Source organism: Quercus lobata, chromosome 2 (genome assembly GCF_001633185.2).
Source record: "Quercus lobata isolate SW786 chromosome 2, ValleyOak3.0 Primary Assembly, whole genome shotgun sequence".
NCBI classification, from domain to species: domain Eukaryota; kingdom Viridiplantae; phylum Streptophyta; class Magnoliopsida; order Fagales; family Fagaceae; genus Quercus; species Quercus lobata.
Window position 1 is genome coordinate 12792235 of NC_044905.1, and position 144179 is coordinate 12936413.

Sequence of the window (144179 nt, forward strand, 5' to 3'; positions counted from 1 at the left end):
AAGTATAATTTTTTTTTTTGGTATTTATCTTCTTCTCCTATAATTTCTAAATTGATAAAAATCTTAATTTGATTACAATCCAAACTCTCCATCTAATCCTTTTTACAATTTTTTTTTTAGAATTTTAAAAAAATAAATATAATTATTTTTTTTGGTACTTATCTTCGTCTTCTACAATTTCTAAATTAATAAAAATCTTAATTTGATTACAATCCAAACTCTTCATCTAATCTTTTTATTATTATAATTTATAAGTTGATAAAAGTTTTTAATTTGATTACAATTCAAACTCTTCATCTAATCCTTTTTTTATTTAAATTATATTATTACTTGTAAAAAAAAAAAAAAAAAAAAAAAAAAAAAAAAAAAAAAAAAAAACAACAACAACAACAACAACAACAAAAGGACATGTAAAAACAAAAAACAGCAGCAATTATCATCTATTCCTGTTTTTTAAATTTAAATTATGTTACTTCGTGTAAAAAAAACAAAAAAACAAAATACCCGTACAAAAAAAAAAAAAAAAAAAACCAATGTAATTACAGCAAAATCTTCCTCTTTACACGATTTATTTTTTTAATAATTATTTTTCATACCGATTTACCAAAACAAATTTTGGATAGTTAAAAAAAATTGTAAATAAGTTAATAAGTATTTAAGTTTAAAGTAAACACCTTCTCTTTCTTCTCCAAAAAAAAAGTGTCTATATATAATAAACGTTTGTTCTTCTAAAAAAACAATGTTTTTTTTCTTTTTCTTTTTTTTCTTTTTTTTTTTGGTTATAAAAGGTGTTAGGGTACTTTTTTTTACACCTAATTTTATTTGGGTACCACCTATTTATTTTCAAACACCACTAATAAGTTATTGGGTTTTCCCAAATATTTTTTGCTCTATTATTATGGTAATCACAAATGTTTCATATCTCATTATCTAAATTGGGTTATGATATAAAATATCACAAAAAAGTCCGAAACTCATATTTTATCCAATTTTATTATCATATTCTATTTAAAACCCAAGAATACTTATGCTTGACAATATTTGAGAAGCTCATGATTCAAGTCCATGGCAAAACAATTTTATCAATGGATTCAAATCCATGATCAAAGCCTATGATTTAAACCCATGGCAATTTATTTATCCAAAACTCAATTTTCATTGGCAACATCAAATCCCAATTCTTATTGGCAATATCAAAAGCCCAGCTTACGTTAGCACTATTTAAAACCCAATTTTCATTGGCAACATTAAAACCTAATTCTCATTGGTAATATCAAAAGCCCAACTTACGTTGGCACTATTTAAAGCCCAATTCTCATTGTCAATATCAGAAGCCCAACTTATGTTGGCACTATTTAAAGCCTAATTCTCATTGGCGATATCAAAAGCCCAACTTGCGTTGGCATTATTAAAAACCCAAGCTAACTACTTGGCACTATTCTATCAAAAGCCCAAGGTTATTAATACTTGGAAAAATACTATATTATAATTATTTCACTTAAAAGTTTGATAATGAACAATACTTTAAATTCTTAAACATATTATTATAATATTACAAGTTCATGGAATTTATAAATTATCTATTTTCAAAACCCATGGCAATCATCTTGTAAAAGCCCATGGAAAGTTATGATTGTTAGACCTATGACATATATTTATTTCATGTTATAAACCCAAGAAATACATGGACATCATTTGCATCGCGACATCCATAATATACGCCTTCGACACTCATGATAAACATTCAAACCCACAAGATCATCATTTAAGTTATGATGCAATTATTAGAAATCATGAACATTATTGCAACATGGAATTCATCAAAGTAAATATTATTTACAAAAGTATTTTGAAACTTGTCCTATTGTTTTAAACATTACAACTAATTGCCCAATGGCCCATTGCAAGTATTTATGAAAAATCCAAAAATATTTACTCATAAAATCCATAAGGAATGAAAGCCCATGGCAACATGTGCACATAACCCAGCCCATGTGAGCAAGCCCAAGCAAAAAACACAAGCAACTAACCAAAAGGCAACTAGCGACTCATACAAGGGAACCAAGCCTTTGAGAATGGACTAAGGGCTATCCCATCAATTTTCTGCCACCCTCTGCCTGACGTGAATAGTGCCCAAGAGCTATCATATCAATTGAAGTCAAAAGGATGAAGAGACTCCATGATCTTCCTCGAGATTGCACCTCCAGCGGAAGGGAAGCCTCTCTAAGAACTTCTGTCATTGACTACATTCTGCAGAAATTCAACCCCTATTAAGCTTTCTTTAAGCTCCCTAAGTTCTCTTGAGCTCATTCACAACCTTTCTCAGCCTATAGTCACTATAACACCAACATTCACCATCTTGCTTACACCTTCCTAATCCATAAACGTCTCATAATTGACCAGGACAGCTATTCCCTCTGAAACCCTTGATTTATTTACTACTTTGCACGTGGTTTAGCTTTTCTTCAGCTCATCACTCATCATCTTCAGCCTACACTCATCTAATCCCAGATATTCTTCCCACCCCTCTGCACAACCACAGCTCAAAATGTCCTCCAACTAGACACAAACAGCCCATTACTCACAAAAAGCTTGAATCCCAGTTTTAATCCCATCTCACTCACTCAAAATAGCCCATATTCACCTCATTCATGCCTTATAATTATACACTCACCAAAATCTTAATTTAATACTTGCTGCACTGAGCTAGAGATCTTTCTCTCCCTTCATTCCATCCTATTTTTTCTCTTTTATTTGTAACTATGGAGCCTTTAATCATTGTTTTTTATTATTATTATGATGAAGGATATAATATATTTGTAACAATTAAATTTTTCTCTCATATTGATGTAATGATGGTTAAAAGTACTATAATTTCCCCTGACCAAGACACACAAGGACCCCTAGGAGTGAACACTTTCCTAAATTTATTTGATCATTGACTGCTGGACTCTAATTATAATTTCACCCCTACCGCTGGAGATAATACCGTACCGCTAAAGGACTGATTTGAACTATGACGTAGTAAAAAGACTAATAATATAACAAACTAACAACACTAACGTGTTTATTATGTTTTATTGTTGTCTTCTTGTTAGGTTGCAGCCTCTATTTCTTACTTGGGCAGACTTACACCACACTGATAGCCTTTGGGCTTTATTTCAAGGGTCCATCATTGAGTTTCGGCTTGGCTACTCCATATTCTATTTGGGAACATCAGAAATTTTCCCCTCAACAAAAGGAAAGTTTCCTTTTTTTCCATTAAAAAAAAAAAAAAAAAAAAGGAAGAAGAAGAAGAAGAAGGAAGAGACACTGATAAGGATCAATAAATGACATGCACAAATATTAGGTTTAAGAACAACTATGGACATTACATTCTAGTAAAATTTTGAAGAATACAACACTTAACTTAGTTGCAAAATCAGCCTTCATATTTAATCATAGTTGAACCCATGGAAAACGATGCCTGCAAAATCAGCCTTCATATATATTTAATTAAAGCTGTAACACATAACATATATCATATATGACATTTGTAATGAAATTCTCATATAATGCCAGATAAATATTGTGTAATCCAGTCAGTACACAATCAAAGACTTCATAGTTACATAAATTCCAGAATTTTCACACATTACGCAATCATGACCAAATTTTCCTACTAAACCCACACCATCCTTTTCTATTCAAATATTCAACTTGGGTCTTTTGCAAATCTTTCACAATATTCCTTAAACTAATCCAACAATGACAAAAACCCATATCTCAAATTTGCAACTTTTTACATAAACATGTCACATTTCACATCATAATCAAAATATTAACCACTAATTGTACATTTCCCATACATCAAAACACCTTCAACAAAATGAGAGCTCAAAGGTGGCTTACCGTTGGCGAGGTGAGGCGAGAGCGAGAGGCAAGGCGTCACAGTCAGGTGAGAGCGAGAGAGAGAGTTAAAGGGTTATAAGAGACAAAAGAGTGAATTTATACTAGGTAGAATCTAAAAACCTAGCCTAAACGGCACCGTTTTGTTTTGTTTTGTTTTTTTTTTCAATAACACCCATACGAGTACAAAGACCTTTTAAAAAAAAAAAAAAAAAACTTCAAATGAGATTCTGAGAAGAGAACGTGTTACCTGTACGCTTTCAAAAAAGAAAAAAAGAGAGCCTATACAACGAGTCAACAACACCATATCTAAACAAAACTGAGAAGTGGAGATGCAGGTATTGGTTCGGTTCAGTTCGATGACTTCTCAGTTTTGAATTTCCAGCTCCGGTGACTGCACTGCACTAGCATCAGAACTCCCTTCACGCTCCGATTGCTGGCATCAGCTTCGTCGGTCGATTGCAGTGGCGGTGTGGGACGATCGGCACTGATCGGTTGGATTGGTGCCGATGACTTTCTGCTCACCCCTAGCTTCCTTCTTGTCTCTGTCCATGAGAGAAGGAGAAACCCTAAAAACATATTCGGACAAATATTAGGAGATGTTCAACAAGATATATGGTGATTTTGACGATGTAACCATCAGCACCTTCAAGTTCGGCCTACTTGCCGAGCAAGGCTTAAGGAAGTGTTTGACTGGGAAACCTATTACCAGTGTACGCCAGCTCATAGATTGGATTAACAAGTATAAGAGGGTTGAAGAAGACCAGCAGCAAGCAAGGGAAAGGGCAAGGTTATCCCTCAAGAGATGAGGGATTTTAGGTCGAACCATTACAACAATAACCGACCCCGAAGGGATTTTGCTGGGCAGTTTGAGCCTGCAGCTCCTCAAATGGTTAACGCTGTGTTCAAAGAACCGATGCATCAGGTTTTGGAGAAGATAAAAAACAAGCCATACTTCAAATGGCCGAACATAATGAGTGAAGACCCTTTGAGGCGTAACCAAAGCCTTCATTGCTAGTATCACCTAGAGTGAGAACATACCACCGAGGACTATAGAACACTATGGAACCATCTAGAGCAATTGGTTAAAGAGGGGAAGTTGCAACAATTTCTGTATTAGCCCAATGGACAAGAGGACCAATCAAGGTCAAGGGCTCAAGGGAATACTCCTTCAAGGCCCCAGTTAGGTACAATCAATGTCATTTTTGCTGCATTTGGGAGAACTGGTTCTCACCCTTCCAGAGTGATGTTTGTAGCTAGGCTACCGACTGATGACTCTAGCTTCGAGCCAAAGAGAGCTAGGATAGAGGTTCGACCATTGTTGAGTTTCTCGAACAAAGACAAGATTGGAACCATCCAACCGCATGGTGACACTTTGGTGGTCACCCTCAGAATAGGTGCGTATGATATGAAGAGAGAAATGGTAGACCAAGGCAGTTATGCAAAGATCATGTACCCTGACTTATATAAAAGGGTTGAACTTAAAGTATGAAGATCTAACAGCCTATGATTCACCTTTGGTAAGTTTTGATGAGAAAGTTGTTACCCCAAAGGGCCAGATTAGGTTACCCATTCAGGCAGGCTCAGAGTTGGTGGAAGTGAATTTCTAGACGCATACTCCCCTTACATGACCATTGTGGCCAGACCATGGCTCCATAACCTAGGGGCTGTTTCTTTAACTCTGCATCAGAAGGTGAAGTATCCGTCAGGATACCAGATTGAGGAGTTGATGAGGGATCAATCCATGGCTAGACACAGCAATTTTGCATTAGCCAACAACTGAGTCATTGGCCTCTGTTGAAGGAGGCTTATAGTAGTCAAAGTCTCTGGTATTTCCTGTAAAGGGGCCAGCAGAGGAGGCCAAATGTGAAGATTTAGATAAATTTGCTGTAAGTGATGATCCGAAGAATTTTTTTCAGGTTGAAGCTCAACTACCACCTCAGGAGAAAGAGGAGTTGGTGGAATTTCTCAAGAGGAATGTTGACATATTCCCTTGGAATGCTTACGAAGCTCCAGGGGTGGATCCGAGTTTTATTTGTCATCATTTGAATGTAAACCCATCCATCATCCCCAGAAAGCAACCACCTCGGTGCTCATCTAAAGATCATTCTAATGCTGTCAAAGACGAGGTGGTGAAGCTTAAGCAGGATGGAGCTATCAAAGAAGTGTTTTACCCTGAATGGTTGGCCAACACTGTGGTGGAAAAGTGGCGAATATATGTGAATTTCATAGATTTGAACAAAGCATGTCCGAAAGAACCTTTCCCCATACGTCGGATCGACCAGCTAATGGATGCCACTGTAGGTCATCCTCGAATGAGCTTTTTGGATGTCTTTCAAGGATACCATCAAATACTTTTAGCTGTGGACAATGCAGGTGCTACTTACCAGAGGATAATGACCAGGATGCTTGAGCCACAGTTAGGGAAAAATATTGAGATTTATATCGATGATATGGTGGTAAAGACTAAGGCAGAGTTCGAGCATGTTAATGACCTCGGGAATATTTTTGATATCTTGAGAAGACATAAGCTACGACTTAATGCTTCCAAGTGTTCTTTTGGTGTCAAATCAGGGAAGTTCCTAGACTACATGGTCACACACCACGGAAGTGAAGTCAATCTCGACTAGATTAAGGCAATCAACGATTTGTGACCACCTCAGAATCCTAAAGAGGTACAGAAGTTTACAAGGATGACCGCTACTCTAAACCGATTCATTTCTTGATCAATAGATAGGTGTAGGCCTTTCTTTCAATTGTTGAACAAGAGAAAGGGGTTTGAATGGACCGAGAAGTGTGTCCTGGCTTTTCAGCAATTGAAAGAATATCTGTCTCGGCCACCTATCATGTCCAAACCCGAGGTGGATGAGGTTTTGTTTGCCTACATCGTGGTAGCCTCCCACACGATGAGTTTGGTGCTAATATAGGTTGATGGCGGTGTATAGAGGTTGGTTTACTATGTGAGCAAGTCACTACATAAGGCCGAAGTCTGTTACTTACCACTGGAGCAAGCTATTTTGGTAGTAGTGCATGCCATACGTAAGCTGCTCCATTATTTCCAGTCACAGACAATTGTTGTCCTTAGCCAACTCCCACTCAAATCTCTACTTCGGAGTGCTAATTACACAGGGAGAATTGCAAAGTGGGGCACGATTTTAGGGGCTTTTGATATCAAATACATTCCTCGTATCTCTGTCAAAGGTCAAGTCCTTACCGACCTAGTAGCTGAGTTTACTGAAGCCCCATTAAAAGATAGGGTAGAGGAGCAGAATATGGATGGAAAATCGGTTGGAGCAATCTCTATACAAGGGCCTTTGTCCTGGAAGGTTTACGTTGATGGCACAGCAAACCACAGAGAATCTAGAGTAGGGCTAATCCTGATATCTCCATAGAGGATTATGATTGAGAAATCCCTAAGATTGGATTTCTCGGCTACAAACAATGAAGCTGAATATGAAGGTCTGCTAGTAGGGATGATCATGGTTCAGAAAATGGATAGAAAAGATGTGGAAGTATTCTCTGATTCCAGGATGGTGGTGGGCCAAGTCCAAGGAGAGTTGGAAGTCAAAGATCCCAGAATGCAGGAATACTTGAGCCAGGTTAGACATTTACAGTCTGGGTTTGAGTCTTTTGATCTATCAGAAGTTCTTAGAAGTAGAAATACCCATGCGAACTCTCTTACCACACTAACAACCTCCTCGGCACAAAGTTTACCTCGAGTGATCCTTGTAGAGGACTTATGCAAACCCACTGAGTTAAGAGGAAATGAGATTCATGTTCATCAAATAAGAGTGGGCCCAAGCTGGATGGACTATATTGTACTATTCCTTAAGGAAGATGTCTTACCCGAGAATAAGTCCAAGGCTGACAAGGTACGGATAAACGCTCCTTATTTTTGGTTGTCCGAGGACTAAAAGTTGTATAAGAGGTCTTTTTCTGGTCCCTATCTACTATGCATACACCCTGAAGCAGTTGAGCTATTCCTAGAAGAATTACATGAATGAATCTATGGAAGCCACACAAGAGGCAGATCTTTATCTCATAAGACCCTCACACAAGGCTATTGGTGGCCGAGTATACCGAAAGAAGTGCAAGACTATGTAAAGAAGTGTGACCAATGCCAAAAATTTGCCCCAAACATTCACCAACCTGGAGGGGTCTTTAATCCTTTGTCTAGTCCTTGGCCTTTCGCTTAATGGAGTTTGGATATTGTAGGGTTGTTCCCTAAGGCAACAGGGAATAAAAGGTATTTGTTGGTCGGCACAGATTACTTCACCAAGTGGGTAGAAGCTAAGCCACTGGCGAATATCAAGGATGTGGATGCCAAAAGATTTTTCTGAAAAAATATTGTCACTCGGTTTGGAATCCCCTATACCCTCATCTTGGACAATGGACTTCAGTTTGACAAAAAAGCCTTTAGGAGGTACTGCTGCGATCTGGGAATAACAAATAGATATTCTATTCCAGCCTATCCACAAGGGAACGGATAGGCCGAGGCCATCAATAAGGTCATAGTAAGTGGACTCAAGAAGAGACTGGATGACGTGAAGGAGAAATGGGTAGAAGACCTGTCACATATTCTTTGGACTTATCGAACTACACCTTATAGGTCTACTGGGGAAACGCCTTTCTTGATGACTTATGGGGCCGAGGTAGATTCCCCAGGCTGAGAACAAGTTCTTTCACTCCGAGCAGCAACGATGGGCTATTAGAGAAGATCTTAGACTTAATTGAAGAGCATAGAGAAAATGCCATGGTCCAATTGGCCTACTATCAACACAAGCTCAAGCTAGGATATGATACCAACGTAAAGCTAAGACCATTAACAATTGGAGACTTGGTTTTAAGAAAAGTTATAGGAACTGCAAAAAACCCAGCATGGGGAAAATTGGGACCCAACTGGGAATGGTCATATCGTATCACATTGGTGGCTGAAATAAGTGCATATTATCTTGAAGATCTAGAAAAAAAGGTTGTACTACACCCCTGGAATTTACATAACCTTAGAAGATATTATTATTAATAAAAGTTTTCTTCACTCTATTTGGGTTTATTATACTGCATGTCATGCATTTTTGCTATCTATCTAAGTATCAAACAAAACTTTAGTCATGTCTGGATCCCCGGATCATATACCTTAAGTAAATTGATATCTTTTAATCACTATTCTAAGTATTAAATAGAACCTTAGCTATACTTGGCTTCTCGGACCACATGCTTTGGGAAAATTAATACTCCTTTACTTCTATCTAAGTATCAAACATAACCTTGGTCATACCTGGCTCCTTGGACCATATACCTTGGGTAAATTGATATCTCTTAATTACTGTTCTAAATACTAAACAGAACCTTAGCTATGCTTGGCTCCAACCACATGCTTTAGGAAAATTAATACTCCCTGACATTTATCTAAGTATCAAACAAAACTTTATTCATACTTGAATCCTCGGACCACATACCTTAGGTAAATTGATATCTTTTAATCACTATTCTAATTATTAAACAGAACTTTAACTATGCCTGGCTCCTCGAACCACATGTTTTGGGAAAATTAATACTTCTTGATATCTATCTAAGTATCAAACAGAACCTTGGTCATGCTTGGCTCCATGGATCACATACCTTGGGTAAATTGATATTTTTTAATCACTGTTCTAAGTATTAAACAGAACCTTAACTATGCCTGGCTCCCAGACCATATGCTTTTGGGAAAATTAATACTCCTTGACATAAATCTAAGTATAAAACAGAACCTTACTCATGCCTAGCTCCTTGGACCACATACCTTGGGTAAATTAATATCTTTTAATCACTGTTCTAAGTATTAAACAGAATCTTAGCCATGCCTGGCTCCTCTGATCACATTCTTTGGGGAAATTAATACTCCTTGACATCTATCTAAGTATCTAATGGAACCTTGGTCATGTTTGGCTCCTCGGACCACATACCTTGGATAAATTGATATCTTTTAAATCATTAATACTTCCTATCATTTTTGACAAATGTCCAGGCAGCGCCTTAGTTTATCTTAAATTTTTTGGACCACATACTTAAGGTAAAATAATTATCTCTTATTAATTACTTGAATGTCAAATGTGATCATCTACTCTGAATGGAAAAGATCTTCATGATGATAGAAAAATCCAGTGGATGTTCATGAGCATCACATAAAGCATTCACAAGCTTACCTATATTTATTTGAGAATTGACTATCCCTTTACTCCTTTAAACTAACCAATAAGTAAGAAGCAGAGTAAGTTTAAACCTGTACGTAGGTTATATTACTGTGTATGTTCTTAAAAGTTGAAATTATGCCCTGCCGATGTAATGGACTTAGTGGGTTTTAACTTATTTTGCAGCTGACCATATGAGATGGAATAAGTTGTCAGTTACTTACATAAATTAGTAAGAAGGGTTTTACCCCGTTGTTACCTTTATTAAGTGTTAAATAAAATAGAAGTTATATCAATACCAATATAAGAATCATAGAAATAAGGAAAATGTTCATAACTTTCATTAACTAAAGCCTCTGAAAAGGGAAGATTAGATGCAAAAAAGTTGCATAAATTATAAACTTTGAAAGTACAAATAGTACCGAATAAAAAAAGAAAGGGGGAAATACTGCACTAAAATTTATTTCTTCTTTATTATAATTTTGTCTTTGGAAGGCCATAGACAGGTTGAGTGGAGGATGCTTCTGAAGCCTCAGGACCCTTACTTGCTAGATCAGCCTTGGCAGGCAAGGAAAGAGGTGCTAGGACGATCTTCATGTTTTTAGAAGCTTCTTTCTCGGCTAGAGGGTCTTGGGTGACAATTGGAGGCTTCATAGCATCGGGGACCGCTTCCTAGTTAGTGTTCTTGTCTTTCTCTGTGACCTCAAATTGCTCGGCCTCCTCGGCAGATCTGTCTGAAGAAGTTGAAACATTGGCCGTGCTGTCCTTACCCGCCACTGCCACCTCGGATGTGGTATCAGTCCTTGAGCTAGGAGGAACAGACTCTCAGATGGTAGGGGGGTAGTACACCCTGTCTGCCTTCCTAAGCACAGATAAAGCCTCAACCCCAACTTGGTTGAGGGCTTCAATCCACACTTGAGAGCAATAGGTCCTGCACACCCCCGGGACCTTGGCCCTAAGGGCTTCTTCGGTCTTTATCATTCCTATGTTGTATCCATTTTGCTCGGCCTGATCTCGAGCCTTCTCAGCCAGTTTCCTTGCCTTCTCAGCCTTCTCCAATTTCTTTTTCAGCGCAACAATTTAAGTTTTGGAGGCGGCCAGCTGATCTTCAGCATTGCAAAGCAGCATCCTTTGGCTCTCAGCTTGCTTCTCAGCACTATTAAGAGTAGCTACTGCAAATTTTCTCTCTTTTTCCTCTTCCTATAACTTCTTCTTGAGCTCTTGAAGGCTTCTTTCAGCCACCTGGAAGGCCTCCATAATGGCATTACACCTTCCCTCCTCCTCCTTCATCTACTGATGGTAGTAGTTGGTCATCTCCTCTGCCCGAAAGGAGGCTTGAACAGCCTGCCGAGGAAAGAAATAAGAATTAGAAAAAGAAAGTTAGAAAAGTAACTAAGAGAAAAAAGGAAGAGAGAGAAGAAAAAAGGGGCTAACTAGAGGTCATACCATAGCAAGATATCTCTTGAGGCTGAGGCAGACCTCATGCCTCCTCATTGACCGCAGCTCAGCCATATTCTCGGGAAGCAGTAGAGCTTACTCCATTGCGTCGGCCACATAGTTCAGCCATATTCAGAATTAGGTACTTTGACCATTTCTTCTTCTTCTATGTTGGTGGGGTGAAAAGAAGTGGCTACTTTGGCCATCTGTTGTGGTGGCGAGGCTAACTTTGGTATTCCTTCAAATATGGGCTCTGTGGTGAGCATGCCTTCTGGGGTAGGGCCTGGGAGAAGAAAGCCTAGAGTCGCTACGCTAAACCGATACAACCAAGGATCCCTAGCTTTGATGACACACTTTGGTGCCAAGAAGCTCTTAAAGATAGGGGTGTAGTCTAGGATCAAATGGGCTGCACTGAGTTGGTCGTCCGTATGTACGAATACCTCAGCCTTTAAAATCTTATCCAGACCTTGCTAGTTAACAAGACTAAAATTAGGCATAGCCACGTTTTTATTTGGGAAATCATTGAGAGAAACAGAAAAACATTGTTAGCAAAGAAAATATATAGAGCTGATCAAAAGAAAACTCGCACAATTGTTCAAACTTAGACCTAAGGCCCCACCTGGTTGCCCTTCTCTCGTTGGGCAAGAGAGGCCATCTTGCCATTCCCCCAACACAATCAGGAAATCTTTGTTTAAACCCTTACTGGAATCGGGGAGGCATTAAATGAGCCTAACTTCAGGGTACTTAGATTTGAGGTAATATCCCTGCCTCGTTAAGTGATGGAGATTATAAATCCAATTGACATTGTGGTGTGTGAGGTTTAAGCTCATCCTCTCGTTGAGGGCATCTACACAACCTAAGATTCCGAACATGTTGGGGGCACATTAGGTGGAAGCTAACCTATGGGCCCTAAGGTAGTCTCTGGTGATTGTACCCATAAGGATTCTCATCATTCCTTCTATGAAGACAATCATTGGGATTAATACTTCTCCCTCTTGCCTATTCGCGTGCCATTGCCCCTGCGTGCCATTGCCCCTCTTTACAGTACCTAGTGCCCACCCCTGGAGGGATTCTATACTTAGTCCTAAAGTTTTCCATTCCCTCCTCGGAGTCTACCAAGCTCTTGAATCTACCCATTTCTAGGAAGGGTTGTGAGAACTAAAGAAATTGAGAAGAAAGAGTGGAGTCGAGGATGAGAAAAGTACAGAGAAAAGAAAAATATATGGAAAAACAAAATGTAAAGGTTTGTGAAGACTTACAGAAAGAAGAGAAGTATCCTTGGACTGGCCTTTTGTATTTGAAAGGCACGAGTAAGTTAGGAGAATTGACAGGTTCAGTGTATGAACGCTAGAACGAAATGAATGTTGAGATAAGGTGAATGATTGATTTGAGGGGTATTTATACCAAAGAGAGAGCTGGGAGCGGAAAAATTCCCACTTAGTTATCAATGAAATCCCCAGCCATTGGATTCGCATCATGCCATAGAACGTGGGGGACAAGGAGCCGTTAGAATTTAATAAAGACACGTCTCAAATGCCGCAATACCAGGAGCATGCCTTGGGCAGCTAAAAAGGCATCTTTATAGGCAGAAGTAGGATGAAGTAAGCATAGAGAAAGTATAGTGATGTCAAAATCCTCCTTTCTTCCCAAGGATCCAGAAAGAAGAATCTCGTGGGACTATTGTAGGGATGTTGAGTCCAGGAATTCATTATCTATTTATATTTTGGGCCTATGGCCCAAATCGAGGACTCAAGTTGTCCGAGGAGGGGAAATCTTGGTTAGAAGAGACTGCGTTATTAAACAAAAAAGTTAGTTTTAGTCATAATGGCTCAAGAGGGTGAGCCAAAGCCGAGGTCTAAAGAGGTGGTCTATCGCCCAGAGTAGCGTTCTAGGAAGTTTCGTTGGTACGGATAAGCATTATAGAGACATTAGACAGGGAAGAGTCCCAAAATATTTTAGGAAAAAGTTGCTGCCACCATATTAAATGAACTGCAGCTGACTGTTTGGCCGCATTAATGTGGAGGTGATACTTGAACAGTGGTTATCAACCTTACAGCTATTACACAAGAGTTATGGAAGGTGGTGATGGAACAAGTATCAACACATACCATCTGGCATGCATGTGGAGGACAAGAATGAGAGGAGAAGGAAGTATAAAAGAAGGAAGAGGTAATAGGAGAAAGGGATCAAGAAACAAAGAGAAAATTACTGTAGCATCAAGAACTGACTTTGTAATCAAATCTGAAAGAAATATATTGGAACAGATCTCCTCGGAATTTGCCGAAGACGATTTTCTTCATTATAAACTTGTCCATTTACATCTTCTTGTCATCTAAATCTACTTTTGTGTTTGTCTGATTCATTAGAGCCTAGTTTTCCAACCCATTCTCTACAAATTCATTGTTTTGGGCTTTTTTGGCCTCAGTCCATCTATCTGTTGAGCTAGAGATTCAAATCTAATCCTTACAAAACTCTCTCTCTCTCTCTCTCTCTCTCTCTCTCTCTCTCTCTATATATATATATATATCCTTTTTCAAGTGAAGTTTATTCCAATATGTGAATACCTAAATCCTATGATAGGTATGTATTCTTTCTTCATTATTATTTTTTCACTTTGTTTAAGCTATTTTTCTTTAACTTCAAAAAAATTAATAAAAACTTCTCACATACGTTTTAACCTAATTCATAATATTAAACTTTTATACGTATTTATTCTCTTCTACAATAATTGGTTCAGGCTTTAGTTATATACTCACACTTTCATCTCTCAAAGTGATAGAAAAAACAAACAGGTTTATTCTTTGTTCTTTTTCTAAATTTATGTCTTAATTTATAATTTGTGTTAATTTCTTAATTTTAAATTATGAATAAGTTTGATTATATTCTTTATATTGAATGTAAATTGTTGTTTATAGGTTTTTGGTTGAGTTATATTCTTCAAAATAAATAAATAAATAAAAGAGTTTATATAAATTTGACAACAAAGCTAAATAGATAAGCCTAAGAAATGTGTACTAATAATAGTTTTATCAATAACTTTTTATTAATGTGATTAATTTTTTTTTTTGGGAATAGAGGGTTAAGTTATTAACGTGAGTTAAACTCTACTAAAACTTTTTTAAGGGATTGGTTTTAAAAAACTTTCAAAGTAATTTTCTAATTATTAACTACTATATGCTAACTTCAAACTATCAAAACCCACAATTGAAATACTAATTCATATGAGATACCAGCTATTATATATTATACACTAACTTTTTTTTTTTTTTCAAAAGAAGCGTTTCTCTCTCTCCCCGCAAAAGAAAGGGATTATAAGAATAATTAGCTAGACAGGGGTAAGACTACACCACATCTTTTCTACAATAAATGTTAAATTCAGATAATTTTTCATGTATATATACACACGCTACACAAAGGGATTATAAGAAGAATTAGCTAGACAGGGGCAAGACTACACCACATCTTTTCTACAATAAATGTTAAATTCAAATAATTTTTCATACATATACACACACTTGTAGCGTGCAATGCACAGGACTTAAACTTTAAGTTCAAACTTAAACTTGGTAGGGCAAAACTCACTTAAGTTTCAGTGTCTTCTTCCATACTTTCAAGGATAAAAATTAAATTCTCATGTGAGTCTCTCTTTACTTCAAAATTTAAAATGTTTAATAATTTAGATTGTTCTTAATTAGTGAATTGAGGTTTCTACTTAAACATGATTTCAATTATTGTTTTGGATAGTTTTTAGCTATTAAATTCAAGGGTTTTCCATTTAAATATATGTGATTAATTGAGTCTTAAAGTTCAATGTATTATTGAAAATCATTATATATATATATATAAATATATATTTTTAGGTACCTCTACCATCTTCCATTCAATTTTATATATATGCATTTTATGATACCTTAATCTCACACAACATATATTCATTGTGTAACTTAAAAATAAAATATTTATTTATTTTAAGAAAATTAATAAAATAATGATTTACATAAGAATTTTGATTAAGTTGTGCATCGCTCGGACATAATGCTAATACTATATATCTTTGCAAAAAGTTCACGGTACTTATCTTCTTTTACAAATACTAGTAGCATAATTTTGTGTTGGTGATATATAGATAATAAAAAGCTATTCTTCTACATATCAAATAAAGATTCCTGTACAAGAAAAGGCTTGCAATGAACAAAATAGGAATAAAACAAGGGAGATTATGCCTCTTTTTTTCCATGGATGATGTCAAAAATCAATTGCTAGAATAGAGATTGCTAAACCTCAAAGCACCAGGTGAAGTAGAGACAATGAGGTAGCAATCCACATCGACAAAATGAACAATCTTGTATACATTTATAAGCTATCAAACAATCTATTGTTAACGCCAAGGTTTGTTGTGTGAGCTTGTAGCCCAAGTGGGGGCTTCGAAGAATTAGAATATTGGCCCAACCCGACTCTAATGTAGCTCACGCGCTGAACATGGGAAAAAAAATAGTTATTAGGACCAATTTTAGATTTTATTTGTATCACAAAATATAAATATAGATCATTTGATTTTTAAAATACAAAGAGATATACATTAATCAAAAGAGATATTAATTTTAAGAATTTTGATAATTATGTCATAAAAAATTGATCTCAATCGTATAAGATCGTGACAAATCCTAGTCCAATATTTTATTATTTTATTTTGACTTATAACTTACACCTTAATAGTTGTAAATATATTGTAATAATAACAAAATGTTACAACATTTTTAGTTGTGCTAGATCTTGATATAATATTTTATTATTTTATTTTATTTTGATTCATAAGGAATTGACACATGTGTTACAACATTTTCATAATATCTCTATGTATACATTGTACTTAATTACAATGTAAATTTATATTATGGACACAAAAAAATTGGCAAATTTTGTACACATTTACAAACTTTGTACAATATTTACCATTTTTTGTGCAAATGTGTATAATATTAACAACTTTTGTGTATTTACAATGTAAACTTGCATTGCAAGTACAAAGTAAACATATAAAGATCTTAAAAAAAAAACAAAACAAAAACAAAGCTCTAACCAACTGGCATACTTGAAGGGGAAAGAAAAAGAAAGAAGAAAAGAAAAAGTGCACCTCACTAATTGAATATACCAAAAAAACACCATTCATAAGCCTTTGGCTCTTTTTATATAGTTAATAGATATGCTAGCTTACATAAGTATTTAAAAGAAAAAAAAAAAACACAAACCGATAACTAAAACAAACAAACAAACAAGCAAACTTTAGGCACTATATAAATTAATGTTAAAATGTTGTAGACTTAGCATTTTTTTATTTGATGTATAAGAATCTGAGATCTCAACAATTGTAAAAATATTGTGATAATAATAAGACTTGTAACATTTTCTCAAAACATTTATTTTTAGTTGTGGTTGGTTACAGTCTCATATTTTATTATTTTATTTCGACTTGTAAGAAATTGACACGTCAATAATTGTGAAATTTGTTGTGTCAGTATAACAATATATATACCAGCTTACATAAATATTTTTTTTAAAAAAAACACAAACCGATTATTGAAAAAAAAAAAAAAAAAACTTTAGGCACTGTAGCTACCGTGCCAATTGAATAAACCAAAAACACTACACAATAAGTGTTGTAATATTTTCTCAAAACATTTATTTTTAGTTGGGGTTAGTCATAGTATCATATTTTATTATTTTATTTCGGCTTGTAAGAAATTGACACGTCAATAATTATGAAAATACCGTGAAATTTGTTGTGTCAGTATAACAATATATATATATATATATATACTAGCTTACATAAATATTTAAAAAAAAAAAAAAAAAACACAAACCGATTACTAAAAAAAAAAAAAAAAAAAAACTTTAGGCCTACCATGCCAGTTGAATAAACCAAAAGCACTGCACGATAAGTGTTGTAACATTTTCTCAAAACATTTATTTTTAGTTGTGCTGGTCACAGTCTCATATTTTATTATTTTATTTCGACTTGTAAGAAATTGACACATCAATAATTGTGAAAATATTGTAAAATTGTTATGTCAATATAACAATATATAGACCAGCTTACATAAATATTAAAAAAAAAAAAACATAAGCCGATTACTGAAAAAAATAAATAAATAAAATTAGGCACTGTAGTTATCGTGCCAGTTGAATAAACCAAAAGCACTGCACAATAAGTGTTGTAACATTTTCTCAAAACATTTATTTTTAGTTGTGATTGGTCAGTCTCATATTTTATTATTTTATTTCGACTTGTAAGAAATTGACACGTCAATAATTGTGAAAATATTGTGAAATTTGTTGTATCAGTATAACAATATATATACCAGCTTACATAAATATTATAAAAAAAAAAACATAAACCGATTACTAAAAAAAAAAAACTTTAGGCACGGTAGCTACCGTGCCAGTTGAATAAACCAAAAGCACTGCACAATAAGTGTTGTAACATTTTCTCAAAACATTTATTTTTAGTTGTGATTGGTCAGTCTCATATTTTATTATTTTATTTCGACTTGTAAGAAATTGCACGTCAATAATTGTGAAAATATTGTGAAATTTGTTGTATCAGTATAACAATATATATACCAGCTTACATAAATATTTAAAAGGAGAAAAAAAAAAAAAAAAACAAACAAACAAACCGATTACTAGAAAAAAAAAAAAAATGTAGCTAGCTACAGTGCCACTTGGCACTGTAGTTACTGTTCAAAACTTGGGAAAAAAAAAGTGGCTCATGAAACCAAAGCACTGTAGCTACAAGTGCTTTAGCGTATTTGTGCACGTCAATAATTGTGAAAATATTGTGAAATTTGTTGTGTCAATATAACAATATTATATACCAGCTTACATAAATATTTAAAAGGAAAAAAAAAAAAAAAAAAAAAAATATATATATATATATATATATATAGCTATTGTAGCTACAGTGCCACTTGGCATTGCAGTTACTATTCAAAACTTGGGAAAAAAAAAGTGGCTCACGAAACCAAAGCACTGTAGCTACAATGATTTAGCGCATTCGTACTTTTATATATATAGATTTATTTTCAATTGTGGTTGGTCAAAATTTCATATTTTATTATTTTATTTTGACTTATAAGAAATTGACACCTGTGAAAATATTATGAAATTTGTTGTGTCAGTATAACAATATATATAAAAGAGGAAAAAAAAGGTACAAATGGAAGACTGGAAAAAAAAAAATTTGTTACTACTGTAGCTACAGTGCTGCTTGGTATTGTAGCTACTGTTCAAAACTTTAAAAAAAAAAAGACAAAGTGGCTCACCAAAATGGCACTGTAGATGAACAGTGCTAAAACTCTAAAGCAGCAAAATAAAATTGACATCTCAATAATTGTGAAAATATTGTGAAATTTATTGTATCAGTATAAGACTATATATAAAAGGAAAAAAAAAAGTACAAACGGAAGACTAAAAAAATAATAAATAAATAAAAAACTGTAGCTACTGTAACTATAGTGCCATTTGGAATTGTAGTTACTATTCAAAACTTAAAAAACAAAGACAAAGTGGCTCACCAAAATAATACTGTAGATGAACAGTGAATACTGTAGCGGCATTGTCGCTTTTCACAAAACATTTATTTTCAGTTGTGGTTAGTCACAGTTTCATATTTTATTATTTTATTTTAACTTATAAGAAATTGACACCTCAATAATTGTGAAAATATTATGAAATTTGTTGTGTCAATACAACAATATATATAAAAGGAAAAAAAAAATACAAACAGAAGACTGAAAAAAGAAAAGAAAAAAAGAAAAAAAAAGAAAAGAGAAGTGCCTCACCAAAGTATTGTTGCCGCTACAGTATTTGTACAGTACAAATACTCATAGTGCACGATACCAAAGTACTGTAGCGGCATTCACGATTTTATAATATAAAGATGTATAACATTCATTCCATCACTTTTTATGTGTTTTTAATGTAAATCCTACCATTAAAATCAAACTAAACCATCACGTAATCTATATATATATATATATATATATATAAAACCGAAACCTTTGAAACTCCCACAATTTTCCACCTCAGCATAATATTTAAAAAAACAAAAAAAAACTTTTCTGAAACCAAAAAAAAAAAAAAAACCGTAAAAAATCTTTTCTAAAACCCAATAAATACAAAACCAGCCTTCTTTTTCCTCCAAAAGGCAGAACCCTCAGACCCCTGCCACTCCTCTCTCTTCTCTATTTCTCTACCCTCTCCTTCCCAAAAACCCAACACTGAAAATCAATCTCACCAAGAAGCCGTCCTCATGCTGTTTGGTCCGAAATCGAAAGAAGGCATCATTGATCTTTCCATGGTGCTACTCACAAGGACCAATCTCCACCTTTGAGCGCTGATGATAGCCATCAAAATTGGGCAGATTACATCAGATGGTTGAATTAGAACTTTGTTTCAGAAAATTAGGGTTCGTTTTCTTCATCTTCTTCTTCTATTTCTTATTTTTTGAGATTTTCGATCAAAATTGCATAAAGTTGATTTTTTTTTTCATTATCAAACCTAGGGTTTGATTCGATTTATTAGCAAAAATCATTGGTTGACTTAAGAGTACATATCATTGCATGTTTACAGAAGTAGACAATTATCTGTACAGCTTAAATATAATTCACACAGCATGTAGATTTAACAACAATGAAGCCTTGCTTCCAATTTCGTAGTTGCCAGATCCTCATACTAATTCCAAATGATAGTTTAATTTATTATATACATATAGAATTTGTTCACAGCACCAGCAACGGAGGACACATTACTAGTGCTCTGCAATATTATACACAGAATGACGATACAATAATATACCATAGTTGTTTGTCTCTGTAACGGAGTCCGAAGGTTGTTAAAATCTTTATCAGGATCTTGAATCTCATAATTCCACAATTCTAGAACGTCAATGATTTAAATGGCATTTAGAGTCTTCTGAGATTAGGATTTTTAAAAATCCCAACCCAGATTGTGGTTTCTTTTAGAGAAACCTTTAAATTTAACATGGAGCTAAAATAAGGACCCCAATTTGGTAGCATTTTTTTGGACTTCTTTTTTGGGTAGAGGTTGGAGTGGGGGAGAGCAACAACCCAAGTTCCAATGACTGTAAGTCCGTTTGAGTTGTAAAGGAGGCCATAGGCCTTAATGTAACAGACCATGGGTCTGTGGTTTGAAATAGAGTAGAAGACTGTTAAGTCTATTTGACTTGGAAAAGGCTATAAGCCTCTTTTGAGTTCAAAATAGACTACAAGTCTGTTTGAGTTGAAAAAGAGTGAATCTCTTTGAATAGACTTTGGAGAATGTTTGCACATGTAAGTGGGAAAAGGAACAGCTTCCATTCTTGTGGGGAATTTGATACACATCATCGTCTAACTTCCTACATGGTAACTTTCGTGCGGGTCTTATAAGTGCATATATCATGAAGACACTTTACTTTGGAAGGTACAATCAAATTCACTTTGTTTTTAGCCTAAAGTTGTTTGTGCTATGTATCTGTTGCATTCACTTTTATTATGGTTCAAATTTCTGCATTCTTAAAATTTGTCGATTTGATGTCTTTCAGATGGTTCATTGTTAATAATGTTAGTGGATCTATGCCCTTCTATAATCGTACATGCTTATCCCCACCCCCCCCTCCCCCCTCACATATAGTTGTTGAATTTATAGCCATATATGTTCAGAGTCTGATGCAATTGCATCACTTTGAAGTATGCATGTCATTCCTGATTGGTGCAATTAACATTATATATACATTTACTTGAAGCCAAGTTATTACATTCATCTACTGAAGAGTACATCATTGCGCACATTTGAATGGTATTAAGAATTTGTACCTAAACAAAGGAAGAGAGCTAAATGGGAAAAGAACAGATGTAATTCAAGTAATGAGAAAATTAGTGAAGGTGATAAAGGAAAAAGGTATTTAGCAGGATTCATGTCTCAAAATTGGGATAAATGTGAAAGAATCCCATAAGAAACACAATCTTCAAATCACCTAGACTTCAGAGATTATTAATAGATCTTTTTGACTTCTAGCTTTGTCTTCAAAAAATATTTAAACTTTGTTTTGAACTTTTTAAGAAACAGCATTCTTTTGGCTTCAAAAAACAGAGAGAGAGAGTATTCTTTTGAGTTTTATAGATTTGTCTTCAAAGAGTATTCTTATATTCTTTCTGAGGATTTTTTTTTTTTTTTTTTTCTGAATCACTAACATTTTTTTAGTTGTAAAATTTTATGATCTTCAATCAGATCCGAAGACCCTCACACAGATGATGAAACCTTTGGATTGGTGATCTCTTCAAGCCTCACAAAACCTTGATACAATGCAAGGTTAGTTTTTCAAAGACCAATTTATCCGAAGATTAAATACACATAAAAACCACATTGAACAGGTTAAAATGTACCCACAAAGTAGTATAACAAGTGTTGAGGTGCAAATTAACACAAAATATCCTGGAAAAACTTGCAAGATCAAATAATAAGGTGCTATTTGGTTAAAAAAATGTTGTATTCAATTTTCATTTTCATTTTTGTGTTTTCATTTTTTGAATATGAATGCACAATAAAGGACCCATTTTCACATTCATTTTCTATACATACCAGCTAACCTTTGAGCTCTCTCTCTGCTTTGTTTTGGGTCCTTCTGCTTCCCCTTTCTCTCTTTATTCCTCAAACCTCTCCCTTACAAGCCATCCCCATTCGCTCATAGGTTACACTTACATCATTAGTTGAAGGAGTGGTGTTCCTTTGCAAAGCAGCCAACAAATATAAAGTTATCAACTTCATTTTCTTTTGTTCTTCCATGAAGATGAGGGTGATGCATGTTCACAAAGCTTGATGTGCAGGTTTAAAGAAAAGAGATGACTATATGAGATTGTAGAAGGAGAATGTTTGGATCTAGATTGTCATAGCATTGAGCAACCTTGATAGCTATTGCGTTTGCTATTGACTTCTATGTAAATTAAATGCCTACAACAAATAGAGATGTGGTAATAGTGTTTATTGGAATTCTTTTGATAGTATTTGATCTACAAAATACATTAGAGCGAAAAGTGAATTTATGTAGTGAGACTGATTTACAATTAATATGAAGTGTGTTTTCATTGTTTCAAAATTGAATTTGGATTTTGACTTTGAGCCAAGTAAACATACAAAGGTTGCAATCCTTTGCAAATAGATTTTCCATTATCTTATTGTTGCTTTAGTTTTCAACATTATTTTCTAAAAAGAAATAGTTATTTCTTTCTTTCTTTTTCAATGTCTTTTTTCTTTTTTTTCTTTCCTTTTTAGCTTTTTCTAGGTGGGCAAATCAACCTTTCCTTGATTCTTTTAGCTTTTTCTTTAAATGTGAGATTGATTAACTAAATATTTATTTAACTATCCCATACATCGCACGGGTTAGCGACTAGTACACACGTAAAACAAAAGTTTTTGAAGAAAAAAAAAAAAACTTTTGTTTTACGTGTGTATTACGTGATGGTTTAGTTTGATTTTTAAAAATGCTTCTCTTTGAGATTGAGACAAAACATAACCAAACACTGCACAGCTCAGACTCTCTCTCTCTCTCTCTCTCCTTAGCAAAAGCGTATCTGAGCAAAAAGAGAAGGAAGAATGGTGCCTAGGACCATTCAAGAGGCAAAAAAAAAAAAAAAAAAAAAAAAAAAAACCAAAAGTAGCGTAGAGCAATTGAAATCAACTTTTATGCTCTCTTGCAATTGAAGTCTAAAACTCTCTCTCTCTCTCTCTCTGAGACCTTCCTCTGTTTTTCTCAATGGGAAACTGCTTTAAGAAATCCCGTGACATCCCAATCTCCTCAGGCACCTCCGATGACACACCACCTCTACAACAATTTCCAAAGAGTACCCAAGAACGGTTTAGCCCAACTACACCAAAAAAATCCACTCTTTCTTCCTCTTCCTCTTCATCATTCCCAACAAAGCCTGCTCCTCTTGCAGATGAGGTTGGAAAAGTTCTTAAAGGACCTTACGTTGATATTAACTCACTCTACGTTCTTGAAAAAGAACTGGGTAGAGGTCAGATTGGGGTTACTTATCTTTGTACAGAGAGAGCCACGGGACGAAAATACGCGTGCAAGTCCATTTCAAGGCGAAAGCTTGTGAATTCCAAAGATATTGAGGATGTGAAGAGGGAGATTCTGATACTGCAGCACCTGACAGGGCAACCCAATATTGTGGAATTCAAGGGTGCTTATGAGGACAGGCAAAATCTGCATTTGGTCATGGAATTGTGCACTGGTGAAAAGCTTTTCGACCGGATCATCAATAAAGGGAGCTATTCAGAGCGTGAAGCTGCTTCGATTGGTAGGCAGATTGTGAATGTGGTTCATGTGTGTCACTTTATGGGGGTGATGCATAGGGACTTGAGGCCTGAGAATTTCTTGATGGTTAGCAAGGATGATCATTCTCCCATTAAAGCTATAGATTTTGGTCTCTCTGTCTTCATTGAAGAAGGTTAGTTATATAGTTTGTTCACTTTGTTGCACTATTTCTAGGGAGATTCTAGCTATTGGGGTTGCTTTCTATTGCTTCATTTGGTTCGATTTTTAATAATCAATTCTGCAAAATGAGTGTTTTGTTTTGTTTGCATATTTCCTTATCCATGGTTTATCTATTCATTTGTTGGGGGTGCTTTCATTAGTTTTTAATAACTCAACCAAGAAAAAAATCGTGATTTGATGCATCAATAGCAAGCTGGAAAGGGACTTTGCACAGAAGTACTTATAGAAATCCAAAACTTGCCTTAAAGATTTTTGTGGATGCCATAATGGGTCAGCTTGACGAAGTCAATGTTGAAAGAGACTGGTCAACCACGTAAACGGGTTTTAAACTTCTAATAGTTAAAATGAAAACGAACACAAAAAACACGTCGTTGTGGTTCCATCACACGGTGACAACTAGCCAACTAGATTTGTAGTGTAGACATTACCTTCAAATTCAACTGAAGAAATTCTAGCAGATATATGAAAGTCTTGCTGCTATGTTCTATTTATCAGTAAAAGCTTTTCTGGAAATTTTTTTTAAAATGTTTGTTATCAGACAGAAAAATACATTAATCGATTTGAAATATGTCAGAATAAGGATTAAACGATTGAATTCATAATTTTTTTTAACAGATTAAGCTTTAGAGACAAATTGGTAATTTATCTTCGTATCAAAGCATTGATCTTGATTTCGAACCTAGGAGGATTTGGGCCTACACATGAGAAGTGTTAGAATAATGGTTAAATAATTAAAATTTTCATTTTATAACCGCCTAAGCTTTTAGAAAATTAGTAATTTATCAAGACATTCCACTATGCTTGCTTCTCATGAGTCGAACACTAAATATCCCCTAGCACCATTTCACTATAAAGACTGGTGTATACTTTCTTGAAGTTGATATCATAAAAATAATTTGAGTTATGAAATGGTTTGAGCTTAATATTAGTTATGAACTTATGATAAAGCAGATGATGGCCTCCATTTTAACACATAATAGCCTGAAGGTAGCTGCTATTGGTAGCTGTAATATTGCCATTATAGTGTAAAAAGATAAAAGAAGTTAAAAATGTTCATGATTGCAATCCTCGTCTGGATGCTTCAAATTTTTTGTCACACATGCATGCTCGTTCAAAAAACATGTTTGCCTTCTCTGTATAGTAATAACTATGCCAATGATTTTTGTGGCAAGAAACATTGCCATCAATTTAGATAAATGCAAGGCACTAATGCAGTATATTTTGATTGGTCTCATGAATGAATGGCAGATTTCTTGGCTTAACCTTACCTTTTAATGTTTCTTACAAGAAAATAAGGAAGAGGGGAAAATGCAATCTCTACTTTACGAATTTGTCTTCTTGGAAATTATTATGTTTACATGCGGGGATATTTGGGTTTAACCAATTTCTCCATTCACTAATACTGAAGAAATGAATTTATATTCTTCAGGTAAAATGTACAAGGAAATTGTTGGAAAGGCATACTATGTGGCCCCAGAGGTATTGCAGAGAAAGTACGGGAAGGAGATAGATGTGTGGAGCGCTGGAGTCATTTTATACATCCTTCTAAGTGGGGTTCCTCCTTTTTGGGGAGGTAGGTAAAGTGTTTGCTTACATTTCAGTTGGTATTGTTTATTTTTGGGTAATTAATGTAAGTTTATTTCCAAAGAAGTTTTAATTCAATAATGCTCAAAATATGCAGGGGTCCTAAACTCCAAAGTACACAAAGAAAATAGATTTTTCTAGCCAACAAAAGCACACATGGATCCCAAGAGACCCAATACTAGCATTAAATCCTAGGTCTAAGAATGACTTTCACAACCACCAAGAGCTAATTAGTATCTCTTTGGATTTCCAACGAAGACATCCAAGGTTCAAATCCCTCCTCCCCCATTATAATTATTGAATTTAATTATCTCAAAAAAAGAAGAGCCTAGGTTATCAAACAATAGCTATGTGAGATCCTGAAATTTATCCCTTTTTTGTGTGACTAGATCTCCTTGTTGAAAATAAGGAATGACTTTGTGGGGCCTGAAATTTGGAATCCCGGCCCGTTTCACATTAAGGGCCCAAAGCCCAGGCCGAGGAGCCCTATTGTCAGGGACACAGTAAAAGCTCCTTGAAGGCCCAAGGATGTGGCCGAGGACGACTTTACGCCCTACATCTCATAAAACGCCCCAGGAAAAGGACATATTTGGTACAGGAACAACGCAGGGGAGAAGGCTGCCAGCACCTTAATGTGGAGCTCATTGCCTGACAAACCCATACTCATATCATGCTATCCAGCTCTTCCCCACCACTCTGATGTGAGGATTGACAAGACAAGTAACCACCCCGACCAAGGAGAGACGGACACGTAGGTGAAGAATGGGAAGAAAATACTAGTATAAAAGGGAAGCTCGTGGCATTGACAAAAGGAGGCATCCCACCTCCAAAAGAAAGAGAAACTACATGGGTGAGAACACCTCAACAACACCGGAGATCCCAGAAAAAACCCATCGTCGGGTAACCGGGGTAAGACCTTAATGGTCCTCGGATCAAGTCCGAGGAGACCCATCCCATGGGATGCGACGCCGTAGGGCTTAAATGTTCAAGCCCAAATCCTTTTTTTACACGAATCCCTCCAAAACCAGGACCGGGCACCGCCCCGTGACCAACGGCTAGTTTTTCAAGCCCACTCTCTACAAATCATATTGTGAGGGATCTTCCATGCGTGAGCCCAACATCCTTATTGGGCCGCCAGAGAATTGTGTCCTTACAGACTTATTTTCATCATTGTCTTCTATTGATGAATCTTCACATCTAAATTCCTTTTGTTCTCTCCCAAGGATTTTTCTTTAACATCTTGGTTGCTTATAGAAGTAAGATCCACAATATTATCCAATTTCCTTGTTTCTTCATGATTAACTGGAATTCATGTCATAAGGATCTCATACATATACCACGTTAAAATATTTCCTCTGGTTTACTGAAAATACCTTTTTGACATTTCAATTAGTATTGCAATTGGTTGTTGTTGTTGTTGCAACTAATATTGCACCAAAAAAAAAAAAAAAAAGAAGTAATAAAAATATAAAAATTACCACTTAGGATCTTGGAGACATTTGACCAACAACTAGGGGTGGAGCCACTTACACTTAAATGGGGACGATTGTCCCCATGCATTGAAACTTTTTAAAAATTTAGGGTTGGTTCAAGATTTTAGAAGAGTTTTGGGTATTTGCATGTCTATTATCCCCATTAAAATAAGGTTATAATTTTTTAAAAAAAAGTAAATGATGTTGCAATAATCAAAGACTCCTCTAGTTTCCTGTACACTTTTTTCTCGTTCAATCAGACCATATGAACAAGTTCATTTTATTTTAATTGAGTCAATTGCTTGGTTTTTATATGCAATGGGGGTGGCTTATGGTTTAGAATTTACATTTCATAGTTTGTAATATATTAAAATTATTATGTTTAGTTTGATAAAGCGAAATTGATTCATGAGAATTTTTACTATGCTGTAATTTTATAATTATATTAATTTGTTGGCTGAAAATGCATTAGATTAGATTGTAAATTTCATATTTTAGTTAACTTTACAACATTACACTCACCAAAAAAAAAATTGCAACATTACTCTATTAGGCTTCAAAATATTTAAAAAAAAAAAAACTTGTTAGGACAATTATAAAGTATTATTTGTTTGTTTAAAAATGATATTTGAAAAACAATTACTTTGTTACTTGCCAGTAATCCATCTTGTAATTTCAGATTCTTGAGTTGTGTTTTGGTTTACAAAGAGATACATGTTATTAGTCCAAAAACTGATATATATCTTGCTGTCAGAACATGTATTTTGTTCTGATTTTATTTCTACAATTGATGTGTGAATTAAAATTTTTTTCAGAAACCGAGAAAGCCATATTTGAAGCAATCTTAGAAGGCAAACTTGACTTGCAAAGCCCACCATGGCCTTCTATATCTGCTAGTGCAAAGGATCTCATCAAACAAATGCTAACTATGAACCCTACGAAACGAATTACTGCAGCTGACGCTCTTGGTTAGTATATAATTCTTTGAGAATAGTTCAATAGGTTTACTGCTTTTGAATGAGTTCCATTCAGTTAAGCCTAAAATAGCCGAGGCTCTTGGATAAGTCCCACGCAAATCTATGGCTTATATAAGATGTTTGGTTCAACGAAAAAATTTAAGATGCTCACTGTATTGCACCTTTTTTTTTTTTTTTTTTTTCATTTCCCTATTTGGAGCTGTAGAACATTATTTCACAGAGAACTAAACTAGCTAACCATTAATATCATTTGCATTATGCATATAAACCAGAACATCCATGGTTGAAGGAAGATGATGACGCATCTGACAGACCTACTAATAGTGCCGTTCTAATTAGGATGAAGCAATTTAGAACAATGAATAAGATGAAAAAACTCGCTCTGAAGGTATGATTTGAAACGATCATATAGGTTTTTAAGTTATTCAGAACTTGATATTCACATTGTTACATGATTGAGTTGTTTTGTGTTGAATTGATGTCTAGAATGATTGCAAGTAGTTAGTGTTATGCATTATTATATGTCCCAAGGAAACAATCTAACTCGATTTCACCAACGTAGCATTAGGAGATAGAAATGTGGCCTTTAAAATGGAATCATCAAAGGATTACTCATGAAAACTGATACTAGAGAGGAAAATTGATTACGTAATTTCTTTCAGTTCTGAAAATGATCTAATACATAATCTATTGTAGACTAGTATCGAATGTTTTGAAAATAGAATGAGGTAGGGGGAAATTTGGCATTGAGCAATATTTTAGCAACTATTTAGTTAGAGGTTTAGCTTACCTCCAACATTTTTTTTAACTGGACATCTCATGTTGTTTTAAATATACAATAGCAAGTGGTAGTAAGTTTTAATCTCTACATTTTATTTAGTTGGTTGATGTAGCAATTTCTCAATAAAACAAAAGGAGATTCTAGTCAAAAAAATGCTGGAGGTAAGCCATACCCTTTAGTTAGTTGTCAAGTTTACAAAATTATTTTGCAAACTAGTATCTCGAGGGTTTAAAATTCGAGTTCAGTGAAGGAACTCAAATCTCTAAGACTCGAGTTCCTGTATTGGGGCAGTGGGTCTCTTCTTCTTTTTTTTCTTCTCCATGGGTCTCTTTTCTTCTTCTTCTTTGTGGGTCTTCTTCTTTCTTCTTTGTGGAGGGACGAACCTCTCCCTTAGAAGGTATTGTCCACTTTGGGTGAAGACCCTCATGGATTTACTACAAAATTTTAAGAAAGAGAAAGAGAGAGAAATAACCTTTTGTGAGTGGGGAAAACTATGTATAGAATTAGAAAGAGAATTGTAAATTTATAGTAAGAAAAAAGGAATAAGAAAAGCCAAAAAAAAAAAAAATAAAGATAAATGATTAGAGGAAAAGTGATATTAAATTAGATAGTAGTGGGGGAGATGAAAAAGTAAAAGAGATTAGAAAAGTTGGAGAAAGTATAACAATAAGTTAGAAAATTAATAAGGAAAAAAAAAAGATTTAAAAAAGAGAGAATATGTTGGAAATGAGTGGTTGATGTGGCCGTTAATGTGACTCAACAGAAGCATAGTAACAATAAATGCTACGCTTCAACATATATATATATATATATATAAATAGATTAGAGTTTATAATTAGTAAAGGCAATCAAAATTCAGAATTCATCTAAAAATAAAAAATATTTGAATGTTTCTTTCCTTACACAAGATACATAGTCATAGGAGTGTTCGCGATGCGGTGTAGTTTTGAACAATTTTAGCACCGCACTTTACGGTGCAATTTAGCCAAAACCATAAGTGCACTGCACCTTATTTTGCGGTCACATGTGCGGTGCGGTTTAGAGTTTAACCAAAACCATAATCGCACCGCACCTCATTTTTGCGATCACATGTGTGATGCGGTGTATAAAATGAGGTTTGAAGCCAGTATATTTTTCAAATTTTGGGTTTTTCCTAGCAAGCCCAAAACTGATTTTTCCTTTTGTTTGGGCCAAATTTTAAACTATTGAGCTAATTTTACTTTATTTTGGGTTGACTTTCCTAATTAACACTTGCTAGAGTTATTAATTTTTTTTTTTCCTGAAAACTAGGGTTATTAAACTATTAATAATATATTTAATATTAAAAAATATATATTAATATATAAAAAGGGTGTGGTTCAGTGCAGTGTGATGCACTGTTACATGCGGTGCACAGCAGTTATGCCATTTTGTGGTTGGTTTTAGTGCGGTTTTTGCGGTTTGGTGAACACCTTTGTAATACAAATATAGAGTAAACAACAATTGTCTAGTCCTATCACAGCACACCTTTAGTGCGATGATCACTCCACAAGTATAAGTGCTTGTGGGGTGTGGGAGGACAAGGGCTATGGTTCATGATAAGGGTTATTTTGAGAAAGATATTAGTCATGTCCACATAAGATAAAATCGACGGATTCAGAGAACCCGTCAGCTTTACTATGCAGAAGATGATGACTTTGCCCTCAAGCTGACGACTTTCTGTTGGACGACTAGATCGCCTTGACATGATGGAGAACTGACGAAAAGAAGCTAACAGGAGTAAAAGGGGGCTCTTAACAGTTCCAACATGTTTTTTTGCTTAGGCTCCACGAATAAATACATAAAGAAATATCTTATACCTCACGATTAACCCTAATTGAGAGAGCCTTATAAAGAAAGGATCCCGCAAAATACACGAATTAAGAAGGATCTTCCCCACAAGGAAAGACCTTCTCCTCCAAGAAACAAATGTCAACTCTACATTACTATAAAAACCACAAAACCCTCACAAATCAAGGTACACATAATTTCTACTAGCTTTGGCACTCTAGAGTTGTGAAAATTCTAAGTTGACCTTCGGAGGGTATTTGGCCAGTACCACATCGGTACTCTTTTAAAGTTTTCTTTTTTCTATATTGCGCAGGTGTTGTCTCGAGCACGTAAGGACTGTGTGACTTACTGACAATTTTCGACATCATCAGTTGACGCCATCTATAGGGAACTAACGACTTGTAAGTCATACTATCGTTTCTTGGACAAAGAGTTGCATGGTGCTTACTCGTTCAATGAAGATCACCAACAATGTTCAAGGAGACGAACCACACACCACCGCCCTCGAGAGACAGGTTCAGACTCTCGCCATTGCCGTGAAATACCTCACTAAGCAAAACCATGATCTAGAAGGGGCTTAACATTCAAGAGGAGGATTAAGAAGGCACCAGCGCTGAGAGAAGAGACCAAGAGGGGCTGGAAGGTAGCAACGCTCCAAGCAGACCAGAGTAACAGGACACAAGCCGTCCATTTGTCACAAATTCAGCTCCACCTCACATAGTCGCGGAGATGCTGATGATGAAGGAACGGATGAATTTCATGATGAACGGGTGCCTAGCGACCTCAATGACCTAGTCCATCGAACTAATTCACCATTCACGGCATCCGTCACTTTGTTCCCCCTTCCGCCGAAATTTTGTATGCCATAGTTGGAGACATACGACGAATCTAAGGATCCCCTGGACCACTTGGAGTCCTTCAAGACCTTGATGCACCTGCAAGGAGTGGTGGACGAGATCATGTGCAAGGCCTTCCCTACTACGCTGAAGGGACCTGTAAGGATTTGGTTCAGCAAGTTGACGCCTAACTCTATTAGTACCTTTAAGGAGTTAAGCGCCTAATTCGCCTCACACTTTATCGAGGGACATAGGAACAAGAAGTCCACTGCATGCCTGATGAACATTAAACAACGGAAGGATGAGACGTTGAGGTCTTACATAACCTATTTCAACAAAAAGCCTTTTCAATCGATGAAGCTAACGATAAGATACTCATGGCTGCATTCATGAATGAGCTACAGAAGGGTAAATTCCTATTTTCTTTATATAAGAACGACCCAAAGATCATGTCGGATGTGCTTTACAGGGCTACCAAGTACATGAATGCGGAAGATGCACTGCTGGCTAGAAAAGAGAAGCCTAAGAAAAGGGAAAGACAGGAGGACGTACGGCAGGATAGGGAGCGGAAGATGGCTAAGACCAAAGAATGGCAAGAGGATAGACGCTTCAAAAACCCCACGGGGAGGTTTACAAGCTTCACCCCACTGACTGACCCGATCGACCAAGCCTTGATGCAAATCAAAGACGAAGGAGCCCTGACATTTTCCGACAAGTTAAAAGGAGATCCCAATAAGAGGTCCAGAGACAAGTATTATCGCTTTCACTGTGACCACGATCATGACACAACCGACTACTACGTCTTGAAGCAACAAATAGAAACTTTCATTAGACAAGGAAAGTTGCAAAGGTTCGTCAGCAAAGAAAAAGCGAACCTACCATAAGAGCAGGTTCCCTGACAGGAGAATGAGCATCCTAGGCTGCCCATAGGAGATATAAGAATGATTGTGGGAGGCACTGCGACCTCTAGTTCATCCAAAAAGGCTCGTAAGGCTTACCTCAGAATGGTTCAGAACATCTAGTTGATGAGTGTTATCCCAAAGATGGCGCAAATCGACGACCCTTTCATCGAATTCTCAGAAGAAGACACTCAACGTCTCCACCACCTGCATGACGATGCGTTTGTCATTAGCATACGGGTATGGGACTACAACACACACCGGGTCCTAGTCAACAACAAAAGCTCTGTTGACATCCTCTTTTACCTGGCGTTCCAGCAAATGAGGATTGGCAAGGAATGGCTGGTCCCGGCCAACGCCCCACTTGTTGGGTTTGGAGGAACTAAAGTATACCCTCTCAATGCAGTCACGCTGCCCATTACAATTGGTGATTATCCTCAGCAAATCACTAAAGATGTTACATTCCTTGTTGTCGACTACTCGTCCGCCTATAATGCCATTCTCAGACGACCTACCACCTGATGATCAAATTCCCCACCGAATACGGAGTAGGAGAAGTACGTGGAGATCAAGTGGCTACACGCGAATGTTATATAGCAATGTTGGAGATGGACGATCATATGCAGACAATGAACATAGAAAAGCAGCGGATGGTGCTAGAGCCCGTTGAAAGACTTGAAGAGATACTTCTCGACAACTCCAAGTCTGATCGAACAACAAGGATCAGCACTCTTGCTAGCCCGATGGTCCGCCAAGCACTCACGACTTTTCTCAAAGAGAACTAAGATGTATTTGCTTGGAGCCATGAAGACATGCTAGGAATAGACCCTTCGTTCATGGGGCACAAGTTGAATGTATCACCCTCCTTTCCACCCATCTGTCAGAAGAAATGGGTGTTTGCCCAAGAACGAGACCAAGCTAGAGCAGAAGAAGTTCACAAGTTATAATAGGTAGGCTTCATCAGGGAAGTTTACTACCCCGATTGGCTAACAAACGTGGTGATGGTCAAGGAAGCCAACGGGAAATAGAGAATATGAGTGGACTTTACAGACCTAAACAAAGCATGCCCGAAGGATAGCTACCCCCTCCCGCGGGTTGACGTCCTAGTAAACTCTACAGCTGAAGACCAGTTACTGAGTTTCATGGACGCTTTTTCAAGTTATAACCAGATCAAAATGGACAAAGTGGATCAGGAGAAAACTTCATTCGTTACCAGCCAGGGCCTTTTTTGCTACAAAATGATGTTGTTCAGCCTTAAGAACGTGAGCACAACATATCAAAGGCTCATGAACAAGATGTTCGTACATTAGATTGAAAGAAATGTGCAATTCTACGTTGACGACATGCTAGTAAAAAGCCGAAGGGAGGACGATCATTTGGACGATCTCAAGGAAACCTTCGACACCATTCGTTCTTACAACATGAAGCTCAACTAGGGCAAGTGTGCATTCGGGATGACGGCAGGAAAGTTCCTAGGGTTCATAGTGTCTTAAAGAGATATCGAGGCCAACCCAGATAAGATCCAGGCCATAATAGAGTTGTCACCCCCAAAGAACATGAAAGAAGTACAAAGCCTCAACGGCAAGGTAGCCACGCTGAATACGTTAGTGTCAAGGGCGACGAATCAATGTCTACCTTTCTTCCAAGAAATCTTTTAAGTGGATGGCCGAGTGTCAACAGGCATTCGAGGATCTAAAGGCCTACCTCTCTTCTCCGTCGTTACTAAGTCTCTCAAAACTAAGGGAAGAATTGTTCCTCTACTTGGTTGTATCCTCAGCTGCTGTCAATGTAGCCTTGATCAGAGAAGAAGACAAGGTGCAAAAACCTGTATACTACGCCAGCCGGGCACTTCATGGTGCAGAAGAAAGGTACCCACCGATGGAAAAGCTCGCCTTTGCTTTAGTTACAGTAGCTCGTAAGCTCAAGCCATACTTCCAAGCCCATACGGTGATCGTCCTGACTGACAAGCCCTTACAGTAAGCTATGAGCAATCTTGAAGCCGCTAGATGAATGACCCTATAGGCAATAAAGTTGAGTGAGTTGGACATATAGTACTGCCCGCATACTGCCATCAAGGGACAGGTGGTCACTGACTTCATTGCGGAGTTCACTAACGTGGAAGGCCCGGGGGTAGAAGAACGTCCTCAGTGGAGTATACACACAGACGGATCGTCCAACAGACAGGCTGGGGAAGTAGGTATTATGCTTCGTTCTTCAGAAGGGGACGAGGTTGAATGCATGGTCAGTCTTGACTTCCCTACGACTAATAACGAAGCAGAGTACGAAGCTCTAGTAGTAAGACTAGATCTCGCTAAAGTAGCAGGGGCCAAGAGTGTGGTTGTTCATTGCGACTCACAAGTCATCACCAACCAAGTGAATGGCAACTACAAATGTAAGGGAAAGAGGATGAAAAAGTACTGGGAGCAAGTAAAAAAGAGGGCAGACAACCGACAGGCCAAGATTATTCAAATCTCGAGAGGAGAGAACGAGTGAAATGACTGCCTTGCCAATGTCGCATTAGCAGAACACGATCATCCCCGGCGAGGTACTTTCCCTTATTTAGTTCTCGTCATTGATAGATGTTATCGATGTGTAGGAAATAGGCTCCGAGAATAACTGGACCACACCTTTAGTCTCCTACTTGAAAGACGGCACACTACCCGACAGTAAAGAGGCCGCAAGAAAACTGAAGGTCCAAGTAGCACAATTCGTCCTAATAAAGGACAAAAGAGGCTTCTCTCGCCCGTTCCTAATAAGCCCCAAAGAAGCAGATTATGTCATGAAAGAAGTTCATGAAGGGATTTACGGAAACCACTCGGGGTCGCGATCATTGGTACACAAACTGATTCGAGTAGGATACTACTCACCTACTATGCAGAAGGATGCCCAGACATATGTCAAAACCTGCAACAGATGTCAAAGGTTCAGTAACGTCATCAAATAGTCGATAGAAGAACTCACCCCAATGACGACCCCATGGCCTTTCGCTTAATGAGGACTGGACATCATAGGCCTATTCTCTATAGCGATACGATAGCTGAAGTTCCTTATAGTTGGCATAGACTATTTCACCAAATGGGTCGAGCCGAAGCTTTAGCTACCATCATAAAGAAGAATGTAAGAAGCTTTGTCTGGAAGAACATCGTCTGTAGGTACGGGATCCCTAGGGTCTTGGTCTTAGATAACGACAAACAGTTCGACAACGACTCCTTCAAGGATTTTTGTTTACAATTGGGAATCAAGAACCATTACTCCTCTCCCACCCACCCACAAGACGTGGACAGGTTAAGGTCACGAACCAATCTTTATTAAAAATTATCGAGACTCGGCTCGAGGAGGAAAATGGTATATGGCCAAAGGAGCTGCCAAGTGTACTATGGGTGTATAGAACACTATTTTGATTAGCATACGGAAGCGAAGCAGTTATCCCAGCTAAGATTGGACTCACAAGCCACAGGGTGGACAATCATGATGAAAGGAGAAACGACGAGGCCATGTGTCTACAGCTTGACCTAATAGACGAAGTCAGGGCAACAACTGAACAAAGGCTCGCACGATATCAAGACTGTATGGCCAAGCACTACAACTCCAAAGTTAGACATAGAGACTTCAAGGTTGGAGACCTCATCTTGAGAAAGGTGACGGGCGCGACTAAAGATCCCGCCCAAGGAAAGCTCGATCCTAATTGGGAAGGACTTTATAGAATCACTACATACCAGATGAAAGGCACCTACCACTTGGAGACACTAGACGGACAAAAGTTGCACCATCCATGCAACACCAAGCATCTTAGGAAATATTACCAGTAAATGACAGCATGAAGAACTACACTCCTCATTTCCAGTTTATTTCTTTTAGTTAAATTTTGCTTACAGTACTTTCTAAGGCCCAAAAGGCAGGTTTTTTTTATCCTTTGTAAGAACAATTTTTACTTATGCATGCATTTATCACAATAAGAGGAGTTATTCAGATACGGCCTACCCATATTTTCGTCCCTACAAAACTATTTTTTAAACAAGTTCATCCCATGAGGATGCCTCGAAATTATAAAGTTCACAAGTGGACGAATTTATTATTAAGTCCACAAGTGGACAAATTGCAAAATCCACAATGTGGACAAATTAAAATTATGGTCCACACAAATGGACGAGTTTATTATTAAGTCCATAAGTGGGCAAATTGCAAAATCTACAATGTGGACAAATTAAAATTATGAAGTCCACAAAAGTGGACTAGTTTATTATTAAATCCATAAGTGGGCGAATTGCAAAATCCGCAATATGGCCAAATTAAAATTATGCAATCCACATAAGTGGATGAGTTTATTATTAAGTCCACAAGTGGACAAATTGCAAAATCCACAATGTGAACAAATTAAAATAATTAAGTCCATACAAGTGGACAAGTTTATTGTTAAGTCCGCAAACGAACAAGTTTAATACAAAGTCCAAAAAGTTGACAAATTGAGATTATAAGTCCATAAGTGGATGAATTCATTGTTAAGTCCAAGACAAGTTCATTTCATTAGGATATCGTAACATTACCAAGTCCACATTAGGACAGGTTTATTACAGAGTCCACAAGTGGACGAGCTCAACCCTGAAAGTACTAAGTACACAAATAGACGAATCCATTATTAGGTCCAAAAGAGGACGAATTCACCAAATTAGGATGCCCTAAAATTGTTAAGTCCACAAGTAGATGGGTTTGTTACAATCCACTAGTAGACGAGTTCATCCTTGTAAGAAGACAAGGAGACAAGTTTACTATTTAATCCTCAGATCGGACGGATTCACTATTATGTCTAAAAAAGGACGAGTCCACCAAAGTAGACGGAATCACACATGATACCACCAGACATACGCATATCAGCTAATGAAGCACATATGCTAAAAGCGACGGGTATAAAATAAGAAATACATAAATAAAGTGGAGTTTTTCCAAACAAGGCCCAAAAAACAAAAGGGCACTTAACACTGTCTGGGAAATGGACGAAATACATTACAAAATTGCCAATAAAATAAAAAAACAACTACACTAAGGGGTCCCAGGCGTCCGAAGCTAGAGGGTTCCCGTCGTTTTTATGAGGATCCTGGGCGTTTTGAGTTGGGGGGTTGTCAGCAACTTAAGCTTCAGTAGACGAGATCACTAGAGTGATGGGCTTCTCCACGATAGGCTGAGCAAGAACGGCACCATCATTTTTTGGATCTCGCTCTGATTGGGTGGAGTCGTTGGTGTCCTCAAAAATGGTATCGCCAGCTGGAGTTGACGGCATAGGGTCGTCCATGGAGACCTTGGATAAATCCAAGGGGGGGTAGATGGACTAAACCTGTTTCAGGCAGTCCTCAAACCCGTCCCCATAGTAGACAGCGCAAGAGTCTATGAAAGGCTATGAAGTCTTAAACTCTACCACAGCGTCTGCCCTGGCTATCTCCACCTGCCCGAGGAGAGCCGTTAACTCCTTTTCCAAGGACGCCTTCACCTTTTGCTCCTTCTCCCGTTGACGGGTCTCTTCCTTCAGATTCCCATTTAACTCCATCACCTCCTTGTTAAGAGTACGAATGGCGTCCTTGTATTGATCTTGTTCATTGGTCAACGTCTCGTTATGCTTCCTAAGACGACTGACCACCCCCTCCTTAGCAACACACCTATCTTGGAGTGCCATCATGTGCACCCATGCCTAAAAATGGAACCAACCGCCAGCTAACAAATAAACAATAAAGCAAAATTGATTAGATCAAAAAGACCCAATGCCCCTAGGTCCTCCGTCCCTTGCTCGTCAGAAGGATCCACATTTGTCTCCTTAATGATTGATTCAACCATCTCGATGGCGTATCCTTTGTGCGTAAAAAGGCGACAGGTTCCTTGGTTTACGGGGCCTGTCGACGTCATCAAGCCTTTGCCTGTTCCATGGCTCAGCTTGGGAGGCGACGGCTTCCTCAGTTGCTTCTCCCTGGGTGTGATTGATGGCTTCTTAGAAGGATGGTCGTCCTTCCCGTCAGCCTTTCTGTTAGGCGCCCCCTTCCCGACAACCTTGGGGGCTGACGAGGACGCCCCTTCCTTCCTATTCTCCCTCTTCTCCTCCTTCTTCCGTGCCACAATTGCCCTCACCAATGCCCTCTGTTTGGCTCCCTCTATTTCTGCAAAGGACAAGTGACGAAAGTTAGACATAAACACGACAAAAAAAAAAAAAAAAAAAAAAAAAAAAAAAAAACGACGGAAAGAAATAGGTAATAACTTACATCAATGAGAGTAAGTGTTTAATCTACGTGTTGCAGGCGTTGGCTTTAGACCACCACAATAGGCGTGTAGCATATCAAGGGTGATCAGATCCCTACACTTCCATTCCTCAAATGGGATTTCAAGAATCTGACGTATGAAAGCCTCTTACTCATCAGTTATGCACAGACGAACACTGGCTGAAAAAAGGGAAACAACGACATTAAACACTTAACAAATAAATAGAAAAAGAAAAAAAAAATATGACGAGTGCTAAACTTGAATCTTTGACAATATCCCAAGTATTGTCGAAGCCATGGGGCATTGTAGCCCATTCCTCTGGACAGCATACCTAATCCGTCCCTTGAACAAAAAAATATTTGCCTTTCCAGTTCCTATTGGAATCAAGCATATCCAACACAAGCCTAAGTCCTTTCTTCTGTGCAGCAAAGTGATATATCCCTTGGGACGAGACGATGTGCTGGGGGTCTATAGCACCAAAAGAACTCGTCCAATGAAAGTTAACGATTCCCACCACTAAGACGACCCCACAAAATCTCAGCTCCAATGAATATCCTCCAAGCATTTGGAGCAATCTGTCTGATGGACAGTCCAAGAAAATTGGCCAACTGACAGTGCAACGCCGTTAGTGGCAATCTCAGTCCTACAGCAAACATGGCATCGTATATGCCGACATCCGCAATCTTCCCCAAGTAACACTTCTCAAATTTTCCAAGGAGACGGATTGGGATATGTTCAGGAATTTGGTAACAATCCCTTAGATTCTTAAAGATGTTGGCTGTCATCGTTGGGTTAAAGTCATTGATAGTCCACATTTTGGGAAGAATAAATGGATGGGTATGCCCATCCCCAAGGCTTCCTGAACTTCCACCTTCGGGTATTCTCCCGTCAACTTCACCATTGTCCCCGTCATCCTCTCCCTCCTCTCCTCCCTCATCACCTTCGTCCTCACTCTCATCTACCTTTTCTTCCTCACCTTCCTCTCCATCACAACTTTCCACTTCCTTGTTAGGAGAATGGGCTGACGTTTCCCTCTTTGACGACCAGGAAAGGCCCTCCTCAGGTTCATGATCTGACTGGAAGATTTCGTCGTAGCTTGCTCCCTCACAAACTGACAACTACTCACTCGTTGCTTCTCTAGACATCTATTCACCTACAAGTGACGGAGGTATTCTATGAACCTTAGTTGACGGCCTCTCTAAAAGAGTTAACAATCAACTAGAAAAACAAAAGTAAAAGATAGAATGAAATAAAAGAAAAGGTGACTTACGAAGTTAGTAGACATTTCCTTGAGAAGTGACGACCTCAACAAAAGGACGACAACAAAGGCGACGAGGTCAGCAAGATGACGAAAGCAAAGTTCTCAAAGTGGCAAGCTCTCTCTCTCTCTGAAGACCAGCAATGATGAAATAGGAGAAAAGAGGGAGGAGGTGATATATATAAATATATATATATATATATATATAAAGAAGAATGCACGTGAGACGAAGCAACGCCCTTATTCAGAAACAAGGCTAACTGGCTTATGCCACTTGTTCTGGCATTTAATATTGGCTGCTCGAGGAATTGCCAATAAATACCCCCTTCCTTTTTCCTTAAAAAAAATTGGGGGGAGGGGGGGAAGGGGGGCTATAAATCAAACTCCATAACCTGTCAGCTAAAGTTGATGGGACCATGGAGTAAGGAGCAGTTGATAAGGGTAATTTTGAGAAAGATATTAATCCTGTCCATATAAGATAAAACCGACAGATTCAGAGAACCCGTCAGCTTTACTATGCAGAAGACGACGACTCTGCCCTCAAGCCGACGACTTTCTGTTGGATGACCAGATTGCCTTGAAGTGACGGAAAGAAAGTGACTGGAGTAAAAGGGGGCTCTTGACGGTTCCAACATGTTTTTTTTCTTGGGTTCCACGAATAAATACATAAGAAAATATCTTATGCCTCATGGTTAACCCTTATTGAGAGAGTCCTTATGAGAAATGGATCCCGCAAAATACGCACATTAACAAAGATCTTCTTCACAAGGAAAGACCATTTCCTCCAAGAAACGAATGTCAACTCTATGACTAGTACTACACCGGTACTCTCTTAAGGTCTTCTTTTTTCTATATTGAGCAGATGTTGTCTCGAGTACGAGAAGACTGTGTGATTTATTGACGATTTTTGGTATCATCAGTTCAAGTCTTTAGGAGAGAATTTCACATGCATATACACTTAGATTAGACTACAGTAAAATTTCTATCTCGTAAAAATATTTATAAAAAAAAAAAAAAAATGGCCTAGTCCAGTTTCTTAAAAATTTAGTATCCTGGTTAGACCCATGGTCTTTGTGCAAGTTCTTTACCGATAGGTTCTTTGATTTACTTCGCAAGAACCTATGGTTAGACCAAGTAACACCGATGATTAATTGATTGCCCTTAATTTTCTTTTAGGCTTTTTCTCTTACTCGTTTTCCTAGTAACTGAAATTTGATTTTTGGAAGGTAATAGCAGAGAACCTTTTAGAAGAAGAAGAAATAAAAGGTCTGAAACAGATGTTCAACAACATGGACACTGACAAAAGCGGTACAATCACACTTGAAGAACTCAAAATTGGATTGACCAGGCTAGGATCTAAGCTTACTGAAACAGAAATTAAGCAGTTGATGGATGCTGTAAGTACTGTAGTATTTACATCATTTCCCTTTGGCTTGCAAAGTTGTTTAACTCATAGACTTCTTCAAGAAATAAGCTCAAGTATTTACATCATTTCCCCTTGGCTTGCCTAATGAGAGAGTTCAACCTTTATATTTTCTTCTGCCAGGCTGATGTTGACAAGAATGGGACTGTTGATTATTCAGAATTCATTACTGTTACTATGAATCGCAATAAACTCGATAATGAAGAGCACTTGTTTATGGCATTTAAGTACTTTGACCAGCATGACAGCGGGTTAGTGTACTGAAATTTTTTTTTTTTTTTTTTTTTGGGGGCCATATGACTATTGGCTAGTATGCTGATTCTTTGAATAATGCATTTACCTTATAAATAATGCTTAAACCTTTTGCCCAAATCTGATTTTAGCGTTCCCCAGAATCAGAATTACCTTTCAGGTGAAAAAATTTCCAAAAATCTATGGGGACTGAACAAAATTTTCAAAATCAGATCTTCATTTTCACATATTCAAGTGTTTAATATATATATATATATATAGGGATAGAAGTTATTGAACACTCACTTATGACATTTTCCCATGCACTGGTGTAAATTTCACCAGATTTATCACTAGAGAAGAACTACGAAAAGCTATGACTCAATACGGAATGGGGGATGAAGCTACTATCGATGAAGTAATTGAAGATGTTGATACTGATAAAGTAATTATCTTGACTTGAATCCTAATCCTCTATGTTTTTTTTCCTCTTCCCCTTAATTTCTTTTTGTGGTGTTCTTTACATGAGTCAATTCTAATTATTATTCGATATATGTAGGACGGGAGAATCAATTATGATGAGTTTGTAGCGATGATGAGAAAGCCAGAAGGGGAACAACAGATTATGGTGGGAAACAGAGATTAAGTTAATTACTCCCATGTACAAAGTTAAAACCTCCAATGTTCTATGTTGCTTGCCTCAGCAAGATCAATCTCTATCTCTAGTGTCCACTCTTGTGTATCAATATCTATGCCATTCCCAACGTTAATAAGCTCATCAGACCAATGTTGTAATAATTCTAAAAAAAAAAAAAAAAAACCTACTAATAATAACCTGTTCAAAATGGAATATCTATTATGTTCCAAAATTTGCTATCCCATGTATCAAATTATCAACGGAACATCATTCATTTTTTTTTTTTTTTTTTTTTGTCCTTTCTATGTAGCGTTTAAAAAACTTGTGTTGTTTGGATCTTGTAGGGCCGAAATTTCTAATAACGTTGTTTAAATGTTATGAAAACATGTGTGAGTAAAAAAGTGATGTAAAAATACGTGTTGTGTTGTTTAAACAACAAAAACTGTTGATCAAACAACGCAACACATAATTTGACGAAGAAGTAATAAGGAAACTCGAATGTGAAAGCAAACGTGGCATAATTTGACGAAGCAGCCTAAAGTAATTGACTTCACATGGAATAAAAGGCAATAATTGATGAAAGAAATAGAATCCTACATGCTTCACTGAGACAACAACTACCGTCTTATAAGGATTACGGTCATTCTGGATTTTTTTATTTGCTTTGAAATTTGAAAGACAAGGATGACAAAATGTCTGGATTTTAGATCCAGTGCAATTTACCACTTGATTGAGAGATGTAAAAGTTAGAATAGTAAAAAAGGTATAAATAAAAAAAAAAAACATTTTTATCATCTTAATTTTTACATCTCACAATCAAGTAATAAAGAAGTAAAATTTAATCTTTTTCTTTTTTTTAACAAATTGTATTGTATGATCTTCTCAAAAAAATAAAAGTAATAATTGTACAGGCTGAATTTAAACCCAAAATGTCTTGCCCTGTCCTGGATTATACTATACGAGTTTGTTCACCCTAAACCATAGTTATAAGAACCATGTCAAAGTTGTGGTTGAGTAGTCAAACCATCTGTATGAAAAAACAAAGAAAAAAAAAAGAGAGAGATTAAATTTTAAAATACAATTATTGAATTGTATAATTTTATTTAAACTGTCTGATTTTTGTAACTATACTTTTATTTATGGGGTTTTTTTTTTTTTTTTTGCTAGGTTTATTTATGGGTTTTTAAGTCTTTTTCTTTTTATATTGAAATATATAGTCAAAAGATTAAGTGTCCTACTATTAAGTCATTTACATATATAAACACACATTAAATTCTATATTTAAAATTCATTTTCTGAACAATAATATTCTATTAATTTCTATTGGTTATATTTACATGCTTATGTTTAAATTAAATACCAAGTGCATCTTAGATGTATTGGCACTTAAAAAAAAAAAAAAAAAAAATTTGATTGGCCACGTATCTTAGAGGTATCCAGCATGATATCGGTATGATACGTATCGGATATGGGTACGTGAGTAAAAATGGAGTATCCATGCATCCTACCTTCCTTTTAGAGCTAAACCTCTTGCACCTCTAGTAATGGAATATAGGAATTAGGACCAATTGGGAAGGCTAAATAAAAAGATTCAACCAAAAAAAAAAAAAGCTTTGGAATGCCACTCATCCAGAAATAGTGAATGTCACTCAATGACCATTTTACCCTTAAAAATGTACTAATCTCTGGTTACAAAAATTGTGGGGGTGTTTGGTACATGTACTTAAAAACTGAAAACATATGTTTGAAAATATGTGTGGAAATACGTATGGATGAAAAAGTGTGTGGGAATACATGTAATATTGTTTAAAAACTGAAAACATATGTTTGAGTGGGTGTACCAAACGGAACCTGGTGTGTCTACAACATTAACTCCCATCTTTTTAGCTAGCTCTTGAACACTACTTTCTAGTCTTCTCAACGTTGTCCTATCATCTTTGTTACCTTTGGTGATGTTGGGGTCCGCTAAAGGTGTTTATGCTTCTAGCGTTTATACTGTGTTTGAACCAGTAACCTTTTATCTATAAGAAGTGATGATGTGAGCCAATTAATGATGATCCAATGGTTAAATAGTTTGACCTGCTAATGATCTAAAGGTTAAGCGGCCAACCTAGCAATGGAATACCTACAAAACATAAAGATCAACTTTGGTTGCATTAGCCTAAGCTCCCCTAATGCTTAAGTTATGTTAGTGGTGACCTTACTAGAGAGAGCACTATTTCTTAATACAAAAATTTCTTATACCTATCTCTGATCGAGAGACTCTAAATTCAGGGGCTTGCTTGTGACGTATTTTGCTATTTAATTGTAGTCATTTCCTAGTAGGTTGTGGCCTTAAATAATAGCCACTAATGTGGCCATCATGGATGAGATTGGGGGAGCTGCCCTTGTTGTGGGCCAGATTCTAGGCTTACAATCTTCATGTTTTCTTTTCTAGGCACAAATTCATCAATGGTGGTGAGGTGGTCATACTCATCCCTTGGGTTGTGCTTGGAGCCCAAGTCTACCTAGATGTTGAATTATTACTTCATTCAAAGGTCATTAAATTGCCTAAATGGTGAGAATGACTGAGCTATATAGTCCTATATCCCGAAGTTGTAAGATATTCCATATTATAAATGGTCGTCCAGACTACCCTATCATGTTGAACGATCTAAAATGGCTTGATTAAACAATCTCTTCCACATTAGGTTTAATGTAACGTGCTATTGCTATATAATTAACTTGAACTCGTTTTAATTTATTATTTCATTTTTAAAGAAAATGCAAATTTAACCATTTATGTAAGGACTCAATTTGTAACGATCCCCAAACTTATATTAGGTTCGAACGCTGAAGACCCAAACAATAAATTTGTACAGCGTGAATATAAAAAAACTAGATTAACTTCAAAAGAAAAACGATTAAACTCAACGTTTCTTAGATGGATTAACACAAATATTATAATCAATTTCTTCGTCAATCAAGCTAAGTTTTTATTTCATAAGGTTTTCCTCTAAGCGTCCCTTGTTTTTAAGTTCCGATCCCTCTTCTCAATGCATTCTTCTACGTTATATACTACCCCGTTGGTGTTATCTTTACCACACACGTGTAGGTTAGATTTGAGGAATCCCTTCCTGTCCCATCCAACACTTCCTGGATCCTTTAACCAGCAGCTGTAAGGCTGCTTCATCACTGTTCAGGCATCACCTCCACATTAATACGGCCAGAGAGTTGGTTGAGAGACAATTAATGCAGAGGTAGCTGTTGTTTAAGATATTTGTTTACCTTTTCTTTCTTACCCTTGGTCCCATGTCTCACCTTTAGTGGTAATGTAATTCTGAAGTGCGTTTGTGACAATATGGCGTTCAGGTCTTCCTCGGACACATATTGCCGAGAAGGATTTTGTCCTCGGACGAATACTGAACTCACCTCATGTGATATCCACTCTTCTTTTCATTTGGTTACCCTTATAACCTGATATGGGCCTCCTCGGACAATTTTACGTCCTCGGATGGGCCACAGGCCCAATTAACACGGTTTTAATAATTATTGATTAACCGGCCACCACAATAACCCCTCAAAATCTTGCTTTTCGACTCCTCGGGAGAAAAGATTGATTTTGATGTCATAAGTCCATATCCTTTTATGTTTTGAGCACACTCCTAACGCCTCAGCGTCCCGAGCGTGGCAGCATTAAATTTTGGCGACGCCTCTGTCTTCCACGTTCAACGGTAAGATGTAAATCGTATGGTGGGGGGTCTGTCTCGTTTTGCGAGCGGGAAACTTCCTGCTCATAACTTCTGCACGACTATAAATGAATTTTCAAATCAATTCTCTCTCTTACCTTCAACAATCACACAATTCTAGAGATTATACACTGAACCTGTCTTTCTCCTTTTTCGTCGTTTTCCTGGACATCTACAAATACTAAAATCTTGTCCGAGGACTCTCTTTCAAACCTGTAAGTCTTCTCAAAACCTTTACAGCTTTCATCTTAAACTTGTTAATTTCTCTACTAAACCCTTTAGGAAAATGGGGAAAAAGGAGGGTACATTTTGAGGTTTGGTTGAGTCCGAGGAGGGTATGAGGAGTTTTCACGCTAAGTATAGAATCCCCTCAACAGTGGGTATGAGGTACGCAGCCCAAGGGAAATGGGCCGGCGCTAGAAGAACATGGGAAGTGGTTATTCCCATGATCGCCTTTATAGAAGGTGGAATGACCATCCCCATGGGAACTATTACTAGGAACTACCTTAGGTTCTTTAGGTTATCCCCTACTCAGTGTGCCCCAAATATGTTTAGAGTCCTAGGAAGTATAGAGGCTTTGAATGAGAGAATGGACCTAAACCTGACCCATCATGACGTGAACTGGGTGTACAACCTCCACCATTTGTCGGGGTAGGGATATTATCTCAAGTTGAGGTATCCTGCGGTGAGACTAATTCAGTACCTTCCCACTTCAAACAAGAACCTAAAGGAGGATTTCCTTATCTTCTCTGGGGAATGGCATGATGATCTGCCATGCCCCGTGGAGGAAGGAGTACCAGGTGGGAATGTAGTCATAGATTCATAACATTTAGTTTACACATACATGTTTTTCCCCCTTTTCTCTTTTTTGTTTTGAGTCTTAGTATTCTTATCCTTAATGACGCTTCGTTTCGATTCAATGACTTTGCAGATAGACGCTCTACCAAACCCAAACTTGGTTTAGTCAACAAAGCAAGTTTAGACAGAGTATTGAAAGCAGAGATATACGTGAATGAAGCCGACAGTCAACTCCGGGCAGCCCATTTAATCCTCGGCTACACCCCCATTTCATTTGATTTCCAAGCGTCGAAGTGTGTGATCAGAGCCCGTGATCCTCGACTTTAACGTATTAGTGTGGCCTACAAGGGATTCGTCGTTCCAGAAGGTTTTCCTCTTCCTGAGGACGAAACCCGCACTAAGCCCTTTTTTGTGGCTGCTATCTCAACAGGAGCCTCTTCATCCCAGCCTGCCTTCGGGGAAGAAGAAGTAAAAGAGGAAGAGGAAGAAAGAGAAGAAGAGGAAGAAGAAGGAGAAGTTGTAGAACTCTCAGACTCCTCGGAAGATTTTGGGGTTTTTGATCAACTTATACACTCCGAGGAAGATCCTGACGAGATAGGGATACAAAGAAAACCCCAAAGAAGTTTGATAAAGTTGATTGAGAATTAGCTCGGGAAGAATGCGCCGGCAAAATCAACGCAATCGCAGATTCCTTCTCTTCCCACCAAGTCTCCTCCTCCTGCTCCTCACCATCCTTCTCATCAACTTCCCCAGCCAGTCAGACCTGATGCTGCCGAGTTAAAAAGGCACAGGGAACAGAATGGGAAAGATGTGGTGGATGCTGGCAAGTCTCGTCAGACCCGCAAGGAGGATGCCCAGTGAGCTGCAAAGCAGCAAAAAACCAGCCATCTTACTTAGCGAGGCCAGGAAAGGTCTGACACTCAACCTCCTGAGCCTCAAGCCTGGCTACCAGCACCCATGCATGTCGAAGAGCCCCTACGAGATAATGCATCTATTAGGAACTTTAACGGCGGCATTGGGTGTCACATAGCCTCGGCTATAGAGGAGGCCTTGTTGCTCCTAAGAGATATGGCCGAAATAAAGAACGCGAGGAAGAATGAACTCATCCTCAATAATAAAAGATACTTAGGCATGGTAAAGTGCTAACTCTTTTCTTTTTCTTTTTCTTTTTGTGATTATTACTCACTGATGTGTACTTTTTACTGACTATAATGCTAATTTATTCCTTTTAGGTCATCCAAAACACTTTTAAGCTGGATGAGATGCTTAATCGTTGCTACAGTCAGCTAGACGATGAAAGGAAGCAATGGGCATCGGCTGTACAGACTTTGACACAATCCGAGCAGGACTTGACTGCTGCAAGGAAGAAATTACTTGCCGAGGAGCAAGCTCGCAAGAGCGCTGACTTGACCTTGGAAGGCTTCCAAAAGCAAGCCGAGGATCAGAGAAAGCGCTTGCGTGAAACAAATGCAGAACTAAAAGCTGCCCAGGAATAAATTGCGGTCCTTAAGAAGCATTTGGAGGAAACTCAAAAGCAGAGGGAGCAAGCTGAAAAGTCCATGGAGGAAGCTGAAAGAGCAAAAGCCGAGGCCGAACAGGCAACGAATGAGGCCAAACAGAAGGGCTATGAGATCAGTGTAGCTGAGACGGAGAAGACTTTGAGGGCCAAGGTGCCAATGGTGTGCCGCATCTACTGCGCCCAAACTTGGGATGAAGCCCTTAACCGAGCTGGGGTTGAGGCTTCATCCGAGTTAAGGAGGCCAGAGAACGTGTTCTACCCTAAAGCAATCCGCCCCTCAACTCCTCCATCCAATCAAGTTGAAGCCACTCCCTCAACCGTTAATCCCAATGAGGAGGTTTTGCCTCCAAGTCTTCCTCCTCCTAGCAACCAGAACTAGCTAAAGAGAATACTGCCCCTCCAGAAGCCTCCTTGGACAAGACTGCAGTAGCTTCTGAGGCAGAAGTGGCCTCCCAAGGCTTTCAACAAGATTTGGCCTCCACAGTCTTGCCAGCTGGGGGAGCTATTAAGGATAAAAAGGGAGTCACCACCTCGGAGGCAAATAAATCAGTCAGTCAAGCTCCAAATTAAGTTGAAAAAATAGAACTAATTTTGTAATTTGATTAGGACTTTTGTAAGAATATTTATGTTTATTTGCTTATTGTTGTTGTTATTTTATCTTATTTTTGTACTTGTTCACTATGTTATCTTAATTTGAATGGATTCATTTTGACTATCTTTCGTTTGTAAGAGAAAAAATAACTTATAAACATTAACAATTGGCGATTAAAAATGGGTGATAAACAATAATACTATAAGGACTCAGGGAGACATTTTGGATACATACGTATTCTTTCTAATCAATTGAAACTTTAGAGAATGTTCAAAAGTTGAATAAAGTTGGGTCTTCAGTACTTCAATTGTACATTAAATAATGTTCATAGGCTTCTATTTAATACTTCAGTAGATGTTATAGGGCATTAATTTCCACTAATTTTGTGGTTTGAGGACCTAACGTAACTTAGTTTCTGTTTAACACTTCAGTAAATATCATAGGGCATTAATTTCCACTAAATTTTTGGTCCGATGACCTGACATAACTTAGTTTCTGTTTAATACTTCAATAAATATCATAAGGCATTAATTTCCACTAAATTTGTGATCTGAGGACCTGACATAATTTAGTTTCTGTTTAATACTTCAATAGATGTCATAGGGTATTAATTTCCACTAAGTTTGTGGTCCGAGGACCTGACATAATTTAGTTTCTATTTAATACTTTAATAGATGTCATAGGGTATTAATTTCCACTAAGTTTGTGGTCCGAGGACCTGACATAATTTAGCTTCTGTTTAATACTTCAGTAAATATCATGGGGCATTAATTTCCACTAAGTTTGTGGTCCGAGGACCTGACATAACTTAGTTTTTGTTTAATACTTCAATAGATGTCATAGGGTATTCATTTCCACTAAGTTTGTGGTCCGAGGACTTGACATAACTTAGTTTCTGTTTTATACTTCAATAGATGTCATGGGGTATTAATTTCCACTAAATTTGTGGTCCGAGGACCTGACATAACTTAGTTTCTGTTTAATACTTCACAAGATGCCATTAGATGTGGAAACGCAAGATGCGTGATCGGTATAAATTAAAAGAAGACCCAAACTCAATTACTTTCATTAATAATAATACCTCTTGAGATTATTTATATTCCAATGATGGAGTACAGTTTTTTCATTCAGGTCTTCCAAATAATAGGCTCCTATTCCGACTACTGAAGTAATCCGATAAGGCCCTTCCCAATTAGGCCCCAATTTTCCCCAAGCTGGATTCTTTGTCGTTCCAAGAACTTTCCTTAGCACCAGATCTCCTATTGCTAATGGTCTCAGCTTTACATTAGTATCATAGCCTTACTTGAGTTTATGTTGGTAGTAGGTCAATTGGATCATTGCACTCTCCCTTCGCTCTTCAATCAAGTCTAAACTTTTCCCCAACAACCCATCGTTACTGTCCGAGGAAAATGTGCTAGTCCTTAACGTTGGGAATCCAGTTTCCAGAGGGATGACGGCCTCGGCTCCATAGGTCATGGAAAAATGAGTCTCACCTGTTGACCGTCAAGGCGTTGTTCGATAGGTCCAGAGAACATGTGGCAATTCCTCTACCCATTTTCCTTTTGCATCGTCCAGTCTCTTCTTAAGTCCATTGACTATTACTTTGTTAACAGCTTCAGCTTGCCTATTCCCTTAAGGATAGGCCGGAGTGGAATATCTATTTTTTATACCTAAGTCTGAACAGTACTGCCTGAAAGCCTTACTATCAAATTTAAGGTCATTATCCGAGACAAGAGTGTGTGGTGTTCCAAATCGCGGAACAATATTCTTCCAAATAAACCTCTTAATATCTACGTCTCTGATGTTAGCCAAAGGTTCAGCTTCTACCCATTTAGTAAAATAATCCGTGCCGACCAGTAGATGCTTTTTGTTTCCTAAGGCTTTACGAAAAGGACCGATAATATCTAGCCCCCATTGAGTAAAAGGCCAAGGGCTGGACAGAGGGTTAAGAATTCCTCCAGGCTGGTGGATGTTCGGAGTGAACCTTTGACACTGGTCGCATTTTTTAACATAATCCTACGCTTCCTTCTGCATATTTGGCCACCAATATTCTTGAGTAATGGCCCGGTGTGATAGGGACCTTCCCCCTGTATAACTTCCACAAATGCCTTCATGCAGCTCCTCTAGGAGTGTCTCTGACATCTCGAGATGTACACAAAGTAGGTACGGCCCAGAATATGACCGTTTGTATAGCTTTTGGTCCTCGGATAACCAAAACCGAGGAGCTTTCCTCCGTATTTTATCAGCTTCTATTTTCTCTTCGGGCAAGATGTCATTTCGAGGAATTTCAATATGGGATCCATCCAACTCGGTGCTAGATTGACTTGATGAACCCGAGGTGCGTCGTTTTCTGGTGAGGTGGGTGTATACAAATCTTCGACGATTATCACCCGAGGAAAATTCTGTATTGAAGATGTGGCAAAGGTTGCCAGGGAATCGACATGGGTATTTTCACCTCAGGGAATATGCGACAAGACAAAAGATTCAAATTTCGTTTGCACACGCCTAACTTGATTCAAATACCCCTGCATTCTTGGATCTCGGGCTTCCAGTTCTCCTTTCACTTGGCCGACTACCAATCTTGAATCCGAGAATAATTCTGCTATCTTTCCACCCATTTTCTGGATCATACTCATTCCCATCAATAAAGCTTCGTATTCTGCCTCGTTGTTGGTAGCTGAGAATCCCAACCTCAAGGATTTTTCAATGATGATCTCTTCAGGGGATATCAAAACTAGCCCCAGTCCTGCCCCCCGTTGGTTTGCTGCTCCGTCCACATATACCCTTCAGGAGGAACCGCCTTGTGTGGATATCAGAACAATTGATTTTTCATCCATGTCACTCTGCTTCATGTTAGCTTCTTCTGGACACTCGGCGAACTCAGCTACCAGATCGGCAAGGACTTGGCCTTTCACAGAGGTGCGAGGCATATACTTGATGTCAAAAGCACCTAGGATTGTGCCCCACTTAGCAATTCTCCCAGTGTAATCTACACTTCTGAGTATGGACTTGAGAGGTAACTGAGTCAAGACAACCACAGTATGGGCTTGAAAGTAATGTGGAAGTTTGCGTGTTGCATGGACCACCGCCAAGATGGCCTTTTCCAATGATAAGTATCTCACCTCGGCTTCATGAAGGGACTTACTTACGTAATAAACTGGTCTTTGGACACTGCTATCCTCTCGTATTAAGACAAAACTAACTACATGAGGGGCAACTGCCAGATAAGCAAACAGCACCTCATCCACCTCAAGACTAGACATGATAGGCGGCCTAGACAGATACTCCTTCAACTGTTGAAACGCCACAGCACACTCCTCGGTCCATTCAAATCCTTTCCACTTATGCAATAGAAGGAAAAAGGGACGACACCTCTCGGCCGATCTGGAGATAAATCGGTTCAAAGTAGCAGTCATTCCAGTCAGTTTCTGCACCTCTTTTGGATTCCGAGGTGCTTGTAAACTATTGATAGCCTTAATCTAATCTGGGTTCACTTCAATTCCTCTATGAGTCACCATGTATCCCAAGAACCTTCTGAAACCTACACCAAAGGAACACTTTGAAGCATTCAGACATAGCTTATGCTTTCTCAATATTCCAAAGATGTTCCTAAGATCTTCTACATGCTCAGACACCACTTTACTCTTCACTACCATATCATCGATGTAGACTTCAATGCTTCTACCCAGCTGTGGTTCGAATATTTTAGTCATCATCCGTTGGTAGGTAGATCCTGCATTTTTCAAATCAAAGGGCATCACTTTGTAATGATAGTTTCCAATAGGGGTGACAAAAGTAGTCTTCTCTTTGATCGTCCATTGCTAGCGGTATTTGGTGATATCCTTAGAAGGCATCCAAGAAACTCATCCTAGGATAACCAACGGTTGCATCCACCAACTAATCTATCTTCGGCATGGGAAATGAATCCTTAGGACAAGCCTTATTGAGGTCTGTGAAGTCCACGCACACTTGCCACTTTCCTGTCTTCATCTTTACCACCACCGTATTGGCCAACCATTGAGGATAAAAAACTTCTTTGATAGCCCCAGCCTGCCTGAACTTGACCACCTCACTTCTGACAGTTTTAGCGTGCTCTTTTGATAGTCGCCGAGGTGGCTGTCTTTTGGGAATAACAGAAGGATTCACGTTGAGTCGATGACAAATGAAATTCGGATCTACACCTGGGGTTTCATATGGGCTCCATGCGAACACATCTACATTTTCTCTGAGGAATTCCAGCAATCGTTCCTTCTCTTGCAAAGGCAGTTTAGCCCCAACCTGGAAAAATCTTTCCGGATCATCAGCAACAATTACCCTCTCTAAGTTTTCACACTTTACCTCGTCGGCTGGTCCATCTAAGGGCAAAGCTGGGGGTTTTAATTGCTATAATCTATTATCGCCGGTAGCCGAGGTCTCTGCCTCTGGCCGATATTGTATAGCAGCTACCAGGCATTGTCGAGCTGCAACCTGGCTTCCTACTATCTCCAATACTTGACCTTCAGATGGGTACTTCACTTTCTGATGTAAAGTAGATAAGACTTCTCTCAAGGTATGAAGCCAAGATCTACCCATAATAGCCATGTATGGAGAGAAAACATCTACAATAATGAAGTCTACTTCTACCACATCCATACCGGTTTGCACAGGTAGTCTGATCTGTCCTTTTGAAATGACCATTCTTCCCTCAAAACTCACCAGAGGGGAACTGTAAGCGGACAGGTCTTCAGGCTTTAAACCTAATCCTTTATACAAATCTGGATACATTATATTAACAGTACTACCCTGATCAATCATCACCCTTTTTACATCGTACCCACCAATTCTCAGCGTGACTACCAGAACATCATCATGGGGCTGTATGGTTCCAACTTTATCCTCATCCAAAAAATCCAAAATCAGGGGGATGTCCATCCTGGCTCTTTTTGACGCTCGGCAATGCTTCTCGGCTGGAGATCGAAACACCGACAGTACCCTAGAAGGGCAAGATCTAGTCCTCCCTGGAGCAGCAAAAATAACGTTTATTGTGCCCAGGGGGAATCTTGAAGAAGCGTCCCCACGCACCTCTGAGCTTGCCTGGCCTACCCTACCATTGGAATGATGCAAGAGTTGCTTCAATTTCCCCTCTTGGACCAATTGCTCCAAATGGTCCCATAAATTCCTACAATCCTCCGTCGTGTGCCCATGATCCTGATGGTAGTGGCAATAAAGGTTCAGGTTGCGTCTCTTAGGCTCTCCTGCCATCTTGTTTGGCCATTTAAAAAATGGCTCATTCTTTATCTTCTCCAATACTTGCTGCATCGGCTCCCGAAACACTGCATTAACCACTTGGGTGCCAGCAGAACCTGATTGCCTAACGAAGTCTTTCCGAGGTCGGTTACTATTGTAACGGTCTGACCTGAAATCCCTCCTCTCTTAAGGGATTACTTTAGCCTTTCCTCTTCCCTGAAGTTGGTCTTCTTCTACTCTTCTGTACTTGTCAATTCTATCCATCAATTGGTGTACATTGGTAACAGGTTTATCAGTTAAAGATTTTCTTAAATCATGATCAGCTGGAAGACCGGCCTTGAAAGTACTTATGGCCACATCATCATACTCTCTCTTTATTTCATTAAACATTTTCCAGTACCTATCTGAATAAGTTTTGAGAGTCTCGCCCTCTCGCATGGACATAGACAGTAAGGATCCCAAAGGCCGAGGAACCCTACTGCAAGTGATAAATCGAGCGTCAAAAGCCCGGGTAAGCTTTTTAAAGGACTCAATAGAGTTGGCCTTTAAACCGTTAAACCATCTCATCGCCACCGGACCCAAACTTGATGGAAAGATCTTGCACATCAGGGCTTTATCCCTGGAGTAGATAGCCATCTTTTGGCTAAAATGGCTAACGTGTTCTATTAGGTCTAACCGGCCATCATACAGGGTGAATGTGGGCTAATGGAATCGCCGAGTAAGAATCGCATCTTCTATATTCCTTGTGAAGGGTGATTTGGAGACTTGGCTTAACACTTTGTTCATGGCGTTGTTCCCCAAGCCCCTGCTAGGCGGGCTTTTGTATCTATGCCGATGGCTGTGCTCCTTTTCATAGGAGAAAGTCTCACTGGGCAGGGTTCTGGATCTCCACCTATAACTAGCTCCATCCGTCTCCTCGGATGATGGTTCGGAGCAAGGTGGGGAACGTTCCCGCCAGGTATGGCGCAACTCTCTTTTCAACTCGTCAATCTCACGCTACAGGTTCCTGTCATTTTTTGCATGGGAAACATGACTCTTCCCACGAGAGCGACTTTTGGTGGTATGAGTTGTGCGCACACTCCCCTCACGGCCTTCTCTCCGTTCGGGACTCCGGTGCGGATTACCATGCTGGGAGCCTCTTGACTCTGCTTGGTGTAGGTTGGCATCTACTTGATGTGGTCCTGCTTCTTCCATCATGAACGTTGAACCAGATTTCTTTTAATCTAAATCAAGCTCTTCCCACAGAAGGCACCAATTGTAAGGATTCAATTTATAACGATCCCCAAACTCATATTGGGTTCAAACGTTGAAGGCCCAAACAATAAATTTGTAAAGCGTGGATATAAAAGAACTAGATTAATTTCAAAAGAAAAACGATTAAACTCAACATTTCTTAGATGGATTAACACAAATATTACAATCAATTTCTTCGTCAATCAAGCTAAGTTTTTATTTCATAAGGTTTTCCTCTAAGCGTCCCTTGTTTTTAAGTTCTGATCCCTATTCTCAATGCATTCTTCTACGTTATATACTACCTTGTTGGTGTTATCTTTACCACACACGTGTAGGTTAGATTCGGGGAATCCCTTCTTGTCTCATTTAACACTTCCTTGATCCTTTAACTAGCAGTTGTAAGGCGGCTTCATCACTGTTCAGGCATCACCTCCACATTAATACGGCCAAAGAGTTGGTTGAGAGGTAATTAATACGGAGGCAACAGTTGTTTAAGATATTTATTTACCTTTTCTTTCTTACCCTTGGTCTCATGTCCCACCTTTAATGGTAATGTAACTCTGAAGTGCGTTTGTGACAATATGACGTTCAGGTCGTCCTCGAACACATATTGCCAAGAAGGATTTTGTCTTCGGACGAATACTGAACTCACCTCATGTGATATCTACTCTTCTTTTCATTTGGTTACCCTTATAACCTGATATGGGCCTCCTCGGACAATTTTACGTTCTCGGATGAGCCACAGACCCAATTAACACGGTTTTAATAATTATTAATTAACCGGCCCCCACAATTTAAATTTGAGATCATTTTGAGTTTGCCCCCTAAAATTTAAAATTTGTGATTTAGACCTCTAACATTATATAATCTTATGATTGAGACCTCTAAGAGTCTAAGGCTCTAACGTTATATAATCTTATTATTTAAAAATAATAATAATAATAATAATAATTCTCACTATAATCTTTATCAACTGTACTCACTACAAAAGATAAATTTACCCCTATATCTTTTGACTCCTTGGAGGCAGAAAATGTAGTAGTACCGAAAATGCTGCCACAATGGGTTGTGTGATGAGGGTGATGAGGATGATGAGGAGAGATATTACTTCCTTCGTTGTCCTCCTCATCCTTAAAGTAGGGTAGGATAGCCATGGAAATTTTTGGCAAATGGAGAGGAGGCTTTCTTTCTTTTTTTCTTTCTTTCGAGGCATGCCTCCAAGGCACGCAAATTGCGAATATAGACTCATATATATAGTCCCCACTCCTCGACCGTTGTATAAAAGGCTTTCCAATCCGCATTTGTGTAGAACAAGTCGTTGTCCAATTGAGACCACGCAAGCAGCCATTATCTGATGATCACGTGATAAAATCTGCATAGATTTGATGTATTGAACTTCTAGTCACAAAAGTGCGTGCATGTGTGAATGTGTTCTCTCAAGAGGAGAAAAGAACAAAGTTGGTGTTAAATTAACAAGAGAATAGAGGAGATTATTCGATCCACTCCCTCTGTTGAGTGCTGTTTGATCTTAGAATCCGATGAACACCACAAATAATATAGATATACTGTTAGTCTTTGACTATCGAAATTTTTTATTCCTTTTAGAGATGGGTCCTTTAATATACTTCTTAAATTTAAAAAAAAAAAAAAAAAAGTGCTGGGTGCATAAGACTTAGAGCATTCCCATTGGGACTGCCGAATGGTAAATGTTGGACAGATTTGGCATTAAAGTCCAAAAATCACCCAACACCTGGACTTGTAAAAGCTTAGAATTGCAAAAAACTTGCAATACTGTTACAGTATCATTGTAAATTTACGATGGTACTGTAGAGTATTGTAAAACAAAATAATAATTTTTTATTCTCACCTATAAATATCTGCCACTTTCTCTCTTTTCACATTGTCTCATCTCTCTCTCTCTCTCTCCAGAACATTCTCGATCTCACATCTCTCTCACAGTGGTTCATTTTTCTGGTGTGGTCGTGGGTTCGACGTTATCTGGTGGTTCGACGACGTGGTCCTAGCGAAGTGGGTCGAGATCGGTGTGGTGGTTGATCGAGTGGGTCGAGATCGTCGAGTAGTGGAGATCGGCATGATTTGTGGGTTTTGATCGAGATCAGTGTGGTTCGTGGGTTTTGATCAACATGGTTCACAGGTTTTGATCAGAGGTGAAGATCGGCGTGGTTCGTGGGTTTTGATCGAACAGTCGAGATCGGGTGGGTCGTGGGTTTTGATCGAGCAGTGGATTCAGCATGGTTGGATTTTGGATTCGGATTGGTTGGTTTGGGTTGGTGTGGTGATGTTGTGGTGGTGGTGATTGTGGTGGGTGGTTGAGAGAGAGAAACAAAGATTAGAGAGAGAAGTGAGAATATTTTTATATTATTTTTATTTTACTTTATATTATTTTAATGTGTAGTATCTAGTATGGTAAAATAAAAATTTGAATGTTAGAAGCGTTGTAAAATACTATAGTATAATTGATAAACTAATTTTTTGAGATAGTAAAATAAAATAGAATATATGAAAATGTGAATGCTCTTATGAGTTATGACATAATTTCCAAACCCACACGTTAATGAGACTTGAATCTGCGCCTGACGGATACAGACATTTGCCAATTTCCTTATTCATACATTGGTGGGGTATGCTGATTGCTGAGCTTGCCTTGTCTAATGACTCTAATATAGACTATCCATTATTTATTACTACTAGTCGCTAACCCGTGCACACAGGAAAACTATTGGAAAATAATAAAGCATGCATATATTAAAAGACAATTTAAATTCATGTGTGCTTGCAAGGGATACATACCTAAATAGTTCTTGTGGTAGAAATAAAAGCCTTATCTTTGAGATAAAGAACTGATGTAATGCTAGTGAGATCCACTATATGGCCAAACCTGTAATCCAAAACAAAGAAATCGCTAAATTTGAGACCAAAAGTTCATATATATAAAAAAAAAAAAAAAAAAAAAGTTGAGACAAATCCCAGTTCTTTCAAAAGCGATTTAAAATCTACTATTGGGTATATAGAATATTATCTATGAGTTTTATTGTTGAATTTTAGTTGTTTAGTACTTGATAATTGATATCCAAACCTCAAGAATAAATAACAAAGAAGCAATTAAAACATACAATGATGATCAATTACAGAGACATTGATCATCATTGTTGACTGAAAAAAAAAAAAAAAAAAAAAAAAAAAAAAAAAAAAAAAAAAAAAAAAAAAAAAAAAAAAAAAACTGATGCACGGGAAATTCAGCCACTAAAGTAGTAATATATAAATCTCTTAAAACCTAAACTTAAACTTGAACCTGAACGTAAAGACTAAATGGTTGAGAAACATTGTTTAACTTACCAATTCATAAAATATATTCCTTCACAGGCAAAGCTGCAAGCTTATACAGCCCAAATGGTATAGAACTATTTACTTCCATACGCTGATAATATTGAAATTTAAAATCAAGAATCTGTGAAGCATGAGACTGCAAAGAATGACAGAAGTATTAGTAAAATAAAGCTATTCAATTAGTATACTATAACTTGAAGACCAGTCAACCTACGACACATCCTTACCTTGGGAAAAATTGGAATCAGTTCATATTGAAATTTAAAACCAAGAATCTGTGAAGCATGAGACTGCAAAAAATGACAGAAGTATTAGTAAAATAAAGCTATTCAATTAGTATACTATAACTTGAAGACCAGTCAAATCTGTGAAGCATGAGACTGCAAAGAATGACAGAAGTATTAGTAAAATAAAGCTATTCAATTAGGATACTATAACTTGAAGACCAGTCAACCTACGACACATCCTTACCTTGGGACAAATTGGAATCAATTCCAGAAAGATCTTATTATCTGGCTGAAGTTCAAAACACTCCAAAACCTATATACCTTTGAACTTCTCTCCTCAATCAATTTTGTCAGCATTTCGTGACCTAGATCCTGCGTTGCAAATGTTCTATAAACCAAATACATCAGGAAAGCAAGAGAAAACGCATAAATATTTAGTCCTTACGTTTAGGTTTAAGTTTAGGTCTTAAGAGATTTATATATTACTACTATGTGGCTGAATTTCCCGTGACATCAATTTTATATTTTTTTTTTAAATTTATTTTTATATTATATTTAAAAATTGTGCTGACGTAGAAAATTGTGAAAGTTTCAAAAGTTTCGGTTTTATATATATATATTATCTATGTGGCTTTTATTTGGGGACCAAAAGATTACGTGAAATCTTAAGGGGCCCACAATCCAACGGGCTGCAACTTGGGCTTCCAAAAGATATTAGGCCTTGTAATACATAGCCATTAACCAGGGGTGTAATTCTGCCACGTCATCAGGGAAACTTATATATATATATATATATATATACACAAAATAAAAAATAAAAATGCTGTGTTCTGGGGGAATTTCAAACAACTGGCGTTACTGGCCAATAATAAAAAAATTAAAAAAAAAAATTCTATGTTTAGTAAACTTACATTATTAACCCACAAAAAAAGCAAATAATATATAAAAAGTGTATAATATATATATATATATTTTTTTTTTTTTTTGGAATAGATTTATCTTTCTTTTTTTTATCTTCTTTTCGTAACACAACCTTTCGTTAAAAGAGGGGGTATAATCCAAAACCATACAATAATTTTCCTTAAAATCAAACTAAACCGTAACGTAAAACACACGTAAAACAAAAGTTAAAAATGCTTCTCTTAAGACAAAACAGAACCGAACACTGTACAGCCCAGACTGTCTCTCTCTGTCTTCTCACTCTCTCTCTTAGCAAAAGCGTATCTGAGCAAAAAGAGAGAGAAGAAGATTGATGCCCAGGACCATCCGAGAGGCAAAAGCAAAGCACAAATAGAAAGAAGAAAGAAGAAAAAAAAAAGCAGTGTACTGTAGAGCGGTTGAAATCGAACTTCTCGAATTTTTTTTGTTGAAAAATATGCTCTTGCAACTAAATTGAAGATTATAAAAATTCTCAAAAGCACTACAAGCTAAAACTCTCTCTCTCTCTCTCTCTCTCTCTCTCTCTCTGAGACCTTCCTCTGTCTTTCTCAATGGGAAACTGCTGTAAGAAATCCCGTGAAATCCCAATCTCCTCGGGTACCTCCGATGACACACCACCTCTACAACAATTTCCAAAGAGTACCCAAGAACGGTTTAGCCCAACTACATCAAAAGACGCCACTCTTTCTTCCTCTTCCTCTTATTCATTCCCAACAAAGCCTGCTCCTCCTGCAGATGAGGTTGGAAAAGTTCTTAAAAGACCTTACGTTGATATCAACTCACTCTATGTTCTTGATAAAGAACTGGGTAGAGGTCAGTTTGGGGTTACTTATCTTTGTACAGAGAGAGCCACGGGACGAAAATACGCGTGCAAGTCCATTTCAAGGCGAAAGTTTCTGACTTCAAAAGATATTGAGGATGTGAAGAGGGAGATTCTGATACTGCAGCACGTGACAGGGCAACCCAATATTGTGGAATTCAAGGGTGCTTATGAGGACAAGCAAAATCTGCATTTGGTCATGGAATTGTGCACTGGTGGCGAGCTTTTCGACCGGATCATCAATAATAAAGTGGGCTATTCAGAGCGTGAAGCTGCTTCGATTGGGAGGCAGATTGTGAATGTGGTTCATGTGTGTCATTTTATGGGGGTGATGCATAGGGACTTGAAGCCTGAGAATTTCTTGATGGTTAGCAAGGATGCTCATTCTCCCATTAAAGCTATAGATTTTGGTCTCTCTGTCTTCATTGAAGAAGGTTAGTTATATAGTTTGTTCACTTCGTTGCACTATTTCTATCTTTCTAGCTATTGCGGTTGCCTTCTATTGCTTCATTTGGTTCGATTTTTAATAATCAATTCTGCAAAATGAGTGTTTTGTTTTGTTTTGTTTGCATATTTCCTTATCCATGGTTTATCCATTCATTTGTTGGAGGTGCTTTCATTAGTTTTTAATATCTCAACCAAGAAAAAAATGGTGATTTGATGCATCAATAGCAAGCTGGAAAGGGACTTTGCTCAGAAGTGCCTATAGAAATCCAAAACTTGCGTTAAAGATTTTTGTGGATGCCATAATGGGTCAGCTTGACGAAGTCAATGGTGAAAAAGACTAGTCAACCACGTAAACGGGTTTAATAATTAAAATGAAAAGGAACACAAAAAACACGTCGATGTGGTTCCATCACATGGTGACAACTAGCCAACTAGATGTAGTGTAGATATTACCTTCAAATTCAACTGGAGAAATTCTAGCAGATATATGAAAGTCTTGCTGCTATGTTCTATTTAGCAATAATAGCTTTTGCGGGAATTTTTTTTAAGTGTTTATTATCAGACAGAAAAATACATTAATCGATGTGAGATATGTCAGAATAAGAATTAAATGATTAAATTCACAATTTTTCGAACAAATTAAGCTTTTGAGACAAATTGGTACTTTATCTTGGTATCAAAGCATTGATCTTGATTTTGAACCTAGGAGGATTTGGACCTACACATGAGGAGTGTTAGAATAATGATTATATAATTAAATTCGTCATTTTATAACCACTTAAGCTTTTGGAAAATTGGTAATTTATCAAGCAAGACATTCCACCATCTTGCTTCTCATGAGTCGAACACTAAATATCCCTTGGCACCATTTCACTATAAAGACTGGTGTATCCTGTATACTTTCTTTGATATCATAAAAATAATTTGAGTTATGAATTGGTTTGAGCTTAATATTAGTTATGATAAAGCAGATGATGGCTTCCATTTTAACACATAATAGCCTGAAGGTAGCTGCCATTGGTATCTGTAATATTACCATTGTAGTGTAAAAAGATAAAAGAAGAAGTTATAATGTTCATGATTGCAATCCTCGTCTGGATGCTTCAAATTTTTTCGTCACACATTCATGTTCATTAAAAAAAAAAATGTTTGCCTTCTCTGTATAGTAATAACTATGCCAATGATTTTTGTGGCAAGATACATTGCCATCAATTTAGATAAATGCAAGGCACTAATGCAGTATATTTTGATTGGTCTCATGAATGGATAGCAGATTTCTTGGCTTAACCTTACCTTTTAATGTTTCTTACAAGAAAATGAGGAAGAGGGGAAAATGTAATCTCTACTTTACGAATTTGTTTTCTTTGAAATTATTATATTTACATGCAGGGATATTTTGGTTTAACCAATTTCTCCATTCACTAATACTGAACAAATGAATTTATATTCTTCAGGGAAATTGTACAGGGAAATTGTTGGAAGTGCATACTATGTGGCCCCAGAGGTATTGCAGAGAAAGTATGGGAAGGAGATAGATGTGTGGAGCGCTGGAGTCATTTTATGCATTCTTCTAAGTGGGGAGCCTCCTTTTTGGGGAGGTAGGTAACGTGTTTGCTTACATTTCAGTTGGTATTGTTTATTTTTGGGTAATTAATGTAAGTTTATTACCAAAGAAGTTTTAATTCAATAAAGCTCAAAATATGCAGGGGTCCTAAACTCCAAAGTACTCAAAGAAAATAGATTTTTCTAGCCAACAATAGCACACTTGCATCCCAAGAGACCCAATACTAGCATTAAATCCTAGGTCTAAGAATGACTTTCACAATTGCCAAGAGCTAATTAGTATCTCTTTGGATTTCCAACGAAAATGTCCAAGGTTCAAATCCCTCCTCCCCCATTATAATTATTGAATTTATCCCAAAAAAGGAAGAAGCAAAGAATGACTTTCACAACCAAAGAGCCTAGGTTATCAAACAATAGCTATGTGAGATCCTGAAATTTATCCCCCTTTTATGGTGTTTGCACTAGAGGGAAAATTGGAAGTTGTGTGACTAGATCTCCTTGGTGAAAATAAGGAATGACTAATTTTCATCGTTGTCTTCTATTGATGGATCTTCTCATCTAACTTCCTTCTATTCTCCTCTCCCGAGGATTTTTCTTTAACATATTGGTTGCTTATAGAATTAAGATCCACAATATTATCCAATTTCCTTGTTTCTTCATGGTTAATTGGAATTCATGTCAAAAGGATCTCATACATATACCACGTTAAAATATTTCCTCTGATTTACTGAAAATACCTTTTTGACATTTCAATTAGTATTGCAATTGGTTGTTGTTGTTGCAACTAATATTGCACCCAAAAAAAAATAAAAAAATAAAAATAAATAAAAAATAAAAAATAAAAAATAAAAAATAAAAAACAAGAAGAGGTAAAACAAATATAAAAATTACCACTTAGGAGTTAGGATCCTGGAGACATTTGACCAACAACTAGGGGTGGAGCCACATACACTTGAATGGGGACGATTGTCCCCAATGAAACTTTTTAAGAATTTAGGGTTGGTTCAAGATTTTAGAAGAGTTTTGGGTACTTGTCTATTATCCCCACTAAAATAAGGTATCGAGTTATAATTTAAAAAAAAAAAAAGTAAATGATGTTGCAATAATCAAAGACTCCTCTAGTTTCCTTTACGCTTTTTTCTCATTCAATCAGACCATTTGAACAAGTTCATTTTATTTCAATTGAGTCAATTGTTTGGTTTTTATATGCAATGAGGGTGGCTTGTGGTTTATAATTTACATTCCATAGTTTTAATATATTAAAATTATTATGTTTAGTATGATAAAGTGAAATTGATTCATGCGAATTTTGACTATGCTCTAATTTTTTAATTATATTAATTTTTTGGCTGAAAATGCATTAGATTAGATTGTAAATTTCATATTTTAGTTGAGTTAACTTTACAACATTACACTTACCCAAAAAAAATTGCAACACTACTCTATTAGGCTTCAAAATATTTTTAAAAAGCTCGTTAGGACAATTATAAAGTATTATTTGTTTGTTTAAAAATGATATTTGAAAAACAATTACTTTGTTACTTGCCGGTAATCCATCTTGTAATTTCAGTTTCTTGAGTTGTCTTTTGGTTTACAAAGAGATACATGTTACCAGTCCAAAAACTGATATCTTGCTGTCAGAGCATGTATTTTGTTCTGATTTTATTTCTACAATTGATGTGTGAATTAATTTTTTTTTTTCAGAAACTGAGAAAGCCATATTTGAAGCAATCTTAGAAGGCAAACTTGACTTTCAAAGACCACCATGGCCTTCTATATCTGCTAGTGCAAAGGATCTCATCAAACAAATGCTAACTATTAACCCTACAAAACGAATTACTGCAGCTGCCGCTCTTGGTTAGTATATAATTCTTTGTGAACAGTTCAATAGGCTTACTGCTTTTGAATGAGTTCCAATCAAATTAAGCCTAAAATACCGAGGCTCTTGGTTAAGTCCCACACAAATCTATGGCTTATATAAGATGTTTTGGTTCAACGAAACAATTTAAGATGCTCACTGTATTGCACCCTTCTTTTTTTTTCTTTTTTTCTTTTTTTCATTTCCCTATTTGGAGCTGTAGAACATTGTTTCACAGAGAACTAAACTAGCTAACCATTAATATCATTTGCATTATGCATATAAACCAGAACATCCATGGTTGAAGGAAGATGGTGACGCATCTGACAGACCTATTAGTAGTGCCGTTCTAATTAGGATGAAGCAATTTAGAGCAATGAATAAGATGAAAAAACTCGCTCTGAAGGTATGATTTGACACTATCTCTTATAGGTTTTTAAGTTATTCAGAACTTGATATTCAAATTGTTACATGATTTGAGTTGTTATGTGTTGAATCAGTGTCCAGAATGATTGCAAGTATCTAGTCTTATGCATTATTATATGTCCCAAGGAAACAAACTAACTCAATTTCACTAACGTAGCATTTGGATATAGAAATGCGGCCTTTAAAATGGAATCATCAAAGGATTACTCATGAAAACTGATACTGGAGTGGAAAATTGATTATGCAATTTTTTTCAATTCAGAAAATGATCTAATACATAATCTTTTGTAGACTATTTAAAAAAAATAAAAAATAAAAATAAAAAAACTTTTGTAGAGTAGTATTGAATGTTTTGAAAAATAGAATGAGCTCCTTTCTAGTGCCATGTGAAGCATTGAATGTTTTCATTTCCATGGGACTTCTATCTGCTTCCTTGTAACAGTTAAATCTGTGTGTATTGATTTTGTAGATCTGTTAAGTGTTTATAACTAGGAAAGGCAATCAGATTTCATCTAAAAATAAAAAATATTTGAATGTTTCTTTCCTTATGCAGGATACACTGATATAGAGTAAACAACAATTGTCTAGGCCAGTTTCTTAAAAAAATTTAGTATCCTGGTTAGGCCGCTGGTCTTTGTACTAGTGCTTTACCGATAAGTTCTTGATTTTCTTCACAAGAACCTATGGTTAGACAAAGTAACACTGATTGATTGATTGCCTTAATTTTCTTTTTGGCCTTTTTTCTTACTCGTTTTCCTAGTAACTGAAATTTGATTTTTGGAAGGTAATAGCAGAGAACCTATCAGAAGAAGACATAAAAGGTCTGAAACAGATGTTCAACAACATGGATACTGACAAAAGCGGTACAATCACACTTGAAGAACTCAAAGTTGGATTGACCAGGCTAGGATCTAGGCTTTCTGAAACAGAAATTAAGCAGTTGATGGATGCCGTAAGTACTATAGTGCTATCCTGTTCTCCTTTTTATCAGTTTGCTGATTTGGGGAGAGAGAGGGGGGGTGGGGGGTGGGTGGACTATTCATTATGATTTTTAACAAAATTGTTTTAACTCATTGACTTCTTCAAGAAATAAGCTCAAGTATTTACATCATTTCCCTTTGGCTTGCCTTAATGAGAGAGTTCAACCTTTATATTTCTTCTGCCAGGCTGATGTTGACAAGAATGGGACTATTGATTATTCAGAATTCATTACTGCTACTATGCATCGCCATAAACTCGAGAGGGAAGAGCACTTGTATAAGGCATTCAAGTACTTTGACCAGGATGACAGCGGGTTAGTATGCTGATTTTTTTTTTTTTTTTTTGGCCAAGTATAAACAAGGGGATTCAACCTCTAAAACTAAACTACAAATAAGGGAATGGATGCCATCGGGCCATATGACTATTGGCTAGTATGCTGATTCTTTGAATAATGCACTTACCTTTTAAATAATGCTTAAACCTTTTGCCCAAATCATTTTTTTTTTTTTTTTTTTTTTGAGGAAAACTCATCTTAGTGTTCCCCTGAATCAGAATTACCTTTCAGGTGAGCAAATTTCCAAATATCTAAGGGGACTGAACGAAATTTTCAAAATCAGATCTTCATTTTTACATAATTCAAGTGTCTAATTTTTTTTTTTTTTTTTTTTAAATGCTAGAAGTTATTGAACACTCACTTATGATATTTTCCTATGCACTGGTGTAAATTTTTCCAGATTTATCACTAGAGAAGAACTAAGAAAAGCTATGACTCAATACGGAATGGGGGATGAAGCTACTATCGATGAAGTACTTGAAGATGTTGATACTGATAAAGTAATTATCTTGACTTGAATCCTAATCCTCAAATTTTCCCCTCTTTCCCTTAATTTCTTTCAATGCTAATTATTATTTGATATATAGGACGGGAGAATCAACTATGATGAGTTTGTAGCCATGATGAGAAAGGGAACAACGGATAATGGTGCGCAACTCAGATTAAGTTAATTGCTTATCCTATATACAAAGTTAAAACTTCCAAAGTTCTATGTTGCCTGCCTCTGCAAGAATATCAATCTCTATCTCCAGTGTCCACTCTTGTGTATCAATATCTATGCCATTCCCAAGGTTAATAAGCTCATCAGACCAATGTTGTAATAGTTCATAAATAAAAACCCAATAGTAATAACCTGTTCAAAATGAAATATCTATTATGTTTCAACTTTCAAAACTTGCTTTCCCATGTATCAAATTATCAACAGAACATCTTTCTTTTCTTTTTCTTTTTGTCCTTTCTATTGGCTTTAGCATTTAAAAAATGTTGTTGTTCCAAGACCATCATCTCGAGAATTTGTCCCGTTGTAACTGAGTCGCATAATGAAGGATTTGAGGACTGTGGTTGTGTCTTTAATAAGGAGACTCGAATGTGAAAGCGAACAGCATATTTTGACGAAGACGCTAAAGTAATTGACTTCACATGGAATAAAAGGGCAATAATTGATGAAAGAAATAGAATCTAACATGCTTCACCAAGCCAACAACTACCGTATTATCAGGGTTACAGTCATGCTGGATTTTTCTATTTGCTTTGAAAGTGGAAGGACAAGGATGTCAAACGGTTCCTTTTACACGTGTTTGCTACATGTGTTTAAACGCATATTTTCAGTTTTTAAACAACATTATACATATTTTTTCACTCACACATATTTCTAAAAAATATAAACAACATTACTAAAACAACATTACCAAACGGCCTTTCTGAATGTCTGGATTTGGATATAGTGCAATTTACCACTTGATTGAGAGATGTAAAAGTTTTAAAATAATTTTAAAACGTAATAAATTAAAACAGTAGTGAACACGTATGAGGTTAAATATTTTTATCATCTTAATTTTTACATCTCACAATCAAGTAATAATGGTCAGGGCAGAATCTAAACTCAAAGTATCTTGCCCCGTCTTATGTTAGACTATACAAGTTTTTTCACCCCAAAGTTCAAACCATAGTTATAAGAACCATATGGAAACGATGGTTGAATTGTCAAACCATACATATGAAAGAAATATCGAATTTGTTAAAAAAAAAAAAAAGATTAAATTTTAAAAGGCAATTATTGAATTGCAAAATTTTGTTTAAACCATCTGATTTTGTATTGTTAAGTTATTTTGATCAAGTATAATTTTCTTCAATTTTGTACTTTTATTTATGGGTTTTTAAGTCTTTCACTTTTAAAATTAAAATAAGTACTCAAACGATCAATTCAAGTGTCCTATTTTTTTAGTCATTTATATATATAAAGACACATTAATTTCTATATTTAAATTAATTTTTTGAACAATGATATTCTATTAATTTCTATTTGTTATATTTACATATTCATGTTTAAATTGAATAACATCTCTTTTTTTCTTTTTTCAATTTATCTTCATTTTTATGTATTTTCAATTATTTTATATATTTTTAAAATAAATAAATTATTAATCCAATAAACTAATGAACTTTCGTACCACCCAATTTCATTAGTCCAAAAATGGCTCGAGGGAAGCAAACTTGTTTCACTACCAAAACCCTGTAAAAGAGTGGACATTAATTAAGAATAACAAAACATAACCTAACACGATAGTCAGAATACACTTAGCATCCTTAGCTAAAAGTTTTAGTTCTCATATACCTTAGCCTTCTCAAAAAAATTATTTAAAAAAAAAAAAAAAAAAAAAAACCCTCACAATCTAAACTTCACTAAACTCATCTCACCATCTCAATACCACACAGCACCAAAAAACTCCATCACATGTTCTTCACCTACCTAAGCATGTACTAAGAAAGAAAGCTTGTTTACTGTTGTACACAATTGGACACGCGTTGTCTCTCTTCAACTATACTAAGGACGTGTTTAGATACCGCTTATTTTGTTGAAAATTGAAAACAATTAAAAAATATTTTTTGGTTACTATTCATTAATGAAATCACCGTGTATTTGCCTAATTACACTATTCATGTCCCATGAACAGTGCAAGAGGCGCTAGATTAAAAAAAAAAAAAAAAAAGCAAATGCAGGAAAATAACTCCTATCCAAATGTATACTAAGTGTGCGTTTGGGTATAGATGAAAAATGAAAATTATTTCACTATTCAGCTTAATTTTGCTACTATTCATGTGCCCCACTGCACTTTTTGACACTATTCATAGGTCTCACTGTACTATTTCAACTAATATTTACCTTTATCTACAGTACTTTCAGTAATAATTTTTCAGTTTCAGCAAAATAAACAGTATCCAAACACACCCTAAATCTGCCTACTTTTACTTAATGGTTATAATGGAAGAACTCATTCGGCGTTTGGTTCGTTGTGATGTGTTCTTGATATGATGCACTTTACAATGATGCGATATTAAGGTTTTTGGTTTTATTTATTTTTTCTAACATTATCATAATCTAAAATTACAAAATTTATCACCTCACATTAGTCTCATGACATTCCTAAATAATGTAACATTGTATTCTTATATTGAAATTACATTAATATAAGATTACAATAATTTAATATTACGATGTAATGTAATATTGGGGCAAACCAAACGCCCCCATATTGTATTATAGTTTTACTATTGATGGATATAATCTATTTATTATTATTGAGATTATGCTTATAAACGAAAATCATATAAGTAACAAATTCAAATAATACAATTTAAATAATCATTGAATTATTAATTATTAGTATAGATATGTTTAAGGTAAAATATTTTAGACACAGTGGAAAAAGTAATTTTAATCAAGTAACTAGTGAACAAATTTGATGTTGTTCGATTTAAAAAAAAAAAAAAAACATGAACTACATTTGCACATATAATCTAACCTTTTTTTTTAGTGAACAAAAAAATGGGTAGGGTGTGTGACCTGAGTTGGCATCTTCTACTTAAGTGTGACTATAATGACACTCTAGGAGTAAGGGATCTGAATGAACAATAATTATGCACTCATCCCCATTGAGGATGCTAATGAGCATGAGCCAAGAGCATGCAATTTTTTCCACGTACACTTCCCATTGTGAGATTCAATCCTAGGTTCTTCATCTCTCAAACTCTTAGGACACGTTTGGTAAACTGTAATGGTAATTACATATAAATAAGAATAGGTATTACAAGGAATACATGATGTTGTAATGTAATACTTAATACTATTCATTTATTTGGTGACAGCACAATAATAGAACCTTGAAAACAATGAAATGAAAACATTTTAAATCAAACCTAAGATATATTTTAGGAAATATTTTATTTATATAATTATATATCCTAATTTTTTTTTAAAAAAAATTGAAAGAGAGATTAGTTAGTTTTTTATGATTTTTTATTTTCATAATTGTTAATTGCATATGGAAAGTTTGTTTATTTGAAAATATATTAATTTTATAAATTAATACATCTACTAAGGAATAGTTATTACGATCCCTTTAGAAATGAATAGCTATTTCTCATTTTAAAGAATAGTTATTCATAAAGAATGACTAATCCTTTTAATAAAAATATAACCAAATTACTGGATAACTAAACCATAAGAATAACTGTGGGGCTAAGGAATCTGACAACTTCGGCCCACTTTGTATTGGGCCCAAGGCCCGCGTCGAGGAGGAAGAAATAGCCGAGGACGGACAAAGAAAGCCCAAAGGGCCTAGAAACGTTGCCGAGGACGATCCTGCCCTCGGCATCCCAAATCCCAAGAGGAGAACAGCACACCGGCAAAGGCAACATCCCAGGGCGCCTCTAGGAGAAGGATAAATACAGTAGAATACCCATAGGCGTATGGTGCAGGAGCAATCCAAGGGGAAACTGTCACCTCCGCATTGAATGCACCCAACTAACATTCTGGCCGCATTAATGAGAAAATGACCCTTGAACAATGCAGCTTTGGTTGCCGCAACTCACAGAGGGTTTGAGAAGGTGGCTGATGGGACGAGCACTCGAGTAGTGACCTGTATGATCAATAGGTGGAGGGCCAAGATCGACTGAAAAGAAGTATATAATGTGAGAAACCCTCCAAGAATGAAAGGGGGGGTGGAAAAAGAGTAGAAAGAGAGAAGAATGAGGAAGTTGTGGCAGTCTGTATGATCTTGAAAACCCCCGTAACCTAGTATTGAAAGAAGAAGAAGAAGAATAATGAGTTCTTCGGACGAAACACCCGAGGACAAAATTCCACACTTTAATCCATTTCCTTGTTACTCAGCCCACATTTAACTGTGTCTAGTGATCATGGTTCGGACTAAAACTTAGTTCTTAAACCCACTTCTTTAAAAATTTATTATATTGGGCTAGTTGGGCTTGAGACCTTTCGTTTAATAGGAGGAGCGCTCGAACCCAGTCCCTACAATTGGCGCTGTCTATGGGAAGAGCTTGTGTGTTAGTAAGGACAATGATCAAGCATGGTAGGGTCAGGTCCTCATCAAGTAAGCCCTCATCAACTCGAACCAGCTAGATCCCAACAACAGGGTAACTTCCCTAATCCCGAACATGATCGAAATGAAGACAATGGGAGGTTTCGGGAGGGCAGTGTAAACACCACTCAAACTAGCAAGAGCCACTCTCGCGTGGGCAGTCACGTGCTTCAGAGACAAAATAACAACCGAGCCCTGCAACTAGAAGAAGTTAGGAGCCATATGTCTCAGAGGTAGAACAATAGGCTATGCAGCAAGAAATAGACAATCTGAAGAGAAAACTGCACCATGCACAGCAAAGGCAATCTCAATCTAGGCTTGACATGCCCTCCGACGATGAAAGTGACGATGACTATAGGCGAAGATTGAGGACTCCCCCAAGTGAGACCTTCTCCCATGAAGAAGAGCACTACCGAAGGCGTAGGCACAGAAGCCCATCCCCTAGGGGCTTGGGAAATGATGCCATGAGCAGGGCGTTGGATCAACTCTCCAAGTCGCCTTTTATGCATCACATAGAAGTGGCCATACTTCCTCAACTGTTCCAGCAGCCGACCTTCGCCATTTACAACGGTAAAACAAACCTTGTGGAGCATGTGAGCCAGTTTAACCAAAGGATGATTGTCCATTCTAGGAACGAGGTGCTGATGTGCAAGGTTTTCCTGTTCAGCTTGGAACCAGTGGCAATGAGGTGGTTTAATGGTCTAAGGATGAACTCCATAGATTCGTACAGGCAGCTGACCCAAGCTTTTGACTCCCACTTCATTACGAACCACAGAACCCCTCGGCCTTTAAGCGTTTTGCTGTCGCTATCCATGCAGGATGAAGAAACCTTAAAGGCCTACTCGGACAGATATTGGGAGACGTACAACGAGATGGAAGATAATTTCGACGATGTCACCATTATCACTTTCAAAAATAGTCTCCCAGCCGATCACGGTCTGAGGAAGTCTTTGACCGGCAAACCTGCCACCAGTATGCGCCAACTAGTGGATCGGATCGACAAGTATAAGCGAGTGGAGGAAGACCAGTTGCAGGGAAGAGGAAAGGAGAAGGTTATCTCTCAAGAGAGGATGGATTTCAGGTCGGATTGATATAACAACAACTGCCCGAGGAGGGACTTCGTAGGGCAACCCAGAACGACCAACGTACAGGCTGTCAATGTCATATTCCGAGAACCAGTACATCGGGTCTTGGAGAAAATCAAGAACGAGTAAGATGGCGGGAGAACCCTCGAGGTGCGATCAGAACCTTTATTGCCAATACCACCAAGACCATGGCCATACTACAGAGAACTGCAAGAACCTCTAGAACCACCTGAACTAGCTGGTCTGGGAAGGAAAGTTGAAGCACCTTCTGCATCATTCTAGTGGTTATCAAGGTCATCAAGAAGCTAGGAGGGATGCTGCCCTGAGGCCACCTGCAGGAACGATCAACGTAATCGTGGCCGCGCCAGGGAGAACAGGCACGCGCCCTGCACGAGTGTTATCAGTGGCTCAACTGCCTGCCAAAGAGTCCCAAATAGGGCCGAAGAGGGCCAGAATGAGCTTTCATCCCGTTTTGAGTTTTTCAAAGGAAGACAAGATCGGGACCATCCAGCCCCACGACAATGCGCTGCTAATTACCCCTCAGAATCGGGGACTACGATGTGAAAAGAGTGATGATGGATAGCGGCAATGCGACTGAGGTTATGTACCCCGATCTATATAAGGGGCTGGGGTTAAAACCAGAAGACTTGATGCCCTACAACTTCCCTTTGATGAGCTTCGACGGGAAGCTTGTCATTCCAATAGGCATGATTAGGCTGCCCATTTAGACCGGCCCGGAGATAGTGGAGGTGAACTTCATCGTGGTGGACACCTACTCTCCCTATACAGCCATCATTGGTAGGCCCTGGCTCCATATCTTAGGGGTTGTTGCTTCCTCGTTGCACCAGAAGGTGAAATTCCCGTCAGGGGACCAAGTCCTTAAAATCCGTGGTTGCCAACCCATAGCGAGGCAATGCGTGGTAGCGGCCGTCTCACATCGGCTTGACACGAAGTTCTCGGCCTCCGCTGAAAAGAATTTATAGCAACTAAAGACCCTGGTTTCGCCCCCTGATACAACTGCCGAGGAGGCGAAATGCAAAGACCTAGAAGAGGTGGTTATTGGTGGCGACCCGGAGAAATTCTCCCGAGTAGGGGCTCAACTGCCTCTTTAGGAGAAGGAGGAGCTGATTGAGTTTCTTAAAAAAAAATATCGATATAATTGCATGGGATGCCTGTGATGCCCCCGGGATCGACTCGGCCTTCATCTGTCATCACCTCAACGTCAACCCAGCCATCACGCCTAAGAAGCAACCACCACGTTGCCCGTCAAAGGAGCATACCGATGTGATTAGGGACGAAGTGGCGAAGCTTAAGCGTGCGGGGGCTATCAAAGAATTCTTTTACCCCGAATGGGTGGCCAACACTGTGGTGGTCAAGAAGAAAAGTGGGAAATGGCGAGTTTGCATGGACTTCACAGACCTAAATAAGGCGTGCCCTAAGGACCCGTTCCCAATGCCTCGGATAAATCAGTTGGTGGATGCGACAGCAGGCCATCCTCGGATGAGCTTCTTAGATGCCTTTCAAGGCTATTATCAAATACTACTAGCGCTGGAGGATCAGGAGAAAACGGCCTTCGTGACACCAATTGGGAATTACCACTACAAGGTAATGCCATTTGTTCTGAAGAATGCGGGATCCACTTATCAAAGGATGATGACAAGAATGTTCGAACCACAGTTGGGCAAGAGCATCGAAATCTATGTCGATGACATGGTGGTGAAGAGCAAAATGGTGTCCGAGCATTTAGGGGACCTTGGCAGCACCTTTGACGTCTTGAGGAAGCATAAGCTGCGTCTGAATGCTTCCAAGTGCTCATTTGGCGTGGGGTCAGGCAAGTTTTTAGGCTACATGGTCACTCATAGGGGAATCGACGTTAACCCCGACCAGATCAAGGCTATAAACGACCTGAAACCGCCACAAAACGCAAAAGAGGTCCAAAAGCTTACTAGGATGATCGCAGCCCTCAATCGGTTCATTTCCAAGTCGGCGGATAGATGTGGACCATTCTATCTCTTGATCAACAAGTGGAAAGGATTTGAGTGGTCCGAGGACTGCGTTGTGGCCTTCCAGCAACTTAAGGATTACCTATCCAGGCCACCTATCATGTCCAGTCCCGAGGCCGATGAAGTTCTGTACGCATACATTGTTATAGCCCCCCATGCCGTGAGTTTGGTGCTAATACGGGATGACAATGGCATCCAAAAGCCGGTCTATTACTTGAGTAAGTCGCTGCATGAAGTTGAGGTCAGATACCTACCCCTGGAGAAGGCCATACTGGCTGTGGTTCACGCTACGCGAAAGCTTCCCCATTATTTCCAAGCACATACAGTGGTTGTTCTAACCCAACTACCCTTGAAGTCTGTACTTCGAACCGTCGATTACACTGGAAGGATCGCCATATGGAGCACAATTCTAGGAACTTTTGACATCAAATACATGCCCCAGACCTCTATAAAGGGCCAGGTCCTAGCCGGCTTAGGAGCCGAATTTGCTGAGCCACTAGTAGAAATAGTGGCAAAGGAGCAGAACATGGATGGAAAATCGGTTGGAGTAATCTCTACACCAGGGCCCCCATGTTGGAAGGTGTACGTTGATGGCGCAGCAAATCAAAGGGGATCTGGAGTCGGGCTAGTCCTAATATCTCCCGAGCAAACCATCATAGAGAAGTCCCTGAGACTTGGGTTCTTCGAGGCCGAGTATGAGGCCCTACTACAAGGAATTGCCATGGTACAGAAAATGGGAGGAAAAACAGTGGAGATGTTCTCAAACTTGAGACTGGTAGTGGGCCAGGTAAAGGGAGAATTAGAGGCCAGAGATGCAAGGATGCAAGAGAACTTAAGCCGAGTCAAACGCTTACAGTCGGGCTTCGACTTTTTCAGCTTGTCGCACATCCCCAAAAGTGGAAACACTCACGCAGATTCACTGGCCACGCTTGCCACATCCTCGGCAGGATATTTGCCTCGAATTATTCTCGTCGAGCACCTGGACAGAGCGAATGAAGTAGTCAAAGGCATGGTCTATGTTCATGAGGTCAGAGTGGGCCCTAGCTGGATGGACCCTATTGTGAGGTTCCTCAAAGATGACACCTTGCTCCAGGAAAAGTCGGAGGCGGAGAAAATACGAAGAAAAGCTCCTTGGTTCTAGTTGTCCAAGGACCATAAATTGTACAAACGCTCATATTCCAAGCCATATTTACTGTGTGTCTACCCTGAAGCATCAGAACTATTGCTTGAAGAGCTACACGAAGGGATCTGCGGGAGTCACACAAGAGGAAGATCTCTGTCGCACCGAGCCATTACCCAGGGATATTGATGGCCGGGGATACAGAAGGAAGCTCTAGAGTATGTTAAAAAGTGTGACCAATGCCAAAGGTTCGCCTCGAATATTCATCAGCCAAGCGTGGCCCTCAACCCTCTATCCAGTCTGTGGCCATTCGCCCAGTGGGGCTTGGATATTATAGGACCTTTCCCAAAGGCAGTAGAAAATAAGAGATACCTACTGGTCGACACAGATTACTTCACCAAATAGGTCGAAACTGAGCCTCTGGCCAACATCAGGGACGTGGATGCTAAGAAATTCATCTGGAGAAACATTGTTACACGATTCGAGGTCCCTCACACCCTCATTTCAGACAATGGACTCCAGTTTGACAGTAAGGCCTTTAGAAGATACTGATGGGAATTGGGAATCACTAACAGGTACTCAACTCCAGCCTTCCTCATGGAAACGGGCAAGCCGAGGCTGTCAACAAGGTCATAGTTAACGGTCTGAAGAAGAGACTGGATGACGCCAATGGAAGATGGGTGGAAGAGCTACCGCACATCTTATGGACCTATTAGACTACACCACGGCGGTCAACAGGGGAGACACCTTTTGCCATGACCTATGGGGCCAAGGTTGTTATCCCTCTAAAGGCAAACTTCCCAACACTGAGGATGAGCTCGTTCACTTTGTATAGTAACGACGAACTACTGGGGAAGAACCTAGATCTAATCGACAAACGAAGAGAAAAGGCAATGGTCCAGTTGTCCTATTACCATCAGAAGCTCAAACAGGGATATGATGCCAACGTGAAGCTTAGACCGCTAGCGCCAGGGGACTTAGTGCTGAGAAAAGTTATGGGTGCTGCCAAAAACCCATCATGGGGAAAGCTTGGACCCAACTGGGAGGGGCCATACCGAATAACTTCAGTTGTGGGAATAGGTTATAGGAGCATACTACCTAGATGACTTAGATGAAAAAGTTATACCTCGTCCATGGAATGTAAATAACTTGAGAAGGTATTATTATTAATAGAAGCATTTATCTAGTTCAAATTTTAAGTCCATCCTGATTACACGTCTCGCATTCTGGTAACCGCCTAAGTGCTAGACAGAACCAAGGTCTTGCATGGTCCTCGGACTCAAACCTATGGGGAAACTAGTCACTCCAAGAAAGCCTAAGTGTTAGACATAATCAAGTTCTTGTATGGTCCTCGGACTCAAACCTATGGGGAAACTAGTCACTCCAAGAAAGCCTAAGTGCTAGACAGAACTAAGGTCTTGCACGGTCCTCGAACTCAAACCTATGGGGAAACTAGCTACTTCAAGATTTGTAAAAGCTGTGGATATGACCTAAGTGCACGCTCGACACCTCAGATTATACACTTAGCCGCCTAGAAATATGGGTAGACGCAAACTAAGTGTCTCCTTGATGCCGGTAAGTTAGAATTTAGGGATTTAATTTCAAGTATAATATGTGCACAACCATTCGCACCCGTTAGGATAACTGATTCGCAAGCCACGAGATTCGCAGTAATAGAAATATCGATGATGGCAATAAACACATAATTCAAAAGAAAAAGGGAGAAAGGAATTTCATACATATAGTCGAAAATTTTAGTTACAAACAAATTCCAAGGTTCTTAAAACAGAAGCAAACTAACTAAAAACTAAACTAAAAAAAAAAACCAATACAAAAGTTGGCCGGGACCCTTACTTCTTCAACTTTATTTTGGTCCCTTCCTTGGTAAGCCGAGCAGGGTTGGCCTTAGGACCTTGGGAGACATCCCCTTCCTTGGGAAGCTGGGCAGGATTGGCCTCGGGACCCTGAGTGACATCAGCCGGGGAAATGGACTGAAGGGGCTGAACCAAAAGAGGTGGCTCTTCGGCGTGAGAGTCCTGAGCACTGACTATAGATCCGACAGCCTCTTGGGGCGCTTCAAGATTAGAACTCCCACGTGTTTCTGTCACCACAGGAAGCACGCCCCCCTTGGCTGGCTCGTTGGTGGTGGGCACGATTAGGGCAGCCTCAGGTCGAGCAGCCTCAGCCTCCTCTGGAGCACTCATAGTCTCAGAGTTGGCAAGGGCGGTCTCACGAATGGTCGGGCGATAGTATACCTTTTCCGCCCTCTACAGATCAGATAAAGCCTCCACCCCAGCTTGTTTGAGAGCTTTATTTCAAACTTGGGAGTAGTAGAGCTGGCATACCCTAGGGATTTGAGCCTTGAGGATGGCTTAGGTATCAGCCACCCCCGCGTCATAGGTCTCCTCCTTGGCCTTGTCCTTGGAGCTCTCAGCCTCCGTCTTAGCAAATTCTACCTCCGTCTTGGCCCTCAGAGCTTTGTCCCTAGCCCATTCCGCAACGTTTTTGGCTTGCTCCGCCTCAACCAGCTTCTTCTTAAGATCAACAATTTGCTCCGTAGCAATTCTCAGCTGATCTTTAGTTTCAAGTAGGCGTTTTGTCTGGTTTTCGGCCTGCTTTTGGGCACCGGCGAGGCCTGATTCGGCGTTGTCCCTGGCCCTGATCATCTCCTTCAGGTCCTCCCTGGCCTTAGAGAGGTCAACCTTAGAGTTCTTGAGGGTCCGAGCAGCGTCCAAGCGCTTGTTACGTTCGATCTCCAAGGACCTGCTCTATTCCTTAACTTCATCCTCCAACCTATAAGTGGCCTAGACAGCCTGCCAATTGGAACAAACACACTATGAATGGGAAATTAAGGAGCAAAAATTGACGGAGTCACAAGTATCAGAAGCCTTACCATGGCCAAGTACCTCTTCATGCTGAGGAAGACCTCCTGCCTCCTCGTATTCTTCAACTCTTCCATGTCAGTGAGGAGGAGCAGGGTCCTCTCTAACGCGTCAGCCACATAAGCGCCTTCGCCACCTCGAAAGTCCCTCAGGAAGACATTTTCCATCATTGGCTCCCTGTGGAGCATTGGGGTAGGAAGCCAAGCCTCAGGCGCAGATTGAGCATCGACCTTTTTGCCCTGGCCTTGATGCCCAATCTTTAGTTGCTTTTGAGGTCGAGGGGCTTAACCCTCCTCCTGAGATATGCGAAACTTCCCCCCATCCATCGACTCCTTACCCTTGGAATTCCTCTTCCTCTTTGGGTCGATGGGCTCAGGCCGAGGAGGTAGAGTCGATTGGGTAAGAGCAGGTAGTTTGGATTGGGGAGAGCGTGGCTGTGATCGAGAAGGAGAAGACCTGGTCCAAACAGGCTGAGGCTGTGGGGGAGGAGGAGGAGGGTTGGCTTATGACTTCCCTGACGCATCCTTCCCCGGCTAGCCCTCAATCAGGTTGAACAGGCTTGCTTGGGGCTTCCGCTTAAAACCCATCTCCACCTTAGAAGATGTCCCCGCTGACAAAAGATCTGCCTCGGACAAGTCAGGGTCACCCAAGTCACCAGAAAGATCCTCGGACGGACTGGCTTGGCCAAACACACCGAATCCTTCTTCGGGCAAGTCTAAATCACTTTCGGCCTCCGCTGCTTGGTGAGACGAAGAAGAGCTGGCCAAAGGGATGCCCTCTGGAACAGGAGATCCTTCGGGAATCAGAAACCCGTGCTCAACTACAGTGATTTTCTGAAGGCAGGGATCGTTAGCTCTGATCACCTGTTTCGGGGCAGCGAATGACTTCTGAATAAGGTCATACCCTAAGATCTTGTGAGCGACTCTGACTTGGTTGTCTGCCTCGTCTACAAAAACCGCCACCTTGAGAATAGTCTCCAAGTCTTCCCGGTTGGTTAAGTGGAAGTGTCGTTGAAAAGCGTGTGGATCTGCAAAAAGAAGACATGCTCATATTAGTAACCAAGTTGCACAAATCACGATGGCAAAAAGGATCATCCCTCTCCTACTCTCGGTGCCCCACCTGGTTCCCCCTCCACTGTTGGGCAAGGAAGGCCATCGTGCCACTCCCCAGATACAATAAGAAAGTCCTTGTTTAACCCTTTGCTAGACTCGGGGAGGCACTGAATAAGCCGAACCCTGTTGTCCCTCATCTTCATATAGTAGGATTTACCCTTCAGGAGTTGGAGGTTGTAGCGCTAGTTTACATCGTGATGGGTCAACCTTAACCCCATTTTCTCGTTTAAAACATCCACACAACCCAGGATCCTAAACACATTAGCAGCGCACTAGGTGGGAGCCAATCGGAAGTACCTAAGGTAATCCCTTATTACCGGCCCCATGGGGATTCTCACACCCCCTTCTATAAAGGCAAGTAGGGGAATCACCACCTCGCCCGTGTTTCTCCTAAAGTGCCATTCCCCTTCCTCACAGTGCCTCAAACCTACATTGGGGGGTATCCTATAATCAGCGATGAATTTTTCCATCGCCTCTTCGGTCTCAACCAACTTTTTTAATTTACCCATCTATAGAAACTGCCAAAGAGACTCAGGGGATGACAAAAAAAAGGGAAGAATGTGAGAAAGATAAATTTAGAAGAGAGAAAACGAGAGTTGGAAAGAGAAGAAAACTTACATAAATGAGGAATAGCTCCTCGGACAGGCTTTTTATGCTGGAGAGAGACTTGAGTATGGCTGGAAGTTTGACTGAACCAGGATGTGTGTGCAAGAACTCTTAAGTGCAAAGGTAAAGAGACAAATCAGTTCAAATGAGTATTTATACCTTCCATTAAAAGTAACTGTGCGGGTTTTCCCGCCCATAAAGATAAGGAAATCTCCACCGTTAGATCACCATCGCACCATTGAACGTGGGGAGCACAAAGTCGTCAGCATTTAATGAAGACATGCTTCGTATACCAAGGTGCCAAAAACGTGTCTCGGGCAAACAAAGAGGCTCTGGCATTAATGGAGGACAAGACTTGACAAGCCATGACAGAGGCCCGATGTCACCAAAACCCTCATCTCCATCCGAATAGCCGGACAGCAGGATTTTGAGGGGCTATTGTGGGGCCAAGGAATTTGACAACCCCGACCCACTTTGTATTGAGCCCAAGGCCCGCACTGAGGAGGAAGAAATAGTTGAGGATGGACAAAGAAAGCCCAAAGGGCCTAGAAACGTTGCCAAGGACGATCCTGCCCTCGGCATCCCAAATCCCAAGAGGAGAGAATAGCACACCGGCAAAGGCAGCCTCCCAGGGCGCCCCCAGGAGAAGGATAAGTACAGTAGGATATTCATAGGCGTATAGTGCAGGAGCAATCCAAGGGGAAACTGTCACATTCGCATTGAATGCACCCAACTAACATTCTGGCCGCATTAATGAGGAAATGACCCCTAAACAGTGCAGCCTTGGTGCCGCAACTCACAGAGGGTTTGGGAAAGTAGCTGATGGGATGAGCACTCGAGTAGTGACCTGTATGATCAACAGGTGGAGGGCCAAGATTGACTAGAAAGAAGTATATAATGTGAGAAACCCTCCAAGAATGAGAGAGAGGGGAGGGGGGGGGGAAAGAGTAGAAAGAGAGAAGAAGGAGGAAGTTGTGGCAGTCTGTATGATCTTGAAAAACCCCCGTAACCTAGTATTGAAAGAAGAAGAAGAAGAATACTGAGTTCCTCGAAGAAAACTCCCGAGGACAAAATTCCACACTTTAATCCATTTCCTTGTTACTCAGCCCACATCTAACTGTGTCTAGTGATCGTGATTCGGATTAAAACCTAGTTCTTAAACCCACTTCTCTAAAAATTCATTGTATTAGGCTAGTTGGGCTTGAGATCTTTCGTCCAATAGGAGGAGCGCTCGAAACCCAGTCCCTACAATAACTATTACATTACATTATCTATTACAGTCTACCAAACATACTTTTATTGTTATTCCCATAACCACTAGACCAACCACCCGGTCATACATATCATATTATATATAATAAAAGTTGGGCTTAGAAGCCGTGCTTGTACCAAGTGGCTTCACAAAATTGCAGAAATTTTCTTAGATTTTTTATAAAAAAAAATAGATATAATTTTTTTGTTCTTATCTTCTTCTCCTATAATTTCTAAATTGATAATAATCATAATTTGATTACAATCCAAATTCTTCATCTTTATTATTATCATTTAGAAGTTGATAAAAAATCTTAATTGATAAAAAAGAATTCTTCTTCTTCTTATCTTTTTTTGATAAAAATTCTTCTTATCAATTAATACACTTTTTTTCTAGCCTTAGGTTTCTCTTCAGTTCCAAATTCTCTTTATCTTATTATTTTTAAATTAATTAAAAATCTTAATCTCATTATAATTTACAGTTCTACATTAGTTAAACATCTTTTAAGTTGATATATTATCTATTTTTTTGGAGAAGAGAAACTCACGTGAATATATAAAAATCCCCTAACCCTTGGCTTCTCAAGCTCACGCTTAACCCTATGATTTCTCAGAGTTTTTACTTTCAACATGGTAAGCAAAGCAAAGAGCAAAGCAAGAAGAGCAAGAGGTTTGGTTTCATACTAGGTTTTAGGTATATGAAAGCAAGGGTTTTTACTTTAGTTAGAGAATGCTAACAAACCATTTAATAACTCCATTTAAATATATATATATATATATATATATAGATATATATATATATGTATGTATGTATTCTATCATATTTCCTTGGCAGATTATGGCCATTAATCACGTTTTGTTTTGTTTTTTGTTTTTTGTTTTCTTTTTTTTAATGTTAACGTTGATTAGAAATTATAATTTCAATAAGATTTAAACTCTATAATTATATCATAGGATTTAAACAACAAAGGTTAGTGATTCTCAAATTTTTTTTTTCAAAGAGAAATTGAAAGTTAATTCTTAGTAATTTAGATATAATGTTGTTTTTCATTATGGAATCAGATCTCTCAAAGGATCTATGAAATACATGTTTCAGTTGCTTTTCTTTTATATAGTTTTACATCTATTATTTATTTTAATTTTAGTTGTTTAAAAGCAATTTTTGATATTAAGATGGAAAGGTAAGGAACTTTTTGTGTATTAAGATGAATAGGTTCGATTTATCACCATATCACAACTCATTCCAACAATAAACAATAAAGGTTGGTGATTCTTTTTTTTTTCTTTTCTTTTTTTTCTTTTTTGATGAGAAATTGAAAGCCAATTCTTAGTAATTTGGAAATAATGTTTTTTTTTTCATCATGGAATCAGATCTCTCAAAGGATCAATGAAATACATGTTTCATTTGCTTTTTATTTTTATTTTTTATTCTATATAGTTATCATATTATATCATATACTATATAATAAAAGTTGGGCGTGGTTGCGCCAAGTGGTTTTGCCAAATTGTAGAAATTTTTTTAAATTTTTATATTTTAATATTTTTCTTCTCTTGTAATTTCTAAGTTGATAAAAATCGTAATTTGATTATAATCCAAATTCTTCATCTAATTCATTTAATCCTTATTTTTAGGTGTAGTGTATTATAATCCAAATTCTTCATCTAATCCTTATTTCTTAAGTGTTGTTTAGTTACTACACTACACGTATTTATTTGGTTTTTTTTTTTTTTTTTGAGAGATAAATTTAGTTTTTTTGATGCCATACAACTATTGAAATTCAAATCTAGCAACATTTCAACACATTAGGGATAAAGCAGGTTTGGCATGCAAAGTCTCAAAGAATTTCACTATGTAACGTAATAGAGGTGTATGCTTTGGCATACGGTTTTTATATGGATAAACATAAAACGAATCATAGTAAATATATGCCTACCGTCCCCCCTAGAATTTTGAGATGAATAAAAAAGCTATTGATTTCGTTAAACCTCCCTTAAAATTCGGCTGTAGTTGGTTAAGGGAAAAAAAAAAACCATTGTAAATCAGGACTCTTCCTAATCTATATATATATATATATATACAAAATCTGAAAAATAAAAAAAATCCTAAGGCCTTAACTCCACAAATTTGCAAAGCCACGAGCAACGAGTGCTCTACAGTTTGCTTCACAACTCTACCGGTGTCGACTCCCTACAGATGTACAGTGGTATCACTCTCTTAACTCTTGCTCTCTCTGTTTGTATTTTAATTTAGATGTAAGTGTGCTATTTTGTTTTGTTATTTAATATTAATTTGATTACAATCCAAATTCATCATCTAATCCTTTTTTATTTTACGTGTAGTGTATTATAAAAATTAAAAAAAAAATTTAATTGCTACACTACACGTTTTAATGCATCTTTAATTGCAGAATTTTTTTTTTTTAGATTTTTAGATTTTTTTAAAAATATATATATCATTTTTTTTCTCCTATAATTTCTAAGTTGATAAAATTTTTAATTTGATTACAATCCAAATTCTTCATCTAATCCATATAATTCTTATTTAATTTTAATTTGATTACAATCCAAATTCTTCATCTAATTCATTTAACAAACAAGTTTTAAGTTTAAGTAAGATTCTAATTCTATTTGTTCTTTTCTACTTATTTGGATAAAGTAACAATAAGTATTGTATCATTTTTTTTATAAAATAACAATTTACTTTTAGCCTAATTTTAACGTTAATTATTGTTTTTTTTTTTTTTGGATATAAAGTATCAAATGATAGCTAATATGTATTAACATTAACGAAAACTTAATTAAAAAAAAAATCTAATTTAGATAACATCAAAAAAAAAAAAGGATAAAGTAACCCAAAAATAAATAAATATATATAATGACAAATAGACGTTGTGGTTGCGACAAGTGGCTTCACCAAATTGCAGAATTTTTAAGTTTAAGTTTAAGTAAGACTCTAATTCTATTTGTTCTTATCGACTTATTTGGATAAAGTAACAATAAGTATTATATCATTTTTTTTATAAAGTAACAATTTTACTTTTAGCCTAATTTAAACTTTAATTGTTGTTGTTGTTGTTGGTTTTTTTTTTTTTTTTTTTGGCATAAGCTATCAAATGATAGCTAATATGTATTAACATTAACATAAACTTAATTTTTTTTTTAAAAAAATCTAATTGAGGATAAAGTAACCCAAAAAAACTAATATATATTTTAAATAATGACAAATTTTACACAAAAAAAAAAATGATAAATTCAAATCCACGTAAGTTTGAAGAAAAGCTTACAAATTTTGTTTCATGATATTGACCCAAAAAAGAAAAAAAAGAAAATCATCTTATGCATTTTGAAAACAAACATATTTATTGCAGTTTTTTAATAAATTATTACTTATATATATATATTGTGGGGCCAGAGAACTTATGACCCAGCCCACTTTCCACTAGGGCCTAGGGCCCGTGCCGAGGAGAATAGTTGCCGAGGACAAGTGGTGAAAGATCAAATAGTCTAGAGGCGCAGCCGAGGATGACCCTGTCCTCAGTATCCCAAGACTTCAAAGGGAATAGCGACATCTCGTCAAAGGTCGTCTCCAAAATGCCCCCAGAAGAAGAGGCGAGTAGAATGAGACCCATATGGGGGTACGGAGTGGGGAGGTGGTTCAAGGTAAATACGTCACCTCCGCATTGAATGCGCCCACAAACGTCCTAGCCATATTAATGAGAAAAGACGCCTGAACAGTGTGGTTTCGGTTAGTGCAACTAACAAAAAGTAGAGAGAGGCGATTGACGGGACAGGTATTTGAATAGATACCTGCCTGATAAACAGGTGGAGGGCCAGGATCAACCGAGAAAGGCTATATAATGTGAAGACTTATACGCCAAAAAAAGGGGGGCTCCCAAACCATGGAGTCCTAAGAAAGGGAGAATAGTAAGGACTTGAAGCTCCTTGGATGAGGTCTAAGGACCGGAGCCACTCATGACGTACCGGAATAGATTATTATTAAACACGTTAGGTTCATCCTTGTGCACATCGCTATGGAAACCCTGATGAACTACCGTCCGGTGACCAAGGTCTAGCCTTTCAAACTCACGCTCTACAAATTATATTGTTTGGACCCCTAACGTGCGAATCCAATATTATTTTGGGGGTCGTTATGAATTGAGTCCTTACATATATATATGCATTTAATAATACCTTAGTTTCACACCATATGTATTTATTATATAACTTAAAAGTAAAATATTTATTTATTTTTATTATCTTTTCTATTATTTAATTTTAAGTAAATTAATAAAAAAAATCTATTTACATATAAATTTTGATTAAACCGTGCATTACACGGGCATAATACTAGTAAGTATATATAAAATCTAGGGTAAATTTCACTAACTACCCCTGAGGTTTGGGGTAATGCCAAACAGGTCCAAAACTACTCAAAACTAACCAATTTGGTCCAAAGTACAACTTAATCTCTAAACAGTTTAACAGACGTTATTTTTAAACTTTCCCATCTCTCTCTTCTCCTCTCTGACCCAAGCTTCTCCTCTCTTCTTCTCTCTGCCTCAAAGCTCTCCTCTCTCAAGTCTCAAATCACCAATATAACCACCGAGACATAATCGGCGAGACCTACAGCAGAAGGTTGCAAAATGGGCTTTTTCTTCTTGATTTTTTTTCCGGTATGCCGCTCCGTGAGCAAGGAGTGCCACGTATGAGCTGCCTCTGACTCGCCGATCCAGTCAGTGATTTTAGTTTTTGGCAGGGATGTGGGCACAGGCAGGTGATCTAACTTTCTTTAGCAACTTCAGCGGAGTTCGAATCTCGGCAGTGAATCTCGGTTGCAAGGTTTGATTTGGTATTTTCTGTGTGGGTTGGATTTTTTTTGAGTTGGTGGTGGTGGTTTTTTGTTTGTGGGTCTCATTGATTATGGGTTTGGGTTTGAGAAGAGGTGGGGTTTGTTGAATTTTCTGGTGTTTTTGGGGTGGGGTTTGTGAACCTTGAGTTTGGGTTTGTGGGTATTTTCCGTGTATGGGAACCGTGGTTTGTGGGTATTTTCTATGTATGTGAACCTGGAGTTGTTTGGGCAAGCATTCTTCAAGGGACGATGACACCGATCTTGTGGTGGGGCCATCTCATGGTGTCGATAATGACAAATTTGGTTTCAACGGTGGTGGTGCGTGGGTTTAGTGGTTTGGGTGGCTGAAATTGGTTTGGTTTGGTTTGGCCGTGGGTTTTTGAATTGGTTTGATTTGGGTGGCTGTGACTGTAAATCTGTGGTGGTTGGGCTCCTATTTATGGTTTTGGTTTGTGGTGGTGGGATTTGTGACGATGGCGGTGAGGCGGTGGTTTTGGTCTCAACGAGTGGTGCTTGGGTCTATACACAAATCGGTTTTGGTGGTTGGGTGTCTTGCCGTCTGAGTTTTGGTGGTGGTCACGGTGGTGGTTTGAGATAGAGTGAGAAGAGAGAAGAGAAGTTTGGGTCAGGAAGCAGAAGAGAGAGAAGGGAGTTAAAAAATAACGTCTGTTAACTCCGTTTAGAGATTAAGTTGTACTTTGGACCAAATTGGTTAGTTTTGAGAAGTTGTGGACCTGCTTGGCATTACTCCAAACCTCAGGGGTAGTTAGTGAAATTTACCCTAAAATCTAATTTGATAATAACCCCGTGTGAGTACGGAATAAAATCAATTGAACTACATAGTGAGCTCGGTTGATCAAGGTTTCTCATAAAACGTCGTCGTTCTCTTCTCATTTTCCCTTCCCCACTTTATATCCGAAAGGACCGAAACCAAAGGAAAGCAATAAACATAACAGAAGGAGGAGAGTGGAGACCATGCTCTCCCTCTATTACTACTCTTCTTGCTCATTTTCTTCTTCTTCAAAACTATTTCAAACCTCACCTTCTCTCTTCTCCTTCTCCTCTCGAAACCCTAGAATTCATTCTAAGTTTTTGAGAACCTTCACAGCCATTCCTGCTGCTCCAAACTCTGATGAAGGCCAACAATCCCTCGCCGGCCGGCGAGCCAATTACGGCGGAGTCAATCTGGAAGAGACGGTGGATATCAACTCAGGAAAGCTCAGGCTTGATTCTTGGATTTCTTCTCGCATTACCGGCATCAGTAGAGCTCGCGTCCAGTCCAGTATTCGCTCCGGCCTCGTCTCTGTCAATGGCCGCATTGTCGACAAGGTATTCTTCAATTCTTTGCTTCTTCTTCTTTTCTTATGATATTCATTTGAAGACTCTTTTTTTTGGAACAAATGCACCATTAAAATAATAGAAAAGTGAATAAATAGATAAATGTGTGTGCATGCGATTGTAAACTCTCTCTGAACAGAGAATTATCACTGATAGCGTTTTGGTTTTACAAAGAACCATAGCCTTGCTTTCTTCAATTTCTAGGAGAAATTCAGAAAGTCGGTGCTAAATTCGATTCATTGTTTTGAGAGAGATGCTCTCAACGAACAATTTCGCTGTTGTATAAATAAGTATATCTGTGGTTGAGATATTGGACTGTGTGTATGTGAAGAAGTTTTAACAAATTGCGTGTAGCGCAATCCGTCAAATTTGTTTATGGTTAATTTGCATTTGGATTTCAATTTTTTAGTTTAAATGAATTGAATCGAGTATGAATTATGAAATGCCATTTTTTTTCTTTTCTATTGACGGAATTTAGGGAGGGGTTTGAGCTTAATTAATATGTGGATTTAAGATAACTAATTAGAAGATGTCATTTCAAATTCATAATATTAGAAGAGTTTTTGTTTGAGAAAAATCCCCAAAAATAATATCATCATCATGTGGTGTTAAATATATATCAATCTGTTTGTACTTATGATATATTCTTCAAATCCTTTGATTTTGAATCCTCATATCCAAACGCAACCTTATTAGGCCATTTATTGACCTATGGGGCTTCCCTAGTTGAAGCTGCATTGATTTAGTTGGTGGCGTGTTGAAGGAATTTTAATTTTCAATACAATCACGTCAAATTAAGCACATTATAGATGATAGTGTCCCATTAATTGATTCTAGATTTCCTTGAGATAGTTCCATTTTGCAAATTTATTTGTTGTCTGAATGGTTCTAGTTGCAATCATTGGAATCAGAGCTTTCAACCTGAAATGCCATGTTGGTCACTTATTAGTTATAATCTAAGGCGCGTGCTTGGTTAAGTTTCATGACATCATGTTTTATGCGAGTTTCTTCTTTGTTCTCTGTATCTGATTTTCCTGGACCTCTTCTATATTGGAAATTATAGATTTCAGTTTTGATGCAAGCAGGTGTCACACAATGTCAAAGCTGGAGATATGGTAAATTGCACTATTTCAGAGTTGCAACCCTTGAGGGCTGAGCCAGAAAACATACCTTTGGATATAGTTTTTGAAGATGAGCATGTACTAGTCGTTAACAAGCCTGCACACATGGTAAAATAGTTCAGACTATACCTTTTTTTGAGTCTCTATCAAATTTGTTATTCTATTGAACATCATTTGATAGTCATGTTACTCACACCTGTAGTCTCAAGTTATTGTTCATCTGTTGTGTCTAGGGGTGTTCACCAAACTGCCCGATCGCACCCAAACTGACTAAAACTACCCGCAAAATGAAGTAACCACACTACACCGCATTGTGTGGTGTGGAGTGTGGTTTTATGATAAGAAAACCGCACAAAACCGCACCTCACCCACATATATTTATTTATTTTATATTAAATATATATTAAAATTTTAATATTATATAAAGTAAGTGACCAACCCAGTGTTAGTGCATTCCAGATTCATGTTAAAAACAACTTCGATTTGGTTAAATATAAAATCAAAAGTTCAAAACCTCATTCACTTCTCCATCTCACGCTCTCACGCTCACAAATTCAAAAGTTCAATAGTTTAATGTAATTTTTTTGTTTTGTATAAACTATATATTTGTGGTACATTTAGTTCATGGTTTTATTTATAAAAAATAAATAAATAAATAAACTTGCTGTCATTTTTTTTATTGGAAAACTTACTGTCATATTGTCATTATTATTAATAATAGTAAATTAGAAATTTGTCATGACATCTTGAGAAATATACCATCCCAAAACTGACCAAATCACTCCTTATACACAGCACTACACTGCACATGTGACCACAAAATTGATGTGCAATGCGGTTATGGTTTTGGCCAAATTGCACCGCAAAGTGCAATGCTTAAAATGATCCAAAACCACACCAAACTGCACCGTGTGAACACCCCTAGTTGTGTCAATGTTGAAATTCAGGATTTTCTAGCAAACTAACGCAGATTATAAATCTATAAGATGTCATTATTTTGACTGATGCTAGATACATCATGTTTAGTGTTTATTTAAATATTCATATAATTCAGAAACAGCTAGGGAGTCACTTGTTTCTGACAATTAAGGAAAAAATTGACTTCAAACCATGCAGTTGAAAAAACAAGTACCAACTGATTGCTTGTTAAAATATTCTTGAAATTCAGCTTGCTGGTCATGCTTAAAATTGACCTTTGACACAACAAAGTGCATTGTTTGACTGATTGGAAGATAAAGAAAAGGAGAAGTACAACTGAAATATTAGAATGAATCATGTTGGTAGCACATGCTGGCCATGATATACACAGCTTGCTTTATCTCAGTTCCCCCCAACACCTTTTGAAATTACAATTTTCTTTTCCTTCATCCTATACATAGAGAGAGCATTGCATTCATGGTCAAGCTTCAGAAATCTTCATTAATGTCAATTTCAGTTTGACACTACAAATGACATTCTGATTCTGATTTAGGTTGTGCATCCAGCACCCGGGAATGCTTCTGGCACACTTGTTAATGGCATTCTTCATCATTGCAGTCTTCCATTTGCTGCATTTTCAAATGAGGAAATTCTTTCTGATGCTGAGGATATTTCTGATGATGATTTGAGTATTGATAAAAGTCCTAACGAGTTAAATTTTAGCATAAGTGGGGCATCTATTCGCCCAGGGATTGTTCACAGATTGGACAAAGGCACTAGTGGATTACTTGTTGTTGCAAAGGTAATTCCCCAACACCCACCTTCCCCTCTCCCTCGAGAACTGTTCTACAGAACCAGACACAATAGCTTATTCTGTATATAATAGTTGAATTTGCAGTGGCTAATCCCCAGCTTGGCTAAGTCCCTTGGACTATTTCACTTTGATGGCAGGATGAACACTCACATGCCCATTTATCTGAACAATTTAAGCTACACACTATCCAAAGAGTATACATCAGTCTTACTTCTGGAATTCCATCTCCAATTGCTGGACGTGTTGAGGTGCCAATTGGTCGTGATGTAAATAATCGGATTCGTATGGCTGCTATACCTGGATCAAACAACTGTAGACAGGCCCGCCATGCTGCTAGTAGGTGATTGATGGTCCTCCATTACTTTCTTTATCATGTTACGAGTATTGTGTTTGTCTGTTGCTTGAAGTTATGCTTCACAATGTTGGTAAATGCAACTAACACAGGAGAGAGAGAATAATGTCAATGTAATATATATTAGGTTTTATTATGATCATCATATGGTAGTAGAGTTGCTATGACTAATATGTGGTCATACCTTGCATAGAATTACGTTGGTTATCAGTGCAACTCTGCCTAGTCTCAAGAGTCTTGATGAATATGGCTGTAGGGATTCGGTTCCTGAGGATTTATACTAGCTTCCTATCAGAGCTGAACCTCTGACACCTATAGTAGTGAAATATAGGAATTAGGACGACTCAAATACTTACGAACTATACATATTCCCCCCCCCAAAAAAAAAAATAAAATAAAATAAAAAAGCTTACCAAATATGCCAATGGGGCTTGGCCTTGGGATTAGTGGATTTGGTTTCCACTATGCTGCAATCCTCATTTATTTGCCATATATAGTAATGTCGAGAAAGCTCTTTGAGCCAAAGTAAATTTTCTTTTATCCCAACATATGCATTTTATATTTTACTTACACATCTACAGTAGTTGGAATATAAGAAAAGAAAGAAACCCACATCTTGTGAATGGTAATTGTGATTGGTTTGTATATAAAATACAGGTGGGCATTGACAATGAAACGGAAGAAAGAAGCATCAATTAGGATTTAAATGTGGGCATACTGTAAACACAAACATGAATTGTGCATTTGATGCAACAATACAAGCTAGCTTGAAAGAAATGAAGCGATATCTTAATTCTGTGCTATGCAAACTATTATCTGATACTCATAAAGCTTTATTCTATTGGGATTGCTTGTATTCTGATGCTGAAGGTTTATAGAAGAATGTTTAGGTATAAGTGGTGTCAAAATGATTTATAAGATTATGGGGGGAAATAAAAAGATTCTATAAAATTAATATGTTCTGTTACTTCTGCTAATATTGCATTAGCATCCCTCATCAATGGGTGCGTAGGCTTCATTAGAGTTAAAGAAGGTCAAACCTTTATCAGGTTATGGTGCATGTATATTAAAGTTGGTTGCTTATTAAACAACATATATTGGTATATTACTTTTGCCTGAAGCCTGAAACTGTATCAGGTACAAAGTAATAGAAATACTTGCTGCCGGTGGTTCTGCATTGGTTGAGTGGAGATTAGAAACTGGACGCACTCATCAGGTACTGCATAGTGTATAATTTGAAACTCAAAGGTTAAACAAAATATTAAATGTATATTCAAACACTGATGACTAAATGCATTTATTGAATATTGGTGCCATGTTCATGAAACCATCATATTGAATGTATGCTTTTAGAATATCCATTATGATTTCTTAAATGTGTCTGGAGCCCTTTACAAATGTCCACCAGAACCTATTGTAAATTAAGGGAGTGGTTGTTTCCATAATGAGTTTTCTGCTTGCACTGGCAAGGAGCTTAGAATATCTCTACTCCTAGGATCTGACTTTCCGCTAGAGCAGATATGCTTTTTACTTGCAGAAAGAAATAAAATTTATTAGTGAAATGGTAAAAAAAAGTATATTTCTTTTGATAAAGTTAAGAATCGATTTGTGGTGTTAGGTTAGGTTTAATTGAATTAAAGCAGAACAGTAGCACAGTTTCTCTAAATCCCAAGTGTCATTAAATTATTAATGGTGGTTTTCTTCTGAAGGTTTGGACATGAAGCCCAGTGGAAGACTAGTAATGTTTGAACTAAAACATGCCTTTATTGAGAAAAATAGCTACTGAACTGAAGTCACTTCAAAAAAATTTCTTGTTTTTTGATTTTTTTTTTTTTTTTTTGAAATAAGTCACTTCACCTAGAAGTCTTGTCAAGTTTTCTTATTAGTTTTTTCAAATCCGTGCTTTTTGGGTAAGACTCTGTTTTTTGTAGTGCTGGTATTTTTCATTAAAGTGCCTTTTTTTCCAATCTCTTATATTTCTTGCTAGCAACGCTAGCTTTGCACCTTTTCTTATAATTTTGTAAATCTTTCAAGTGTTTTTCTTTGGAGCAATGTTATTTTCTTTTTTAAAACTTCTGTCCCACTGACATTTGCCTTGCATATTTAATTTGAGAAAGGTTGCTTATTTGTGTCTCTTTCCATAAGATCAATAGTTAATACTTCCCAGTTCTCTCTTCTTTGAAGTAAGTTACTTGATCATCACTATAGGGGTCACTCATACGTTTAAGCATGTTCACTGTGCGATAACAAATTTTGTATCTAACATGTTAGTGGCCCGACTAAGCCCCATTGGTTTTTTATTTTATTTGTCATTTGACAATGGATATGTGCTGAGCCTTCTGAATGATGACTATGCATACATTCTTCTTCAGTATAATCCATATAACATATAAAATACTAATTGGTGATGAAATTTTTTAAACGACTAATTGAGAAATGTAATCCAAGTACATAAAACACTAATTGGTGATGAAATTTTTTTTTTTATTTCTGTAATTCATATCTCACAATCTCAGTATAATCCATATAACATATAAAAAACACATACAGGGTTCTATGTAATTTCACAATCTTTTGCATCATACCCCCCCCCCCCCCACTTTTCATTTTCTTTAATTTTTTAAATGACTAAATTGAGAAATGTAATTCAAGTACACAAAACACTAATTGGCGATGAAATTTTTTTTATTTCTGTAATTCATACCTCACAATCCTGGATTGCTTTATTTGAAGTAGATACGTGCGCATGCAAAGTACTTGGGAATTCCTCTTTTAGGTGATGAGGTGTATGGAGGGACCAAGAGCATGGCCTTGTCACTGCTTCGGCCTAGAACTGCAGCAAGCCATCATGGGCAACTTTTGCAACTGGTTTCTGGATTGGAAAGGCCTTGCCTCCATGCTTTGGCCCTTGGGTTAGAGGATAAAGCTTATTTTCAATGTTTTCTTTTTATAAATGGTGTTACAGATTAGTTACTTCTGCCTATTCTATTGTAGGTTTAGGCACCCACACACGATGGAGAATGTGTACTTTTCATGCCCTCCACCTGCAGATTTTGCTGAAATCCTGAGCCAACTTCGTAGAATGGACTTGTTGGCTTAGCAACACAAAATCCATCCTAAACAAATGATCTTATTGATTGGTTAACATTGCCCATTGTAGACCTTTCTAATTATCAATCATTTGATGTGCAGCCTTCATTTAAGGAATGATTGAATTAGATTAAGCAAGCTCACAATGTAAAGACTGCCCAGAACCGGAACTGAATAGCCAACTTGGGATTGGCATATGCTTATAGCATGCTGGTGAAGGCAATGGCAAAGAAGACATCGGCTAAGTAAACCATGTGCATTTCCAATACCTGATGCTTCGGCAGCCTTTTGTGGATGATATGGCTCAATAATTAAAAATGAAGATCTAAAGTTCTAGTGGTCGCTCCCCAGTTGCAGTGAAGTTGGAATTTTTAGGATGTCTTACGTAACAAATCTGTGATTTTTTTCTTCATTCTTTTTAAAACCCCGACTAGAGCCAGTAATTGTACTGTTATAACACTGTATGATCCTTTTATGCTTATTTATCTTCATAAATGTCATCCATACCAACAACCATAAGAATTCTTTTGTTGTATGAATGTTTATGTATAAAAATTGCTCTCTTTAAAGAGGTGTCTTCGCCCTGAAAAGCCAATGCTGTTGTGGAATGTGTGCTCCAAACTCGCTTTTTATCTGTACTCTAGTTTTTCTTCATTTTGTTGACAAAAAAAAGAATCTCATCATACTTGGGTACTCAAAAATAGAAAAAGTTTGGCTCACTGTATGGTAACTGAAGAGATCATTCACATGTAGTTTTATTCATATAACTTTATTAATCAAATATGTGATTTGTTTAAATAATACACATAAATAGTCTTATAATTCACCATGTGATGGGTTGGAAATGATAGCCCAAATTGGTTTTGAACCAAACTTTGTATTTCAAAAATCCAACCCACCCCAATCTAATCGATTTTAAGGGACAAAATTAGGCTCAAAACTTGTTTGAAGCTATCTTTTTCAATCCATTACATAGCTAAGTATAAGACTATCAATGTATATTATTTTAAAAAATTATGACTCACCTAACTAAAATTATACATAGATGGTCTTTCCAATTGTCACATAATTGGTTATAGCAAGATAAATCTAAACATGTTTGGAACCAAACTTTTTTCTTATTTCAAGTGTTTTTCATCCCATGGTTGGTTAAAACTAGATCTAAACTTTGAATCTCAGTCATTCCAATATGATCCAATTGATTTTAGATGGTTTCATTCACTTGGATTGTTTGGAACTAGATTTTAACTTTGGTCAAACGTTGGGTTGGGGAAATTAAAATCGAATAGCCCTATCATATGCCCAAACCAATCCTTTTAACCTTAACTAATGTACACATGGCTTAATTTTATTGGGTGTGTGAGATTTTACCCCTCTATTATTTTGACATGTATTCCTTCTTCCCCCTTATTATTTTTTTTTGTTTAACCCCATCCCCTTCTTTTGTGACAATATTTCATGTGCTTATCTTATGTAGTGCATCTCTCATAAGCATGTAAATCCCACATGCATGAGATCACATGCTTGTGAGAGGCGCACTCTATACAACTGACGTATAGGATAATTTTCCTCTCTCTCTCTCTCTCTCTCTCTCTCTCTCTCTTATTTTTACTTTCCATAGTTTTTTATTATTATTATTATCAAATCTAACTGAGTTTTTGTGTGTTGAATCTTACAAAGCATGCCTCTCATAAGCATGTGGATTCCATGCGAGTCTCATGTGCATAAGATCACATGCTTATGAGAGACATGCTCCATACATCCGGTACATAAGATAATTTTTCTTTCATTTTTACTTTTTCATAGCTTTATTATTATTATTATCATCATCGAATCCAAGATTTTGAATCCAATCCAAGTTCTGTCATGTCACCTTTCACCTTGATTGATCTCATTTGCGCTGGATGAGATCAACCCAAAAACTATTGTCGGTGGTTCATCAAAAAAAAAAAAAAAACTATTGTCGGTCAATCACCCGATGCATATCAATTGGCATCGGGTGCTAAGTTTTGAACTCGATCACGCTTGGATCAAACTCAATAGACCCGCGAGCACACTTGGATCAAACCCAATAGACCGTGAGCACCACTCATCCTGATCAGGGCCATGTTGAGCAAATTGGGCCAAGTACAAGCATGAGCACAACCTGGCCTAACCTTGGACCTCTTACTATCCCACAAGACCAATGCTACGGAAAAATTATGTAGACTCAAGTCCAGAAATCCCTGGGCCGGACCGCTTCTTGCTACTTAAGTCTTCGGCCTAAACTCAATAAATGATGAACAGGATAACAAAAAGGATTGCATGTGCATTCTATTGATTATTCTGTTAGTTTACAAGTTGGCTATCGCTATCAACATATCATTTGCAACCCAACTACCTATCTCCTAATAAATTTGCAACTCAAAGTATACACTCTCTGTAGCAGAGGAAGCCTATTTTGTTCTTCAGAAGGAGCAACGGCCAAAAATATATCTTGATTAGAATGGTACGAATGGTACATCAAAGTGAAGGATTGAGCAAGGCATCTGAGTTGAAAGGGACTCCACATTGTGTTTGAAATTACTACCGTACACTATTGGCACAACATACTCATCCTGGTCTTCTGCCAAAAAGAAATATATAATGGATTTAAGATCAAATAATATTCCATTTGAGTCAAGTAAAGCTAGTTGCTGGATACAACTTTTCCATAAAGAAAATTATAACTGCAGAAAGAATTTATGAGCAGGTTCCATCAACTTCCTTCTTCTTTTCTTCCTCCTTTTTATTGATTGGTAATGGTAAAGTTATTCATATCCATATTCATAAGGTTAATTCATTCAGTAAAATTAAGAAAAAACGAGTTTATCTTGTATCATAATAATTAAATGAACAAAAATTAAATAATATATCATCTGGGTATAGGTTCCTCAAGAACAAAGATATCAAAGAATCAAAAGATTGAACAATTTCAGTGAAAAACACAAGTGATAACAACCTGAAATGACGACTGCATGTGAATCATTAACCACTAGGGAATTAAGAAGTACCTATAAAAAAATGGCTTAAATCTTGTACTCCTCAACATGCATCCACTTTGTAGATGACCACTTGTCCCCTTTAATCACAGGGCAACCACCTAGCACAAACCACATATGTATAATAAATTTAAGTCATTAACTATTAAATATTAAACAACTAAGACCCAACAGAAGATTTTAGATCACAGCACAAAAGATAAAGCCTCCTATTCTTCTAAAATATAACACAAACTACAGATCTGATCATTGTTGAGCATCATCTCATTGAGAATTAATGAATTGAAGAAATGCTAACCGTGCAAACTTGAAGGATCAAGTGTGGCATCAGGCCTCATGCTCCAAAACAGCAATGCATCACCCATTTTTGGTTTGACAGAGAGACCCTGTTTGCCACATTCAGATAACTCATTCCACCATGGCACAGAACTAAAATTTTGGTTTGCTGCAGGAAACACCGTCTCGCCTCCTTCTTCAACATCTGACCTGCATCCATGGAAAAAGTATCAAAAAGGATAAAGGGAAATTTGAAGCAATTAGTATGCATCACGCAAATTTACAAGATGATAGGTTCAGATCATGAAAAGAGGGAATACAATCTTACAGATACATGAGAAGAGTAGCAATCCGTTGCCCCCCATTCTTAGTATTGAACTCATCAAGGAAATAATCGAAGTGAGCGTCGTATTTCTGCCCTGCTTCATAGTGGAGAACTTGAAGTCCCTCTCCGTGTTCTGTACATTGAAATGTCACCATGAGAAATTTCCATACTCTTCTCAAACATATTCAGGCTTAACTGCAGCTCCCCTCATCTTTACATTCATAAGCCATTATTCATACAATTAGATTTTACGAATCTCATAATTTCCACCAACCCACATGCAGAAACTCCAGAACTATAAAAGCAAGTGATGGAAGTTTCGAAAAAGATAAGCAAGCATAAGGCCAATGATCTCAAAAACATTTCAATTCAGTACATGTGATTGAGGTATTCTAGTAAAGAAACTAAGAGTATGTTTGGTAACTGTTTTTTCTCCTCATTTTCTGTTTTCAAAAACAATTTTCTATTTTTGAGACTAAAAAACTTATGTGACAACAAAAAATGGACAAAAAACAAAGACTGTTTTCAAAACTCATTTTGTGAAGGAAACTGAAAACATGCAAAAGCTTGTTTTCAGTTTCTAATTTTCAAAAGTCAATGAAAACACGCATTTAATTTAATGAATATGTCTCATTTAATGAGTTAACATTAGAGTACAAATCCTAATAACAACATATTTTAGTATTTTCTATTTTTTTTTCTTCAAAAAACTATTTTTTTAATTTCAACTAACCAAACATGTTTTTTATTTCAAAAATATAAAAAATTGTTTTTTCTTTATATTTCCAAAAACAAGTTTTTGAAAATAGAAAACAAAAACTATTACCAAACATAATCTAAGTATTTGAATTTCAAATGTGCCCCACCTGCTATTCAATATGTGCACCACTCCTATTCTAGTGTGAGTGTCCCATTCCTAATAGGTGTGATGATTCCTCTCCAACAATCGGGTTAGTCACACAGTTATACGTAGTCATACAGTGAGTACAAGTAATCATGCACAATTAAGAAGGTAAGAATGCACAATCTTTCAAAAAGACACCCAACAACCCATGATAATATTACACTCACTGCTTACAAGGCAGCATGGTAACTGGCTTAGGATTCAGAAACTCCTATCCTTATGAAATGAATGCGGAAACTGACAAATAGCAGCAGCTCAGAACAGTCATCGTAATGAGACATAGCAAAATGTTGGAGGAGAGTAGAAATCCAACTGTAGCTAAGCACTATAAATCAATGTCACACTTAATTAGCACATAAATGCCTAAATGCCTCTAGTTTGATAATTGGAGAACAAAATAACGATCAATTATAAAAATTAATAAATAAAATAGTTAATGAAAACCAAATCCAAATTTTTATAGGTATGGTTTTGAATCTCATACCAACAGGTATGAATGTGAAGTCTGCTATTCTTTTCTCTATATCCCTAACAAATTTATCCTGCCCTCTCCTCAGAAACATTCCAGAACTTGTACGAACCCTGCAAACAGTAATGTCTAGTGCCTTAGATGCCTACGTATATAGTATATAATTAATTTTTGAACAATATGATACCAACTACATCACATAATGCAGATAGAGGGGTTGGAAATGCAGACCTGCTATCTTTGCTCCGACCAGTTTTGCTATCAACAACAGTCGACTTTTTCATATGAGGTTTAGCAAGACTTATCATGTACTCACATTCTTCCTTAGACTGTTCAAAATAATATCAAGAATTAATATTCTCATACAATAAATATCAATCTATATCTACTAAGTCAGTCATTTGAGCATTAACAAAATTCATATCTTGGATACGAAAAGAATAAATGTGGGAAAATAAATCACAGCTAAAATTCCAGATAGATGAAGATAAAAGATTTGAATTGTAACATCACTTGATTGCTAATGAAAACACAAAGGAAATGCTTCTGCTATCCACACTCCCCACCCAACCCTTCACTGAGAATCTTGAAATCAAAACCATAAATGATAAAACCCATGATGGACAAGCAATCACATTAGTATTTCATAATATAACCCAACAAATACATCTAAATTTCTAATCCCATATCAAAAAAGAACCACAAAAAAAGTATATAAAATTTTACAAACCAAGAAATTGTGATAAATGAAAGCCCTGGGCTCCCATGAAAGAATTTCAGTCCACTGCTCCTTCCTCTCTCCCAATCCTTCACTCCTGCCAAAAAAAAAAAAATCAATTTTCACTCACAAATCAAACACACAGAGAGTCAGAGACCCACAAGACATAGAATCATCAAATGGGTCAAACTCCATACCTCGTAACAATCCTGCGTCTAAACGAGCTGAGATCATTCGGTGGAGAATCATCGCTACTGATTGGAAGCGAGACGATCCCAAGAGCCAAAAGCATTAGAAGAACAAGAGAGAGCACGAAAAGCATGAACAACACAAGCGTAATCGTCGACCATTTCTTCCCATGTAACCGACTGTACCTTCCTTTCGCCATTGTTAAGACTTAATAAAAAAACCCAAAACCCAAAATTGATTGAGCAATGAATAAAGAAAGATTTGTTCTTGGTCTCTCAGATTATCTTTTAGAGAGATGTTACTTTGCTGCCGAGTTTATCAGTTTTTAGACTGACTTGGATCTAAAGGCATTTATAATTTTAAACAATCTGTCTGTTTTTTTCTTTTTTTAATATATATAGGCTTCAGAATTGTAGTGTAATGACGAAATTGACCCCTGATTTTCTTTTTCAACAATGGTATTTTTGTCAATGACGGTGGGGGTAGTGAGTCAATTACCGGGTAATTTTGGACATCTAGGTGCTAATGGTTTTCTGTGCCACAATGGTTGGCTGCCCCAGGTTTGGTATTTACCTTCCTCGAACCCAACATATTTAAATTAAATTAAATAAAGACTAAATACTGAGTCTCCGAGTCACAAGTAGTTTATTATTAATTATTATTATTATTTTTTGATAAATAATAATAATTATTATTATTATTTAATAAACTTAATAGGTACCAGTGATATAACGAGAAGTAAAGCAAAGAAAAGAAAATTTCCAGTCCCACCGACTCATTAAAAAAAATTTATAAGACCACCAATTCATTTCATTTATAAAAGTTTCATGGGAGTGATTGAAAGAAAGCTTTTGTTAACTAGTACTTTTAGGAAAAAATATAATAAATTATTTTAAGAAAATTTGATATTATTTTTATCTGAATGATGTAAAGTCATCAAAAAATTAATTGTAAAATCTTAAAAATATTTCTTAAACTAATGTATTTAGAATCGTTTTTTGAAACCACCTTTGGTATAAACCCAAATATGCCGGGTTTGTGTGTGTTTATATATATATATATTGATGATACACAGAAAATCAGTAAGTTGAATGTTCCAGGCTTCAATAGCCCAATATTTTTTGTAAAAGATAGCAGACATACCATCCGAGCTAGGTGCTTTTGTTGGATGCATTTGGCTAAGAGTTGTTCTGACCTCCTCCATGGTGAAATCCCGAGTGAGATCAATATTCATCTCCATAGTAACTTTGTGAGGAAGCAGGCTCGTTACTTCTTCAACTTAGGTTGGGTGTGTGGTTGTATATATCCCTTCAAAATATGCAATTGCTGCCCTGGCGATGTTTTCTTTACTATCACATCAAGCCCCCTCTTCATTCCATAAACCATTAATTGTGTTCTTTTTTCTTCGTTCCAATGCTCAATGGTGGAAGTATTTTGTGTTGTGATCTCCCTCGCCTAGCCACTGCACCCTAGATCTTTGTTGCCACCACATTTCCTCCTCATCCAATAACTCATTAATCTCCCTCCTCAACCTATTAATTTCAGCTCCATTCTGTCTGTCAATATCATCCTTGGTCAAGGCACTTAAGGCTTTCTTTTTCTCCTGTATCTTCTTTGGTATTTGACCAAAAGCTAAATTGCTCCATTTGGAAAGAGCATCTACACATTGCCTTAGCCCAGCGATGAGCCCACTCGGATTATTTAGGCTTGTACCTTCATTCCAGACTTGCTCAATTATATCCTTACAATTCGCCCATCTAATCCACATTGCTTCAAAGTGGAATCTACGCTTACCCCGCTGCTACAAGACCCCTGATTCAGCAAGTAATAGAGGGCAATGGTCAGATGTTGTGTCTACCAAATGCCTAACCTTAATGTCTCGAAAATGTTCCAACCAGTCCATTGTAGCAAAAGCTCTATCTAACCTAAAATACATCATGTTTTCCCTTTCCTGTTGATTGAACCATGTGTACTTAGACCCCCTATATCCCATGTCTTTGAACCCACATCTGTTAACCACATTGCGAAAGGCATCCTTTGTTGCTGAGGCCTCGGAGCTCCACCCAACTTTTCTTCTCTCAAAAGGATTTCGTTGAAGTCACCAAGACATAACCACGGCAATTGGTATTGTTGGTTTAGCGTGTTGAGGAAACTCCATAATCCCTTTCTTCGATGGGTCTCTAGGTGTCCATAAAACCCAGTTATCCTCCATTTAAAACCAGTAGCTTCTTCAGTAATCACAGCATCAATGTGATGCTTAGAATAACTTTTGATCTCTAAATTGATCTCCTTTCTCCAGAACATTGCTAAGCCCCATCCTTTTCCTTTCCGTTGAACATAAAAACCATTCACAAAATCAAGTTTCACTTTCACCCTCTTCATTCCTGTAATATTTTTCTTCTTCTTCTTTGATAAGAAGACTACCTTGGGATCCCAAAGCTGCACACATTCGCGCAACACTCCAACTGACCGGGGGTTCCCAAGCCCTCGACAGTTCCAACATAGGGCAATCATGGCTCTCGGCGGTTCTGACCTCCTCCATGGCAGAGCATCACTGGTAAGGACTTCAACACATTTCTTTTTAAGTTTTTTGTCTTCCTCCTCTTCTAAGTTTTCTAACTTACCTCTACGTTTAAGTCCAATATCACCTTCGTGGTCCAGCATTACTTCATCTCTTGTTAGGCCTTTTTCCCTTGCTAACTTCTTTAATCTTCCCTTTGTTTTGGGCTTTTTTTCCTTGCACTGACCCATATCAAGGTAGCCTATTTCACTTTTTTGTGCTTTGCTTGGATTTTAAAGGGCTGGTGACCTCGTGCTCATCACTCAAACCCACTATCTATGAGCCCACCGCCGAGTTTGCATCAGTATAAACTTTTTCTTTTCCTTTAGCTAGTTTAAACTTTAACACTTTGTGAGGCACGTACATGCTCTCCTTTTTCCATGGTTGGTGGTCCCCCCTCAGTGCTGTCCCATCCTTTAGGGTGACTAGCTTCCTGCCTTCCTGACACCATATCATCACCTAGAGCTCCCCAATTTTTAGATTTTCGTTCCCTTCTGTCACCATCAAATCTTTTGCTTCCACCTCCATTGTCAATCCTCACCAGAATTTTTGTCACCTCCGTTAACAGTTGAGAGCTTGTTTTTCCACCGTCGCCACTTGACGAGTGTGAAGGTCCTTCTTTGAACAATACTCAAGCCCAAGTAGAAACAAGGATCCTGGGCCCTTTACTTGTTGTTGAGTAGACTAGGCTTGGTTCACCATAACTAAATGGGGGCTAATTACAAACCAAGTTGTGCGCAAGTCGTACAAATCTCCTCAAGGCAAAAATGCAATTCCTTCTAAGTAATAAAATACCATTATAAGTGTTTTAGTGTCATAAAATGACCCTTTATTCTTATGAAATAAGTAAAATAAGTATTCATAATATTTACAATGAGAAGGAGATTGAAATAGAGTATTTGAGGCTTATCTTTTATTGTGTAAACATTTAAAAGAATTCCTTCACTTAGTACCCCGAGCGTAATATCGTGGTACCCCGGATGTGATGTCGTGGTTCCCAGCGATACTAGGCCTTTAAGAACCTAGAATGCTGATTCTCTGAACCATATGATCTTTCTCCATACTTATTATGCAATAGAGTTTTGTCATTTCTCTTTACCTTTATAGGTCCTGCATAAGAACACACTATACAATATACATATCTTCAAATAATTGTCAGTTTCTTAGATTAGGATATACATTTTAATACATATACATATATGTAAATGAATTTCATGAGAATGATTCAGTCATGAGGATCCTGGCCCCAATTCTCACAGACTTAGTGTTTTTTCACAAGACTTGTGGGATTTGGAACTCAAGTCCAAGTGGCTTTGCTTGGGCATTGCCTTCCAAGATAATTAGGTGAGGAGGATTTTTGTGGGAGAGAGTGATATCTGGTGTGTACATATTTTGGCATATGTTTCTTTGGAGGCTAAGTGATATTTTGAATGATCTCAAGGATATGGGACAAATTCCTTCACCTTAACTCTCTTATTTTGTTTCTTTCTTTCTCTTCCCTGTTGGGCTATTAAAGCTCTAAGAATATATCTTTTGAACCTCTGAACTATCCCTCTAAATCCCCATTTTTCTCCCCCCCCCCCCTCTTACTACTATGCCTTAGTGTTCCTTTTATAGTGGACATGGTCTGGTACCCCAGGCGAGAACGTCCAAGGTCTACTGGGTAAAACCATGTCCTCTAGAACCTGAAAATGTGCATTGGATAGAGGTTTAGCTTATTTAGGCAATTATAACTCAAAAAGGGCATTTGGTTTTAGCTATAAATGAAAGATTCCTTCTTGAAAAGTCAAAATAGTGGGTAGGTTGCTCAATGTACTTGATGACAGCTTTAGTTGAAAATGGCAATTGAAAGGAAATTGTAGAGAGGTATCATGCACATGGGAGAATTGAGTTTTCCATTGGTTCATGCATTCCAAGCAAATATATGAACCAAGGGAAACCCTTAGGATCCTCATTTCACCATAAATCGCTCCCCTACCAACCAAACCATTTCTTCCTTACTATTCACTTGGGATCCCACAGGCTTGGACTATGGGTTACAAAGATAATACCTGGTTTTGCTGATTTTTTAATGGCTTTTGTTGGAAATATGAACATACATCTTGCTGCATATCCTCTGGACTAATTGGGATCCTTCTTCTTGCTGCATATCCTCTGGCCCAATCGGGATCCTTCCTCTGGCCTGACCGAGATCCTCTTCTTTTTTCTTTATTATTATTATTATTATTATTATTATTATTATTCCTTTCTTTTTCCTTCTATTTGGGATTTTAGGCCTTCATAGTCCTTCTTATCTTCATGAATTGGGTCTTCTTTTGTTAAGGCCCATGGTCTTTCCTTACTTTTCATGGAATGGGCTTTCTTGTGAAATTTTGGTCCTCAACAACAGGTTACCTTCTTCTTTCCTAGTTTTCATCCTCTCGTGGCTTCTTTTGTAATTCCCATTGGCTCTAATCCAATCATCGTATTGATACTCTGATTGATGACCGTCCATGGCAATGTTACAATGCCTATTATCATGGCCTATTCTTCCACAAATAAAGCAGATCGTTAGGAGTCTCTCATACTTGAATGTGACCCATGTTTTGTCTCCTTACATATCCATCAGATATCCACCTCGACGGAGTGGCTTGTCTATTGGTAGTTCAACTCTGACTCTCATAAACTTGGCTTGGTCCATTTGCCATGATCTCTTATCCATTTCAACAAAATTTCCCATCTTGTTCCCTATGTCTCTTCCTGTTTCCTCTGTCATTAACTGAAATGGCACTCCCCACACCTGAACCCAGAATGGTGTGTGCAAGAAAGTAATGTTTGCAGCTGTTAGTCCCCTTCATCATCTACAAAGGAGCAGGAGATTATTGTCGAAATTCCATGGACAATTCTTCTCCACCCATTCCAACTGATGCTTCGAACAAAACTTGAACTAGAGGATGTCATTTCCTACTTCCACAATCCTCAAATCTGACCCCATTCTCCAAATTGATCTAAGAGTGCTTTTCAAAGCGATTTTGCTGCCCATCTGATAATAGCTTTCCAAAAAGACTTAGATGGCATTCCTCCAATAGTTTGCTTCTACTGTGGACTGAGATCCGTATGCTATCTTTTTCCTCCTTGGTGAGTTGCAAATTTTGCAACCCATCCAGCACTGTTTGTTCCATTCTATAAGGTTATAGATTGACCATACTCTGGTCGATGAAACCAAAGTAGTCAAAGGAAAGACCCAAAGTCAATGAACTATGGGAGGGAGATGACCCTTACTCGAGAGAGAAAAGACTCCTACTTGGGAGAGAATCGAAACTTGGCTGCCCCAGGTTTGGTATTTATCTTTCTTGAACCCAACATATTTAAATTAAATTAAATAAAGACTAAATATTGAGTCTCAGAGTCACAAGTCGTTTATTATTAATTATTATTATTATTTTTTGATAAACAATTATTATTATTATTATTATTATTATTATTATTATTATTATTTAATAAACTCAATAGGTACTAGTGGTATAATGAGAAGTAAAGCAAAGAAAAGAAAATTCCCAGTCCCATTGGCTCATTTAAAAAAAAAAAAAAAAAATTTATAAGACCACTAATTCATTTCATTTATAAAAGTTTCGCCACGGGGTGATTAAAAGAAAGCTTTTGTTAACTAGTACTTTTAGGAACAAATATAATAAATTATTTTAAGAAATTTTGATATTATTTTTATTCGAATTATGTAAAGTCATCAAAAAATTAATTGTAAAAATTTGAAAATATTTCTTAAACTAATGCATTTAGAACCGTTTTTTGAAACCATCTTTGGTATAAACCCAAATATGTTGGGTTTGTGTGTGTTTATATATATATATATATATATATTGATGATACATAGAAAATCAGTAGGCTGAATGTTCCAAGCTTCAATGGGCTAGTAATTGTTTGGAAGGCCTGAAAAGAAAGAAACACAAGATCAAAGATGACCAGGGTGAACCGGCCAAGAACCTTCCGATACTTAAGTTAGTTTTTCTCTCTAGAAATCAAGAATTCCAACTTTAGAAGTGATGGAAAACTTACCTTCATTTGATGTGGATAAATCCTTATATAGTGAGTTTTGGAGTGGTTACTTGTTTGGTAACTTCCTCAATGTGTATGGAAGTTAGAAAGTTCAAACTTAACTTCCACAACTGCTATAGAAGTTAGAAGATTTAGTTTTATCTTCTACAACTGCCATTAGTTGGAAGTTAAAGCGATGAACAAGGATTTTGTTCATTCTTCAAAATGGTAGAACGTGGTTCGAATTATAAGCTTTTGTGCATAAATTCATTCTGAAGATTTTCTAAGTGTTGAGGGGTCGTCGAAGTGTTTCTATGTTGGATGACCTTCTTTAGTTTGGACGACCTCCTTATGCTGGACAACCTTTCTTATATTAGGACAACATTTCTAGCCTTGGACGACACTATGGACGAATTGGAGATGGCCCAATTTTTTAGTTTCTTATATGATTTGGATGACAACTCAAGGACGAACTATACTTATTTCTCAGAACGCCTTTTTTTGTTGGCCCCTTGTCCTTGTGTTGTCTGTTATCAGAACGCCTTTTTTTTTTTTTTTTTTGTTGACACATGGCCCAATTTGATGTATTTCAATCATGTCATTTCGTCTGGCTTCTCTTGGTTGGTCGTGTTGTTTCAAAAGCCAAGCCTCCCTACCTATAAATAGTAGAATTCTTCTCATACCCTTTCGCATTTCTAAAATTCTCTCCTAACATTCGTCGTCCAGCTCCTCATCTAGAAGTCTTCCTGCGTCCTTAGGCCTTCCTCGTTTAGAACCAGGTATTTTCTTCGTCTTCGTCTTCGTCTTTAGGTTTTCTTTTAAGTTTTTCTCAAATGTCTGAGGTTGTAATATCCTCGTCTAGCAATAGTGATAATAAGGAGATAGACGAGTATCACAACAGTACTAGTGATAGTGGTTCCAGTAGTAACAGTGGCAGTAGGAGTAATAGTAATAGTAGTAGTGGAGGGAACACCACGGACGAGCAATACACGTCCGGAGTTCCAAGGGTTCCCTTAGAGGTTCTTCAGGAAGTACTAAGTACAAGGGCAGCTTCTGGGTCACAAGCTGGTACCTCCATGAGTGTTCCTCCATCCACTGCTTTAGACAAGGTAGAAGCTATGTATAGTTATGCTGTAGGAGTCCATTCCAAGACGGATGAAAAAAGGCTTACTATCCATAGAAATTGGTACCAAATTCCAAACGACCTTAACCCTAGGTTGGTCGTCCGTGGTGAGTGGTGTTGTGACCCTCGTTTTGGAATAGGTGTTTATGAAGCTTATTTCTTGGGGGAACTTAGGTTGCCTCTCAATGTTTTTGCTAGAGAGTTACTTACTAGGCTAGGTTTAGGAGTGTGTCAATTTAATCCTAATGCATGGAGGCTGGTCATCTCTATGCAAATTTTGTGGAAGGAGGTATTTGAAGGGGATCGTCCTCTCACTGTAGACGAGTTCCTTTAGTGTTACAAACCCTCAGAAATCAGTCAATCCCTTGGTTTTTATCAGTTCACGGCCAGGGGTAAAGATTTTAGGTTAATAAAGTCCTTTCTCACATTTGATAGAAATTGGAAGACGAAGTTTTTCTTCGTCTCTGGTTTTTGGGCTGGAAACCCTATTGAGGTTGGCAGGGATCCATTCGCTCCCTATATTTGAGAACTAGGGAACCTTCGTCCAAAATGTATGTTTCATTCCTATTCAATATTTTCTATCTTTTTTGGACTCGTCTAACATTTTTCTTCCTTTCTCCTTTTTTTTTATTTTTATTTTTTATTTTAGCTGTTAGACGACCTTCTTTGAGCAAATTTCATCTTGAACGCATCCAAAAGGCTCGTCTGTTTACTGATAGGAGTTTTCATTCTTTGGTTACTCTCCAATGTCTTGCAACTTGGGGACTTAGACCTGAACTATCCCTTGAAGCTTTAGCCCACGAGCTTACCACTCGCAAACGTGAGTTTTTACTTAGAAAATTTCTTTTTATTATTTGTTTTAACCAGACTCTAGCACTTTTCTTCACAAGGATTACAACCATGAAGGAAAAGGATTAGTGGACGAGGTGACCTTGCCGAAGACTTAGTCCCAGCCTCAACCTTTTGCTGGAGAAAAAAGAAAGAGTTTATCCAAGATGCTTGATTTGGGAAATCTTCCCAATTGTCAAGGAAATAAGAAGGCAAAGCATGGGTCGTCCAAACCTGGGGTAGTCAAGTCTAGTTCAATTATCCCTCCTACCTCTCAACAACCGTCCATCCAAATTCATGATCTAGACTCATCTGTACCTGTTGTGGTCACTCTGTCCAAGCCTATAGTAACCACCTCATCCTAGCCTTCTAGAAGAATTCCCATGAACCTTCTTAAGAATGAAGATCTTGCTTGGGAAAGGTTTCAAAAGGCTATGACTGACGAGGACATGGCTGTGTGCTATGACATGTCCTTGAAAGAATTTGAACATTCTGCTGTTTATGATCTCTTCAAGGTATGTTTTCATTATTTTGTTTTCATTTCGTCTTATTACATTTCACATCTCTTGTCTAATCAGCTTCAATCAATTGCATATGTTGGCTATGTCAAAGTTCATAGCAGCGTCTAGACATGCTACTGAGATGGATCAGAACAGAATAAGGTTGGAAGCAAAGATTAGTGAGGTACAGGCAGATTGTAGGGGTAAGGCTGAGGTGGCAGCCAAGGATATGGACGAGGTCAAGGAGTTGAAGAACCTTGTTGAAAAACTTAAGGTTGATGCTGCTAAAAAGGATACTTGTCTTGACCATCTTCAGAAGGGGAATGATGAGTTGCGCGACCTTCTTGAAAAAGCCAAAAAAGACGCTGTCAAGGAGTTCAAAGCTTCCAGTCAGTTTACTACCCTTTTAGATGGGAACTACACTGCTGGCTTTGAAGACTTCCATATGGACGCTGAAGAACACTGCCCTGAAGTTGACTTCAGCTCCATCAAGCTCAACATTGGTGCTGCAAGCTCTCTCCTTCAGACGAGCTCTAAAGATGTCAACATCGAGGATGATGCTATCACCCAGCTTGCTTAGGATGAGCCTAATTCTAGAGATAACCCTTCTCAGTAAAAGATGTTTAAAATGTTATCTTGTCATAGTTTCTTTCTTTTTATTATTATTTAAGTATGAGGTCCGTTGTTTTGGACCATTTAAATTTGTCTAAGTTCATTTGACTCGTCCATGTTTTTGAGACGAGTTTTGATACAATTTCCTTTTTAGGCAAACTTTATAAGGGTTTTTGGACGATGCTCGTCTACCCTCTTTTATTTAGACTTTTATGAATGAATGTTTATTTTCATCCTCATTCTTTGTTATTTGTTAAACATGCTATACTTTTTTCATGGACGAGTTTTCTTTTGTTTACATCGTCTATGTTATATCAAATGGTTTAAGTGTGGTCCGTCCACTTGTGAAGGCATTAAGTTCGTCCATATTAGGACAACTTTTTATGCTCAACATTTTTCCATTCATTATATTTCGCAAGTGTAACTCGTTTATGAATGGAATTTCTTTTGCCAGCTTTCTTTATTCATAGGTTTGACTTATAGCTCGCATTAATCTTTGTCTTTGGGCAAGACATTTCCAGCATTTACTCGTCTAGAGATTGGATTGTTTAACTTGTCAGATTCATCCATGGATTTTGGATATTTTTGCATGCATGCTTTACTTTGTCCATTAATTAGATGAGTATACTATAAGTTTATTATACTTTGCTTTTACCTTATTTAAGGAAAGCTTATAGACGTTACATCCCTGCATCTAGAGATTTTGCTTGTCTTGGCCCTTTAGCTTTCTTGTTGATTAGTTTTAATGAGAACTTCAATAACATGAGAATTGGAAATTCACACAACCTTATATATATTGGAAATTCACACTGTATTTACATAACATAAACATCGTCCACAAGTTTTGGCACATGCTTAGAAGCTAGTGCCTTTAGGGAATTGAAAATACTTATGTACAAAGACTTTTCGTGACTTTATCCATCACAAATTCGTCTATAGACAGTGCACAAGTTGGAAACTAATGCACTTTTAGGGAATTAAAATACTAAACAACCTATAGTACTAATAACAAACACAAGTAAACATACATTACGGAAAGCAACACACAACTTTGGCTCGTCCAGGATGATCTCGTCTAAGATGATGCTCGTCTAGGCTGATACCTCACTAGTAATATCTTCTTAAATGCTCAACATTCTAGGGGTGCTCTAGCTTTCTTCCATCCAGGGCTCCCGAGTAGTATGATCATTGCCTCTTACAATTAATAACCCTGTAGGGTTCCTCCCAATTAGGTCCCAGCTTCCCATGGGCTAGATTTTTGGTTGCTAAAGAGACCCTTTTTAGGATGAAGTCTCCAATTTTGAAGTGTCTGGGTTTCACCATTGCATCATATTGTCTAGCCATGAGGTTTTTATACCTCACTGTGCTCTATTCTGCATCCATCCTTATCTCGTCAATCAGATCAAGGTTAAGACGAAGTTGTTCTTCGTTCTCCTCGTCCTAATACTTCATCACCCTGTTGTTAGCCATGTGCACTTCTACAGGTATGACTGCTTCACTTCCATAGGCTAGTTTAAAAGTTTCCCCTGTGGAGGTTTTCATAATTGTCATGTAAGCTCATAGTACACCTGGTAGCTCGTCTGATCATACTCCCTTTGTCCCTTCAAGCCCAGTCTTGATGATTTTCAACAAAGATCGATTTGCAACTTTAGCTTGTCTATTTGCTTATGGGTGGGAGGGTGAGGAATAATGATTTTTGATTCCAAGTTGTTTGCAGAAATCTCTGAAAGGCATGTTATCAAATTGTCGTCCATTGTCTGACACTAGTACCCTAGGCACCCCAAATCAGCATACAATGCTCTTCCAGACGAAATTTCTGACATTTTGCTGTGTGATCTTTGCTAAGGGTTCAACTTCCACCCATTTAGTGAAGTAATCAATCCCCACTACCAAAAACTTCATCTACCTAGTTCCTATTAGAAAGGGACCCAAGATATCCAATCCCCATTGCGCAAAAGGTCATGGGGCCATCATCAGGGTGAGGTACTCCGATGGTTGTCTAGGGACATTGCTAAAATGCTAACATTGATCACACACCTTTACATAAGCCTTAACATCTGCTTTAATGGTCAGCTAGTAGTAGCCTGCATGGATGACCTTATGGACAAGTGCTCTTGCTTCTGGTGGTTCCCGCATGCTCCTTTATGAACTTCCCTCAATACATAATTTGACTTGTCTAGAGCTAAGCACCTTAGATAGAGTTGAGAGAAACCTCTTTTATATAGCACCTCGTCTATAAGGACATATTTAGCCGCTTTAATCCTTAGCCTTCTAGCCTCGTCCTTATCCTCTAGAAAGCTTCCATCCTTGAGGTAAACCACTATGGGGGTCATCAAATTTTTTTCTCCTCCAATTTGCTATACCTCTGAAAGATCTATGCTTGGCATATACTGGAATTTGTCATACTCGTCCATTGTCTTCTCTGTTGATGTTGCTTTTGCCAAAGCATCTGCTTCCATGCTTTCACCTTATTGAGATACTTCTTCATCCGTTCTTCCTTAGCCTCACATGTTTCGTTCACTTGACCTATGATCAACTAAAAGTCTCTTTAGACGACTACTGACTCTGCCCCTAAGGACTTAGCCAATTCCAACCATTTAAGAAGAGCTTCATACTCAACTTTATTGTTGGTTGTTTGGTACTGTAGATGAGCTGCATACTTCAACTTGTCCCCTTTTTGAGGATTTCAATATAATTCATATTCCTCCTGCATATAATATGGACGAACCGTCTACGTAGATGACCCATTTCTTATCTTCATCCAACTCATATAGTTCATCTTGGTTGGGAGTGAACTCTACAATGAAATCTTCCAATGCCTGAGCTTTTATTGCACTTCTTGGTTGATACCTGACATCAAACTCACTAAGTGCTATGACTCATTGGATTAGACGTCCTGCAACCTCCAACTTATTCATTTCCTTTTTGAGTAGATGATCTGTCAAGACATTGATAACATGGGCTTGAAAATAATGCCTTAACTTCCTAGAAGCTATTTCCAATGCAAAAGCCAGCTTTTCCATCATGGGATACCGTTCTTCTGCTCCTCTTAACGCTCGACTTGTATAAGAAACAGGCTTGTATATCTTCCATTCTTTTCTAACTAATGTTAAATTTGTTGCATGTGAGGACACTGCTAAGTATAAATACAACTCCTCACCTGGTATGGAAGGACTTATCAGGGGGGCCGTGGTAAGATAAACCTTAAAATCTTGGAAGGCCTTCTGGCACTCGTCCGTCTATTCAAATGTTTTTTTGAGAACCTTCAAAAATGGCAAGCACTTGTCAGTAGCTTTTGAGACAAATCTGTTAAGGGCTACAACTCGCCTAATTAACTCGTCCAGTGAGAGACTGGACTTCCTTGATATTCCTTGGTGGCTCCACATTCAATATCACTTGGATTTAATCAGGATTTGCTTCAATTCCCCTATGTGAAACCATGAACTACACCACTGAATCCCCAATCCTTTGCTTGCTGTGCAGTGACAGTACCAATATCCACTAATCGTTGTTTCCAAATACGGTTGCAGGTTGACATCTCTTCTAATTCGTCGATACGAGAAGCAAATTGTTGTGGAAGGTAACAAAATATTACGGTCGCATAACATAAGGGCCGGAGGTACGGTAAACTCGGACTTGAATAGGATAGGATTGTGCGCGTCGGGCCCTTCGGGTGTCATATTTTGGCCGAGTTTACCCCTTCTTGCATTCGGACAGCCGTCCGTAGCATCATAAGGAGGACCCCCCCTTTCGAGGTAAAAAAATGGTACGATACATAGTTTCTTGACAAAACTCCAAAGGCACACTTGCTCGGATTCAACTTCATGTTATATCATCTCAGCGTATCAAAAGTCTTCTGAAGGTCTTCCAGATGCTTCTCCTTATTCAAGCTTTTCACCAACATATCATCTACATATACATCTACATTCCGTCCAATCTATGGACAAAACATATGGTTAACCAGCCACTGATAGATTGCCCCCGCATTCTTCAAACCGAAGGGCATGACCTTGTAGCAAATAGGTCTTGACTGGTAATGAAGGATGTCTTCTCTTGATCTGCCTCATCCATTCTTATTTGGTTGTAACCTGAGAAGGTGTCAATGAAACTTAGCAACTTATGACCCGCAGTTGAGTCTACCAACTAGTCAATACATGGTAATGGATAACTATCCTTAGGGCAAGTCTTGTTTAAATCGGTGAAATCCACACACATCCTCTATTTGCCATTAGCCTTCTTGACCATCACCACATTAGCCAGCTAATCCGGGTAATAAACTTCCTGAATAAATTTTGTTGTGGTCAACTTCTGGACTTCTTCCTTGATACCATTATCTCGTTCAGGAGCAAAGACCCTCTTCTTTTGACGTACAGGCTTGAAGGAAGGATACATATTCAGACAATGGGTAATGACACTTGGGTCAATCCCTGGCATATCTTCATGATTCCACGCGAAAACATCAATGCTCTTCTTTAAGAATTGGACGAGGTCTTGTTTTATCTTCTCTTCCATGCTTGCTCCAATCCTAGTAAATCTCTCAGGCTTGTTCTTGTCCAGAAGAATGTCTTCCAATACTTCAGTGGGCTCCGTAACAACCTTTCTCTCCTTGTAGGAAGATGAGCAATCCACGACGAGGAAATTTACTTCTTTGGCTATCTGTTGTGGATACGCTCCTACCACTACAAGTAAAGTAATAGTGCCCACTGGTTATACCTTCATTTCTCCAAATCCTACTAAAGGTGAATTCACTAGACGAAGTTGGTCTCATCCAAGGCTCATCTGTTGGAAGGCGGGATAATATACGATATCTGTTGAACTTCCATTATCTATCAACACCCTTTTAGTTATGTAATTTGCAATGAGCAAAGTTATAACGATCATATCATCATGTGGATGATGGACCCTTCTAGCGTCTTTGTTTATGAAAGTAATAGCCTGCTCGTCTGCCCCCCTCGTCCTTGGTGGTCATCCAGAGAGTTGGACGTTTTGTACCACCTTCAAGTAGGTCTTCCTTGACTTAAAAGATTGCCTTACTGAAGTTCCTTCTACAGTGACTCTTATTTCTCTAAGTGGAGGTCATGATGGCTTTTCTACCTTTCCTTTCAACTTCTCATCTTTATGATCTCGTCCCAAAAAATTCCTCAACTTTCCCTGCTTGATAAGATTCTCTATCTGTTGCTTTAAGTCATAGCACTTGTCCATGTTATGCCCGTGATCTCTGTGGAAGCGGCAATACTTATTCTTATTACGCTTGTTAGGATCTCCTTTCATCTTCTCTGGCCAATTCAAGGATGGGTCATCTTTGATTTGCATAAGCATTTGATCAAGTGGAACATTCAAGAGTGTGTAATGCTAACTCCTTCCTGAAGATGAACCTGCCTTCCTGTTGTCTCTATCCTTCTTCTCCCCCATCCGGGCCTTCTTTAGACGAGGGCCTTGTTCAGGATGGCGTGGGAGGTCTGCTTCCATTTGTTCTTCTCTTCCTCTTCTTGGCAATGATTGCATCCTCTACATTCATGAAACTTTGGGCCGAATGGATGAGTTCAGCCATGGTCTGCGGCTCTTGATCATAAAGCTTGTGAATAAATAAATCCGAACTAACTTCATTGTGGAAGGCTGCCAATAGCAACTTGTCATCCATTTCGTCTACCGTCAAAGCTTCCCTGTTGAAGCAAGTGATGAAGGATCGCAACTCTTATTTTCTCCTTGCTCTATGGTCAGCAGGCTGGACGAGGAGCGTTTATGCCTTTGTCCTCCAATAAAGTTGTTGACAAACAACTTACTCAACTCCTTAAAAGAACCAATAGTATTCAGAGGTATTTTACTGAACCACACTCATGCTAGCCTCTTAAGGGTGGTTGGGAAGGCCCTACACATTATCTCATCTGGAACTTCTTGAAGATGCATTGTGGTCTTGAAGGTTGCAATGTGGTCACACAAGTCACGCATTCCATTATACAAGTCTAAGGAAGGCATCTTGAACTTGGAAGGCAGGAGATGACTATTGATGGAAGCTATGAAAGGGGAATCAGTTCGATAAACTAAATCATCTACATGATTCATCCTTTTCATATTCTCCCTTATCTCTTCCATGGCTCTCCTTGTTTCATCTATTTCCCTCTCCAAGTGTGGCACCCTACATGAAGCAGTACCCCTTAAGTGATTCTCGCGCTCAACATTTTCTCCTTCTCTAACTTTTTGACTCTGAGCTTGCCCTTCCACGCATCGTTCACGAGGTTGCCTCCTTTGGTTGATCTCCCTGGTCAATTCTTGATTCTAATTAGTTAGCTCTGCCATTGCTACTGCCATGGATTGTATTTGTTGGACAGAAGGCAGTTGCATGACAAGTGCTGACTGGTAAGCACAATTAGGGTGGCTGGAATCGTTTCCACTCTCGTGGTGGCCTGAACTAGTGGCCATTGACCTTGTCCAAATCATACAGCCTTTTGTCTTGGAAAGATAAATTGAAAATCACAAATTTAAATTCCCAATAGACGGCGCCAACTGATGATACACAGAAAATCAGTAGGTTGAATGCTCCAGGATTTAATGGGCTAGTGATTGTTTGGAAGGCTTGAAAAGAAAGAAATACAAGATCAAAGGTGACCAGGGTGAATCGGTCAAGAACCCTCCTATGCTTAAGTTAGTTTTTCTCTCTAGAAATCAAGAATTCCAACTTTAGGAGTGGTGGAAAACTTACCTTCATTTGATGTGGATAAGTCCTTATATAGTGAGTTTTGAAGTGGTTACTTGTTTGGTAACTTCCTCAATGTGTATGAAAGTTAGAAGGTTTAGACTTAACTTTCACAACTGCTATAGAAGTTAGAAGATTTAATCTTATCTTCTACAATTTCCATTAGAAGTTAAGAGCTTAGTGGGAAGATAAAGCAATGAATAAGGATTTTGCTCATACTTCAAAATAGTAGAACGTGGTTCGAATTATAAGCTTTTGTGCATAAATTCATTCTGAAGATTTTCTAAGTTTTGAAGGGTCATCCAGGTGTTTCTATGCTAGACGACCTTCTTTAGTTTGGACGACCTCCTTATGTTGGACGACCTTTTTTATATTAGGACAATCTTTTTGGACTTGGACGACACTATGGACAAACTGGAGATGACCCAATTTTTGTAATTTCTTATATGATCTAGACGACAACTCAAGAACAAACTATACTTATTTCTCATCTCCATCATATATAAAACACCTTTAATAAAATATTTAATAAAACACCTTGAATTGTTTTGCTAAATAATATCAAATAAGGAGGATGATCATGTTTGCTAAGAGCGGCAAGTGAGTAAGATAATCATGGATGCAAACTTTGTCAAATGCATTGCTATAACTGCTATCTCATTAAGGCTAACTAGGACGATCGTGTTTGCAAAGAGCAGCAAATGAGTAGACGTAAAAAAGTCGAGCTAAGTATTAAAAGTATAAAACTGTTCATTTAATTTTATTTCAAATATAAATTGAGTTCAAGATCATCACCAAAATGGTTGAAAATGGTCACGTACCTATTTTATAGTTGTTTTGTAAATTTTATTCCTTTCTTTCTTTTTATATCAAAAGAATTAAGTTCAATACTAAGCAATTCAGTTTGATGTTTGAGGGCATGCTCATATCTTATTTAGTTATTTGTACCTCTTAAGTAATTGGAGGTTAAAACTTAAAATTATAAAACTAAGCTAAAATACTAATTTTAAGTAAATATTTTAATAGTATGAACCGTTATTTTGTGGACACATATTCTGTCACATACTTTGACATAACTTGCACATTTGTCAATATGTGATTGGTTACATCACTTGAGTCCACTACTAATACTTGATGAAAAGTAATCCAATCACTGTTTGTCTGTCATGTATCTAAGTAATGTCAAAGTGCGTGGTCCTAAACTTTTTATAGTATCAAAGATAAGCCTTCACTCTGTGGCGGTGGAGGGCCCTTATATGCAATTGTTGCCTTTGTGTTCCCCAAATATCCAGTGTCCAATTTAAGTTCTGTCAGTGCTCTCTAAGTCCTGGAATCTTGCTGCTTTGGCTGGGTTTGCAAGATAGAGCGAGGAGGATCTCTTTTGGGTACAGGACTATTCTCTCTCTCTCTTTTTCATTGTACTCCTTCAATAAAATAAGCTAAAATACTAATAATTTTAAAGCCCAGTTGGGTTTGGTGGCGACAAATTCCAAATTTGATCGAGACCATACTGGCCTCTTTCACTGGCCTATTTCTGTATATTCCCAGGCTGGACCCCTTCTTGCTACTTGAGTCTATGGCCTAATGTCAATAACTGAAGCATGGACAACAAAAAAGGGTTGGATGTGCCAACAAACAGGTCCCATGAGAAGAGAGGATAAGGATTTATAAGCACTTAAAACTCAGTTGATTATTCTGTCAGTTTACAGTTGGCTAGGGCAGAACATTTGCAATTGCTTTCTATCTCCTAAAAAATTTGCATGTCAAAAGTATGGGAAGTACATCAAGTGAAGGCTTAAGTAAGGCAGCTGAGTTGGAAGGGAAACCACATTGAGTTGAAACTATGTTTGAATTTACTACTTACACTACCAGCTAGGATCTTCATGACATACTCATCCTGGTCTTCTGCCAAAAAAATATATATCATGAGGTCAAGATCAAATCATAATTCAATTTGAGCAAGTAAAGCTACTAGCTGGATTCAACTTCCATCAAGAAAATTATAGTTGGGAGAAGAACTTGTCAGCAGGTTCCATTAACTTCCATTTTTTGTTTCTTATTATTGATTAGTAAGATATACATGCACATGGTTGGTCTTAAACTCATGATCTCACCATCCATCTTGTTCTTAAAATGGGAGAATGTGTCATTTGAACTAGAGCTCATTGGCAATTTCCATCGGCAATGGCCTAAACCATCCATCAAGTTATAATTCATTTGGTAAAATTAAGAAAAAAAAGAGTTTATAAGTTCCTCAAGAACAAAGATATCAAAGAATCAAAAGACTTAATAACTTCACTGAAAAACAGAAGCGATTACCAACTGAAATGACAACTGCAGTGTTAATCATTAACTACCTAGGGAATCAAGAAGTACCTTTACAACCAATGGCTTAAACCTTGAACTCCTCAATAGGCATCCACTTTGTAGATGACCACTTGTCCCCTCTAATCACAGGGCAACTACCTAGCACAAACCATACATGTATAATGAATTTAAGTCATTAACTTTTAATTATCAAAAAACTAAGGCCCAACAGTAGAAAAAGAATTAATAAATTAAAGAATTGCTAACCATGCAAACTCAAGGGATCTAGTTTGCCATTAGGGCTCATGCTCCAAAATAACAATGCATCACCCATTTTTGGTTTGACAGAGAGACCCTTTTTACCACATTCAGATAACTCATCCCACCATGGCACAGAGCTAAAATTTTGGTTTGCTGCAGGAAACACTGTCTTGCCTCCTTCTTCAACATCTGACCTGCATCCATGGCAAAATTAACAAAAAGGATAAAAGGAAAATTGAAGCAATTAGCATGCATCACGCAAATTCACAAGGTAAGTCCAGATCATGAAAAGAGGGAGTACAATCTTACAGATACATAAGAAGAGTAGCAAGCCGCTGCCCCCCATTCTTGGTATAGAGCTCATTATGGAAAAAATCAAAGTGAGGTTCATATTTCTGCCCTACTTCATAGTGGAGAACTTGAAGTCCCTCTCCATGCTCTGTATATTGTAATGTCACCATGATAAATTTCCACACTCTTCTCAAAACATATTCAGTCTTATCTACAGCTACCCTCATCTTTTAATTATAAGCCATATTATTCATACCATCAGATTTTATGAATCTCATAATTACCACCAACCCACATGCATGACCTCCAGATTCCAAAACAACAATGAGAGCAAGATATAGAAGTTTTGAAAAAGATAAGCGAGCAAAAGGCCAATAATCTCAAAAACATTTTAACTCAGAACATGTGATAGAGATATACCAAAGAAACTAAAAGTGTTTGATTATATGTGCCCCACCTGTTATTCAAAATGTGCATCACTCTAACCTATGTCCCATCCCTAAGTGTTGTGATGATTCCTCTCCAACAATCTCTTTTACTCACAAAACAATTATATGTAGTTATACAGTGAGCATAAGTAATCGTACATAATCAAGAAGGTAAAGAATGCCCAATCTTTCAGAAAGTCACCCAACAAACCATGATAATATTTCACTCACTGCTTACACCAGCAGCATGATAACAAGCTTAGGAATCAGAAAATCCATCTTTATAAAATGAATGTGGAAACTGATAGTCGATAGATACCAACAGGTCAGAACAGTCATTGTAATGAGAGAGAACAAAATGTTATGGGAAAGAAGAATTCCCACTGTAGCTAAGCACTACAAATTAATATGTCACACCTAATCAGCACATAAATGCCTAAATGCCTCTAGCTTGATCATAGGAAAACATATGAAAGATATATTATAACAGTTAATGAATAAATTAAGGTTCATTTGGATTGAGGGAGAGGGTGGGAAGTAGAGTAGATTTGGATGGAAATTAGTATAATTTCTGGCCAACTCCCCTTTGCCCCCCTCCCTCTCCCCTCAATCCAAACAGGCCTTCAGTTAATGAAAAAGCAAATCCAAATATTTATAGGTTTTGATTTTGAATTTCATACCTACAGGTATGAGTGTGAATTCTGCTATCCTTCTCTCTAATCCCTAATAATTTTATCCTGTCCTCTGTGCAGAAACATCCCATAACTCGTACGAACCCTGCAAAGAAGGAATGTCTAGTATCTTACATACCTATGTCTTCTGTAGAATTTATTTTTGAACAACATTACTGATCATACCAACAACTAAATCATCACATGATGCAAAATAAACCTTCATTTTCTTCAGAATATTTAATTTTGAATTGAAGGAGGAGATAGAGGGGTTGGAAATGCAAACCTGCTTTCTATTCCCCGGCCAGTTTTGCTATCAACAATAGTTGACTTTCTCATATGAGGTTTGGCAAGACTTATAATGTGCTCACATTCTTCCTTGGACTGTTCAAAACAATATCAAGAATTAATATTCTCAATACAATAAGTATCGATCAATTAGTCACTAGAGCATAAGAAAATACATATCTTGGATGCACAACAGAAATTTATTATGTAGACTTACAAGAAGACTCCTAAGTCAACTTCACAACTCTAAAAACCATCTGAGAAAGGGCTCTTTCAATATATAAAGAAAATATTTTCAGAGAACAAATTTGGTAAATAAACTACAGCTAACTTCCAGATAGATAATAGATTTGAAGAAAACAAAAGACTTGACAGTTCACACCCCCAGAACCTGGTTGCTAACGACCGCAAAGACAAGTTTCTGCCATATGTAGAAAGTCATGAGCTATGGTAACAGGATTCTAGACCCTATAAGAGTGCAAACAAGTATTATTCAGCTTTCTTTTAAAAAGCTATACGCATACATAGTGAGTCTTAAACCCAAGTTTTAGAATGTCTCCTACGTGCTGAATTAATAAATTGTATCAATTTTCCCTATGTTCTATTACATCAAATAGAAAGAAATGCCATCTCTCTCTCTCATCAAGAGTATTGAAGCTCACAAAGACCCAATCAGCTATCCCCAACACACCCCCACACCCCCCCCCCCCCACCCTTCACTAAAAATTTTGAAAACAAAAGCAAAAGATGCATAATGGACACAAATTCACAATTACTTTTTTTTCATATGGTAATTATTTTCTTTATATTTCATACACATAAAGCCCTATATTTCTATGGGCGACGTCCAAAATTATTATTTATATCTACATTTTGACGTGTTATACCAAGCACCACCGGATACATAAAGTATTTTCTCCTCCGTTTCAAAACTCGAAACATGTATGTCCAACTACTATATAAAGAGTAGGTTGAATCAATACCTTTTTCCATGTAATAAACATATAGTCATATACAACTAAAGGGAAATGTTAATTACACGACAGGGAACTGTCTTAAACGCACGATTTCAGTTGTTTTGTAAGTGTGTACAGTTGTGTGTGTAAGTGTGTGTGTGCTGTGTGCACAACAGCTTTTACCCTATACAGCTAAATTTTCTAATCCCATATCGAAAACAGAACCACAGAAAGTATATATAAACAAAAGTTTAAAATACAAACCAAGAAATTGTGATAAATGAAAACCCTGGGCTCCCAAGAGAGAGTTTCAGTCCACTTCTCCACCCTTTCTCCAAACCCTTCACTCCTGCCAAAAAAAAAAATCAAATTGACTCGCTAATCAAACACACACAGACACACAAGACATGCAACAACTCATACCCCGGAGAACCATAGGTGCTGTTTGAAAGCAAGAGGATTCCAAGAGTGAATAGCATTAGAAGAAGAAGGAGGGATAACATGAAAAACGCCTGCGTCCATTTCTGCCCACGTGACCTTCCTTTCGCCATTGTAATTGTTGAATTGAACCCAACAACCCCGCATTGCTTGAGCAATAAAAAAGAAGCAGACCACCAAATCTCTTCGCCATTTAAAGATTTTCTTTCCTTTTTTTCTAATATGCGGAGTTATGAGTTACCATACTGACCAGGAAGTTGTCATTTAAGACTTAGACCGTCTCTCTGTTACGTGAATAGAAAATGCTACTAATACGGATGTCTCAGGACCAAGATAACACTAAGATTGTTTCAGTACGGAAAATTATTATGTATTCTCGGGTAAGGTTTTCAGATTCGGACCGTTCATTGAACTATAAAAGGAAAAGGTTCAAGGTTTTTGAGGTCGAACCGAGGTCGAACCGGAGTCGAACCGTGATGACGTCATAATTAATTTAATAATTAATTAAAGTCTAAATATAGATATTAAATTTATAAAATTAGCAAAATTGACTAATATATTTATATATGTGAGGGAAATTTAATGATTTTCAAGTATATATTTAATAATTAAATAAGAAAGTTAATAAAATAAAATAATAACCATGAAAACATTAAAATTTATGATAAATTTTTGAAGTAAAGTGGAATATTTTTGAAGGATTTTAATTAAATTTTTTTTTATTCCTTATAAGAGATGGATAATTTAATTAAGTAAAATAAAATTGTATTAAGTTGTTTTTATAAAAAAAGAAAAAAAATTGCTAAGGGGTTGGATCGCACGGTTCTTGCCACCGGTTCATATGGTCCAACCCTGGTTTTAGGGGTTCACGGAATTTTCACATATGCCCGGTTCTTTATGCTTAAAAAATCGGTTTTCATCCTGGTTTTCGATTTTCACGGTCTGACCTCTCGGTTCGGTCTGGTTCTAAGAACTATGCTCTCGAGAATACTATAAATACGTACTCTCTCCTCTCATATGAATGGTGAGTCATACTAATTAAATTCATGCTTGGACTTACCATTCATGTGAGAGGAGGAAATACGCATTTATGGTACTCTAGGAGTACCTAATAATTTTCCGTTTCAGTACCAATGTTTTCTAAAAAATGAGTCGTTTTTTAAAAAGCATATTTTATAAAACTATCTCATTTTTCTATATTTTGTAGTAACCTTAAATAAATTGAAAAATAATCTTATAACTTCCCTTATTTAATTTGCTGTGAGATAAAGTTGTTTTTCAAATAAAATTAACTCTCTGTTTGTTTCAGCAATGATGTTTTTCTAAAAAATGAGTCATTTTTCAAAAAGTATTTTTTATAAAATTATCTCATTTTCCTATATTTGGTAGTAACTTTAAATGAGTTGAAAAACAATCTTATAACTTCCCTTATTTAACTTGTTATGAGATAAATTTGTTTTTTAAATAAAATTAGTAGAAAAAAAATATCTTTAAAAATAAGCTATACTTTTTATGTTAACTAAAGATAATTTTCCTTTAACTTATTTTTTTTTTTTATGCTACCAAACACTGAAAAATACAGAAAACTATCTTTACACAAACTTTTTCAATGAAACAAACAGAACGCAGAGTTGTGATTTCCTAGACTAACCCTCTTTTTTTTTCTTTTTTCTTTTTTTTGTTCTTCTTCTTCTTTGTTTTTTTCTTTTTAATCTACCATTTCATTTCTATTTCATGCATGCATAGAAATTTTAAACCTATGATATTCACTCTTTATCATTCGACCAAAATAATAATTAGTTTTTATTGTACAAGAGATCAAATATCAAATCTCTTGTTTAATCATTTATGCAAAAAAAATAGCAGACAAGTTTTAAAGTCCACCAAGAACTAAGCCCAAATTTGTAAGTGTATATCTATATATATAATAGGGCAATGTTTATTTCACATCGATTTTTACTCATAATGAAGTCACGATTTCACTATAAAATATGTGTGTACAATTGTGTGCAATAACTAATGTGCACTAGTATTTACCCTATTTAATATTTGCAAAAATATCGACAATTTGTTGATAAAATAAGAATTATTTATCAAGTGTAAATCTTATTAAATTATCTTGAATTCTTAAACCGATTTTTCCTAAAAATATATAAAATAAATAAGGAGTCTTAAATAACTAAATCAAGGATATAGATGAGCCGATCATAGTTAGGTATTAAAAGTTTAGGTTTGTTTATTTAGTTTTATCTAGAATGCAAGTTAAACTTGAGTTGATTACCAAACAAAATTACATATTCAAGTTTGACTCATTTTATTGTTGAACAAGCTTGAGCTCATTCACTAGTTACTTGATTAACTTATTTTTTTCCATTATGTAGTAACACCATAACTTAAATTTTTTGCCCATTCATAAGTTTATGAATTTTCAAAACAAATTTATTGTTTGTATTATTAATAAACTATAAATAATAATTTGATATCATATGGACCTATTTATAAACTTACATAATCCAATTTTATGTCTATATATGACTATTTCTAGAAAATTTTACATATAAAAATGTTAGATTATGTACGGATGCGTTTTGGACACTAGATCCAAAGTATGATTGGATCCAAGCCCAATAAGCCCAATATAATGAATTTGTAGAGAGTGGGTTGGAAAACTAGGCTCTAATGAATGAGATAACGGTTAGAATGGATTTTAACAGATAATCAAATAGAAATGGACTAGAGTTATGTAAGTAAATTTGTCATTGACACAATCCGAGGAGGTTTGTTCTAGTATATATATTGAGTGAAAATGGTTACAAATATGGTTCAAGCTGCTACAGTGCTTTCTCTTACAAATTTCCGATCGATCCCTTTCTCTCATTGCTTCTTTCTTCTTTCATACTCTTTTCTCTTTTCAACTCCACCCTCAACATGCTGGCTAGATGGTTAGTCTTAATACTTGTTCCATCAGCACCTTCCTAAAGTCTTTTGGTAGTAACTGTAAGGTTGAAAACCACTATTCAGGTATCATATCCACATTAATGCGGCCAGAGAGTTAGCTGCAGAGCAATTAATGCGGTGATAGCAGCTTTCTCCTTAGATATTTTAGGACTCCCTTCTGTACTTTGTTTTTGCAATGCTTATCCATGCCAACAGAACTTCCTGGAACATCCCCCTGGACGGCAGACTACCTATTCGGACCTCGGCTTTGATTATCAAAGGTGACATTTGTCCTTGACCTACCCTCTTGTGCCATTATAACCAAAATTGACCTCGTCACCTACAAACATGGACTCCCTTGATAATGTTTACTCCTTCTCAGATGATCTCTAGTTTTTGGCTTGGGTTTTAAGCCCAATACATACATGAATAATGAGTTCCTGGACCCAATACCCCAACATATTATATATAGTTAAATCAAGCATTATGATCACAAGCTTATTTACAAACACATTATATATTTGAACTTAAATTGTTTAATAATTGAGCCTTAGCTTGGGCTTGAGCTTGGCTTGTTATATATATAAAAATCCAAACCGAACTTGCATTGTTCATAACTAGTTTGGTTCATTTACAGCCCTAAAACAAAAACGATCCAAAGTCTTGAGATAATTATTTGATTCTCTCATTTCTATATTATGAAGAAAAACAAAAGCTTGGGGAAAGAGGTTTTTTTTTTTTTTTTTTTTTGATATTCCTCTCGTAGAGGTCCTTTTTGTCGCCTAGTTAAGTGTCGAGCTTAGAGTGGCTTAGCTTACATACGTGGCTCCATGAGAGAGAATCGATTCCAAAATTTCGTCATACTACTAATTCCATCATCCAAAGGTATGAGAAAAATGTGATCAAATTACTCTGACATCTAAAAAATATCGTGATCATTGATTTAAGTATCAAAGAAACTTAGGATGGCTCCATTCCAATGTCACTTGTGTTATTCGATCTTCCTTTGTGCATGTAGATAGGTTGTCCTACCTTTAATCATGTTGTGTAATCATTTTTTTTTTTTTTTTAGAGTTTCAACTTATGATGCCCGCTCTTAATAATAGTTCTTTATCATCATACTAAGATATCAATCAATTTTTTGTATAAGTAAGAATTAAATTTAAATCTCAAATCTCTTATTCATTCATGTTGTGCACTCATTGATAGTCCATCAAAGGTTTGAAAGTAAAACCTACCTCAGTCCCTCTTTGCCACCAAGCTAGCAATTAAACGACATCACTAGTCTGTCTTAGCCAGAACTTAACGACATGCTACTCCATATTCCTTTCTCGGTTTGTTTCACTTTCCCTCCCCCACTTCTCTCTCTCTCTCTCTCCCTCGCAGACACACACAGTCTCAGTAAACGAACTGCCGAAACGAGCTGAACATGGCCTTAATCAAATCAAAGCTGCGTTTACCTCACTCACTCTTTCACTCCAAAATACTCAAAACCCTTTCATTCTCTTCTTCAACTTCAGAACCAACTCTTCAAGAAGATGACACAGACAATGATAATTCCAAAACTACCCCTATCACTACCTTAAACCCTGAAGAAACCCTAATCGCCGAAAAATTCCACGCCCTAATCAAAGACCACCACCGCAAAAACCCAAACCTTGACAACACGATCCCAACTCTCTCCCTCGACTTCTCCCAAATCTCCACCGTCCACCCCATCACCCCTCCCATCGTCCGCCGCGTCATCGAGAAATGCGGTGGGGTCCGCCATGGCATCCCTTTCCTCCAAGCCCTATCGTTCTTCAACTGGGCCACGGCCCAATATATTCCGGCCCAGTCACCCGATCCTTACAACGAAATGATCGACCTCGCCGGAAAAGTTCGCCAGTTCGACTTGGCTTGGTTAGTTATCGATTCGATGAAAGCTCGGAATGTCGAAATTACCATAGAGACCTTCTCGATTCTCGTTCGCCGGTACGTTCGTGCCGGGTTGGTCGCCGAGGCGATTCATGCGTTTAATCGAATGGAGGACTATGGTTGTAAGCCTGATAAGATTGCGTTTTCAATTGTGATTGGTATCTTGTGTAAGAAACGAAGGGCTAATGAGGCTCAGTCATTTTTCGATAGCTTGAAGGATAGGTTCGAGCCTGATGTTATTGTGTATACTAGCTTGGTTCATGGATGGTGTCGTTCTGGTAATATTTCGGAGGCCGAGAGGGTATTTGGGGAAATGAAATTGGCTGGGATTAAGCCTAATGTGTATACTTACAGTATTGTGATCGATGCTCTGTGTAGGTGCGGCCAAATTACTCGTGCACATGATGTGTTTGCGGAAATGCTTGATGAGGGATGTAGCCCGAATTCAATTACATTTAATAATCTAATGCGTGTTCATGTGAAGGCAGGGAGGACTGAGAAGGTTTTGCAAGTGTATAATCAGATGAAAAGGCTTGGATGTGATGCTGATACAATTACGTATAATTTTCTTATAGAGACTCATTGTAGGGATGACAATCTTGAGGATGCAATTAAGGTGCTTAATTTGATGGTTAAGAAAGGGTGTAGCCCGAATGCATCTACATTTAATTTGATATTTAGGTGCATTGTGAAGTCGCGGGATGTGAATGGTGCTCACCGAATGTATGCTAAGATGAAGGAGTTGAATTGTATGCCTAATACTGTGACGTACAATGTGTTGATGCGGATGTTTGCTGACTCGAAATCGACTGATATGGTTCTCAAGCTGAAGAAGGAAATGGATGAGAATGAGATTGAGCCTAACGTGAATACTTACAAGGTTTTAATATCGATGTATTGTGGAATGGGGCATTGGAACAATGCCTACAGGTTTTTTAGGGAGATGATTGAAGAGAAATGTTTGAAACCTAGTATGCATGATTATCAGATGGTTTTGCAGCAGCTAAGGAATGCAGGGCAGTTAAAGAAGCATGAGGAGTTAGTGGAGAAGATGGTGGATAGGGGTTTTGCTACCCGCCCTTTGTAAAAGTAGCTATTTATTTTGTGCCTATGAGCAGGATTAGGTGATCATTGTTTTCTGTATCTCTGTCAATTATTCTTCGTTCCCAATTTTGATGTAATTGCTTCTTCAATATTTGCATTGTGTTTTTGACATTGCATGTCAGACAGTTATGAACTACTTGTGGTTCATGGTCATAAACTTTGGAAATATAACCTCTTGACAGGCTCAATTGTTCTCCAATGTTTGATTGCTACTAAATGCTAAATGGCAAGGTTGCATATGGCTGCCTACTTTATATGTTGTAAATTTGTTATTGGATGATTTCAATTTGGATTCCCTGTATCTTATTAGATCTTCTTTGATTAGTTTTGTCACAGACTAAACAGTTATGATGCATTGGCATTATTTGGTACCTTTTAGGTGGATTGAGGATTTTCCAATACCATTGCTCTATTAGGATCCTCGGTGATGCTGATGGTTTTGCATTTGGTTCTAATGTGCTTAATTGGTTCATGTTAACAGAAGGTATAGTTGAAAGTTATTAGCAGAATGCTCATCATTAATGAGTACTCTTGATGGAGATGCACATAGTCTGTCGCTTCTTTATGTTGAATTGGGCCCGTGTGTGGCCTGAATTGCCACAAGCCCAAGTCAAGTCTAAATTCCCTTTGCTTTGACCGAATCCTATTTGTAATAGGAAACCTTATTCAGCCGACCTTAATATATATATATATATATATATATATATATATATATATATATTATATTTCAACTGTAGCCGTATGCTGTGAGATTAGAGAGAAATTCCAATTAACCTAGTGAGCAGCCGCATGAGAGAAAATAGAGAAAAGAGAGGCAGCCAGCTTCTATTCTTATTTTTTTTTTATGAGAGAGTGTTAGGGTGTAATTGGGATTTGGGTTTCTTGAGAGTGTTCTTGTGCACTATTGTATTTTCCCTGATAATAGTGAAATCCCTGTAACTCCGTGATCGTAGATAAATTGTCGAACCACGTAAATTTTGTCTTGTGCGTGTGATTATTTTTCTTTGGCGTGTGTTTTCTCTATTTGTTTTGTTTCTCACAGGTTGGGAATTTTGGTTAAATTCCTTACAACTGGTATCAAAGCCTAGGGTTAGGTTTGAGTGGGAGCAATGGCAGAGGAAGCAGGAAAGGCGTCTGGAATAGAAAAGTTTGACGGCATAGACTTCGCGTATTGGAGGATGCAGATTGAAGATTATCTTTATGGGAGGAAATTGCATCTGCCTCTTTTGGGGACAAAACCTGAGGCTATGAAGGCTGAGGAATGGGCTCTTTTTGACAGACAGGTACTAGGAGTTATCAGGTTAACTCTATCTAGGTCTGTTGCACACAATGTTGTAAAGGAGAAGACCACAGCAAATCCGATGAAGGCTTTGTCTGGTATGTATGAAAAGCTGTCAGCAAACAATAAAGTGCACTTGATGAAGAAACTGTTCAATCTGAAGATAGCAGAGAATGTATCAGTAGCACAACATTTGAATGAATTTAACACTATCATAAATCAATTGTCGTCTGTAGAAATTGATTTTGATGATGAGATCCGTGCACTGATCGTTTTGGCTTCTTTGCCAAATAGTTGGGAGGCAATGAGGATGGTAGTAAGTAATTCTACAGGAAAGGAAAAACTCAAGTACAATGATATACGAGATTTAATTCTGGCTGAGGAGATTCGCAGAAGAGATGCAAGTGAAACCTCAGGATCTGGTTCTGCCCTAAACCTTGAGACAAGAGGCAGAGGTAATAACAGAAATTCAAATCGGGGCAAATCAAAATCCAGAAATTCTAATTGGAACAGAAGTAAATCTAGATCAGGCCAACAAGTACAATACTGGAATTGTGGGAAAACAGGTCACTTTAGAAATCAATGCAAAAGTCCTAAGAAGAAGAATGAAGATGATTCTTCTGTTGCTGTAACAGAAGAGATACAAGATGCATTACTTCTTACAGTAGACAGTCCACTTGATGATTGGGTTTTGGATTCAGGAGTTTCATTTCATACCACTCCACACCGAGAAATCATACAGAATTATGTTGCAGGTGATTTTGGTAAGGTGTATTTGGCTGATGGTTCAGCCTTGGATGTTGTTGGTATGGGAGATGTCCGAATATTATTGCCCAATGGGTCTGTTTGGTTACTGGAGAAGGTTCGACATATTCCTGACTTGAGGAGGAATCTGATTTCTGTTAGACAAATTGATGATGAAGGACATGCAATACTATCTGTTGGTAGTACTTGGAAGGTTACAAAGGGAGCTAGGGTATTAGCTCGTGGAAAAAAAACTGGTACTCTGTACATGACCTCAAGTCCAAGAGGCACAATTGCAGTTACTGATGCAAGTACTGATACAAGCCTATGGCACCACAGACTTGGTCACATGAGTGAGAAAGGGATGAAGATGCTGCTGTCAAAAGGAAAACTACTAGAATTGAAGTCCATTGATTTTGACATGTGTGAAAGTTGCATCTTAGGAAAGCAAAAAAATGTGAGCTTCTTGAAAACTGGTAGGACACTGAAGGCTGAAAAATTGGAATTAGTACATACTGATTTGTGGGGGCCTTCCCCGGTTGCATCCCTTGGAGGTTCAAGGTACTACATCACTTTTATTGATGACTCAAGCAGAAAGGTATGAGTTTATTTTCTGAAAAATAAATTTGATGTATTTGAAACTTTTAAGAATTGGAAGGCCATGGTTGAAACAAAAACAGGTTTGAAAGTAAAATGTTTGAGGTCAGATAATGGAGGAGAGTACATAGATGGAAGGTTCAGTGAGTATTGTGCTGCACAGGGAATTAGGATGGAGAAGACCATTCCTGGGACACCACAACAGAATGGTGTGGCTGAGCGCATGAACAGAACTCTCAATGAGCGTGCTAGGAGTATGAGGTTGCATGCTGGACTACCAAAAACTTTTTGGGCTGATGCTGTTAGCACTGCAGCTTACCTGATAAACCGAGGACCTTCAGTTTCCATGGAGTTCAGACTTCCTGAGGAGCTTTGGAGCGGTAAAGAGGTAAAGTTTTCACACTTAAAAGTTTTTGGTTGTGTTTCTTATGTTCATATTGATTCTGATGCTCGTAGTAAACTTGATGCAAAGTCTAAAATATGTTTTTTCATTGGCTATGGTGATGAGAAATTTGGCTATAGGTTTTGGGATAAACAAAATAGGAAAATCATCAGAAGTAGAAATGTGATATTTAATGAACAGGTTATGTATAAGGACAGGTCAACTGTAGTGTCAGATGTTACAGAGATAGATCAGAAGAAATCTGAGTTTATCAACTTAGATGAATTGGCTGAAGGTACTGTCCAAAAAGGGGGTGAAGAAGATAAGGAGAATGTAAATTCACAGGTAAATCTGAGTACACCTGTAGCTGAAGTCCGCAAATCTTCCAGAAATATTAGACCTCCACTGCGTTATTCACCCACTCTAAATTATCTCCTGTTGACTGATGGTGGTAAGCCAAAGTGTTATGATGAAGCCTTGCAAGATGAGAACTCAAGCAAGTGGGAGTTAGCCATGAAAGATGAGATGGATTCCTTGTTGGGGAATCAGACATGGGAACTGACTGAATTGCCAGTAGGAAAGAAGGTTTTGCACAACAAGTGGGTATACAGAATAAAGAATGAGCATGATGGTAGTAAACGTTATAAGACCAGATTAGTTGTTAAAGGGTTCTAGCAGAAAGAAGGCATTAACTACACAGAGATATTTTCTCCAGTTGTGAAGATGTCAACAATCAGACTGGTACTGGGGATGGTAGCTGCAGAAAACTTACATCTTAAGCAGTTAGATGTGAAGACAACATTCCTTCATGGTGACTTGGAGGAAGACCTTTACATGATTCAGCCAGAAGGGTTCATTGCTCAAGGACAAGAGAATTTAGTCTGCAAACTGAGAAAGAGATTGTATGGCCTAAAACAAACTCCTAGACAGTGGTACAAGAAATTTGACAGTTTTATGCATAGAATTGAGTTCAAGATATGTGAAGTTGATTACTGTTGCTATGTTAATTTTTTTGACAATTCTTACATCATATTACTGTTGTATGTGGATGATATACTTATTGCAGGGTCTAGCATTGAGGAGATTAATAATCTGAAGAAGCAATTGTCCAAACAATTTGCAATGAAGGATTTGGGAGTTGCAAAGCAATCCTTGGTATGAGAATCATTAGAGACAAGGCTAATGGTACATTGAAACTTTCGCAGTCAGAGTATGTGAAGAAAGTTCTCAGCAGGTTCAACATGAATGAAGCTAAACCAGTGAGCACACCATTGGGTAGTCATTTCAAACTAAGCAAAGAACAGTCACTGAAAATAGAAGAAGAAAGGGACCACATGAGCAAGGTGCCCTATGCCTCAGCTATTGGCAGCTTAATGTATGCTATGGTGTGTACAAGGCCAGACATTGCACATGCAGTGGGAGTTGTGAGCAGATTCATGAGTAGGCCTGGAAAGCAGCATTGGGAGGCAGTCAAGTGGATTCTGAGATATCTGAAGGGTTCATCAGATACATGTCTTTGCTTCACAGGTGCAAGTTTGAAACTGCAGGGTTATGTAAATGCTGATTTTGCTGGTGATATTGATAGTAGAAATAGTACTACAGGGTTTGTTTTCACTCTGGGTGGTACAGTTATATCATGAGCTTCAAATCTGCAAAAGATTGTCACTTTGTCTACTACAGAAGCTGAGTATATTGTAGCAACTAAAGCTGGAAAGGAGATGATTTGGCTACATGGTTTCTTAGATGAATTGGGTAAGAAGCAGGAGATGGGCATTCTACACAGTGACAGTCAGAGTGCAATATTTCTTGCCAAAAATTCGGTTTTTCATTCAAAGTCGAAGCACATACAGACAAAATACCACTTTATCTGTTACCTTGATGAAGATAAGCTGGTAATACTTGAGAAGATTTGTGGATCTAAGAACCCGGCAGACATGTTGACTAAGGGTGTCACTATTGAGAAGTTGAAGCTATGCGCAGTTTCAATTGGTCTTCTAGCTTGAGGACAGGAGGATGAGTTGCAGGGATGAGGGTTGTGTTATGGAGGATTGTGGTTGATGTTTGCAGCTTGTGAGCCCTTAAGGGCTAAGGTGGAGCTGATGGAGGAGTTTGCTAGTGTAGCTTGATCAATTCAAGCTAAGGTGGAGATTTGTTGAATTGGGCCCTTGTGTGGCTTGAATTGCCACAAGCCCAAGTCAAGTCTAAATTCACTTTGCTTTGACCGAATCCTATTTGTAATAGGAAACCTTATTCAGCCGACCTTAATATATATATATATATATATATATTATATTTCAACTGTAGCCATGTGCTGTGAGATTAGAGAGAAATTCCAATTAACCTAGTGAGTAGCCGCATGAGAGAAAATAGAGAAAAGAGAGACAGCTAACTTCTATTCTTATTTTTTTTTATGAGAGAGTGCTAGGGTGTAATTGGGATTTGGGTTTCTTGAGAGTGTTCTTGTGCACTATTGTATTTTCCCTGATAATAATGAAATCCCTGCAACTCCGTGGACGTAGGCAAATTGCCAAACCACGTAAATTTTATCTTGTGCATGTGATTATTTTTCTTTGACGTGTGTTTTCTCTATTTGTTTTGTTTCTCACAGGTTGGGAATTTTGGTTAAATTCCTTACACTTTACCCATCATCCCTCGTATGCTTTTATGTCATTGTTAGGTCCTTCATGGGATGCAAGTGCCATACTATTCACTTTGCATGAAAAATATTTATCCTCCCCCTCTCATCAATGAAATCGTTAACGATATTGTTGGCCTATTCTATTTTATGTGGATTGGGTGCTGAGTGCTGAGTGCTGAGTGCTGATGTCGTAGTTTCTTATAGGTTTGCCATCTACTTATTGTGACAGGACTGCCTCTAGAGCTCCTTTGAAGTGTTCTGCCTTTAGTAATCTGTGGAGTGAATGATATATGTCTACTACAACCAGTTCGAAAATTATTTGAACGCTATCATAGGAACCTCCATTTAAGTGTTCTGCCTTTAGTAATCTGTAGAGCTCCTTTGAAGTGTTCTGCCTTCAATAATTTGTTGAGTATATGGACGCATAGTGATCTGTGAATCCGCTGCAATCCGTAAGATGCAACCTAAAAGCTCCTTAATAAGCACCCGATTTCTAGGTTCCTAAATCAACTGGTCCCTCGGGAAAGTATCTTATATGCCGGCGTATAAGAAATATAAATGAGTTTCCTAAATCAACTGGTGCCTCAGGAAAGTATCTTATTACTTATACGCTGGTGCATAAGAAATATGTGAGACTAGCATGTGGGCTGTAAAAGTTCCTTAATAAGCACCTCATTATCAGGTTCCCAGCTCATACAAGATTTTCTCCTTGAATAGCCTTCAACAATTATACTACTCTCCAAAAAGCAACAGCTTATGGTGCAATCGGCAATGACATTGCCTATAGTAAGACTAAACGATTGGTTTTGCATGTGGCCTGATGTGTAAAGAAATTCTTACGTTCATTTTATAATTGGCATAAAAAAAAAAAAAAAAAAATCTGTATCCTATTTCGAAATCCCTAAACACGAAATCAAGGCCTTTTTTCCCAATTTAAATACCATAACCCCATTCAACCAAAATTATATGCACAACAACAGTTATACGGTTACAGGTAAATGATCCAATTCCTCATTCCTCAACCAACAACAGAAATTTCAATTTCAATTACAATTACAAATACAAAAATAAAGAGATCGAAATCAAGATCAAAATGTACCGAGAGTCAATAATCACCGTCGATCTCCACCACCACTACGTTCCTTCTCAATTTCTTGCCTATGTTTCTCGGCGAGCTTTTCGAGAGCCGATTCAACAGCATCTTGACCACCAAGAAGCAACCGGGTCACGATTTCCGGGTCGGTCTCGAACCGGGCAGCTTCGAACTCCTTCCGGGCGTTCTCTCTCAGTATGTCTCGCCACAGGAAGCCCCGCGAATCGGTCCACGTGAAGAACCGGGTAGCCCTGAGGATATCCCTGTAGAGACTCAGCGCCTCGCGCCGAGTGCTGGTGAGTCGGCGACGATTTAGCAACTCGGCCTCATCGTCGTCAAGGGTAGGTTTTTGTTCCTTCGCCAAGTGACGGTCCAAGAGCTCTTCAAGGGTGTCAGGTCCGTTGTGCAAGAGCCGGCTGATAGAAACGACGTCGCAGCGAGCTATGAGGTTGTTCAAAGGAATCATCGATATGCTTCGCCATTTTTGCAGCTTCGTAATGGCTATCATTCTCACTCTCTCTCTCTCTCTTTCTCCGATTGCGTTTGAGCGATAGTCTGTGATTAATGTGGCATTTGGAGAAATATGTTGGGCCCATTAGGCTGAATGGGCTTATATTATAGGCCAGGTGATAACACATTTTTTCGGTGAAATAATACAATTTAACTTAAAAACAAAGAGAGAGAGAGAGAAGGATAAATTTTTTACTTCCCCCATATTTTTATAATAAATTTTTAATATTTTTACAACAAATTCTAGATATTATAGATAGCATGTTGTTACACCGAACGAACTATGTGCATTAATGTTAAGTGCAAACAGCCACATTTGTAACCACCGTGTCTGTCTTGGTTACTCCTACTACCTGCCATATTGGTTACAACTTACAAAATCCCTGTTTTAGAAAAATCCAAAATATAGTTCAGTTTTTGCTCCGTATGTTTTCGTATTTGGACAAGACCTTTTCATTTGAATTAGAATAATACAGGTGTCCATTTATTTGCTTTTGATCAAATGCGGGAAAATATACATTTGTTTTTTGCATCCCCCTCTTGTGGAAGGCAACGGGAACCAAATTAGAGAATAGTTTTCTAAACCAAAAGTACAAAAATTTCCGAAATCGGACTTTGATGTTTCTAGTTTCAGCAATGAATGCATTAGGATATATAAAAAGGGAGAGAGTTTTCAAATAACATTATCAAATTGACAGAAATTTGTACTTGCTCACCCACTTTAGCTAAGTGGATATGGAATATGCAAACCATGTGCCTCAATCTTATGATTATTTGGAGTTTGGACATGAACCCAATGCCTCCAAAGAGTAGACTCTAGTATGGAAGAAAAAAAAAAGGTCATTAAAATGTTTAGACACAATAAAATAGGTTGCAATGAGCGGGGGAAGATATGAATAACAATCCTTGGAAAGATGAATGAATCCAAAGGAATACCAAATGCAGTTTATCAAAAACTTCACTACTTCACTATCAGTGACCTTGCATATCAAGCATCTCATCCAGACCTTTCAATCTCTCTAATCCTTCACTAATCAAGAAACGGATCCTTTGCTTGTCATTGCAGTTACGGTTTTTCTCCATCTCTTGTCTAATCGTCTGTCTCAATTCAGCTGTAAGATTCAATGCATTTCAGATATTCTATCAGATTTCCATTTATCCAATGTTATGGGAGAGCATAGACTCTTTCGGAAACAGTTAGCATGAGATAATCAGTTTGATGTAATGCAAAGGAAAATTTGATAAAAAAATGAAAGAATATTTAACAAACTATGAAGTAATAATAAGAAGTTGAATGATCAACTGAAATAGGACTTGATAAATTCATGTGTTACCAGAATGCCAATCTATTACCTTAGCAATACATTGGTGAATGTAATTCCCCAAAAAAAGTCACAAGTGTGTGCGCGTGTTTTTCCTTTTTACTGGAAATCAATGTATATTGTAAGGATTGTGATGGTCAGTAGACCCGGAAAATGATTTTTTCCGGGCAAAAGAATTCCTGATAAGTACAAGGTAGTGTTTAATTGCTAAGCTAGGAGGAACTTGTCTACATGTTTTAGCCAGACCAGAGATGACAGAACTTTGCAATATGGTCTTTTCCCCAAATTTCCAGCCCACCAAATCTACTAAAAATTTCTTTGATTTGATTGAAAGTTCCTCGGAGGGGAAACAGTTGCATAGCATACAAAAGCAACAGAAATAGTTGTCAATGCAATGGATTTTCATTAAGTTTGGGGTTACAACAGTATGACAATTTAAAATTAATTAATTACCAATAATTGATGGGTTTCACTAGAGGTGAAGCCACAGCTGAGTGTCAAGCAAAGAGAAATGCCGAGTAGAGTTGTAGAAGAACATACCAGAATGGCACAGATTTGTCAGATCACATTAGTAACTAAATGAAATCTATCTCCCTTAAGTTAGGCAAAGAGCTTTGTCAGACTACATTAGTGACTAACTGAGATCTATCCTCCTCACTAATTTCTCAAGAAATATTATCATTAATTAGATACATATTTTTCTAAGCAAAGTTTCACCTCTAGCATGAACAGGGGCTCTCTGAGCAGTCCTCAGTGCCTGCCTGTAAAGATTCAGCACTCGAGCACGGAGAAGAAAATCCTGCAAATCAAAGGGGAGAACCATAACTGATTCTCTTCCTCAACACCATATTTCCACATCAAAACACACCCAAAACAGCAACAATATAATTGTAAAAACGACTCAAGAAAAATCTATTCAAAGAACTAAAAAAAAAAAAAACATATAAGATCTCCAAATTAAGTTTATAAAACCCAAGCAAACGCATATTGACATAATCATGATTATTTAGAGTTCTTTTAGTGCATTCATTTATGCAGAATTCATTTAACATCTTTGATGAATGACCGCATGAGCGCCTATGAATTAAACAGTACATATTATACAAATTTATTGAAGCAACATTTACATACTGTAACTAATGAATCTAATACTAGAAATTACTTTTAAAAAATTAAGCCTAATCTTTAACATCCAAAATAAATAATTAAATCCCAACTGCTTCATATCATAGTATAATCCATATAACATAAATAAATTTAAAAGAAAAAAAAAATCAACAACTAACTTTGCTATGAACTGCAATACATTACATTTATGTGAAACCAATTCCTAATCACAGAACCTCTATTTTTGGCTCTTTTTTTTTTTAATCCTAAATCCTCAGATTCAAACAGCAATTTCATGAATTCTGAGTTAATAAATTGCAATAAACAAAGCAAGGGTTTCATTTCTAATTTATTTTTTTAATTAACGGTTAAATAAACAAATAATATAATTGAAAAGGAAAAAGAAGAAGTCGGCATACCTTGGGGCAAAAAGAGGAGCGTCTAACGAAAGCTGAAGACTGCAGAGGCAGAGCAGACCAGTAACTGAGGAAGGAAAGTCCAAAGGAAAGAAAAAAAAACGGCAGCGTTTTGTACAAAAGCACTAAGGGATAAAAACGACAGCGTTTTATGCAATAGAAAGAAGTCTAAGTCAAGCAAAACGATGCCGTTGCACTTAAAGCCAGACACAAGCTTCACGCGTCATATGATATACACATTCTGTTATGAATCTGCTATGATATAAATATCAGAGTCCATTTAAATTACAACTGATCAATAAAATCTCTCAGTTATATTTAGAAAGCTTTGCAATTTTGTTACCATAAAAAAAAATGCAAGACATTCTTGCTACATAAAACTTAGATTTTGAACAATTTTTTTTAGTTCCAAATGAGGGTTTTTAGTCCATAAAATTTATGTAAAAAAAAATTAACATTATTAGTTTCTCATCCACTCCCATTAATTTTCTTGTATGTGTCTAACTAAGCAATCACATGTCATTTTTAAAAAAAAATTGTGCTAACTTATTTTCTACTAAAATATTTCTCATATCCAATCCTAGACTCGAACTGTTTTATTGTTCTAATCAAAACTCAAACTAGAAAAAATGTTCATAATTTCCCAAATCAAAACCTATACCCGATTGTGAGAAATATATGAAACTTGATTGAGAGAGACATATAAACTAAAGCCACATACTCCAACACTAAATTGTCCGCCCTTCAAGATTTGGTATGCCATCATATTTGATACATTAAAATTAAAAAGATAAAGTTTTCCTCAAAACTAATTGAAAAAAAAAAAAAATCTCATTTAACCCATTAGGTGATAACTCATAAAATCATTTGGTGTAATTTTTAAACAAGCCACATAACTTATTAGATATGTAATGTAACTAAAAGTATATGTGGATGATTTTATTAATTACCATAATGTGGGTAAAAGGAATTTTCCTCCAAACTTAATTTGTTTGGACATCTTCATTGAAAATACCAAAAAATAATAGTTTGATGAGCTAAATATCGAGTGTGGGTAGCTAAATGTGAACTTGAGTACGCCAGAATTGCCTTATTGTAGTGTGGCTGAGATTTGAAATTCGAAAGAAGATATTTACCCTGCAATATTTCGATCTCTAACAATTATTGACACAACTATATTGCGGGAAACAATCGGCAAAGGTATTAAGAGTATATTATAAAGTAGATGAATCCAAGGCATCTCAGCCTAAATAGAATGTTGAAATTCTAAGATAGCATGCTAAATTACTACATCAACTTACTAAAAATTTTGAAAAATAAGAAAGACGCGGAGAAAATGTTCAAGTGCCTAAAAAGCAGGTGAATCCAAAAAAAAAAAAAAGATGAAAGGTTAACATTAGGAACTTTTGAGGTAAAGAAGGCTATCGATTTGCTTGATAAAGACAAAGAACAAAAAATTCTTGGAGTTCCAAATAAACTATCAAAGGATTGCACTAATTTATCTTTGAAAGAGTTATTGAAGTCCTTTTCTCCTATGCATGAGTACTCTACTAATTTTTGTTAAAGGTGCAAGTTGTCTAGTGAGTAACGTAAGAGATGAGGAGTGGAAGATACATAAGAGATAGGGGTGCATTTGTTTCCAGCGGCTGCGCGTTTGTTTTCAGCACGTTTTTTTTTTTGGCTGGTACATGTCTCTGTTTATGGACCATCTTTTTTTTTTTTTTTTTGAGAAAAGTTTTTGGACCATCTAAGTGCTAAAAACGGGTGAATAGTAATTTGTAGTAATAAAAAATATTTTACTACAGTATTTTCAGCAATAAATTTTCAATTTTCAGTAAAATAAGCGGTATTCAAACACACACTAAGGGTCTGTTTGTATACGATGCCATTGAACAATGTCGATTGCAGACTGAGAGTCATTATTTTGACACACGTCCCCCCATTTTGGCTAAGAAGATGATAGCAGGTCTTGAGAAAGGGGGTTTCCTATCAAAATTGGCCTCTCACAAACCTATAAATACCCCCTTAATTCGTTGAATCAAGTATGGAAAACTTGGACAATGTTTCTTTGCGATTTTTATTTTCTTAGCAACTTAACCATTCGGTTACAGCAATTCAATTATCATGCAGTCTTTGAAATATTCAATGAAATTTTATTCACCTAGACAGGGAGGTGATTATTACATGTATATACCCTTTCACAAGAAGATAGACCCCACACTTATAAAACTCACCTCCAGAGAAACTGAATACATGTATAGAATACATAATAGACAAAAGTCAAAGAAAAAAGAGGACGTCGAGTACAGCTGGACTTGCCTTGAATGAGTACGCGTATGGCAAAGTATTTATGGTTGTGTCGGATAACTACTACACGTCGGTTATTAGAGCGGTGTTCAGCGTTCTCTTTGAATTTTAAAAAAAATTCAAAGACAAAGACAACTCTTTCCAAGTTGGTGTTGGATGCCGTTTAAGTAATGAACTATCAGTCTCTTTGTCTCTTCTGCGTATTCCTTAATATATCTTTATTGGCCAGAATTTTCATGCCAAAAAATTTCAACACCATAAATGCCATGTGTGTTAATGACTATTTTGACTTCATCGAAAAATCAAAGTTAGCAAATCCAAAATGTACAGTAATCTTCAATAAGACAGATAAATACAGCCATTACTGACTGATATTAATCAAAAGTTCAAAATGTTGGACTACTTTACCTTTTCCCGTGTTAATGAACGTTAACATATATATACTTCGACGAGCGTGTGTTAGATTAATGGCATAGTACTACATTGGTACAAGGTGATCATTTGGACAAAATTATAAGGAGTGATATAATGGATACGATTGATTATCCTAGGTCATTCGTGGAAGATAGTTTTAGAAAAGAGAAATTGAGTTAGATTATCCTAGGTGCTTCGTGGAAGAGAGTTATAGACAGGATAACAAAAGAGAGAAGTTTTTTTTTTTTTTTTTTTGAGAAGAAAAAGAGAGAAGTGGAGTTAGACATAAATAGTAGTGATTATTGTTGTGATTGATAAGAGTATTCGCGATAACTGGTTCAAAAGTTTTTGTTAATTTTAGCACAAGAATCAACTATTTTTTTTAATATTCATATTTCAGACTCAGTATTTTACCAAAAACCCAGCATCGTTAAATATTTAGCTTTCTTGATTTTTTTATAATTGTTTTTCTTTATTTACATACAATAATTACCATCTATTCTCTTCATACATAATAAAAAACTTAAATGTAAAATAAATAGTGTCAGTGTAAATTACATAGTAATTATAGTAACTATGTATTTTTACACAATTTTACATAACTTAATATGGATGGATTTTAAACTTAGTTGACTAAAATATGATATTTTTTCTCTTATACAAACTACGCCAGTGCTCTAATAAAGTCAAAATATGCACCCTAGCAGCTGGACTTTGCTTCGGATATGCTACCATCAAATGCCTCTTCTTGTAACGTTGGCATCCACCATATCACATTTTTCTTTTTTTGGATTTAGACCATAACACAGATTTTGTTCGTATATGACTATCATTGCATAGAAAATGTCGACCACTGTGCCACACCAACATTCATAAGAAGATGTGCAATAATTTAATAGATCCGTTCACATGTATTAATCCAGAATTTTTTTTTTTTTTAGAGAAAGTTTTAACTTATGGTATTCGCTCTTAATGATAGCTCTTTATTATTAGACCAAGACACTAATCAGTTTTTGGTGTAAGTAGGGATTAAACTCCAGATCTCTTATACAACTATCAAAAACTTTACCAGTTGAATTAACTGGAACCCAGGTATTAATCCAGATTTAAAAACCATATATCCTGGCCAGATGAGTTTATATATAAATGGCTATATTTTCATAATTGTATATATTTTTTAATCATATAATGTCCATGAGTCCATGACTAGTAATGGGGTTGTAAACTTTGAACACCTAGGGTTATAAACTAGTGAAGTCATTTGAGTTTATTAAAAGTATTCATTTGATTTTATATTTCGATTTCATTAACAAAATAGATTAGGTATTTAAGTTTGGTTAATTTTCTTGTTGAATAAGTTCAAGTTTGTTTAGGAGATACTTGATCAACTTTTTGCTTCCCTTATATATATAGTAAAACTTACAACTAATAATTTTTAGTTCTTCACCAATCTATACTAATAATTAATAACTTCATTATAATTACAATTGCATTATTTAAATTAATTACCAACCAAGTATTGTTAAAATTATATATATATATAACTTTTACTACAAAATGGACTATTTATATTAGCAATAAATTACAAATAATAATTTGATATTTTATAAATTTATATACAAACTTACATAATCCAATCTTAAGTCAATATAAGAATATTTTTATACATGTTTACATATATGTTTACATATATGTGTGTGTGTGTGTGTGTGTGTGTGTGTGTGTATATAATATTAGAGTATCAGCAGTGGGGTTTGTATATGCCAAATGTTAGGAACATTTGGCATTTAAGCCCCAAAACTGCTCAACAATGGGAAGACCATATCGTATATGCCAAAATTTTTTTGAGATTTAGCTACAGTACCATCTCAAATGTAAGATGGTACTGTAGCTGAATGGTATAAAAAAAATAATTTTTTAATACTTCCCTCTCATTAAAATAATTTTACCCGGCAATTTCTCTCTCCTCTCTCATTTTTTTCTCTTTCTTTTCTCTCTTCCTTCTCTCTTTCTCATCCCCTCTCTCTCTCGCCATTGTCAAGCTTCTCTCAGTTGTTTGTGCCAGATCGGAGCTCACGCCGAATCACCAAGCCAGATCGAAGCTCACACCTAATCGGATTTCTAGATCGGTGTGGTGGCGAGGCTAGTGGCGCGGCTAAGATGGGTGTGGTGGATAGAGGTTAGCGTGGTGGAGATCGGCGTGGAGACCGGTGTGGAGATCAGCATAAAGACCGGCGTTTGGTGGGTTTGGTGGCCGGCGTGGAGATCGGCATAGAGATCGGCGTTTGGTGGTGTTCACATGGTGGCCGGCATTTGGTGGGTTGGGTTGCTATGGGTTTGTTGGGTTTGTAGTGGGTACTTGGTGGGTTTTATTTTGTTTTATTATTTTGGATTTTTTGGTTCTGGTGGGATTTTGTTGGGCCGAGGGTAGTGGTGGCGTGGTGGTGATTGTTTGTTTTTAGTTGTGGCCGGTTTCTGGGTTTGGTGGCCGGCGTTTGGTTGGTTAGGTTGCTATGGGTTTGCTGGGTTTGGGTACTTGGTGGGTTTTATTTTGTTTTAGTATTTTGGGTTTTTTGGTTCCGGTGGGATTTTGTTGGGCTGAGGGTAGTGGTGGCGTGGTGGTGATTGTTTGTTTTTAGTTGTGGCCGGTTTCTGGGTTTGGTGACTGGCGTTTGGTTGGTTGGCCGGTGCTAGAGGTTGAGGGAGAAAGCTAGAATAGTTGAATTTGAAAAAGCTGGAATAGTTGAATTTGCAAAAAAAATGATGGTTGGAAAAGTAATAATAAAGAAAGATTAAAAAATAATATTTTAATAAGATGGTAAAATAATAGAGTTTTGGGATGTTGGGTGTATTGTGAAATGGTATAATATAATTGATAAAGTAGCTTTTTAGGATGGTAAAATAAGATGAGATATGAGATCTAAATGCGGATGCTCTTATACATTGAAATTAAAATTGAGTCTTATACTTACGAGTTATGAACACATAATTATGTTTGGCCTCTGCTTGGGTGATAGTGGAACCTAAAATTAGGTTGGCTTGAGGCTTGAGTTTGACTCATTCACTAAATAAACAAATAATATATATTTTTTAAGACAAATCCCAATTATTGTTCATAAACAACTCAATTCCTATAAATAAATAAATAAATAACAAATTAAACAACTCAGTTCATCAACAATCCTAATCTCATCCCACCACAACACTAACAATGCTCTCCCCAAAAAAGGTAACGAGGTTGTAAACACTCTAAACGTCTGGATAGATCAAGTGCACTTAACAATATAATTTGATGTTTTCATCAAATAAATTATTGAGTTCATGCACATGGAATAAAAACTAATGGTCCACAAGGAAAGTTTATACTCATCTTTTTTTTCCCCCTCCAGAGTAAGCCAAATTGGAACACAACTTAGGCTTAGGAAGCAAAGTTTTACCTTTCAATTAAACCTAGATGAAATTTTATTATTCTCTGTTGGTTTCTATTCTCACCGTAGGGAAATTATTGCGTACTCCTAGAGCATCATAAATACGCATTTCCTCCTCTCACGTGAATGATAGGTCTCACTAATTAAATTCATGATGAGACTCACCATTTATATGAGATAAGGGAGTACACATTTAAAGTACTCCAGGAGTACC

At 37.3% G+C, this 144179-nt stretch overlaps 10 protein-coding genes, 1 long non-coding RNA gene and 1 pseudogene across 16 annotated transcripts; 6 read left to right on the forward strand and 6 right to left on the reverse strand.

Annotated features, from left to right (window-relative positions):
- Positions 1-19899: 19899 nt before the first annotated feature.
- LOC115974548 lies at positions 19900-22446 on the forward strand. Its single transcript, XR_004087949.1, has 3 exons — positions 19900-19965; positions 21786-21866; positions 22246-22446. It is a non-coding gene; the product is annotated as an uncharacterized LOC115974548 (long non-coding RNA).
- A 763-nt stretch (positions 22447-23209) lies between these two features.
- On the forward strand, positions 23210-42427 carry LOC115974545 (calcium-dependent protein kinase 29-like). Of its 3 annotated transcripts, XM_031094947.1 has the most exons (8): positions 23210-24007; positions 25484-25627; positions 27926-28078; positions 28360-28475; positions 41137-41307; positions 41457-41584; positions 41910-42009; positions 42124-42427. In XM_031094947.1, the coding sequence occupies exons 1-8, from the start codon at positions 23308-23310 to the stop codon at positions 42208-42210; spliced, it is 1599 nt and encodes a 532-aa protein (XP_030950807.1). In that variant the 5' UTR covers positions 23210-23307; the 3' UTR covers positions 42211-42427. The 3 variants fall into 3 exon arrangements, with proteins under 3 accessions (XP_030950807.1, XP_030950808.1, XP_030950809.1); XM_031094948.1 differs by lacking the exon at positions 28360-28475 and having other exon boundaries at positions 41144-41307; XM_031094949.1 differs by lacking the exon at positions 28360-28475 and having other exon boundaries at positions 41147-41307.
- A 9890-nt stretch (positions 42428-52317) lies between these two features.
- On the reverse strand, positions 52318-53749 carry LOC115959561. The gene is made up of 3 exons (XM_031078005.1): positions 53285-53749; positions 52912-53116; positions 52318-52379 (listed from the first exon to the last, which is right to left on the reverse strand). The coding sequence occupies exons 1-3, from the start codon at positions 53747-53749 to the stop codon at positions 52318-52320; spliced, it is 732 nt and encodes a 243-aa protein (XP_030933865.1).
- A 501-nt stretch (positions 53750-54250) lies between these two features.
- On the reverse strand, positions 54251-54700 carry LOC115959570. Its single transcript, XM_031078014.1, has one exon. It carries the CDS (start codon positions 54698-54700, stop codon positions 54251-54253), a length of 450 nt encoding a protein of 149 aa, XP_030933874.1.
- A 5345-nt stretch (positions 54701-60045) lies between these two features.
- Positions 60046-67190, forward strand: LOC115974546 (calcium-dependent protein kinase 29-like). Its single transcript, XM_031094950.1, has 8 exons — positions 60046-61065; positions 62533-62676; positions 64346-64498; positions 64790-64905; positions 65710-65877; positions 66092-66219; positions 66641-66740; positions 66828-67190. The coding sequence occupies exons 1-8, from the start codon at positions 60363-60365 to the stop codon at positions 66909-66911; spliced, it is 1596 nt and encodes a 531-aa protein (XP_030950810.1). The 5' UTR covers positions 60046-60362; the 3' UTR covers positions 66912-67190.
- A 4397-nt stretch (positions 67191-71587) lies between these two features.
- On the forward strand, positions 71588-72430 carry LOC115959579. The gene has a single exon (XM_031078022.1). It carries the CDS (start codon positions 71588-71590, stop codon positions 72428-72430), a length of 843 nt encoding a protein of 280 aa, XP_030933882.1.
- Positions 72431-87141: 14711 nt separating this feature from the next.
- Positions 87142-94449, forward strand: LOC115974549 (RNA pseudouridine synthase 2, chloroplastic). The gene is made up of 7 exons (XM_031094956.1): positions 87142-87576; positions 88671-88814; positions 90178-90426; positions 90576-90778; positions 91928-92006; positions 93527-93702; positions 93785-94449. The coding sequence occupies exons 1-7, from the start codon at positions 87223-87225 to the stop codon at positions 93888-93890; spliced, it is 1311 nt and encodes a 436-aa protein (XP_030950816.1). The 5' UTR covers positions 87142-87222; the 3' UTR covers positions 93891-94449.
- Positions 94450-96168: 1719 nt separating this feature from the next.
- Positions 96169-100142, reverse strand: LOC115974550 (probable prolyl 4-hydroxylase 3). 2 transcript variants are annotated; one of them, XM_031094957.1, is made up of 8 exons: positions 99790-100142; positions 99605-99689; positions 99106-99203; positions 98890-98987; positions 97505-97634; positions 97199-97386; positions 96913-97001; positions 96169-96485 (listed from the first exon to the last, which is right to left on the reverse strand). In XM_031094957.1, the coding sequence occupies exons 1-7, from the start codon at positions 99978-99980 to the stop codon at positions 96928-96930; spliced, it is 864 nt and encodes a 287-aa protein (XP_030950817.1). In that variant the 5' UTR covers positions 99981-100142; the 3' UTR covers positions 96169-96485; positions 96913-96927. The 2 variants fall into 2 exon arrangements, with proteins under 2 accessions (XP_030950817.1, XP_030950818.1); XM_031094958.1 differs by having other exon boundaries at positions 96169-96482; positions 99790-100133.
- A 17707-nt stretch (positions 100143-117849) lies between these two features.
- LOC115978284 lies at positions 117850-122007 on the reverse strand (annotated as a pseudogene).
- A 3969-nt stretch (positions 122008-125976) lies between these two features.
- Positions 125977-127993, forward strand: LOC115974552 (pentatricopeptide repeat-containing protein At1g20300, mitochondrial). The gene has a single exon (XM_031094960.1). It carries the CDS (start codon positions 126137-126139, stop codon positions 127709-127711), a length of 1575 nt encoding a protein of 524 aa, XP_030950820.1. The 5' UTR covers positions 125977-126136; the 3' UTR covers positions 127712-127993.
- A 6296-nt stretch (positions 127994-134289) lies between these two features.
- Positions 134290-135125, reverse strand: LOC115974553. Its single transcript, XM_031094961.1, has one exon. The coding sequence runs from the start codon at positions 134967-134969 to the stop codon at positions 134481-134483; it is 489 nt and encodes a 162-aa protein (XP_030950821.1). The 5' UTR covers positions 134970-135125; the 3' UTR covers positions 134290-134480.
- Positions 135126-135616: 491 nt separating this feature from the next.
- Positions 135617-137939, reverse strand: LOC115974554. 3 transcript variants are annotated; one of them, XM_031094963.1, is made up of 3 exons: positions 137820-137939; positions 137011-137118; positions 135617-136083 (listed from the first exon to the last, which is right to left on the reverse strand). In XM_031094963.1, the coding sequence occupies exons 2-3, from the start codon at positions 137114-137116 to the stop codon at positions 135944-135946; spliced, it is 246 nt and encodes an 81-aa protein (XP_030950823.1). In that variant the 5' UTR covers positions 137117-137118; positions 137820-137939; the 3' UTR covers positions 135617-135943. The 3 variants fall into 3 exon arrangements, with proteins under 3 accessions (XP_030950823.1, XP_030950822.1, XP_030950824.1); XM_031094962.1 differs by having other exon boundaries at positions 137011-137126; positions 137820-137922; XM_031094964.1 differs by having other exon boundaries at positions 137011-137130; positions 137820-137922.
- Between the last annotated feature and the right edge of the window lie 6240 nt (positions 137940-144179).

Coding starts and splice junctions, on each gene's coding strand:
- LOC115974545 (XM_031094947.1), top strand. CDS start 23,308: ATGGGAAACTGCTTTAAGAAATCCCGTGACATCCCAATCTCCTCAGGC. Junction 24,008..25,483: donor CTCTGTCTTCATTGAAGAAG/GTTAGTTATATA, acceptor TATATTCTTCAG/GTAAAATGTACAAGGAAATT. Junction 28,079..28,359: donor TACTGCAGCTGACGCTCTTG/GTTAGTATATAA, acceptor CATATAAACCAG/AACATCCATGGTTGAAGGAA.
- LOC115959561 (XM_031078005.1), bottom strand. CDS start 53,749: ATGGACATCCCCCTGATTTTGGATTTTTTGGATGAGGATAAAGTTGGA. Junction 53,117..53,284: donor TTGCAGCTCGACAATGCCTG/GTAGCTGCTATA, acceptor AGATTTTTCCAG/GTTGGGGCTAAACTGCCTTT. Junction 52,380..52,911: donor GCACGCTAAAACTGTCAGAA/GTGAGGTGGTCA, acceptor CCTTTGGTGTAG/GTTTCAGAAGGTTCTTGGGA.
- LOC115959570 (XM_031078014.1), bottom strand. CDS start 54,700: ATGGCTATCTACTCCAGGGATAAAGCCCTGATGTGCAAGATCTTTCCA.
- LOC115974546 (XM_031094950.1), top strand. CDS start 60,363: ATGGGAAACTGCTGTAAGAAATCCCGTGAAATCCCAATCTCCTCGGGT. Junction 65,878..66,091: donor TTAAGCAGTTGATGGATGCC/GTAAGTACTATA, acceptor TTCTTCTGCCAG/GCTGATGTTGACAAGAATGG. Junction 66,741..66,827: donor AAGATGTTGATACTGATAAA/GTAATTATCTTG, acceptor TTTGATATATAG/GACGGGAGAATCAACTATGA.
- LOC115959579 (XM_031078022.1), top strand. CDS start 71,588: ATGCAGCAAGAAATAGACAATCTGAAGAGAAAACTGCACCATGCACAG.
- LOC115974549 (XM_031094956.1), top strand. CDS start 87,223: ATGCTCTCCCTCTATTACTACTCTTCTTGCTCATTTTCTTCTTCTTCA. Junction 87,577..88,670: donor ATGGCCGCATTGTCGACAAG/GTATTCTTCAAT, acceptor TGATGCAAGCAG/GTGTCACACAATGTCAAAGC. Junction 90,779..91,927: donor GCCCGCCATGCTGCTAGTAG/GTGATTGATGGT, acceptor AAACTGTATCAG/GTACAAAGTAATAGAAATAC.
- LOC115974550 (XM_031094957.1), bottom strand. CDS start 99,980: ATGGCGAAAGGAAGGTACAGTCGGTTACATGGGAAGAAATGGTCGACG. Junction 98,988..99,105: donor GGTCGGAGCAAAGATAGCAG/GTCTGCATTTCC, acceptor TACTGTTTGCAG/GGTTCGTACAAGTTCTGGAA. Junction 97,635..98,889: donor CTTCACATTCATACCTGTTG/GTATGAGATTCA, acceptor TTCAATGTACAG/AACACGGAGAGGGACTTCAA.
- LOC115974552 (XM_031094960.1), top strand. CDS start 126,137: ATGGCCTTAATCAAATCAAAGCTGCGTTTACCTCACTCACTCTTTCAC.
- LOC115974553 (XM_031094961.1), bottom strand. CDS start 134,969: ATGATAGCCATTACGAAGCTGCAAAAATGGCGAAGCATATCGATGATT.
- LOC115974554 (XM_031094963.1), bottom strand. CDS start 137,116: ATGGTTCTCCCCTTTGATTTGCAGGATTTTCTTCTCCGTGCTCGAGTG. Junction 136,084..137,010: donor AGCCCCTGTTCATGCTAGAG/GTGAAACTTTGC, acceptor TGAATCTTACAG/CTGAATTGAGACAGACGATT.